Below are 144,179 nucleotides of genomic sequence, written 5' to 3' on the forward strand. Positions count from 1 at the left end.
TTGATGATGACTACTTGGTAGTCGAAATACGTATCTATAGAATACAAAAAATTGATTTAGGATATTGGAGCAAAATGGAAATAACACGATAAATTTTTCTCTAAAATATTTGTGACCTTTTCCAAATCACCTATTACATTAAGACAGACCTTTCAATTTTCTTAGATAGATAAATTTCATCTTAAAAACAAGTCATTAAAACCATAAAACTTATAGCTTATATTCGAATATAGTCGAACGTTTTATACAGAACGCGTATATTTTATGAGAAAAAAAGAAAATCACACTCAAAAACTTCACAACATTACACTTTTTAGTTTATATATATATATATCCTATGACCATCTACATTTACACATATTTTAAATATACAATATCAAATATACCGCGTATTCCAAAATTGGATTGAATGCTTTCATTGAAATGTCTATATTTACAATCAAAATAATTTAGCTAAAAACTGTACATTTATAGATAAACATTAGACGTAGTACACGAGGCTAGTCGGGCGGCGTATTTAACCAAAAAACAAGTGATAACAAAACAATTGACTGAGTTAATTGTTGAAATACCATGTATAGGCAGTGTTAATGATGCAATCGCTTGTGTTTTGACGTCGCGTATGTAAAAAAAAGTATCCACTCTTAGATAGCCACACATTCATAACTGATATTCCCATATAATACATACTACCTAATTTGCGACCGTGTGGGTAAACAGTGATGGTTACAAAAAAATGTTTCAAACAAAAGTTGTTAAAAGTTTTTATTAGGAAAATTTTTTACATTTACACTTTTGTTCTATCTCTAACGGTTTACAAGATACAAGTTCTAAGGACCCAAGACAAAATTAACCTATGTTGTTCATTTACGAACTCGACCTCAATTTTTAATAAAAATTTTAGCTTGATATCTCTTTTCGTTTTTGAGTTATCGTGCTTACGGATAGACAGACGGACAAACGGACAGACAACTTTAAATGAATTAATTAGGTGATTTTATGAATATCTATAAAGAAAATTTTGATGGTAGAATCAATATTTTTGAACGTTACAAACTTGGGACTAAACTTAATATACTATGATATATTTCATATATACTTGGTATAAAAATACGGGAATGATTTAACACATATTTTAGGGCGAAACATGGCCATTGCAATAACAGGGTTATCATTGAATTGGTCGCCAAGATTGTTGCTAAAAAATTCCTCATAATTATGCGAAAAATTCTATTTGCACCAAATACAGATAAAAATTATACAAATTAAGATAAATCGAACCGGAAAAACCTTAATTTTTGCGTTAAGCTCTGAAAAATGTCAAGAAAGAAGTCCAAATATTTTTATAATTTTTCCTGTCCGACTAAAATTATCTGACATTTCCATAATCTAATTTACCCAACCAAATTGTTGTAGTGAGAAATACACTGATTATTGATAAATTTTTAGTTGTCTAAATTTGAACTACTAAAAACGACTCAGCTTTTTGCAACTTCCAGTTATAGGCTCTTCAAATTGGTAACCATGCCAAAACCACCCTCTTATCCGATGTTTTACGCCACAGACCCCTCTTACGGCTTATAATAAATCAATTTAAGGTATCATAAAAAATATGCCTGAAATCCAAGCAAAATGATTGCTTAGAATAGTTTAAAAAATAGGCTGATAATGAAATAGGCTCCATTATCATAAACAAATCTGGAGTACTCACTCCAAATTAATAGTTTCAAGAACTATCAATTGATATGGGAAAATTTATCGCATTTTCACGTATTTCATGAAAATGTAAGCCACATTCTTCTTACATACGTCGTAAGTAAAGGCAAAATCAAATCCATTCTATTAAAAGCATTCAATTCCAATATTTTCTGAGAGAATACACCTCCCTTAATCATTAGTAATAGACTAGGAGACACTGACACAAAATTTCAAGTCATTTCTTACAAATATGATGACTTTCGAAAATTTCGAAATTGTGTTTTTTTTAGTATGAAATAACTTTTTCCTATAAAATTTTGTTCTATCTCTAACTTTTTCATTTACAGTTTTGTTCTATCTTTAACGGTTTACAAGATGGCTTTTTTTTTCATTTGGCTGAATGAGCAAAAAATTCTAGAAGATACTTGCAAAAATTTTGTTTTTCTAGAATATTTCACAAAACCACTAGTTGAAAGTTTTCCTGAAAATTTTCAACACACTGTTTTATAGCTTTGAAGAAAATGGACAGCAAAGTATTTAGATTCCTAAGTTAACTAACTTAGTATTCCTAACTTAGTATTCCTAAGTTACGCCCTCAGTGTTGTTTACGAAAAAACGATTCAAATAAAAAGTTGTTAATTTTTTTATAAGGAATAACTTTTACATTTCAACTTTTGTTCTATATCTAACGGTTTACAAGATGGCTTTTTTTTATTTGATTGAAAGAGCAAAAAAATTTTATTTTAAAATTGTCATATCTCGATCAATTTTGAAGCTAGAAAGTCGAAGAAAAAATGTGTACAATTATATCAGCTAGAACTTTTAGTTTGACTTTTTTTTATTTGATACATAGTTTTTTTGTAATTTGTAAAAAAAATGATTAAAATCCGTAAACTATCCCCCATAATAGGGGGTTGGGCGCACCCCTGAGAGGTCGAATTTTTGGTATGGTGTTTTTACATCCTAATAAAAAACTATGGAAAATTTCAAAGATACATTAATTGTTACCCATGGTATTTAATTTTATTTTGTTGTTTTATTAGGAAAATAAGACTAAATGTCTTAAGTTTAGGTTAGGTTATATTGGCTGTTCACGAAGGACATACTTAGGCTATAAAGCACATTCTGATACCATATATGTGTTTTACCACCTTTCCGCTGATAATTTCATTTATCAGCTCCTCAATTTCAGAGACGGAACGCACCTCCTTAATGCATATACCATGCACTACACCAGCCCATCACAACTATGAATTAAATTAATTTTGTTGCGACGGCGGGAATCGAACCAGCTACCCTAAGCATACCGCATACTAAATATCTTGTAATAAATAAAATTCATACCCCTAACCATTAGTCTTCGATGAAAAATATCTAAATATGACTAAAAAGCCTCTAATATTTGTAAAGAATAATTCGAAATTTTGTGTCAATGTTTCCCACTCTATAGAATCGAATATTAAAAATATTTACAATTAGCAGTAATAAAAATTTTTCTATGCGACACATTCCTAATATCAAACACGTTTTTTATTTTTATATTCAAAAACAAAACAACATCAGTTTGTGAGATTACACGTCACACATATATTTACAAAAAAAAGTTCAAAATTTTATTGTTTTTAGAAAATTCGTTATTCGATAAAACACGCTTTCGTCTTCGTATTTTCACGCTCTTTTACAAGATTACATATTATCCCAAAAAAATGAATTATTTCACACATAAAAGTTAAAGTTTTCCATGTTTTATGACGTCATTAAAAACTGATTTCAATTTGATATATGCTAATATCAACATTTTTTTGTTTTTGGCAGGCGAAAATAAATTATTTAGGTTTGTCTTACTTAACGCTGAGGTTTTTAGATGCAAGGCACTAAAGAAATAGTAAAAAACTACTTTATATTCACGATTTTATCGGCGTTGTATTATTTCCAACAAAACTGCAGAGATAACTTTTCATTTACAAACAAGGCCGAAACTACATTAGGACAATCGTGGGCAGTGACTAGGGAGTCCTAAAAAATCCTTATTTTGGCGCAAAAGCTTATTTGCTGTCGATACTGTAGATTAAATTTGAATTTAGCGCTCCAACATTTGCTATATCATTTACTTCAAACTTCACTTCAATTGATATACGTCAAATATATATCTAAATCTAAGCACACGATTAAGTAGTTACCCATATAAGTAAGTTAAGTAACTTTATAATATTAACATAACCTCGACTGTGAACTATATTCTCGTCGAGAACCATGTTGCAACCTCGAAGAGTGATATTATAGTTTCTACAAGTTAGTATAAGAATTAAATAGAAATTTTTGTATCGACAAAATACTGTTATTTTTACTTTCTCTTTCCGAAACGAATAATTTATGAATTGGACCCCGTATTTAGTTTTGTCTCGGGGCCTTTTCAGCTTTACTTTCGGCCCTGTTTACAACCCTTATATTGTCATCAAATACAACTTAAAATGATCCCTAAATTTTATACAAAAAATTATATCAAATAATCATTTCGATATCTTCAGTAATTTTTGTATGATCCAGGTACAGGCACGAAGCGAATGACAAGTTTATTTATACAGATTTTAAATGTACAGGGTCAATTTTGTAACAAAAGCTTTCACAAATATTCTCACAGAATTCTAAGCGAAAAGTAGCTAATTCACTCTAGAGTTTCAACAGAGGATAGCTAGTTGTGATTAGCGTCGCAAATTTAAACCAAAAATATATTTCAAAAAACATATCGATGGTTGACTAAAAATGGCGACTGTATACTCATTACAGGATCTCTAAAGCAATTAAAAAGGCATCTGGTGGTTAAAAATTGAAACATTAAAGAAATTAATGACGTCATAGAATATGTGATCAACATAAAGAAAAAAAAATGTGAAGATGATTTTGTTTTATAAATTGAAAGATGTGTGCCATTTTATTTCCACGCTGAGATGCTTCTTTTTTAAACCTAGTTTTTGTGAACTGTGATAATGTTTTTTTGTTGGGGTATATTTTTAAACGTTCACAGGATTTGAATCTTGTATTTGGAAATAATAAAATGAACAACCTACTTAGGCACTTAAGGCTGTTTTTGATTTAAAAAAAAAAATAATTAAATTAAATAACAGAAATTGAGCGTGTTCAGAGTAGTGCCGGAGAAATAGGCTAGGCTCAGAATATCTAAGTTAATTAAAGAATAAAATCTACTCTTCAGTACTAAACTATTTGCAAATGTATAAGTCTACAGAAGGTTAGATATAAAATGATTGGATCCGAAATTTTAACCCATTGATTCTGGGATATATTCCGACAGAGAAGCTGTGGGCTTTCCGCGTTACCTCTGGCTTTGAATTTTGTATTTTCACAGAATTTCGTCAAAATGGAATTATCAAATAAATTAACACACCTGTCTCTTCACGGAAAATGATCTGAATTATTTTCAAGATCTTAAAAATTAAACGTGGAGTGCACAAACTAGTGAGTTAACTGTCAAAGCTTAATTGATCATTTTGACTTTAAATTACTGTTTCTTTTGGAATCAACGGGACAGAACTTGGACCAAACTTAAACAAGTCGATAATTTGCCCATTAAGTTTCGTGTTTATAACTCAAAAATAATGAAATTATAGTTCCCAGTACGCATGACTGATCTGTCAAGGTGATTTAGAAAAATTGTAATGGCAATTCTAAAGAGAGGTCGAACATCTTATTAAAATTGTAGTCCCTAAAATTTCGAAAAATATGAGTTTCTGATTTTTTACATAAGGCTTAACATAACAAAATAAGATACAGCAGTTTAAAGTCAAAAGTGCTTATTTTTCTTCGAGAGTTAATAACTCGCTCAAAGCTCGTACGATAACGCTGAAAGCGTTTTCATGCAAAATTATTTTTTTACTCGGTGTTCACTTTTAAAGCTCATGATCGTCATTTTTGGGCCAAGTGTCTAGAATCGGCAATTTCTTACTACTTTTTATTAACTTATTAAACCATGAAAATAAATGGAAAAATTTTTCCAAATCTTTCAATCCTCAACGCAAAGCAGTAGGGACGATAATAACTCTTGAGGTAAAAAACTTCAAAAATTTAAGCTATTTTTATACCTAAATCACTCAATCTTGACCCCATATTCTGTTTATATTTATTCGAAAGATTGACGAGACATAATTAATTAAAGCTATGCAAAAATATATGGGGTCTTACAAGTGTCCCTTGATCAATAACTCCGGAGATCGATAATTCATAAAAAATCAAACTTGAGCTTCCGAAAAAAAGTTTTTAATAGATAGAACGAAGTCTCAAACGTATCTTAGAAAAAATTCAAAATAATTAACGAAATTCTGTGAAAGAATGAGTGTAACACTACCCCTCTCGTTATTTGTCTTAAATAAAAACTTAAGATATTCTGACTGTCTAACTTAGTTTACCCAACACTTTTTTGTTCTTGGCACGCTATTTATTTGATGCCATATTTATTTCTCATTCATAGACTTACTAAAATAATGTTTAAAACAAATTCGCACGTTCATTTATTGTAAACAGAAATAATCAACTTAAATAAATTATCAATAAAACTTTGTAAAAAATTCATATATATTTATATATAATCACACTGGGAACATCAGGATACATCCTTTTTTGCCATAATTTGTTGGTTTTTTGGTAAGTCTATTTTTTTTTAATGGGTAATAATTTTTAAATAAACATTTTTTAAAAATATTTTTGGCGGAAGACAATTTTAAAATTATGTATAAAATTTGTAAAATTTCTTGCTAGGATCAAAATGTATGAATTTGGACCAGCACAGTAAGTTTGAACCGCTTAAATACACATCATTCGACTCTAGTCACAGTTTGGATAATTTTCATATCAAGCATTGCTAAGAAATTCATTTTTGCCTTATGTAGTAAGTCGACGGATAGTTTCAGAATAGAAAGGTCGGTAATGTTTTCAGGGCTGGTTAATTTGCATTTTTTCAAATTTTGGACCTCGAGGATCCTGAACGAAAAGAGGAGGGAAGAAACATTACAAAATTATTTAGCTTCCTCCGGTTTTGCTCGCTTACGTTCTACGCCATAAGCTTTTCTATACTTTTTTGTAGAGAACATCTTCTTAGTTTTTTTTCACATTGGACGTTGTGGCAGATTCTAAAGGTTGAACGAATTCCTATCTTTTTGTAGAGCTTTAAATTTCTTACAATTTTAACTATTCAAACATGTTTGAGATATGGCGCTTCAAAAAAAGCCCATTTTTCAAAATTCGCCAAAATTTTATCGTATTGAAATGTTGTAATTATATCTCCTGGTTACAATCACCAACTTTGAACACCCCTTTCCCTCACCAAGATTCATTAACTTCCGACCTTTTTCCACATAACCCCACTTGTTTCAATCTGTCAACTGAACGAAAATTAGGTTTTTTAACGTTCCAGCCGAGAGAGCTTAGTAATTATTCAGCGTTTGATTGCTTGAAATTGGAAGGTTAGATGTTCAAATTCCGGCATCGGCAATTGGTCAAAAGTCGTTTCACTAATAAGAATGAAGCAGTTATGCTCGTGGTAATTTTCTACAGTTTTCCGATCGCAGCCTTCAGATGTCGCCATAGTTGCTGTCAAAATCGAGTTCAGCCTCATAACCTTCCCTTTTCTAGCTCATTATGAATGCGTGGTCTTATCTCAAAATCCCTATTACTATATCCATTTTAATTTACGTCAATAGATACAGGGTTCATACGTTTAAAATGGAAATATCAACAGCTAAAATAAACAAAGCTAGCTCAACCCATTCGGAATTCCACAGTGCGGTATCCGTGACTAAAAACAGACTAGAAAAATAATATATAAATGAGTAAAATATATTTTCTTCTTATTTATAGACAATTTTATTACATATATGATAAACAAATTATATAATGAACAAAATTAAATCTTAATATTATTTCACTAGCCTGCTTTTTCCTAAGCGGTGCATTTTTAGACCACGAGTCTATTTTGCGTCGTTAGCCAGCACGATAAACTTTAAAATGAGTTTAATATCATGGAATTTGATAAAGGAATTAATTAAATCTCGCGTGGGCAGGAAAAAACATTTCATATCAAACGGGGTCTCAAAATTTTCCTTAACTTGTAAAAGGCTTTTATAAATTTATATTTTAAGTTTTAGTAGGAAAATTGATTTTCTTAGAAACCACCTGAAAATATTTTAAATCCTTTTGATCAAATTTTTTTTGAACCACTTTGCACTGGTTTAAAAAGTCACTTGAGAAAATCGATTGTGACAATACGGTTCAAAAAAAAACTATACATCATTCCAAATACATACAAAATGATTATATTTGTATTATTAAAACTCAGACACAAGAGAGTTTCTGATAAAATTAAAGAAAAACTTCATGAAAATTGTTAAAATGAAAAAACACTTTTATAAAATAAAATTTCAAAACATTTTCTTCCGATATCGAATTAATAAAAATACAGTTCTTAGACCATATTATTTTTTCTAAAATAAAATCACACTAATTTTGGTTATGCTCTTTTTGTAAAGCAATACATTTATCGATGAGGACCAACGAAAATCAATTTAAACGCACGTTGGTTTCAACAGACGAAGATCTACGTAGAGCAAGTTATTTGCAACTTGCTAAAAATTTGTAAATTAGTTCTACATTAGCTAATAATTCATAACAAAAATTTATAAAAACAGTAGGCTTCCCGTACTTATAATGAAATAATTAGTTTTGAAAATTGAAATTTTTACGGAAATAATCCAGTTGTGTCTTTGGTTAAAGTAGTTCGGCCGTCACATAACTAGTCAAATTAATTTATATTAATTAAATTTAAAATTAAGCTATGAATAAAAATAATATTTGTATCACGTAAATGTTTTTAATGCTTTAAAAATATCGTATAAAAGATAAAATTTATACGTCTTGACTAGGTTTTTTTAACCATAGTTTTTTTATGTTATCTTTATGGAAAGCGCTGTAAAGTAATGCGATTTTCTTCATGATGAAAACTTTTTTGAAGCTCAATCACCGATTAATTTTTGTACAATTAACATTATTGTGAGGCCTTTCATAAGGTATTGTGTTAAAAATCACAATTTTAAAATGAAATAATTCACAATTTTGCCCCGCAATAGGCCCCAAAACTGTGTTACTTTCTCAAACATCCGAACTACTTTAAGAATTCAATATGAATAAGAATTGTAAAAATTTTTCTTTTTATTCAAATAATAAGCAAGCTTTCGATTAAAACAATAAATAACGGTACTTCCTACTTTTAAAGCATAATATTTAACTTGGCAATATCGTCAAGGAAATAAATATTTAAACAAATTTCTAATTAATTAATAATAAAATATTTTTTTAAACAACAAATAAAAGTTTCTATATTATGGTGGTACATGGATCTCCTTAATTAGTGATGTAACGTGCGTTGAAATTGACGTTCATGTGTGATACTGGTACTAAATTTAGCCTCAGACTTACTGAATAGAGGAAGTATCCAATAAACTTTGTTGAGTAAGGAAACTCTAAACTATGGAAGCGTTAATCCATATAACAAAGATTAGTGACTTAACATGCGCAATAAACTGCGCATAGTGAAATATTAACTAGACATAATGTAACCATTTTTTTTTTTTTTTTTTTTGTTATCAAAGATTACAATTTACAAAAAGAGCATAAACTTATTTTTTTGACAATCAAACTTATAAAAAGACTAAAAATGTGTATATTATTTTGTTTTCGGGGGATCAAATCATTAGTTTTTTTTTGTTAAAACACAAGTATTTCAAATCCTCAATATTTATTTTTATATAAATATAATTTTAATTTGAAGGAATTTTTTATTTTAAAATACTTTCTTTTTTTTCAAGATTTTTTAATGTTTCAGATGTGAAATCCAAATTTTTAATTAACGAAGTCGCATTCTGAATATTGCATAAGACGTCATTGTTTCGATATTAAATGCTTTATGAAAAAAAAAGCAATCTGCCTTTTGTATAAGGAGGCCGAGTCTTAAAGGTACGGTTAAATAAAAAAGATTTATCGCAAATAATCAATCTATACCGCAGATTACAGGCGGACAAATATCGATCATTACTCTCGTCATAATACCGCTTACTGTTTGGCATAACCTTAAAAGATTGATCCAACAGAACAAATAAAATCCATAGAGATAAAACCATAGAGAAAATAGGCACGTATAGCTAAAGATAAAGACAGTCTTCGTCTCTCTTATACGCCTACAATTTCTGTATCTTTCTACTTCTCTCACTGCGGTCAATAATTCACCTATTGCGTTCCTTATGTCTATGCATCTCGATAGTATTATCTCTATGATAAAATTGCGAGATTTGCCCACGATGTCGTCTTATTAGAGTTTAACCAGAATGGGAAAATCCTTTTCTGCCTAATTTCAAGTTGACATTCTACTGGAAATTAATTTCTATCTAAAAAAATTAAAACTCAGTAAATTTTATTGCATATCTCGAAAACTATCTATAAATTCGTATATACAAATTTTCGTCGTAGACAAATTCCGAAATTGAACCACACATCTGATATATACAAATGGCATTAAAAAATTTTTTTTCGAAAAATAAAAAATTCACATAAGTTCCCTACTGGTGTCGGTAATTAATTTTTTTTTTGTTTAAGAAGGGTTATTTTTCAGAAATAAGGATATTTTTAAAATTAAAATATGGCCGATTGATAGTCACACAAAACTATTAATCAAATTTGACAAACGATTTATCAGGTGTTTGTTGTTGGGTCACAACTTGCGATACCTAAAAAAAAGAACGGAACTACTACTTCCGACCATACAAACAAAAAATAACAACGTTCGTTTGTGAAAAATCATAAAACCAAAAAAACAAAAATTGAGTGAAAGCAAAATTAAAATTTGAAAATAAATGAAATAAAGAATGAATATAGAGACGAGAGTGCTTTTTTTTTAGAGTACCTGTGGAACACTGGCCGCTTGTTGGGATGCGTTTACACGTTGTTGTACAGTGGTTTGTTGTGTGGGATTCTGTTGTGGTGGTGCACCCCATTGTGTTGATGATGTTTGCTGTGTTCCACCACTAATTTCCTGAGGCACTCCGGTATTGCCAGCAGCAGTCTGAGACATCCATCCTAAAAAATCTAGCCCAACATTGTTTTTTACTATACTTCATATTTATATTTTTGCTGTATTTGTATTCATAGGCGAAATTAAATAAGCGATACTGCTGCCTCTGATGCTCAAATGATGTAGATAACACTTACAGATAGCACTAAATGAGTTAGTACCTTAAATTTAGTGGAACTTGGTTAAGTGGGACCTGGATAAGTGAGGAACCTCCATAACTGGAACTCATGCAGAGGTCCAACTCTTTGGCACTGAATTACCTTTGTTAGTGAGACGAAACAAACCTCTATATCTGTGATCCGTTTTTTCGATTTTATCGTCGCAGTTACCTCTATAACTGAGACAGCAAGTGAATTTTATATGAATTAACCTCTGTAACTGAAAACTGAGATAACATCGTTTTGTTTGTTTACTTACTTATTCTTTTTCTACCCGCAAATTCCGCACTTCATTTTGAGCCTCAATGACCTTCAGTTTTAGTTTTGCTTTACTATCATACGGATGTTTATTTTAAAAATTCCGAAACGAAGGCTCAAATCGTTATCAGTTCGTTAAAAACTGAAGTTAATATCCGTTTATGAAAGTGGGAAGACACGCGATGAAGTCTGTGTCGAATTTAAAGAGCCAAAAACTACTCTTTGTTGAATAATTCAGAATAAAGATAAAATTCAATCACAATTTTCTGAAGGATAAGAAAAACTAAAACGTATACGTTTATCACAATATCCTGAACTTGAACGGTTTTTGCTAACATAGGTCAAGCAACTTCGTAACAAAAACGTAATGGTAAGTGGACCGATGATTAAAGAAAAGGCACAAGATTTCACGCGATATTCAAAATTTTTGTAGCAGCAATGATATTGATAATAAATTAATTTATTTAATAATCGCACCTCTATAATTGAAATAACCTGTATTCTGACCTCTATTAATAGAACCCTGTGTAAATGAGGCAGATATTTATTTATACCTCGATATCTGAGACAATGGGTAAGTAGAATTTCTCTATGAGTGAGATAAATTTGGCGGGTTCCTTGATGACCAGGTTCAACTGTTTTTGGAATATCAAATCTTTTGCTACGACATTTTTAGAAAATCGATTTTTTTGTTCTTGATAACATCATCAAAATCCAAAAAATGTATCAAAACCCCAATTTCTTTATGAACTAGTTACGAGTATTTTCAAGTTTAAAGGATTAAATTCCCCATTTAAGTTCAAATGATAAAAAAACAAGTGAAAACAAACACTTGATTGAGTTAATTGTTGAAATGTCATGTATAGACAGTGTTGATTGCGCCATCTTTTGCTTTTTACGTCATGGAAGTAAAGAAAGACGCAAAAGTGATAAGAGTAACTTCCTTATCACTGTCTCAGTGGACATATCAATAAACAAACACATACATATATACAATAAATGTATACTTGATACAAAACAATACATGTATAATGTTCTAACCTAATTTGCGCCCTCACGGGTAAACATTGATATTAACAAAAAAATGTTTCAACCAAAAGTTGTTTGTGTTTTATGTTTACGTTGTAAAATTTTCAGCTTGATATCTGTTTTCGTTTTTTAGTTATCGCGCCCACAGACGAACAGACAGACGAGCGGAAAAGCGGAAATGGATTTTATGAATACCTATACCAAAATTTTATTCGTAGCATCAATATTTTTAAGCATTACAAACTTGGGACTAAAATTAGTATACCTTGATATAATTCATATATACATGGTATAAAAATGACTAGTAAATGAGTAAACACAGCTACCTACCGACTTAGGAGCTACCTATTGTGATTCCACCTGTGAAAATAGTGCAGGATTCCACTGTTCCGATTAACCGTTTTGATCGCAAATTTAGAGTTATCGATTCATTCCGCGTCAGATCTATCTGGTGCGGGGGTTTATGGGCCTAAAATAAAGGAATCAATTCCTCTTGGTCAATATTTTCAGTCAGAAATCTTTGCCATGCTGAAAGATGTCCAGATCTGTAACACAAAAGGTTACAGTAGAGCACATATGAGCATCTTCTCAGACAGTCAGGAACCTCTTCGAGCCCTTGTGAACGCTTCGAGAAACTGAATCGCCTGGCACTGAATAACACAGTCAGACTGATCTGACTACCAGGCCACTCTGACGTTAAAACGAATGAAGCAGAAGACTTTTTACCTGAGCCTGAGCCTGTGTGTATCTAGGTCATTGTGTATAAACACAGCTAGATCATTGGAATGTGCTTGTTTGAAGCTTACTAGAGCAGTTGAGAAGGGTGTTGGGACTCTTGACAAGACACTGTCGGTTGAACTACCACCCTTTGCTGAAACCTACGGGGCGTCAGGTTTAGAATGTTTGGATCCGAAACTTTTGATCCATCAATACAGATAGAAATTCTGTCAGAGAAGCTGTGTGAATCGATGCGTTTCAATACTTAGAATTAATTGTTTTCAAATTTTTAAATAAAATGAATTAATAAGAAATTTATTAAGAGGTCAAAAAGTAACTGAAGATGATTTCAACTTCATTAAAACCACCCCTAGATGTGGCAATGATAAGAAATTTAGAAAATTCTAAATTTCACATCGGAAATCGTTTCTCAGAGGTTTTAGGAGTCGCTATTCATAAATTCGAAGTCAAAAGGCAACTAAAAGTGGTTGCAACCCCATTAAAACCACCCCTAGAAGTTACAGATAAAAAATATTCTACATTTTGTTAATCATTGTCACTTCTTGAAGTGGTTTTAATGGGGATGCAACCATCCTCAGTAACTTTTTGACCTCGGATTTATGATCAGCAAACCCAAAAACCCCCAAGAGACAATAGCGGAGGTGAAATTTTGAAATAAACTTTTTTTTAATCTCTGTCACTTTTAGGGGTGGTTTTAATGGAGTTACAACTACATTCAGTTGCTTTTTGACCTTAAATTCATGATTAACCACTCCGAGAAACTGCCGAGAGACGATTTCCGAGGTGAAATTTACAATTTTCTGAATTTTTTTATTATCACTTCTAGAATGGGTTTAAATGGGGTTGCAATCATCCTCAGTTGCTTGTTGACTTCGAATACGTGATTAGCGACCCCAAAAATCCCCGAAAGACGATCTCCAAGGTGTAATTTTTAATTTAAAAAAATTTTTATGTCTACCAATTCTAGGGGTAATTTTAATAAGGTTGCAACCATTTACAGTTGCTTTTGAAATCGGATTCATGATTAGCGACCCCAAAAATCTCCGAGAGACCACTTTCGGGGTTAAATTTAGAATTTTTAATTTTTTTTTTCACTGTTACTATTTGGAGGGCTTTGGGGGTGGAAAAACTACCCTCACTTTCTCATTTTTCGATAATTTGTATAGGTTAGTGCGGCTGAATATTCCTGAAGCTCTAAGGAACACGTACAAATAAGCATTTTTGAAATCGGAGCTGCTCCACCACTTTACACATTTTCTAAGTGCACCACTTTTTTGCGCGCAGTGTATAATATACGAAATTTTCGTTAATTCCGAACGAATTTTAAATCATTTTGAGCACACTGGCGCTGCATGCCTAAATAATTTCGCCTATTTATTTTAATTTTAAATACAACCTACTTTGCTGGCTTGCATTTTGAGGTGGTTGATTTGCATTTTGCGATGCGAATCCTTGATTAAAACTCTCTTGTCCTTGACCATGGCCTGATGTTGGTTGTAAATTTGATATTAAGCCCCAACCTGAAAATAAAAATAACTCTACTTATTCAAATATATTTGGAGCTTTAGAGATATCTTAGGGCTCAGAAAACTAAATTAAGTTTCAACCGATAAAAATGATGTAGACTTAAACAATCATGGGGACAATTACAAATTTTATAGAAACAGGCGGAATTCGATTAAATTGCTAAAAATGGGATTCTATTTCTAAATACGTTGTTTCGGGTGTCCAACGCTGTTAAACTTGAACAATTCCTGAATAATTCTCAAAATACAAGTTTTTCGAATTCCGGTTTTCCCAGTCGATGGACACCCTACAAATGAATATTTAAAAATATCACACCTGCTTGATTTAGAGCCGCAGCGACAAGTGCCGGACTCATTGGTAGGGCACCTAAATTTAATGGACCCATATTAAGAGGAGCTGCAGCACCTGTTGGATTTCCAGCATTAGGTTGACCACCTTGATTTGAGCCTCCCACACCTTGATTGCCGACACCAGATTGTGAGTTACTTGGTGGATTATTTCCTTGACCACCGCTTTGATTTGATGCAATACCCGATGTTATTCCTAACGCTTGTAAATTTGGCATATCTAAATTTCCACGTTGCGACACATTCCATGCTCCATTATTATAACGACTAGTGCTACCATAAATCTAGAAAAAATAATTATTGCGATTAAAATTTTGCTAAATATATATAACTCGAAAACCGTAGGTTAATAAATAATTAATTCGATTACTAGACAAACATTTTCTAATAGCCTGAAGTGGACCCGAGAAATTGTCATTCTAATGGAATTTTGGATGATAACTCTAAAACTACGCACTCAATCAACAAATGAACCCGATTTTTTTATTTTTGGGTTACAACTATCTTATGTAACGATTTTTATCAAAATTGAAGAAGTAATTTTTCTCTATTTTTTTATTTATTTATTTTTTTTATTTTGCAATTTTCTGAAGGAGAAAATAGAAAAAAATCACAAACCAATTTTGTTTCAAAATTTGATACATGTATAGAACAATTTCGGCGCGAAAAATACAAAAATCGATTTAATTTGATGATTACACGAATATTTTCTATATGTGATAAAACATATAGCTAAAAGAATTTAACCGATAAATTTAAAAATTTGCAAATCTAGAGCAATTCAGACTCAAAAGTCACGAAATTCAATTTTTTTTTATTAGACAAATATTTTTTAAGAAATAGAAATAGTAGGTATTTTGGACGATAACTCATAAACTACGCACACAATCAACAACTGAATCCAATTTTTGTATTTTTTGGATCGTTATGGAATGATTTTTATCGAAATTGAAGACGAACTTTTCACTTTTTTTTCATTTTTCTTAAATTTTTAACATCGAAAAAATCACAAATGAATTTTATTTCAGAATTTGATTAAATTCGGTATACAGAACAATTTAGGCGCAAAAAAATACAAAAATCGATTTGGTTTGACATTTAGGAGAATATTTTTTATGTTATCCTACAAAATTCTTTATGAAGTCTGATTTTTGGATAGATTTTCGGTGGTATCTCAAAAACTATAAATTAACTTGATATTTTTTATCTTTTTTGAGTCTCCTTAACAATTTTGGGACAAAAAAAAAAAGAAAAAAGAAATACAAAACCGATTTGATTTGACGATTGCGCAGAGATTTTCGGTGGTCTCAACATTTTATTTTCTTTTTTGTACAACTTTGTACTTTACTTACTTGATCACTTCCTCGAGTTCCAGTTAACATTCCAGGTAAAGTCCCACGTTGTGTTCCCATACCGCCAACATTACCCTGATGATGGCTTAAATTTCCTGTATGATGTTGCATGCTGCCATACATTCCAGCGCCCATATTATGCCCGCCAGTAGTGCCCACACCCAACCCTCCAGTGGGTACATGGTGTAATCCACCGATATTATGGTGTGCAGCGGCTCCACTACCAGGATGATGACCTCCATAACCACCAGGTTGATTTGAAGCCGTTGCTGTATTTCCCCCACCTTGATGGTTACCCCCATAGCCTCCCATTTGTCCACCATAATGATTAGACATTGATGGTTGATTCATATGATGCTGTTGACTGTTACGTGATTCAGTTTTTGGGGCTGCATTCGAAACATGCACTGATACACCTTTGATAATATGATCTTCACCTAAGAAAAAAAAGCGTAATATTACTAATCATTTTTTCAACATTATAAAAAATATGATCGCAGAATGTTCCCTCTTGTTCTCTTGGTCCTTACAAAGCGTCTTTGATCATCTTCCCTAAGACACTAAATACGTTTTCGTAATTATTTTGGTGTTCGGTATCAAAGTTTACTTCGCTCGAAATATGGTAAAGATAAAAGCAACAAAATTAAACTAATTTGACCATTTGGTGAGCGATTACACAGGTCTGCAACAAAAAAAAAACTGCACAGGATTTTTTATTGCTTCTTATAGATTTTTACCCATTGAAATCAGAGGCGGATTATCCATAAGGCAAAGAAGGTACGTGTCTACAGACGCGAGGTTACAAAGAAGCGCGCGCATGGAAGTTTTAATCAAACATAAAATTAATTGTGTAAGTATGCAAAAAATTACAGTCCGTTGATTGTGACATTTGTACAGTTATTCAAATGTATGGCAGTTTACTTTATATAATTATTTCAGTAAGAGAAAATTTATTTTAAAAATTAACAGCAAGCCTTGGAACTCTCAATAGTCAAATAATATGAAAAGGACACATAGAGGATACGGAAGAGAAAGCTCACAGCAGATGAATCTTTCGAAGATATTAATTCTTCATTATCTGTTCGGAAGGCATTCAGAGTGACAGCATATCTAGTAATTATAGGAAGACTTGTGGTTGAACTTCAAAAAAGACGAGAATTGTAAAGCAATTTTAAAACTTAATTTTGGTTCTTAAGCAATTTGATTAATTTAAACACAGAAGAAGTTTAAAATAGACTAAGTATGTTAGAAACGATGTATTCTGATGATTTAGAAAAGTATTTTTTTGATGTATCCATCTACGTTTTTATTTAACGTCGAAAGTAAGAGCCGGAGAACTGCCTCCAATAACCAACACGATTATACAGGTTCTATGACATAAAGAACTTGCAACTAAAGAACAAAAAAAGGTTTTAATTGATAGATTTTTATTACGGGGGGCTATGGCACGCCTTTTTACTTTTTAAAACTTTAATTGATGATTTTAATTCCAAGTTGAAATAGAAATCGTAAATTGTAATTTAAATTTGAAAAAAAAAAAAAAAACTTAAGATTTTAAAAAGTAAAACGGTGTGCCATAGGCGGCGCTAATTTCACACTGCTATCGGGCGCAAAATTTCTTAATCCGCCTCTGTGGATAATATATTAAGAAACAGTTTAGATTTTATAGTAAAATTCATTTGAAAATTCGATAAATTCAGGGGGATAATGACTCAAGCGGGAATCTCGCAGTCTTAGAAATTGTCAGTTGATCATATTTCAATGACGATATCAATCAATGATTAGTTTTTGATAACCCATGCGGGAAACCGAAGATGAAAAGGGAAAACGTACTCGGAGAAACATGAAAAAGAAGAAGGAGAACAATTTTCAAAGGCAAAGAAGGTAAACTGACAATTCAGAGACTAGTATCCTTTCTAATATCATCCAATTCAATTTCATGGATAAATATCATTATCTATTAGTTTTGCAAGAAAATCTGGCGTGATAGAAGGAAATGGATATTATTATATTTTAATAAACAAATAATTTACCAATGACATCCCATGCAGGTGAAAATAATTTCTTTTTTTCCAGACCTGTGTTATTGTTTTGAACCATCTGAAATCGTCAGGGGATCACGAAATCCACTGAATTTTTGTGTTTTATATCAATTTTAAATGAATTTAAAATCCAAATTCCCAGAGTTTTAAACTTAAGTCCCGAATAAATAAAACTATGTTGACTTAAGAAATAAAATTATTTTCGTTAAAAAAACTTACCACATAAACTTTGAGCAACATCCGGTTCTAAGAATGTTACAAAACTGAATGCACGAAATGGTTTTGGTATAAAAACATCAGTAACTTCACCATATTTACTGAAGTAATCGCGTAAATCATCCGCAGTCATATCTTCTGTACACCGTCCAACGAATACTTTACATGGCACTTGCTGAATCATTCCCTCCTGGAAAAAACAGCATTATCCAACAAATGCATAATGACAGAACACAGAAGAGTTTTCTCCGTTTCTTTAGCGGTTATGAAAAATTTTTTGTGTATTTCGAAAAACAAATTAAAAAGAAAAATTAAATGCCTAAAAAGTTCGTTTTTGATTTAAAACCCACTTACACAGAAAAATTCACATTTTATCAAAAAAAGGGGACGTTAGCAAATTTTTTTTTATTTATTTAAAATTTAAAAAAAAAAAAAAAAAAAATTAAGACTCGATCCACAATATCGTCCTATGTTCGAATTGGTTTCGGCTCGATTTTGCTTCAATAAAATATTTTTATAAATAATAGACCCGAATTCGGATCCCTAACATTTAGACCTTTACTCAATTCCTTCGATTCCAAAACTCTGATCACGAACTTTGTAGAAAGAAATTGAGACTTTTGAGTCTCTCGACCCTACAGAAAGTCTATACACTCACTTTCGGATTTTTATCCAAAACGAAAAGGGCTAAAATTTTATTTAAATACTACTAATAAAAATTTCTTCAGCCTTCGGAAATAATCGAAGGACCTTAAATTATAAAAGCAATAATTCAGCAGACAATGTCCGGATAAACTAAAAACCCACCTGCCTTAACTGTGCCCTAATTTTTCACAGCACTGAATGGTCTGATTTGACATACCTCCCACGACATCTCAATAATCGAGATTGAGAGAGGCTTCGGTAAAGCGCTTTTATTCTCACAACCGAGAAATTCAATTCGTGTATGTTGCTTTGACATTAACTTTACAGGACCGATAAAACCCGATAATTTCAACACCTCGAATCAAGGCTTATCACAATTCTCTTCGGCATTACAGATTTATTAAATTGCTTGACCTTGCCTACTGATTTAGACTTAATATTCTCTAAATATGGCAAATCAACTACTCCGAAATACTTATTTTTGGGAGAGAAATGTGTACTTAGTTATTGGTTTTTTTTCTAGTATTGATGGGCTATGCAAAAACATGCATAGGGTGGAAGGGAATGCCCGAAGGCCTTTCAAGTCCTTAAGTTGCGAAGGGACTGCCACCAAACTTAATGCGGTCCTGTACGCACGTATTTTTTGAACAGTTCCTACTACATTTATAATGTTTTTAAAAAGAAATTTGACCGAAAACGGCTCGAACATAGCCCAATAGTGTGGATTGAGCCTAATAATAATAACTAAAAAAAGGGGACAGATTTATGTAAATCGGATATGTTTTTTGTCGCACCCAATTTTTTTAAGTTCCTGGTTGAATTGTCCATCAGCGTATTGTGAGACTGACCTTCGACAACAATCTTCACTTCACTCAATCCCTGAACTCTCTTCAATTGTTGTGACTCTGAAATTGGACAAGCGGATTTTGAAAGAGATGAGTGTCACCGAATGAAACTCCCACGCAGACATTCCGTTCCACATTCAAAATAATAATTTATATATAAAAATAACATAAAATACTTTTTTTCATGTGTTTCAAAGAATTCCAGAACATTCCAAAAAAAAGATCCATCTCTCGCGCGCAACAATGACCCATTTTCACAAATTTTCATTTTGCTACACTTTCACTTACATAACAACCTAACACTTAACTTTTAGCACGGGTGAAGTTTTTTTAAAGTATTTTTTTTTCTTTTTGTAAACATACAGAAAAAAATTTTTAAGACTTATTATTTATGTTTACCTTTGAATTTGGAACTTTGACGTCACACCAGCGACCATCAATCATATGCCGTTGTCCCAGTACACGTAATTGGGATTCATATGACGCAAAACGGATAAATCCAAATCCTTTTGATTGTCCTGTTTTTGTATCCTTTTTAACCTGAAATAATATTTAACGTTAAAACTAATTTTAATTTAAAAAAAAAGGCTACAGACGCCCAAAATCTTGAGTAATCAAAGAATTTTTAGATATAATTAAGAGAACAATGGGGTAATAATAATTAACCTTTTTAATTTTCTGATAATTGACGATTTCTCGATATAGGATAGATCATTTAAGATGCCCTGATCTTCCCATGATAACAAAAAAAATCCCTTGCCTTTTTAAGGTATCATAATTTGAAATTTTTATTTTTGAAAAATAGAAAAATTTATTTTTACCTCGTATTCTGATACAAAAACATTCACTAAGGGAAATCGAATCCAAAACATTTTAGGGTTTTCGGAGAAGAATGGGAATAGAATAAGAACTTTCCGCTAATTAATTGTGAAAGAATTATTTACAAAATCAATTTTTTTTTTCGTTTTTTTTTTTTTTTTTTGAGTAACTGGATATAAAGTTAGCAAAGTACGACTTCATAAAATGACTCTGGGACTTTCGTAGATGAATGTTAATAGAATAAAAAGTTCCCGCAAATTAATCGTCAATTAGTTGTGAAGGAATTGCTTTGCTAACTTAATATATAGTTAATGAAGCAGACATCGAAGAAATAACTTTTGAATGTTGATAGCAAAGTAGGAATAGATTGAGAATTTGTTGTTAATTAGTCGCCAATTGTGAAACATGGAATATATCCAATTTTTTTTCTGTATGCTTGATTATTTCGATACAAAGTTGGCGAAGCAACCTTCGAAAAATTACTGAAGAGTAAATAGGAACGTGAGACAATTGAATAAGAATTAGTCGTAATTTAGTTGATAATTTGTAAAACAACAAATTTCCGCAATCCTTATTGATTTATTATTTTTTTGGGTTCTTTGCTATCCGGATATAAAGTCAGCGAAGCTGATTATGAAATAATGACTTTAGAGCGTGAATAGGAAAGTAGTCTCTGGATGACAATTTGCTGCTTATTATAATCGCCAATCAGTTATAAATTAATTTTCACTTTTCTGTTTTCTGGGTGCTTTTCTGACTTGATAGAAAGTTAGCGGAGTAGGTTTTGAAAAAATGACATCTTTTATAGAAAAGTTAGATCTGGATGACTTTTCGCCGCTTATTAGTCGCTGATTATTAGTGAGGAAAATCAGTTTCGTTGTTCGCCTTTTTCCCGTATCCTTAACTCCTTTGAAGCACAACGTAAAAAGTAATTTTTCTGTGCTTTTTTCACTTGATATAAATTTAGCAAAGCACCCAAAAAAAAAAAAAAAAAAAATTAGAAAATGAATTTCTTCAAAAACTTATTCCATTCCCATTCTTCTACGAACGCTCTCTCATTTTTTGGAGGCCTGCTTTGCTAACTTTATATCAAGTTAGCAAAGCACAAAAAAATAACAAGAAAACGACAAAATCGATATTTTCAAAACTAATTCACGGCTAATTAGTGGCAAATTATTCACCTACTCTCGAGTCGACCTATATTCGTGACAGGTGCTTAGCCAAGTTTGTAATGCTTAAAAATATTGATGCTAGCCGAACATTTTCAGTTATTCCAAGCCGATCGCCACCCTGTAATTTAGTATGGGCAAAATTATGACGTAGAATCTACTAATAATTACCTGAGCCATTAAAACTTCACCAAACGATTCAAAATATTCACGTAAATTTTGTTCCGTTGTCTTCCATGGCAAGCCTAAAACAATTAAATCGGTGCAACGTAATTTTGTCTCCATACGTTTAGTTTTTGCTGTTGAATTTTCAATTGTATCATCTGATTTTCGTTTATTTTCTTTCGGAAACACACAATAAAAAACCTTTAAAAATAAAAAAATATTTTAACTAAAAAAAACTTTTCCAAATATTTTAAGTTAGAATTGTTTGTATATATAATATACCTGATTTCCCCAGCCTTCATCGGGTGGTGGATGTAAACGACCTTCGTTTAATCGAACGCCACGCATTGCTCGTGAATCTGGATTCCTAAATAATAATAAAAAGGTACATCGTTAATGGTGCGGTAAAACAGGAATGGGTATAGAAATAAAGTGATACAAAATATCAACAGTAATTCTTTCTTCTTAGTGTATAGGCAATTTTTATTACAGATAATATTATTATGATTTTTTCCTAAGTGATAAATTTTTAAACCGTGAGTTATTTTCGTCATTAGCCAGCACTTCAAGCTTTAAAATGAGGGGTAAACCATGGAAATTGATAAAGGAATAAGAAAGATATCGCGATGTGACAGAAAAAAAGGCAAGAGAAATGATATATAAAATTTTGGACGAAAGCAGGTTTGAATTATCTAGTGTGCAAAAAATTTGTCGCTTTTTTAATTATCCCATCCAGCATTTTAAGTTTATCTTAAAAGAAAGAACACGCAAGCTGAAATTATTTAAACTAAGCAATCCTAGTATTTAGAAAGTTTTCTACTTTTTTTCTGTTATCATTTTGTTATTAGATACAGTTTAAAATGATCATTTAAATTTATAAAAACACTTCGCTTCTTGAGAGGCACGAAGCTAATAGTTTAATAATGCAAAAAGTTTACATAAATTTAACACATATTGCCTACACTGTTTAGGAAATGTTAGCCATGAATTTTCCAGATTTGACTGTCTTCCAACGATCATATTGCTTACTATTTATAGCTTCAATTAACTAATAAATTATTAAAATAGAATTTAAAAAGATAATACACACACATTTTGATATCTTCAGGAGTTTTTGCATGATGTGCGCACAAATACGAAAAAAGGTCACAATTTTATTTTTATTACAAGAGTCTTGTAACAAGACATTTTTTGCCACTTAAATTTTGAAAGGCAAGTCGAAAATATCCTTATTTAAAATGACTTTTGTTTTTAAATAAATAAAAAATCATTTTAGGTTTAATATTTTATACAAAATTTAAAGATTTGAGATCTTTTGAATCTACAGCAGGAACGATTCTGAGAAATTCGATCCAACTCGATATTGGATACCAGCGTTAGAAAAATCGTAATCAATCCCTTATGATTTTGATAAAATAAATCCTAGCTAATTAATACAAATTTATAAATATTTATATCGCTAAATATTTATAATGTGGTTCCTGAAGGGGGTATATTTTAACAAATATCTATAACTTTAAATAACGGAGATCACTTTAAATAAATTGCAAGTTATGAATTGATCAAAAAATTTAAAATACGTAGACTCAAGTTCGAGTATTTAGCAAGACTATACGATACATTCTTCGAATCGAGGCTTACGGAAAGGAAAATCTTGTTAGAAACTACTTATATTTACAACTTCTACAAAAATGTAAAAATTTTGTGTCTTATCTATCCAAAAAGTATAGACAATTATTTTCAGTTCAATAAAACCGATATTCACTTGCAATACAAATAGCGAATTGTCTTTGAAGTGAAAGTTTAGATTCAACAAGTAAACTCCCAACATTTACAATTCGAAAGTCTTCGATTCCAAAAACACAAAAACCCATATCATATGATAATATATTACCTGTATTTAAGCCCACTGGCTCCAGGAAATTGTCCTGATAACGTCGACAACAATAAAGTCCCATCTTCTTCTGTAGGTAATTCAATGGGTTCTTCCCCTTCCTCTTCGGCAACTTGTAAATACTCAATTGACATTTTTAAAACATTTAAAATTTTACACACTTAGAATTGTAGAATTAACACACACAGAAAATAATATTAGAACTCCAAAATAACTTTCACAGAATGTCGAAATAATATTTTTATTTATTTATACATTATATAACAATATTTATAAATAAAGTATAAATTTATTTTAAAAAATGTATTAAAAATTAAAAGATCTATGATGAATTTGTAATAAAATTACGACTAGGTTTTTTTATATTATTTTTTTTTTTTTTTAGAATTAAGTTAGAATTTTTTTGCTTATATAAAAGATCTTATTACGGCCTGGCCCTATCTATTTTTGGTAAAATTTTTCGTGTATTTTTATTAGATATATTTTTTTTTTCTTCAAAATAATATTCAATCACCAGTCATGCTCTACATAAACTCGATACATTCAGAAATTATTACATATTTCGGACACATACATTTTTATATTTAATCATAAAAAATCACACATTTAATCTTTTTTTTTAACATACAAACAAGATTCACACATCAACGCACCATTCACAAACAAGATGGCGTCATTTTCTTGTTTATTTTTGTCATTTATTTTTATTGTTAGTGCAGTGTGTGCGGTACAATGTGTGTTATATGAATGATTTTTATGCTTAGTTTGTACAATCCTTTATATCGATTTTATTATATGTCGTATTTATTCCCCAAGGATTTGATATAGAAAAAGATAAAGCTTGCTAAACATGGTATATTTTATTTATAAGAACAAATAAGAACTGATAAATTCGTGGAAGCCAGTAGAAACTAAAACTTCATAGAGACGATATCATGAGCGTATCCAAAAGGGTAGCTGTTAGTCTGATCTGAAATCCCCATTCATTTAAGTGGTTAATTATGTGCTTATGATTTAATACTATTGTATTAATACAATTTTTACCAGAAATCGCTGATTCTCCCCCTCATTCTAGGATAAAAATATTATTGTATTGCGGGTGTCAAATTAATTTACGAACACTAAAAGAACAAATTTTTATGAAAATAGCCGTACACAAGGGAATGGCCAAGTTTATTTACGAAGATTAAAAAAATGAAAGGGGGAAAAGGCTAATTTTTATGAGATGGGCCGCACACCAGAGAGCGCCAAGGTGATTTACGAAGACAAAAAAAACACGGTTTCGTCTGATTTTCACATCACCAAATAATTGAATTGTCTAGGAGCCCCGGCATGGGTTGTACCGGCCCTATATGCTCACTATTAATTTTCGTACAAAAGCTTGTTAAAGAGAGAGCCCTAGAATGGTTACTTAACTAATCGCGCAAATGTTTAAAATGCTAAATAAATTTTTATATTAATTTTTGATAGCATTTAATGTGCTCCATATTACTCGAGTTTCTTAAGCTATTTACCATCTTTAATTAAATTAAGGACAAAATTAATTCTTTACTTTTTAATGCAATTTTATTATTAATCAAAATATTGTATTATCATCCAATTTTCATACGCTGCGCGATTTTCATCTCTTAAATACAAGATTTGGACCGGAAAGCTTGTAAAAAAAATATTAATCTGGAACGCACTCAACTCTAACTAACTTCGAGGTTCAATGCTTCGGTCCGGATAATGAATTTTCCATTACATAATTCTACATTATTCCACTTTTGGTTTGAGGACATACACGGAAAAAATTTGAGTACGTACCTGGTGGTAATAATTTTGCCAAATTTTTAATGGTCACTGTAATTGTTCTTTGTAAAATAAGTCATTTTTAATTAAAAAATGACTATAAAATTTTGGTTTATACATTTTACCTGTTTAATACAGAATCAGCTTAGGTTAGTAAATATAAATTGTTTTTATATTGAATGTAAATAATAAAATAAATTTTCCATTCAATTTATAAAAAAAAGCCAGCAGATACAGAATTTTTTTTGGGTTAATATTTTAATCAATAAGATAAAAATAAACATTGGATGGTTCATAAAATATGCACAATATTTGAATTTATGAAAATAACCCGCCATTTTGTAGTAAACCATAAACTTAACAATTTGCTTTGCATGACTTTTAATACCTTTTATGTATAATTAATTAATCAGGATGATTAAGAACTACAATAAAGTGTCAAATATCTGGACGCAGGCGCGGTTCCAGAATTTTTTCCGGAGGGGGTCACAAGGTAAAAAAATCTAAAATAACCAAAATTTTGTGTTATAAATGATGCTTTCACTTGAAACTTGTAAACAGATGTTAGTATATAAAGTATAGCTACAATCCAAATATAGAGCAAATAATAAAAAAGCCAGTATTGTGTAAGAAAATCAGTGAATTTTGTTGATTCAGTCATTTTTAAATTCCAATTTATTCAAAAGTGCAAAAAAGTGAGTTAATTTTGGTCGCTTGGTTAGTTTTCGTTTTTTTTAGTTTGCAAAAAGTAGGTTTTGTTCGTTTGTTTTGTTTTTTTTTGTTTTTCAGTTTTTAAAAAATTGGTTTAGTTTTATTTTTTGAAATGCGGGCTGTTTGGGGGGGGGGGTCATGACCCCTGTGCCCCCTTGAATGCGCGCCTGTCTGGATGTGCTATTTTCCTTATAATGATTATTATCGAATTTACTATTAAGTTACAATTTTTATAATTTCTTGTGCTGTTAAAAACAATTTAAAAAAAAAAAACCAAAACATTTTTTTCTACAATTTTGAATTATCTACGGCGATGAAGTTTTTTTGTCTAATTCTAAACAAAAATTTTAGTTATGACTATAAATGGGAACTTCATTTATTTTTGGTTATAACATACTAAAAAAATTAAGCTTTTCTTTTTTAAATGTTCTTCTCCTCGACTGATTGACGATAAACCACATTTCGACTAGTAAAAATTATAAATTTTACTGGTCGAAAAATTATAACTATCCGAATTTTGCCTCCCTGCAGTTAAAAAATTTTTTTTTTCAGAGTTTTGTTAAAAAGTTTTAATTAAAAACGATTAATTTTCTTGAAATTCATTTAAAATAAGCGACGGAAATCGAGAAGTTAGTTTAAAGTCGACTGCAAATGAAAATCAACTTACAAATCGATGAACTTCTGGTCTAATTTAAGTCGATAAGGTAGTTATTTTAATTTTATAAGTTCAGTCAGTCAATATTTAGTTCACAAACGTGTATGTATTGATGTACAGTGCTAGTAACGTGCTTCAGTGATATAAAAAAGTGTGTGTGCTTTGAAAATATATAAATTCAAGTGAAGTGTTTTGGAAAACAAATTCAAAAAATTACAAAATGAAAACGGATTGGCAGCCGCAGGAAGATGGCCTGCGACAAATATTACAATTATTAAAACAATCACAATCACCGGACACAAATACACAACGATTTGTACATAGTGTATCCTTAAAACAAAAAAAATGTTGGATGTTTCTTCAGCCATTTTTATTTATAAATTCAGAACAATCAAATCAATAATTTATAGTTCTCATTTGTTATAAATGAATTTTCTCGAAATTTCCTCGATTTTTTAATAGTATTATTTATTTTGATTATTTTCTTTTCGAAAAATGTCATTGTTTTTATAGATTTTATTCAAGATTTTCGCGAAAATACGCTTTATTAGAATTTTCATTGCGTCTAAAAAAAAACAAATGAACTTCGAATCGAATTGGCCCTCGCTTAACTTAAAAGTTAACTTAATACTTATTTAATTATAAATTCTCAAGGATATTTTGAAAATACAGAAATTATGCAATTGAATTTTCAATAATTAATTAGCTAAAATTTCCATATTCTAAGGATTCCGTACATTGAATATTAACTTAATACGAGGGTTATTAACTTGGAAACATTAAACTCAATAGGGAATTATCCAAAGATCAATTAAAATAAGAATTTTTATTGGAATATTTCTTTAAAACTTTTAGGGCTTCTTTGTACCATTTAAAAGTCCACAAAGGACATATAGTTGAATTTTTATATTCCTTAAACTGTCTCTGAATTGGTAAAGAACTTTTAAAATAATTTTTTTTGCTAAGTATAAGGCTAATAAATTTCCTAAAAAAGGAAACTACCAGGATTTCGATTTCTAAAAATTCACTGTTTCTGCTCTTTGCTTAGCTCTAAGCACTGCTTCACTACATAGTATAAAACAAAGTCGCTTTCTCTGTCCCTATGTCCCTATGTCCCTTTGTATGCTTAAATCTTTGAAACTACGCAACGGATTTTGATGCGGTTTTTTTTTAATAGATAGAGTGATTCAAGAGGAAGGTTTATATCTATAATAACATCCATTAAATAGTGGAGAAGTACTGCTATTTTTGAGGTTAATAGTTAAAAATGTAAAAAGTAAATAAGTAAAAATGTAGTGTATGAATTTAGATATTCCAAAGATAGCAGGAAATCTTCATGGTATAGGGAAAGGGGGATTGTTTTACTCCAAATTTAACGCGTGCGGGCCACGGGCAGTAATGAATAAATAAAAACTACTGGATCGATTTTAATCACATAGGCTATATATTTTATACCCGTGCGAAGCTAGAGCGGGCCGCTATGTTTTTATATACAACGTTCACAGTTTTTCTGTAGTGTATTTAGTATCAGCATTGCACCCGTGCGAAGCGGGGGCGGGTCGCTAGTATGGAATTAAAATAGAATTACTAAAATAAATTTGTGGTAAATTTTGGTGTGAAATTAAGAAAACATGCCCCGAAAATGAATTATTAAACAATGGCCAGGAAATTTTTCAGGTCAGAGAGCGTCATAAGCCGCAACTCTGTACGCAAATAAATTTTAGCTTTTTAGCAGATAAATTTTAAAAATTTTGCTGACTTCTCGAGGTGATAATTTTAGTCGTTTGCCAGTAATAATAATAATAATATTAAAAGTGTCTGACCAGTATTTATGTTATTTGAACTTTTCTAATATTTTCTGAGGAACAGTGATTGAACGCAATCACAGAATTAAAGTTAGATACATATAGTTCGATACACGACAGTTTCCGAATACTAAATAATAATAAAATATAAGAGAGATACCGCAAGTGTGTCCCTAGCACTTAGGCCGAGGGGTCTTCTCACCCTCCTTAAAAACAACCTTTCATCCAAAGGATTAGGAAAAAATTGACCGAAAAAAATTTCTGACTCAAACTAACCAACTCGTAATTACAATACACCGGGTCTATAAAATTTTCGGTCTATTTTTTCCGATTACCGTTTTAAGATGAGACGTCTTCGGATAAGAGATGTAATTAAAATCAGATGAAGCTATAGGGTTCTGTCGAGGTCAGGCGCCACACAGAAACCCCACAGCTTCTGCGCCAAGATGTTTCCCAGGATTGATGGATCCAAGGTTTCGGACCCGAACATTCTGAATCTGACGCCCTACATATTTCTGAAGGTGCAAATAACCTGGTCGGAGGTTTTGTTTTCCTCCATACAGCCCCTAAAAGTGAGATGATATCCTGATGTTACGAAGGTGATACTTCAATCGAGAGTGTCAAGAGTTCTACCACACTTCTCAACTGTGCTCTAGTAAGTTTCAGAGGAGCACAGTCCAATGACCTAGCTGTGTTTATACACAATTTGGCCTGTCACATGGCCTGCGCAAAGTAACAGTAATCAAGATGGGTTTGTTAGTTTCCGAATGGCCTTACCGATAATGTTATGATACAATAAATTTTGATTTCCTTATGCTCAAAAAAAAAACTTTGTAAAATATTTTTCTTAACTAAAAATCCACAGAAATTAGAAGAATTAAATTCATCACCAGAATTTAATAACTATTTAGTATTCGTATTATCCAAAATGACAACCGAAGATGAACCAACACGAACGTTAAGTGGTTTGATATTAAAGAACAACGTACGAACTCGATTCCACCAATTTCAACCGCAAGTCTGTAATTTCATCAAAGAAGAATGTCTAACATCGATTGGTGACTCATCACCGCTAATTCGGGCCACTGTTGGCATACTAATTACGACAATTGCAACAAAAGGGAATTTAGATGATTGGCCAGAATTGTTACCCACATTACTGCAAGGAATTGAATCAAACGATAATAATGTATGCGAGGGAGTGTTTGGAGCACTGCAAAAATTATGTGAAGATGTACCCGAATATAATGATTTAGAGAAATTGAGTGTATTTATACCGAAATTATTAGTTTATTTTCAACATGCGAATCCAAAAGTACGATCGTTAGCCATTTCATGTATTAATTCCTTTTTAATGGTACGAATACCAGCGATTATTGTGCATTTGGATGAATTCGTTTTTGTAAGTATTTTTATTAATTTAATTACCATAGAAATAATTTAGTATTAGTAGTTACGGCAACCGATGGAGTTCGTTCCGTATTTTACGTAACCTTATCTGCCCGAGTTTTTTAATAACAACAAGACGCGTACACACAAGAGCTCGTCGCCTTGGGAGGGAGGGGCGAAACGTCTCTTGCAGAAAGGTGTTGTCTTTTGAGTCAGAAGAGTCAAAAATTAAAATTAACAAAGTTTTTAAAGAGCCACAAAAATTTTTCTTGCCAACAATAAATAGTTTATGCCACAATAAATAGTAGCATAAAGTTTTTTTATTAAAAGAAAACCAATCTATTTACTTATACACTGCGCCAAATTAACAAAGGAACCAAATTTGTACACAAAATTTTACCTAAATTTCAAACAGCTGTATCTCCGCAAAAAATCATCGAATTTTTAACCTCAAAAGCTCATTTGAAAACTTGTACTTTCTAGTTTTGGAATCAATTGTTCAATAATATTATCACATCTTGCCGCTTTGCAAGAAGGGTTGAAAGGGTGAAAAATGCTAAATTTTATATAAAGTTTACAAGCGAACAAAAATTTTTTAAATTATTTTACAACAGATTTGTTAATACCATTCGAAAACATTCCCGTATGAGCATTTTGACCAAAATATTCGGTTTCAAAGCAAAATTGGCACTTTTGGATTTAAAACCCTGATCCATCTGAAATAATCATCGCACTGAATTGTTTTCAATACCTATCATTCGAAAATCATTCGAAAACTTAAACTGCCTTCTTTTTAAGCACTTACACATTGTTCCTTAAAAATTTTTACCACTCTCCCACTTTTCGTTTTTAAACATGCCCAAAAATAGAATTTTTCCATATTTTAGACGTTTTCATGTGGCCGCCAATTTATAAAAAATGGCGCTATCTAAAATTTTATCGTGCTCATTAGAAAACTTTTACTTTCTAGTTTTTGAGCAATAGGTATTGCTCAAAAATTTTTATCACCTCCTGTAGCTTTGTACTGAGGATTGAAATGGTGTGAAATTCGAGTATCATGATATTTATTTCAATCTTCTAACTTGCTTTTCAACTCTGTAAATATTCCACTCCACAAAGCTTTACATTTTAAATCGATAAATTTCTAGAGATCCAGTATCAACTCCAAACGGCTCAATGTAGATTTCGTTACTTAAGAGAATTTACTTTCGTTGTGTTGAGAGGACTTACTGTGAATACTAAAGTGGTTTTGTTGGTTTATTGTTATTTTTATTTCGGCTGAGACAGAAATGGTGCCTAATCCTCGTTAATCGATTCAGAACGATTTTTAAATGTTATTTTTATAAAATAAATAATATTTGCGTGTGGAACAATTTTTTTAAGTAGTTACGGCGACCAGTGGAGCTCGTTCCGTAATTCACGAAACTTTATAAGCTCGAGTTTTTTTTTTATTAACAAAATAAGCGTACTGAAATGGGGTCTCAAGCACCTAAATCTCTAAGCATTCTGTTTGGAGGCGAAGCTTTTCTAGCAGAAAGATGTTGTTATAAACAGATGAAGCTGTAAGATTCTGTGGAGGCTAGGATTGCCTTGAAGGCTCATAATGGTGCAATAACATGCATAGAGATTTCATCGCCTTATGTGCAATTTCTTTAAGTAGTTACGGCGACCAGTGGAGCTCCGTATTTCACGCAATCTTATCCGCTCGAGTTTTTTTATTAACAAAATAAGCGTACTGAAATCGGGTCTCAAACACCTAAATCTAAAAGCTCTCTGTTTGGAGGCGAAGCTTCTTTATCAGAAAGATGTTGTTATAAACAGATGAAGCTGCAAGATTTTGTGGAGGCTAAGATTGTCTTTTCAATGTGTTTTGATACTCATAATAACAAAATTTCCTAGCATATTTCTATAGAAAAGACAGACCCAGGTGAGAAGGTCGTTAACCCCTCTCATGCCAACTGGTCCGCTGCCTTGCTCCTTTACGGTAGAGTGATTCGGTACCCAGATCAACGTAATTGTATTATTCAGTTGCCAGGGGGTTCAGTTACACGAAACATTCGTAATATTGAAAGCTCCAAAGGCTTTCGTGTTACCAATCTATGTACCTTTCAGTAGAGCGAAGATAACTTCTTGAAAAATCGTTACGTATTGACTAAAAGAAATCGCTTCCTTTGTTGTAAGTCTAAAAACCTCCATCCGAATAGATCTCTGACGATTAACCTATCCGAGTAAATATACAGTTTAAGAAAATGTGAAAAATTAGGTACATCTCAATCTCGATCCTTGCTCCTTGGAGGGATGGACAATCCTAAATTTACGGTAAAGTAACCACAATCTTCAGCGTATTCATGATACTCGATGCCTGTGTTTGACCTTCTGCTTCTGTTCAGAGCTCGTAAATCGATAAGCCGTTTTAGAGTTCTAAAATAGTAGTATCAAATGTTATAACAAATTCTTATAAATAATTTATTATTTGTGTTTTGTTACTAAACTCTTGTATACAAAATTCGATTTTTCGTACGAATTTTTTACAGCCTAATAACCAACTGTGGCAAATTTCAAAAATGTAACACTTTTTTCCTTTTTAATATTTAATTTGATTGCACTATTTAAAAGTAATTATCTGGCCTGGGAATTTTTGAATTAGTCAACTGGAAAACCTGGAAAAATCAGGGAATTTTATTTTGAAAAAACAAATATTACCACGACGTTTAATAAGATTTCCGTATTTCTTACGACCAATTTATTATGACACCATAGATAGACCTTATTAGCATTGCACATATTTCATTCAAAATGTAAATGTGATTTTTCGATTTTTCCCTTTAAAAAAATATGAGAAATTGAAACTTTAATTTGTTATTAAATTGAAATAATGAATTCAATTAATAGTAAAGTAAAATTTCGTAGAAAAATAGTAAAATTTAGGCGTCTTACCCCCTTCCAGGGATTATGAGCAAGGAAGAAATTTTAAAAAATGCAAATTTATTGTAAAATTAATTAGTAAATTAATTAGTTCGAACTGTTCTAATTGTGCACATTTTCGTTTTTTTCGACTTTCTATCTTCAAAATTGGCGGAGATATGATAATTTTAAAATTGAATTTTTATACTCATTCAATCAAATGAAAAATGATCAATCCTGTAAACAACTTTTGTCTAAATAATTTTTTCGTAAACATCAACGTTCAAATGTGACGGCGCCACTTTGGTGTCCATTTTCTCCAAAACTGTAAAAGATAGAGAGTTGAAAATTTTTAGGCAACTTAAATTAGTGATCTTGTGAAATATTCTCGAAAAACGAAAAAAAAAATCTAGAAAAATTTATCTAGAATTTTCAAATTTTTGAAAGCCTAATAAATATTTTTGACACGTCCTCACGGGTAAACAGTGATATTGACGAAATAATATTTCAAACAAGCTTTAACGGTTTACAAGACAATTTTTTTTTTTCATTTGATTGAACGTGAAAACAAATTTACAAAATACTTTCAAAAATTTTCTAAATTTTCAAAAATATTTTCTAGAATTTTTTTTTCGTAGTTCTAGAATGTTTTACAAAACCACTAGTTGAAGCTACGTGCCAATTTTCAACTCCCTGTCTTTTATATTTTTAGAGAAAATGGACAACAAAGTTTTGTCCTAAGTTGTTCCCTCACGGATGAACAGTAATGTTTACCTAAGAATGTTTCAAATATAAAAGTTGTTAATTTTTTTTATAAGAAATAACTTTTACATTTAAACTTTTGTTCTATCTCTAACGGTTTACAAGATGGATCATTTTTCATTTGATTGAACGAGCAAAACAATTCCATTTTAAAATTGGCAGATCTTGGTCAATTTTGAAGATAGAAAATCGAAGAAAAAAAACGAAAATGTACCAATTAAATCAGCTTGAACCTTTATTTGAACTTTCTTTTTATTTGTTGCAGTTTTTTGTAATTTGCATTTTTTAAATTTTTCGCTTTGCTCATACCTCCTGGGAGGGGGTACGACGGCTAAATTTTGGTAGGGCTCGACAGATTTTCATTTTATAATGCTAAGATAAAGTTAATTAACAAAGTTTCATTGTGGTATATATTTTGACACCAAACTGTCACGTTTAGTCTTACTTTACCTGTACTATAAGAATTGTTTAATCAAGAATGCTTAATGTTTTTACTTGAAAATTTTGAAAGAAAAAAATTGTTCCGCAAATAATAACTCTAACGTTTTATTTAAATTTCAGGGTCTACAGTGTTTACAAAACGATACCGACGTAAGTGTTCGAAAAAGTATCTGTCGAGCAATGAATTTATTACTGGAAGTTTCTTCAGAGAGTCTCTATCCGTACATGAACCAAATTATTGAATACATGCTACAACGATCTTTTGATATCGACGAACAAATCGTATTTGATTCCTGTGAATTCTGGCTTTCAATGATCGAACGAGGAAATATTAGCCGAAACATAATCGGTCCATATTTAGATCGTATAATTCCCACTCTAATACATTGTATGCGATATTCCGACGTTGATATAATCATTTTGAAGGGTGATGTTGAAGAAGACTCGACAGTTCCAGATCGAGATGAAGATATACGTCCAAGATTTCATAAACCGAAGCGTATAGATAACGAAATCGACACAATCGATGATGATGATAATTCTTACACCGAATGGAACAGTCGTAAATGCAGTGCGGCAGCCTTAGATTCCTTATCAATTGTTTTTGGTAATGAAATCTTACCAATTTTATTACCAGTCGTAAATAATGCGTTACATAACGAAGATTGGATTATTAAAGAGAGTGGAATCTTAGCGTTGGGGGCAATTGCCGATGGTTGTATGCATGGAATGATAACACACTTAACCGAATTAATACCGTATCTTATTCAGTGTTTAAATGATCGCAAAGCGTTGGTACGTGCGATTACGTGTTGGACATTGAGTCGTTACACGCATTGGATTATTTCACAACCGCATGAAATCTACTTTCAACCATTGTTAACAGTATTGCTTCAACGGATATTAGATTCGAATAAAAGGGTACAAGAAGCAGCGTGTTCTTCTTTTGCCACATTCGAGGAGGAAGCATGCACCGAATTAGTTCCTTATTTAGATGTAATTTTAGAAACGTTAGTATTTGCATTTAGTAAATATCAACATCGTAATTTATTAATTTTATACGACGCAATTGGTACTTTAGCCGATTCGGTTGGGAATTATTTAAATAATCCAAAATATATAAATAAATTAATGCCTCCACTAATCGCAAAATGGAATTTGTTACACGATGAAGACAAGGATTTATTTCCTCTCTTAGAATGTTTATCGAGTATTGCGACTGCACTTAAACATGGATTTTTACCATATGTGGAACCGGTTTTTCGACGATGTGGCTCCTTAATTGAGCAAACCTTAAATCAATCGATTGCATATTCCCAACATCCAGACACATTTGATCCGCCGGATAAGGATTTCATGATTGTGGCATTGGATTTGTTGTCTGGATTAATCGAAGGATTAAATACACAAATTGACGAATTAGTTTCACATAGTAATATGATGCCGTTGCTGTATTCATGTATGCAAGATTCAATGGCGGAAGTACGACAGTCATCTTTTGCACTTTTGGGTGATTTAACGAAAGCATATTTTCCAATTGTACATCCGTTTATCGGGGATTTAATGCCAATCTTAGGACAAAATTTGAAACCTGAATATATATCGGTCTGTAATAATGCGACATGGGCTATTGGAGAAATTAGTATGAAATTAGGTGAGTTTTCATTGTACTTTTTTATTTAAAAGAAATATAACTTACAAAATAATCGACTTGAGTACAGCGTGACGCAATCTTCTATAAAATTCTTCCGGAAAGGTTGCTTTCCCAAAATTAAGTTTTTCCAGGGGACTTCGATGTGGGTATTGAAACTTTTCAAAGTATTCTGTTAATCTGACTTTTTCGGGTTGGTTGGTGAAAATCCCATCTCTATAGTATGTTTAGACCAGAAAAACGTTATTTTGGGGGTGTTCCCCCAAATTCCGATTTTTCGGAGGGGTTGCAATGGAAAAATTGAAATTTTTTCGAGTTTTTTCGTAGGTTTTAAGGAATTTCGCATAGAGTTCCAAAAACCTCACCTCTCTAGCATGTCTAGAAGTACCTTAAAATTTGTATAGATCAGTCAGTGAGTGGGTCAGCTTCAGTTAAGGCGTTTACGGCTCTTTATCTCAAAAACGGTTGAGTGCATGTAAAAATATTTCAAATAAAATTTGACGCAAATTTTATGCTCTACAAGTTTTATACCATGTATATATGAAATATATCAAGGTATACTAAGTTTAGTAGTCCCAAGTTTGTAACGCTTAGAAATATTGCTGCTACGAGCAAAATTTTAGTATAGATGTTCGTTCATAAAATCACCTTATTAGTTCATTTTTACAGATATAACAAGAGTTTAAATTGTAAAAAATTTATCATTATTCATTATAAAAAAATGAACAACTTTTGTTTCAAACATTTTTTCGTAAACATCATTCTTTACCCATGAGAGTCCAGCTTAGGTACAAATTATATAGTATGTATTATATGGGAATATCAGGTTTATGTGTGTATGATGTGTGTGTATGTGTGGCTATCTAAGAGTGGCTACCTTTCTTTACTTACATGACGCAGGAAAATAAACTATTGCGCAATCAATACTGTCTATACATGGTATTTCAACAATTAACTCTGATTTTTTTTATCTTTGACTTTAACTTAAATTAACGCAGAGACTAGATTTTATGAGACTTGAGTCAACTTTTGGAGCGCCAAAATGAAGCTATATATAAAAATTCAGATTATTATCCCTCTTTCCGAGGTTGACCAAATTTTTATGCTCATTATATAATATACAAAATTTCAAATTTATATAATCTTTAGGATTTCTGACTAAAAAGCCTCCATAAAGTCTATCTATCAATATTATATATATGATTTTCAATTGTTACCCAAATAAAATTGTATCTTTTGAATTTCAGGTGCTGATATGAAACCATACATCCCAATGGTACTAAGTCAGTTAATCGAAATAATAAATCGACCGCATACACCGAAAACATTGCTTGAAAATACGGGTAAGAATAATTTCCAAATTACAACGTATCTTAAATATTACTCACATACAGAAATACAAAATGGCCCTTCTTCCCTTCTCTAATCCAGCCCTACATTTATATATTACATATATATATAAAAAATTATGGTATTATGGAAAAAAAACCGTTGTTTTTCGTAACTAATGTGTATTTGTAGTTGAATCATATTTATTCGTTTTTCTCTTTTCAGTTTTTTCAATTAATTAATATATTATTTAATTATTTATTAATTATTAGCTCATTAATCAAATCTTTTTCAAATTGCACGGCCATTTAATATTTTTCTACACTTTTATATATTGATACAAAACGTTAATTTTTTAATACACAAATATTTATTTTTTGATTTTCGTATATTTTCCATGATTACGAATCGATTTACCTTGCTAAAGCTCAAATTAAATTGGACTACTCTTTTATGTAAATCTATTCCGAAGAAAATTGGGTGCAACCCCTCGTCACGATATTTTGTATAACTGAAGTTAAAATTACATGGCTACTAAAACAGTATACAGACAAAAATTTGAGTTTGTTAATCAGTAGTTAATATATCACAGCCAACTAGCTTAATTAGCCGTTTAATTAGCAGCCTAGCTTTTTTACTTAACGGCGCTGTTTGAACTAGCGACCTGAACGATATTCAGCCATTTAATCAATCAACTAGGCTAATGACTTGAATCGATGACGTTTAACTACTTGGCTAGTCTAGTTATTTAAATTTAATTCCACTTCCTGCCAACTAGCGCTGAAACCCACACACTATCAATGTGACATCAGGAAACAACAAGATTGTTGATGTTTCTCGTAGTTTGATTGCGTGTACGAAAAAAAATAGATTGCGGTCGTGCGATCCCTGTTAGGAAAGAAGTTCCTTACGAAGCTGCACAGAATCAAATGTAAACGTTATATAAATACATATAGGTAATCTGTTCAATCTGTAGTGTCAAGTAGGCAAGATTCAAAGACGCACATAATTATAGTAAACGAAATTTGCCATTTTTTAACGTTCGAATCAAAAAAGGGGTGCTGTAAGTTTGATCGCTATGTGTGTTTGTCTGTGACATGGTAGCGCCTAAACGAATGAACCGATTTGGATTTTTTTATTTCGTTTGAAAGATAATTTAATGGTGAGTGTTCTTAGCTAAGTGCGAATTTAGGGTTCCATACTCGGAAAGATTAAAAAATAGGCGATGATGCTCAAAATCGGTTCTGTTTGGAAAAATCTCCTATGAAAAAAGTAAATTAATGGAGATACGTTTCAAGTGCGAATTTAAGTCGGGAGTTTTTAGAATATTGTAAATTTTACTTGTGTACGATTTACATCCAAAACTAGTTATGCATATTTATCCATAACTAGTGTATTATAATAAGTAATAATAATACAAAGTAGGATAACATATCGTGGTAACCATGGATATGACACACACATACACCCACAAAGCATATCACATTTTGTTACGTGACGCTTTTTTGCCAGTTTACTCACCATGGCAAGCCGCGTTAAGGAACTTCGTTCCAAAAAGTACAATGGAAGAGTATAGTGCCAAAAAGTTGGATCGAAGAGTTGGAGATCTGAGCAATACTCAGATAAAAACTATGGCGAAGAAATTTCAGAAAGTTCAGTTTCTTTGAGAGATACTGTGACAAGTCAGCCACCTTTTGGTTGGCCAGGGATTCCAAAAATATAGTTGTAGGCTTGCTGTAAATCATTTTTGTAATAATAGATGTGTATGTATCAAAAGCAAAGTTTTTTGTTGATCTAAATGCCATGGAAGTTTAACTTGAGTTAGCAAATAATATTTTAATTGGTTAGGTTAGGTTAGAGTGACTTCCCTGAGATGAGACACACTTAGACCTGGAAAAAGGGTTGGCTCATCCCCGGCCACTACTCCGTGAACCATTTGGCGCTGCTCCTATTCCGGTAAAAGCTCGCAAATATTAATTTTAGGAATACATCAACTTAAGAATACCATCCGAATATCCAATTTTTCTTTAAAAATATTTATGGTTAAATTCAGCTGTTTGGTAAATCAATTCGTAATCATTTTAGGCCTGTTCGTTTTTGTCTTTGTTCTGCAGAAAAAAAAAAACGAGATATTTTCTTTTTACATTTTTTTTAAGGTGGAGACTTTGTGGTATGCTTTATTTTTAATATGTTTCATATTTTTTATTTTTTGACAGGATTTTTAAAATTGCCATTGCAAATTAAGATGTGCGTTTCGTCCCAAGACAATATTCGGTTACTTTTATGTGATTGCCCTATAAGATCGTTATCATTTAAGATAATCACTGTCACATGTCGTTACATCACTCTCATATAGTTGATGTTAATATGAGAGTATTACTTTTACTTTTACGTATGGTAGCTTTACTTTGTTCAGAAAATTGACACTTGTCTGTTTCTGTGGAGAGTGGGGGGGGGGGTACAAAAAATGGGACTAATACAGATTCTGGCAACACCCAGAATATTAATCTATAAGCTTTCCTGAACAACAATTAATTAACAATTTTCAAACTCAAATACTGGCTCCTGGTATATTATGAGAAGTGTGTAATAACAAATATTTTGCATAGTCTCGGAAATAGTAATAAATAAATAGTAATCGAACAACAAGTGAGATAAGTAAATAATTAAATGCAAAAGATAAAGATAAAAAATTGCTAATGTATTGAAATTTTATTGTCCAATTAAATTTTATAGTTTTTTATTGTCCCTTCCATACACGATAGTGTATGCCTACTAGGTTTACTGACTTTGTGAATGGTTGAGTTTTTTGATTTCTCCCATTTTATTTGATTTGTACCTTTGCCATATCTCGTAAATTAGGCCTTAGATCGAAATTTTGTAAAGAACTTTTTCATTAGTCTTATTACGAGAGTGAGGCGTTCTGCATTCAATAACAGAACACCTTGTATGTGTAATTTTGATCGCCCGCAGCTCAAAAACTACTCTTTAAATAGTTTTGCGGCCGTGAGGGCTTTTGATGAAAATGGTCCAAAGAACATTTTAGGGTTGGTTAGAAAAAATTTCACAGAAAGCCATTTTCCTATCTTATATTGCGGGGTCCTTTCAAATTATTATGAAAGACTAATCTCTTTTTATACCTTTAGCACTTATAATTATTATGATAAAAATAGTACAGTGGCCAAGGGCGGTTCGTTCCATATTCGTTGTATCTTTCTTGGCCTCGGATTTCCACCCAAGGATAGAAGAAACACTATATTTTTCGAGTTTTCTTGATATATATATAAAAGAACATCAAGAAGTTAGTCATTTTAGTGTGAAAGTGTTTGCCTAATAATAGATATCCAGGTATAAATAAAAATCTGTCTCATTTCCCGAGGTTTCCATTAATAAAGGCCAGAATACAGATTATTTCAGTTATAGAAGAGCGATTATTAAATTAAATAACGTATTATCAATAGCATTGCTGCAACAAAAATTATGAATTGGTCCACTTACCGGAACGTTTTTGTTACGAAGTTCATTAACCCATTTTTGCAAACACTGATCAAGTTCTGGATATTCTAATAATTGTACACGTTTTAGTTTGCCTTGTCCTTCAGAACATTGTGATTGAATTTTACCTTTATTCTGATTTATTCAACAAAGAGTAGTTTTTGGCTCTTTAAATTCGACACAGACTTCATCGCGTATCTTCTCACTTTCATAAACGGAAATTAACTTCAGTTTTTCACGTACTGATAACGATTTGAGCCTTCGTTTCGGAATTTTTCAAATAAACATCTGTATGATAGTAAAGCAAAACTAAAACTGAAGGTCATTAAGGCTCAAAATTACTTAAGTGCGGAATTTGCGGGTAGAATAAGAATAAGTAAGAAAACAAACAAAACGATGTTATCTCAGTTACAGAGGTTAATACATACAAAATTCACTCGCTGTCTCAGTTATAGAGGTAACTATGACGATATAATCGAAAGAACGAATCCTAGATATAGAGGTTTGCTTCGTCCAACTAACAGAGGTAATTCAGTGCCAAAGAGTTGGGATCTCAGCATAAGTTCCAGTTATGGAGATTTCTTACTTATCGAGGTCCCTCTTAAACAAGTTACACTGTATAAATAATTTATGTGTACTTGTTGCACATTTAATAGTTCAGAAGGAATATCCAGGAATGAAATGGCCGGAGAGAAAATGAAAAATGTTGAATTTTCGAGGGATTAATTTGAAGGGGATAAACAATCTAAGATCGCGGGATCAAATGACTGAGAACGAAATGCACGGGTATAAATCGCTCTGTTTCCAAACAGGTTATAAATAATAAACAATATAAATACCGGGTGTTTCAAAATCTTAATTACAATGGCAATAAAAATTTCATGAACATAATTTTTAAGAAGAAAATTGCTAATTTGATTTTTATAATTTTTTCAGATAGATTTGTTGCTTGTATAATTAAAAAAAACCGTTTATTTGTTCCAGTAAAAAAACATTTTATTAATTATTGATTAAAAATAAATATTATTAATTTTAATTTAATTTGTTATTATATATATATATTATTCATTGATGTTAATATTTGGTTTGGTTGTTTTTGATTTGTTCTCGGTGACACCCATATACTGTTCGTGTGTAGCCATTACAATCGGTCGACTAGGCTTTGTCTGTCCTTATGAAGTTGCGTCACATTTACAACAATTTGTGCGCTGCTGGTCTGTAAAAAACCAACCATGTCTATACCGAACATCCCAGATTCAATTAATCGTCTTGATACGTTTCAATTTTATTATTATACATCATATTCGAATATTAATCCAGGACCTGTGTTGAGTTCTGAGGACATGTTCATGTAGGTAGAATTTTTCGTTAGAAATGTTTAGTAGATATTCTAGTAAGTATTTTGTAATTGGATGTGAATTCGCTACATTTTTCCCAACTATGCCCACATCAAATTTGGTAGCTTACGTTATATTTTAAAAAATGTACAGTTTTGTGAACATTTTATTCGATTTTTTCAAAATTATTATTGTTCGAAAACTTGCCTGTATCTAAATTTTTGGTTATAGCAATATTTCATTTAAACCTATAGTAATGTTTTTTTGCGTATTCCTAAATGTTTCTAAAAAATTGGTATGTGCCTTTTGGGAGTGTCAACTTCCCACTACTCTAGCCCCTTTTTTTGACGAATTTGTAGTTTTGTTTGGGATAAGGTTTTGCGTATCTCTACTGCCACTTCTAGTATACGTTAATATTAGTGTCCGGCAGAAACAGATAACTGAAATGTAAAAATAGATTGTTTACTGAGATTAAACTTGCTTATTTTTTACACTTCAGCCAAACAGCGCCAAAATCTTTTAGCTCAGTCTACCTAACCTCGAAGGTAACACTGAATTGTCGAATATCCTAAAACGAGCTGGCGGAACAAATGAATATAAACCTGGTATGGGTACCTGTACACAGGGACATTCTGAGAAATTGTGAAGCCGACGAGCTTGCTAGAAATGGCACAAACATCAATAGACAGTGTATCATGAATATTGCAAGAGCTGCAGGAGGTGATGAATATTGACAGTGAGGAGGAAGAAGAAACGATATCTCATCTTCTCTGTCATTGCCTAGCTGTTGCCACGAGGTGGTGAACTCACTTGAGCCAGCCTTTTTCTTTGACGATCTCTCCGAACTGAAGTCCGTTGAAGTCAAAGCATTTCTGCTGTTCCTAAACAGCTCCAAATTGCTCATGGAGTAGTGCAGTAGTGGCAGAATTCAGAACTCAAAACCGAAATCGAACCTTTTCGGTCAGTCACTTCTTAATATTATATTTTCCAAAACGAAAAGACAAAGATGCTCTTCTGCTTGCGAGTTTTAATTCGTATTTCCCCGAAAATGTAGACTATTGCACTGCATCGAAGGTCAATCGAGAAGCGATGTCTGAAATATACATATATTTGTTTGCCGCAACTTTTGAGCAAACTCAGCGACTCCCTTTGGTTCAAGTGAAATTCGGCATAAAGAGTTGTTGGTTGTTTATAGGCAGTTCGATTTTATAAAATCGAGAACTTATGCAATTTGGGGGGATTCTTACGGAAGAAAACCGCTATTTTCGGCATTTCAGTATATATTTAGTAAGACGTAAGCCACAATTTTTGATGACGCCATAGCTGGTAAATGTATCAGTTAACGAATACCCTCCTTAACTCAAAATACTTCTTGTTAGAATACCTACTAAACTTTCCTGAAAAAAAATTCTGTCTACTCAAATTTTCCTACAGAACATCAGTGTCAGGCTCAGAACTATATGATTTTTTAGTCTCAACAAAAATAATTTTTATGTACAGTTATTTTTTTTGTTTTCAGTTTTATTTGGAGACAATTAATTGAAACTGGTATTAAGGATAGTTTCAAAAAAATACAATTTTAAGGATTTAGTAAATGTTTCCTAAATTCTTAAAAAAAAAACTTTTTAAAAGAAAGTACTTCGTATTCACAAATACAAAGATTTTGATAATAAATTATTTGTACACTGGTGTTTAAACTCGGAAACATTGTGTTTTTAGCAAAGCTTTTCGACAAATATGTGTGACATTCTCATACTTGTATCATATACAATTTCTATTAAGGCTCTTATACATATTTTGACCCAATTTAATAAAGTTCTAAAATCAAGTTTAATCCATGGTCATAATCTTTCATTTGGTCATTACGTTCCTATGTGAATATCACTCCAAAATTACGAAATATATCCAAGTGCTGCTTTTTATATCCCTCTATATGAGAAATATATATCAAGTAATTTTACCGCCAAGTTTTTAACGCCTAGAAGTATTGAAGTTACGAACCAAATCACCTAATTAATCTATTTCCGGCTGTCCGTTCATTATCCCAATAACTCACAAAAGAAAGAAGATATCAAGCTGAAATTTTTATAGCGTACTCTGACGTCAAAAGTGAGCTTGAGTTCGTAAATGAGCAACATACGTCATTTGGGTCTTGGATCCGTAAGACCCATCTTGAAAACCGTTTAAAATTTTCTTTATAAAAAAATAAACAAATTTAATTTGAAACATTTTTTCGTAAATATAATTATTTTCCCGCGAAGGCGCAAATTAAGACAAAACGTTGCTACCCATTTTCCTCAAGTTATAAAAGATAGGAAGTTGAAAATTTGTAGGTAGCTTCAACTAGCAATCTTCTGAAAGATTCTCGAAAAAAAATTCTAGGCGACTTTAGTGTTTGTTTTTTAAACTTTCCTAATTTATTAAAAATAATGCAAACACTGACATTTAACATTTTCTATACAGAGTATTTAAACAATCAACTCAATCAATTATTTGTTTTAACTTGTTTATTCATATTTTCCCAAAAATCTAGCCTTATGCACTATAAAGATGGGCAACGGGAAGGGTGTATGTGTTCTATTAAGCGCTTTTATGAACTCAAAAACACAATTTATGTGATTTTAGAGATGTCTGCTATTTCAGAAACTTGGAGGGGATTCCCAGGCATATCTGTATAACCTCTCCAAAATGAGCTAAAGGGTTGAAAATCGGTGCGCAGGTTTTTTAATTACTGTCAAGGATGTGTTTTTCGCGGTATCAACTTCTCAGCCTCCCTGTCTCAGTTTTAATTCCTAAAATCTCATATTTTTCGCGGTTTTTAATCCTTGCACACCTCTACCACTCCCTGTCTGTTGAGTTAGCATCAAAGAATTGTCTTTTGGGAATATCAGCTTCCCCCTCTTTTTTATAACAAAATCACGATTTTACGCGGTTTTTAATGCTTTTCACACCTCAAATAATATGTCTCTTGAAATTCCTCCGTATGTTAAGATTGACCAAACGAAACATTATTTGACCAAAATTAAATTTGTACATAAGGACTTTATGTAATTTCTTCCGAACAATTTTTTGAATAAATTTGTATAAAAGAATCCCCAAAAACCTTATGGAAAAATGTTTTCTATAATATTGATTGATTTTTCTATGGTCCAAATTATAAGAGCAGGAATTCTTCAAATGGTAGATAATGTTAAAATAACAATTCCTCAATATATTTATAGCTGGGAAAGCAACCTACATAAAGACTCACAATGCCCCTTGATTTGATAAATATCCTTTTCTTTCAAAATTTCAACAGCCTGTGTTTAGAAAAGGATACTTTTGCGGTTATAAATGTATTGAGAAGTTGTCATTATAATACAGTCAATAGGTTGAAAAAATCAGGTTAAGTGAAATAACGTCGGAAGTTAATGGCACTTTGAGAGATTATTCAGGGTTAATTAACATTTTCTCAAGTTTTGGATCTCGAGAAAACTGTACGAAAAGAGGAGGAGGAAACTGCAAAACTTTCAACCTTCCTCCGATTTTTCCTTAATAACGGCAAAAGCATCCCTATACTTTTTTGTAGAGATGTAAGGGACTCAATACATTGATTTTTGTTTCGGCTAAATTTTTTGAAAACTATGGAATAAGATAGTTTTAATCATGCTGATCAAAAGTTCTAATGGACTCAACACTCAAAAATCCTTCCCTTCCGAGCTACGGCCCTTCAAAGGTTATACCTACATGAGAAATTAATTTTTGGTTGCGATTAAAAATTTTTGAAAAGTATGGATTAAGGTAGTATTAATCATGTTGAACAAAAGTTCTTATGGACTCAAAAACCCTTCTCTTCCGAACTTCGAAACCAAACCAAAACCAAAAATTCAATATCTCATGTAGGATAACCTTTAAAAGGCTGCAGCTCAGAAGGGAAGGGCTTTTCAGGATTGAGTCCATAGGAACTTTTTATCAACATGATCAAATCTGCCTTAATCTATAGTTTTCAAAGTTGGTGATTTTAACCAAGAACCATAATTACAACAACATTTCGTCATAATTTGGGTATAACAGAAGAAATAAGATGGAATTCTGCATTTTCTAGCTAATTTCGAAAAATGACTTTTTCTTTTGAGGCCCAGATATGTTAAAGAATTGACATACAAACATGTTTTAGTAAGAATCAAAATTGCAGAAAATTTAACGTTCTACAAAAAATTATTGGGATGTTTTTGCCGTAGAACGTATGATAAAAAGTTTATTGATGAAAAATCGGGAGAAGGTCGAGGATTTTTCAGCCCCCTCCTCTTTTCGCACAGGGTCCTCGAGGTCCAAAACTTGAGAAAATATTAATTAACCATTCCTGAACAACATCTCATAGTTTCATTAACTTCCGACCTTTTTCTATCTGAAACTACTTGTCGACTGTACTATTACTTTACCGGTATGAAATCCTGCTATTATAACTTGGATCATTCTGTATATTTATCATCCAATTTTATGTGAAATCACTTTCCATAAGATAAGTTGGATGTTTTTTGAAGCAAGCGTATGTATTAGGCCTTTCTTAAAGAAAAATTAGTAAAAACAAATCTTATCATTATTTATTTATATTAAAGAATTATTTTGCAAATTTTTCGTTTTTCAATGTGCTAATTTTTTTTATTAATTAATCTATATATATACATATATATTCATTTATTAATTTGTTTATTGTAAACCATTGTGATTCTCAAACACTAATTTTGTAATTAATTAATTATTTTTGATTGAGTTTACACCACCAATATTAATTAAAACATTATTTGATTTCATTTTATAATTATTTTTAATTAAGTAGTGTTGTTGGATTATATGTACAGTCAAAATCTATTATAACGACATTGACGGTACCATATATTTATTATTTTACAGAGAAAACTGTTACTAGGAACTACACTTAGCCTCAAAAAATTGCCCGTTTTAAAAACATTCAAATATTTACGAAATTTCTAAACAGTTGTATCTCCGAGTAAAATGGTTTATTCCTTTGCACGTACAACTTATTCGAAAGTTTGTACGTTGTTTGTTTTTGAATACGAAATTTTTTAAGTTATTTAGGCGCGTTATGAACAAATGACAAGAGTGAATATTATGATGCGCGTGAACAGGGAGACACGAAAACTACATATTGAAATTAGTTGTAATTAACAACAAGACTGTAATCGATAAACAAAATCTCACTAACAAGATGACAGATTAAGTGTCATCTATGAATACAATAGATAGATTAACTGGAGTATGTATTATTTGTTTACATTATTTATAAATTATTATGTTTGTTATTGCCGAAGATGTATAACTTCTGCCGCGCATTCGTAGAACTTATAATTTTCTAAGAATTTTGAAAGCGAACACTGGGCACAAAAATTAATTCGAAAGAAATTAAATAGATACGTTCGAAGACTTATGCATATCTCTGTAAAATATGTTTTTGCGTTCTCGTACGAGCTCCTTTAAGTTGTCAAACCTAATTGAACAACGGATCCAGGACACAGTACCATTGTTTTTTGGTTTCGGTTAAAATTTTTGAAAACTATGGATTAAGGCAGTTTTGATCATGCTTATCAAAAGTTCTTATGGACTCAACCCTCACAAACCCTTCGCTTCCGATATATGGCCCTTCAAAGGTTATGCCTGCATGGGATATTAAATTTTGATTTCGATTAAACTTTTTTGAAAGCTATGGATTAAGGCCGTTCTGATCATGCTGATCAAAAGTTCCTATGGTGTCAACCCTCAATAACCCTTCGCTTCCGAACTACGGCCCTTCAAAGGTTATGCCTACATGGGATATTAAATTTTGGTTTCGGGTAAATTTTTTAAAAATTGGATTAAGGTAGTTTTAATCATGCTGAGCAAAAATTCTTTTAGACAAAACGAAACGATGTTATCTCAGTTCTCAGTTACACAGGTTAATGCATATATAATTCCCTCACTGTCTCAGTCATAGAGGTTTGCTTTGTCCCACTAACAGAGGTAATTGTTGTACTAACAGAGATAATTGTGGTAAAAGTGTTGGGACCTCAGCATGAGTTTCAGTTATGGAGTTTTATCACTTATGCAGGTCCCACTTAACAAAGTTCTATTGTATTAGATTTCTAAACTTTGGAACTGTATACAAGTACCCTTTCAAAGTTTTTAGTAAATCCTAAGATAGCTTTTCTCATCATGTGAACAATCGACTCATAGAGATGTCGAAGAGGGGAGTGATAAAAAGCCTAGTATGCACAAACTACAAAATAAAAGCTTTCGAATGAGTTGTAGATTACCGCAATTATATCATTTTACTCGGAGATACAGTTATTTGAAACTTCCCAAATATTTGAAGGGACAATTTTTTTGATTGCAAGTGCAATTTGGTGACTTTTTTCCCAAAAAAAAAAAAAAAAAATGAAAGCTCGGTCGAAAAAAAAAACTGGGAACCCCATCCTACCTCTTTATGTTAAACTTGTCATTTGATGGACGTGCTATCATTTTTTGTCGGAGAAGAATGATTTTAGTGAAAGCGCCATTAATTCATACTGACTCATGATGGTGCCCACGTGACTTTAGCCCAGTTGGTCACGTGGTTAAGCCCTTACTGTTTATAATGTTTAAAATAAAGTAATACGGCTTAAAATTAAGTGAATAATGTTCAATGTCGGCTAATTCTGATGATGATTGGTCGCTATAACTGATACGTTGTTTTTCCCGATGTTGTTATAGACAGACCAAGGCCTTTCCGAATCGTCGTTACAGCCGATTTTGACTGTATTTTTTTGGATCAAAACAAATGAATTATTATATTATTGTTGACACACCAGTGTATTTGTGATATTTATTTTGGAATCATACTTTTAATTTATTTTAAAAAATTTTAATTTTGAATATCCCGCTAAAATGAGTTGTTTCATTTTTTTGATTTATTCTCATATTGTTTTGGTTTATGATTTTTGATTAGTTAACAAATTCATAAAAAAAATATGGTGGAATGTTTTGATTTTTAAATATTTTCGGGTACTTGATTTATAAAGTTAAAATTTTTACTAACCAGAAACTTTTCTCAGTGTAAATATCAACATAATAAAATAGATAAGAGAGGTACTGCATGGGTCCTTAGGCAAGGCGTCCTCCTTTGAAAACAGCCCATCACCCGGAGGCAAAAGATCTCCAGATAAGAAGTGCGATTTTAAGTAGATGAAACTATAGGATTCTGTCGAGACTGTTCTGTTTATTCTAGCCAGTTTCAACCGAACACAGTCAAATGGCTTAGCTGTACATAAACACAGTTGGGCTTGTCGTTGCCACTTCTTGATTCGGAAACATCAACATACTATGTCAAAAATACACAAGTGACTAACTGGCTAACTACCAGATTAATTGGAAGACGAATTTTGGTTTTGAAAAGACGTGGAAAAATTCTATAAATTGAAGTATTGAGTCCATCACTACTATAACTCGAAGTTCTGTCTATGTGATCAGAGCCATTTGAAGGGCCCTTTCCTTTGACAGTGTATGGAATAACATAATAATTTAGGACCGCTACAATTCGAAGCTAAATAATTTAAACCTCGATAATTCGAACTTTGATACATCTAATTTTTGTATTTCCCATGAGATTCGAATTATCCTCTATCACCCCTATGCCTCGAAGGTCCGTCTAGGCGATTAGAGCCCCTTGAAAGGACCTTTGGCAGTGAACAAAACAGCCTAATAACTTAACTCGATAATTCGAATTTTTGTATTTCCAAAGAGATTCGAATTATCCATAGTTGATTATTTCAAAATAAAATCTACTTTTTAGTACAAAGAAACTAAATATCTAAAATGAAAAAAATTGATGCGTCTTTGAAATTTTGCACAGTTATTTATTGGGTTGTAAAAACTTCGTACCTAACCCCCTTTTTGGTGGGGTAATTGGGGATTTTAATCTGTTTTTTACAAATAACAAAAAAATTATGTATAAAATAAAAAGAAGTTCAATTAAATTCTAGCTGATTAAATTATTTTTTCTTCCTATCTTGAAAATTGACCGAGATATGCCAATTTTAAAATGGAATTTTTTTGGCTCTTTCAATCGAATGAAAAATTATCCATCTTGTAAACCGTTAGAGAAAAAACAAAAGTTTAAATTTAAAAGTTATTCCTTATAAAAAAAAAATAACAACTTTTATTTGAATCATTATTTCATAAACGTCACTGTTTTTCCGTGAGAGCGCTCTTAAGAAAAAGCTTTAGTGTTCATATTCTCGAAAACTATAAAAAAAAATGTGTTGAAAATTTTCAGGTTAACTTCAATTAGTGGTTTTGTGAAACATTCAAGAAAAACAAAAAAACAAAATTCCAGAAAATGCTTTCGATGTTTTTGAAAGTTTTTGGATACGCCTTTACGGGTAAAAAAGTATGTTATGTTCTATCTTTAACGGTTTACAAGATGGATACTTTTTCATTTGATTGAAAGAGCAAAAAAATTCTATTTTAAAATTGCCATATCTCGGTCAATTTTGAAGGTAGAATGTCGGGAAAGTAACAAAAATGTGCACAATTAAATCAGCTAGAACTTTTAGTTGGATACATGGTTTTTTTGAAACTTGTAAAAAAACTGATCAACCCCTCCCCTCCACCAAATGGAGGTTAGGCGCGCCTCTGAGAGGTCCATTTTTTGGTACGATGTTTTTACAACCTAATAAACAACTGTGGAAAATTTCAAAGATGCATCAATTTTTTCGCTATTACAATGATGTTTAATTTTGTTGTGCTATTTTATTTTTTTTCAATACATTATTCAGCTAAAATCTTTAAAAACGAAAAGACAACCTTTAATATTTAAAACTTTGAACATTCTCTGACCTTTTTGTAACATTCCTGCTTCTGGTTAAAATAAATGTTTTATGTGATTAAGGATTTGATTGGGATAGTAGCGATTTATCAGTAGATTATATATCCTTTGTCATAAAAAACGAACTCTAGTGTACTCTGTATACTAGAGTGCGTTTATTTTGACATAGAGATGCTTGGAAAAATTTTACATTTGTTTGTTTTGTATTACGGTGAAGGGTTTTATATAGAACCGTTTAAGAGGAGACGTCCTGTAATGGTAAAAAAAAAAATTTCGGGTAAATATTGTCTTTTTGAAAAGAATACAAATATTTACGAAATTTCAAACAGTTGTATCTCTGAGTAAAATGATCTAATCGGGAATATTTGCAATTCATTCGAAAACTTGTATTTTGAAGTTGTACATTAAATTATAAGATAGCTTTTCTCACTCTTCCGAACCTCGATCCGATAAAACTTTTCATCGTCGTATTCAAAAACTACAAAGTACAAGCTTTCAAGTAAGTTGTAATACAGGTAAAGTAAGACTAAACAGGACAGTTTGACGGTATGAGCAGGGAGGAAATTTAAAAAAATGAAAATTACGAAAACCTATGCATCAAATAAAAAAAAAAAAGTTCCTATAAAGGTTCGAGTTGATTTAATTGTGCAGGTTTTCGTTTTTTTCGACTTTCTAGCTTCAAAATTGACCGAAATATGTCAATTTTAAAATGAATTTTTTTTTTTGTAATTCAATCAAATGAAAAATGATTCATTTTGTAAACTGTTAGAGTTAGAACAAAGTTTAAATGTAAGTAAGTTATTCCTTATAAAAAAAAGAACAACATTTGTTTGAAACATGATTTCATAAACATTACTGTTTACCCGTGAGGGTTCAACAAGTGTTCTTGTGACACATTTTAGAAGTTCGAAAAAAATTCTAGAAAATAATTTTGAAAATTTCGAAAATTTTTGAAAGTATTTTCTAAAATGAAAGTAATGTATCAGTCAAATGGAAAAAAAACCAATCTTGTTAACCGTTTAACATTTAACGTTAAGTGTAACCGTTTTACACTTTTGAAGAAAATGGACACCAAAGTTTTTTCTTAAGTTGCGATCTGTTTGAAAATGATTCAAACAAAAGTTGTTAATTTTTTTATAAGGAATAATTTTTACATTTAAACTTTTGTTCTATCTCTAACGGTTTACAAGATGCATCATTTTCATTTTACTGAATGAGTATAAAAATTCAATTTTAAAGTTGACATATCTCGGTCAATTTTGAAGATAGAAAATTGAAAAAAAAAAAAACGAAAATGTGCACAATTAAATTATTATTCTTTAATTAATTGAACTTTTTTTTAAATTTTATGTATAGTTTTTTTTAAAATTTACATTTTTAAAATTTCCCCTTTGTTTATCCCCCCCCCCCCCGGAACACCTAAATTTTGGCAATACTTGGCAGATCTTCATTTTTAGTGCCAAGATAAAGTTAATTAACAAAGTTGCATTGTGGTACATTATTTTCCGCTATTTTTTCTGTACTATTGTAGATTATCCCGGCGAGACCATTTTACTCGGAGATACAGTTGTTTAGAAATTTCACAAATATTTAAATTATTTTCAAAGAGGCGAAGTTTTTTATGCCTCCGAAAAATATTAATCGATGCATTCTTTAGACTGTGTTCCGTAATATTCACCAGTATACTGTACATTGCCCTTGACGTCAATTATCACCGCCATATTGTACTGATAAAACGGGCATGACAGTGAACATGTGTTCACCGAGTGTTTGCGCAAGAAATTTATTTATTTATTGTTCGTTAAGAAGGAATAAGGGCACCTGAAAAAGACTTACTCGTAATTAACGAACACAATAAGAATATATATTTAAGAATATATACACGCACTGGCCAGTATATTTCGGAACGATTCACCAGTATTGCGTCGATTTATGACGTCATTAGCACTGGCCAGTATACTGATGAATATTACGGAACACACCCTTAAATTAAAAACGATAATTAACGATGTCCTATCTCCTTAACATAGGATCCAAAAACTTCTTAAGAACTTTTCTACTTACTTCGATTTGGCGAATTTATTCTCTAAATATTATACGTGATTTACGATACACCCTGTATATATAATACAGGATTTATTATATAATGGTTGATCTCACTAGCAATATGTTCACTACATATTTAAGAATAATTTTTTTGGACTCATTGTGGTACCTCTCCTTCATTTAAAACGGATAAATTGATTTTGTTAACTAATTTTGCAAAAATTTAATTTATAATTTTATAATTTTTTAATTAATTTATTTGTGAATAAGATGTATTTATTTTATTATTTTTAATTATTAATTAACACTTAAAAATCAGGTAATTACTTTTATTTTGGTTGAATTGAAATCATCTAATTGAAATTTTTTTTTTATCAATTAACATCGAGTATCTAAATCGACATCTCTGTCTTTATTACTTTAAAAAATTAAAATATCAATATTTATTTGAGAAAATATGTAGATATTGGTCTAAATTTATAAAAAAACAAGGAAACCCTATAAAAATTTTCAAGATTATATTTATTTTTATGGCACAAATTTTTACGTAGATGCTACTGATTTAGTTTTAATAGTTCACTAATTTTAGATTCAGGCTAATTAATTGTGAAAAAAATTTGTGCTTCGTAATTGTTGCTTCGCCAGAAATCTCTAGACAAATTCTTCAAATTGCTTTTAACCCGATCATTTTAGTAAAAAAAAAAGGATACTCTCGGAATCTAATTGAATAAGCTGAATATTTGCACAAATCTTTATTTTGAAAGTAAAAATGTTGTCTAAAAAGTCATCGTCCTTAGATATTCAAGATCAAAGGTCGCAAAAATCCGTTTTAGTACTTCATTTGCTATGCATCCAATCGTATTTATATTTATTATAAAAGTTGTGAAGATGAAATTATTCACAAATTTCATTCTGAAATGTTTTTTTATACGTTGAGCCGTTTTTGAAATAGAGCACACAGAAGATGGAGCACTCAGCTATACGTACTTTAGTGCAGGGTTAATCGTGATTCCCAGTCAATTATACGTTTTTTTTTACTAAATTGTTCATCAAATATTACTTATTAACCCCCGAAAAAGGGGGGTTGTAAATTTGACCATTATGTGTCTGTGTGTCTGATTGCCTGTCTGTCTGTCTGTGGCATCGTTGCGCCTAAACGAATGAGCCGATTTTGTATGTTTTTTTTTTGTTTCGTTTGAAAGGTAATTAAATGAAGAGTGTTCTTAGCTATGTTTAAACAGTTAATTTAGGGTTCGGTACCTGAAAAATCTAGAAAATTTGGTATGATATTCAAAATCGGTTCAGAGATATTCTCAAAAATTTGATTTTTGCAACTTTTGACCTTGATTATCTAAGGACGCTGACACGTGACCATATGTGATTTTTGAGACAACATTTGTACTATCAAAATGGTTTGTAAAATTATCCAGTTTATTCCGTCAGATTCTGATCTGAAACCCGAAGATGATTGGACTATTTCTTTTTCAAAGAGTATTGTCTGAATAAATTTGCATGAAGTATAATGTATAAGCTTAGTTCAATCGAAATACATGAAGCTACATTTTAGAAATACAATTCAGAAATTTTAATAAAAGTTACAGTAAAATAGCTGTGGAGCTAAAAATTTGTAAACTAGAGGATTGAGAGTTCAGCCACCCTTTATAAATTAGTATCCGCTATGGAATTCTAACATAAAAAAGTTTGAAATTTCATAATTGTCACTATTTTCGTAGATTTGTAAATTGACGCAGAATCTTTTCTTGAAATTTGTCTCACAAGAAAGAGTTGTCAGATTAAGCTCTAACTTTTTCTGGAACGTTTCATCTGGACAGTGTTTACGTTAATATTTTCCATTTCTAGACAACCTCGAATTTCAGACTTTATTTTCTGCTAAAACCCCTTTTGCAGGGGTGCGGACCTTGAATGTATCAACGTGTCAGTTTTTCTAAAGAAATGTTTAATGACGCCATAGACATCAAATAATTTATCTAGTCTAATAATTTTGATTTCGTGACTTTTGGAATTCGCAATTAATTCTTCCGTAATGACTTGTGTCAAACGTGTCCATTCAGTGACGTCAGTGCTTTTGTTAAGACAAAGCAACATAAAAGAAGCGGAGCTAATGTCAATTTTTTGTTGATTTTTTAGATTTTCGGCCAGTTTTATGATTCTTTTATTGTGTTTCAAACGTCTATTTAATCAAAAACGTCGACTGTTTATGTCTGTCTTTCATTGCACTTGCAATTAATTCATTTTGATTTGGTTCGCTATTTTGACTAACGGATTTTTGTGATTTGTTTCAAAATGCCAATTGTAGTCCACAATGTAACTACAATAAGAAATGAGCGCGCGTTCGTAAAAATCACTCAATTCGTTCGTAATATAATACTTCATAGTAAACTTTGTAGTCGGTGGCCTGCCCAAATTATATGCTAGGCATATAACAAAACTTCCAAACTTCTAGTTATTTTTAATCTGCCAGTGATTTGAAATATCCTGTAATTTTTAAATTCATCAAGTTATTTTCGATACTAAATATTTCAGGAAATGCATTTAGGGTATTTAAAATTTCCCCGAAATCAATGTAGAGTCAATAAGGATTTAGTCTTTTGAAATTTCTTGTAAAAACCTAATTTTTATCTTTTTATAATCCAGGTTGTCTATTTAATCATAAATTTTATTGCATATATAATTAGATGATTTCAGAATTAGATCAGGAGATCATTGTATAAAATTTATACATTATTTGGTATCGCTGTAAATTTTATCATTTTGTATACGGAAGCCTTAAGGACGTACATTCATGGGATTTGTTAACAGGGAAATAAAAAAATTATGACAATATAAAAGTTTAAATAATTTAAGTTTAAAAAGTGACAAAAAGTAAGGTTAAATATGGGACTAAATAGAAAATATAAATCGATATTTCTTAAAAATAACATCGATAACTATACTGTTTCCCTATGAACGTATCTCAGTGTTACAAAAATGCACGGATTACATACAGTATTATATCTAGTGTTCAGTTTTCATCTAGGCATAGACCTACCACGAGTATGACAGAATACATGCGTTAAGCAATGCATCTAAGAAAGAGGTGTTATAAACATGCCTTGAAGCTTCGATACGCGTTGAGTTAGTTGCAAGACGCTTGGAGTTGTAAGACATACTTTTACTTATTTCATATAACATCTATCATACCTCTTACTTCAATGCATTGCTTACCGCATATACTCTGTCATACTCGTGGTAGACGTCCATGCCTAGATGTAAATTGAACGATTAGTATATAATTCGTGTATTTTTTGTGACACTGACTATACATTACAAAATAAGGAATAGGACTGTACTTTACAAAATCAGTTAATTTATTATAATTAAATAGAGGTGTATGTCTGTCTGTTTGTTTCGGTGTGAACCACGGGAAGGCTCGTTATGATCATGGGTACAATTTAGGATACACGATTCAATAGTTTCTTAAGGTAGTTCGAGAGCCAAAGCAATTTTAGAATTAGGATTGAAATTATTTGTACCTTATTTTCAACTTTGATGATGAATTTTGTTATAACTCCATGAAGGTAGACGAAAAATAAGAATACAATTTTTCAATATCTACCTTGGTTTTCGAAATATCGAAAGCTAAATAATTAAACAAAATTTAGCAATTATCGATATTTGGAAATTTATTCCAGATGTTGAAAAATTTTATTCTTACTTTTCATTTTATATTATCAAAATTGAAAATATATCCACTAACGTTATCATGCATCCTTAATTAATCGAACGCAACGGGTTTTCTTTGTTTTCAATAATTTATTAATGTTTTAACTTTAATTTAAAGTTTTTTTTTTTTTTTTTAATTTCCACTTGCTAGTTTTGGAAAAATATATGAAAACATATCATCCATCTACCGTTTTCCCATAAGACCAATGTTAAATATGCTTACTTTAGAAGTCATTTATTTATTTAAATAATCGGGCAGCCCTCCCTTAAATTTTCAGAATTGATTTATACGTCCAAGTTCATATTTTTAAAAAAAATCAAGACTTTTATCCAAAATTGCCCTGGTGCTCGTACATCCTTAAGCATGGTGTAGGTTTCTTTTTCAACTGGTTAAGGAGAAAAGCTATTTAAATTTATATCGAGGGTTCATTTTGAACTGCTTACAAAAGTTTATTTAAGACTCGGTATACCACATAACAAAATTAAGTGACATCAAATTATGAATACTTTTGATACAGTGAACTCCTGATCTAAATATTCAAAAATAAATGATAATTTACAAAAAAAAAAAAAAAAAAATTCAAAACTATTAAAACAAATGAATTTGTTTGACTAACAAATGTTGTAAAATATGATTACAGGTGTACATCGTTAAGGCATATTCGTGATAATCAAGAAAAAGATAGTGCCTTTCGTGGTATGTGCCAAATGATTGAAATCAATTCAAATGCGATTGTAAACGATTTTGCATATTTCTGTGATGCGGTTGCATCATGGACGAATCCACCAAATGATTTACGTCAAATGATATGCAAGGTAAGAAAGAATCTTTACAATATTTTTGATGAATGGCCGTCACGTGACTAATCAACTAGGAAATGCATATAATGTAAATGTAATAAAATGCTCTAAAAATATCGTAAACTAGGCAATTTATATGACGTAAATGTAATAATATGCTCTAAGATTATCGTAAAAGCGTCAAAAATCAAAGTTTTTTTTATGTTTTCTTTTTGAAAAGCGCTGTAAGGTATAGTTTTTTCTTGTATAAACAGAAGAATCTGTGATAAATTTTCTTCATAATGAAATTTTTTTTTGTACAATTAACATTATTGTGGTCGCCCTGGTAGCTCAGTTGGTTAAGGCGTAAGGGTATGACAGGGAAGCGGGTTCGATTCCCGCCGTCGCAACAAAAAATAATTTTTATTAATAGTTGTGATGGGCTGGTGTAGTGCATGGTATATGCATGAAGGATAAATGCAATTATCAGCGGAAAAGGTGGTAAAACACATATATGGTATCACAATGGGCTCTATAGACTAAGTGTATCCTTCGAGGACAGCCAATTTAACCTAACCTAACCTATATTGCGTTAAAAATAACAATTTTAAAATGAAATAATTCAAAATTTTGCCCCGCAGAGGCCCCAAAACTGTATTTATTGTGATCAAGGAACTTTGAACTATCATTTATTGTAAAAAAGTTAAAAATACAGAGGATATAATTGCTAAATTTTCGACTTAGAAAGTATAAAGTCTAAATAATTCGAAATACCACGTATTTATGGGTTCTACCTAAAGGAATGGCGTTTTCTTCGACTTACTGAGAATAGACCTTTGTCTTGATGTTGATTTCAATGTATTTTTCGTTAAAATTTGAAAATGTGCGAGAAGAAATGTCAAGATCTGAAATCAAAATTAAAATCGATTGATAAAAATAAAAGATATAAGCAATTAAATAATTTTAAAAAAAATATAAGCAATTAATCTTATTCTTGCAAAACAACCTTTGATATGTAGTTCAGGCCCGTGCGCAAGAAGGGTGGGGGTCAAAATCCTTCCCATTGAGAATCTGTCCACATAAATTTTGCACTAACAACATAGTCCTGTAAGCGCGCCCATTTATGAGACTCATTTCCACTGACGAATCAAATATCCATATATATTTTGAGCTCAGTACATTCTTTGACTTTGTCTTTGAGTCGAGTACTTATAACAGAAAGTCTGGATCTTGGCGAGGCTATCGAACTAACTGATGTTGCAAAACATATTTTGCATGAAAGAAGAGAAAAAGTTGGAGGAGAGTTCAGGAAAATTTTCAAAACCATGAGCGATATTTACGATGAATACGACATAGAAGGCAGCGTAAGTAAATGATCGCGTCATAACAGACTCAACGCTCGGATATACAGACTGATTCAGTTGAAGATTATTGATCGAATTTTGAATCATCGCAATATTTTTTCAAATTTAGCTTGAAAAAATTTTTTCTCTTTCTCAATAAAGTGAAAAATTTTGATGAAAATTTTTGCTCGACTTTTTGAACTAGAATATTCAATTTTGTACGATGATGCTCGTGCCATCTGGGTAGACAGCAGTTTGACTTTAGCGAAAACGCATTGCCAGGCGAGGTGCACAAAAATTCTACTCTATAAAAATGCGTTTCCGAATGTCTACTAAATGCTTTGCGTTCTGGCAATTTTTTCTGTGACAACAGCGCCGAATGAACGCGAAAAATCATCGAATTTGGAACTTCAATAGCTCATTTGAAAACTTCGCGGTGATACAGCTGTTTGAAATTTAGATAAAATTTGGTGTAAAAATTTTATTCCCTTAATAAATTGGCGGAGTGTATTTCAAAATATTATATATTTTCCATGGCTATACAACCTCTCCAAATTAAGCTAAAGAGCTGGAAGTCGGTATATAAGTTGGCTTAGAGTCAAGTAAAGCCCTTTTAGAGGTATCAACATTTCAGTCATTCTCCCCTACCACCATTCTCTTATGTAGATATTGCTTAATATATAATAAGGAGGAAATGTGAATTTAGTGATGGCGCTATGCTGCTCATGAGTTTTTTTTTGTGTTGCCATTTATTGAAGTCACCGTTTAATATTTCTATTTCAGATTTTGATTGGTTATAAAGATCATCTAAGTCCCGAAGCATGGATGGCATTTGTCGAACAATTACCTGCGTACGTGATTCATCAGCTCACTACACTTTATGGTATTTAAATTACCATAATTGTTTTTAAAAGGTAAGTTACAAATCTTGAAACCTAAAATCAAAGCCGGGCATTTCATTTAACGGATATACCGTTTTTGTCATTTATAAAAATGTTTTATTCCTACTTTTTGGCTTTATTTGCTACTTATTTTTAGCCTATGCTCTTAAAACAGGGTGGCAATCGACCTGAAAAAATAGAAATCAAAGAATTTTAGTATAAATTGGGGGAAAATGATAAAAAATATTGAGTTTCTTATTTTATTTTCTGCATCAATTTAAACCACAAAATTTCCCTTTTTAGAGAGGATTGTTACAAAAATGGTGACTTCGTACATGAATTTATTTTCAAAATTTAATCTATCGAATGTCTCGACATGATCATCAGGGCCCGATCTATCTATTTAACCTTTTAGGACAAAAATAATATTTGTCACCCTTTTCACTCATACTATATACAGGGTGCTTTTGTAAGTTGACATACGCTTGAGACTCGATAAATAAATTTAATGAAGGAAAATGTTTCAAACGAAAAATATTAGTTTCAAAAGGACACATCTTATAGCGGCATCGAATTCGATCGAAGTTTTCAGGTTCAATTCAAACCTCACTCTAATTCGTAACTGACAAACATTAGATGATCGCTTTAAATTAGAAAGTTGTTCTTTATAAATATGCAAACATTTTTTGTTTGAAACATTTGTTTGTAAACCGAATAGTTTAGACTTTAGACAGTAATTGATAGCAAAAATTAACTTGCGTTTGTTCATTCAATTTAAAGTAAAATGGTCTTTATAGAAAAAAAAAAACCACTTTTATTGGATTTATTGGAAATTTTTTTTCGAAGAATGCCTAGATTTCGCAGGAATAATTGTACGAAAAAACAATTTTGGGTAAAACTTTTCAGTTCGTTTTTGCCTAAGCTGTACGGTTTGCGGAAAAATATTTTGGACAAAAAATATTACTTTTAATCAATAACAATTTTCTTAAATTGTTCATCTATCGATTGCCAGTTATGGAGTAGAGTGAACTTGAAAACCTAGGTCACGTTTAATGTCTGCGTAAGATGTGCGGGTAGACACCCAACATTTTTCGTTCGAAGTATTTTTATCGATAAAAGTTATTTTTCGAGTTTCAAACATATTATGTCAACATAAAAAAGACACCCTGTAAAATGTTGTGTATTTATTAAAATTCAAGTTTCGCTTAAATACATAAATTTCAATGGTGTTTTAGCAGTGTTTCATTTTATTTATAAATTATAATGAATTTTTCCATACAATCCCAGTTGTCGGAATATTGCTCTTATTGAGTCTCGATTATCCAGAATACTGTATATAATAATTTAAGGATTACGCTCGGGGCGGTCGCCCCCTGGATCGGGTCATGATGATCTTGATTATCCTATACAAGAAGCGAAATCGACGCCGAAGTCTCTCCAAATACTTTTTTTGTATCGATAATTCATTTTCGAAAAAATAGATTATCGATATATTTGGGGGCTTTAGAGGGTTCCTATTTTGCCTTTTACCTTTTTGTGTATAGACCAGTGTTTCTCCAAGTCGGCAATAACGCCCCCTTGTGAGAGGCCTACATAGATTAAAACTGATATTACACGCTGAAAAATATTTGATTTTCGAAGTGGGCTGTAGAAGAAATAAGTTTAGAGAACCTCTGGTATAGTTCATGCACAATATATTGAGAGAATATTTATGGTTTTTTGTAGCCTTCAAAATTATACAGAAAGAAAAAAAAATTTTTATATTATTGTAAAAATTTTCTAAAAACAAAGAAGTAGATTAAAGAAAAAAAAAAGGGAAACCATTAGGAGTCAAAAAACATGAGATCTGGTAAACGCTGTTTTGGATAAGATTTACTTTAGTGACTGTTTTTGTATCAGAATACAAGACAAAGAAAAATTTTTCGAATACGAAAATTTGAAATTATAATACCTCAAAAACGGTCGGGGAATTTTTGATATCATCATGAAAAAGTCAGGGAATTTCAAATGACCAATTTGATCGCCATCCTGTATTAGTAACTCTTTGATTCTTCTACTGGTGGAGAATTCCGACAATTTGTCAAAAAAACTCTTTTCAGACTTAGAATTAAAACAAATTTTTTCTTTCTTTTTTTCCAGATTTTTTATAGCCAAAATGTAAATATGGCCATTGAAATTGAATTATAAAAAAAAAAAAAAAAAAGCACAAACATTTTAAAAAAAGAAAGAATCCTGTTAGTGCCCTAGGCATTTATTTCAGTATGAATTTTATTGAAAAAACACAGAAAGCCTGTAAGGTGATAATTAATTTTATTTTATTTTTGAAGAAGAAGAATTTCATTTATATATTTATTATTTATTCGCCGAATAAAAAAAAGTGAAACATTTTGTTATTTGAGTATGAAGAATTTAACGAATTTATTTTGCGTGGTTAAAACTGTTCAAGAAGAGGTCGTTAACATTTGGAAATCTAATTTAAGTGGCATTATTACAAACACGAATCCAGAAATTTTTTTCAATTATCCAAAAATTCGCCTCAATCGCTTCGATCAATTTTTAAACTATATAAAAACTACATGCTACTCATTGCTGAGTTTGGATAATAATCACGAGCATAAACACGATTACTTAGTTCACATTGATGACGATTTCATTGTAGTTGAAAGAATTACAACCGAACCTGGTTGAGTGAGACCTGGGTAAATAAGAAAACCATAAAAGTGAGATTAATTACCAGTTCCCACCATTTTAAACCTTTATAAGAGAAAGAGAAAGCTTATTTAACATATGCTATGTAAGACCCATTCTTCAATTGGTTTTAGATGGTCGTGGAACTGACTAACATTGACTCGGGGATTTTTGGGACCGCTGAACACGAATATCGCGCCCGAATTGGTCTCCTGAAGTTTTCGGGATATTCGTTAGATAATCAGCCCAAACTCGTTACCCGGTGGATTTTAGGGTCGCTGAGCACGAATATCCGAGATATCTGGTGCCCGATTCTATTGTTATATTCGTGTTCAGCGACTCCAAAAACACTCGGATAACGAGTTTGGGCCGATTATATAACGAATTTCCTGAATGAATGTACACTATGAGACGACGGGGATCCTTCAGCTAAATCCGACGTTTCGATATCAGATGTCTACTGAATCCTTTACTCGATCAATCGTTATTTTCTTACATTATCCGATTTTTTATTCTATCTAATTTCTGCGATTTATTTTATAATTGAGAAAAATCGATGAACTTTCCTCTGGAATTTGCGATAACTCCTTTCTGGATTCGCGCTTGTATTACTATTCATTTGAGAGTTTACGTACTTATTCCGTTTTTTTAAATATTTGTTTAAACTAAATGCGCCATTCAAAATTTTTGGCAATTATAGAAGTAAAATTGCGACAACTTTTTATGTAGATATTTCCTTTACTCTTTACTAAAGTCAGTGCAATTTCGATTTTTATCCAATTTAAACGGACTAGGTGCGAAAACTCCTTTTATTTATGTTAAAATTTAAGAAATATGTAAAGTTAAAATATTTTTTTTTTTTTTTTAGAAAAAAATTATACGTTTTTGAATTAACGTTAATTCCAACTTAACAATTCAATTGTTTTTTGCGCGGGTGATTCAAAATATTTAAATTAATCATTTGATACAGTGCTAATTTCTTGGGAAATAAACTTAAGACTAAAAAAAATAGTTTTATGACTTCGTATAATGTCCCTTTGTATGACGGAGTAGCCATGACTTGATCTCCCTTCTACCTTATATATATAAAAATCTCGTGTCACAAGTTGGTTCGGATAAACTCCGAAACTGAACTGTGGTCCAACTTAAAATATAGGATAGTTTTTATCTCAATTATTAACCTCAATATTTGTTATTGCTAAGGACAACAGTGTGTGTATAAACTATTAATTATAATTGTGACTTAGTGGTAGGAATACCAGCCTACCACCAAGGAAATCAATATTCGAATCCCAGCCAAATCAATATCTTTTTTATTTTATTTTATAATAATTTTTAATATTTCTTATTAATATTTATATTTTTAAATAATAGTGGTTAGGAGGACTCAAGGTTTTAGTACGGTAGTCCCTTTTGTGCTCAATTAAAAAAATTGTAGATTAACTGGAAATTTGTTCAGCACTATAAATCTGCTAAATATACCGGATGGACCATTTTAATCTATACACCTAAATAACTCGTTTTGTAGTAAACCAATCAAAAAATAACTTTAAAAAGTTGCACAGTTTGATGGGGGAGACATCATGTTCTGACATCAGATTGGACCTAGTTCTTCGGGTTTCGTTAGTAGTCAATTTAGATCCTAAGATTTAAGAGATAAAATAACGCTTTAAATTAGAAATTTGATCCTCATAAAAAACTAACAAACATTTTTGTTTAAAATTTTTTTCGAAAAACGTTAGCTTTTGAAAGAAATGCGACTTAAAAATATTTCATTTAATCAAAAGAAAACACGGTAACTACGGAAAAATGCTTTAGCCAAAAAGCAAGGAAAATAGAGGACATTCACCTGTGTCCATGACTTTGACCTGTAAATATCGATGAAATCTAAGCGATTAAATGCAATAATGACATATTTTTAAATCATATTTCCTCCGAAGGCTAAAGTTTTTCGAAAAAACGTTTGAAACAAAAATTATATACTACTTTCAAATTCAGAGTGTTATTCTATCTCTTACAGTTTAGGATCTAAATTGGATATTAAAGAAACCCGAAGAACTAGGCCCAATATGATGTCAGAACATAATGTCCACCATCAAACTCTACAACTTTTATTTACGTTTTTTTTTTGATTGGTTATCTACAAAACGAGATATTTAAGTGTATAGATTAAAATGGCTTACCCTGTACAAATATTCGAACCGTTTTCTGAGAGAAAGAATATTTTTCATTTCTTGATCCATTGTTTATTTCTCAAGATCTTAGGTCTAGGTGACACCTTTCTAGGAATATTTTTTACAATATATTTGATGATGCCTCCATTGTGATTCTGAGCGGGTAAATTATTGTGAGAGACTTTTGAATTGTTAATTTGAATATTTATCCCAAAGACTTCTGTATTAAACTAATTTTAAAATCCTTTTCTTTAGTTAAATATTGTAAATTTATAATTACCGGATGTTAATAAGAATGTCCGCTCACTAGGCATACTATCTGTGGCAACCAGCAAAAATTCAAGTGTATTTTGAACTGGTTTCCTCAATTATGTTGCCTGGTTTAGTACGATCGCTTTAACAAACTAATTTTGATAAGTTTCCTTAATATCGTGTGATAATTAAATAGTGTCCTACTATACACAATTATATAGAACTATCACATTAGAAGAACATAGTGATATAGAGGATATAAGTCTATGAAGATATTTCCTTTGCGGTTTTTGAACAGGATGTATCATTACCCCTTCGTTAATAATCATTTGTGAAAATGTCTCGATTAATATAACTTAAATTGAAATTTCCTGGTCAAATCAATATTAAGATAATTTTAGCTTGAGTCCTTTATATGTTTTTTTACTTCAATTAATCCTCTTTCACCTTTCGTTATTTTTGAGAAAAAAAATTTTGTGTACGCTCCTTGTTGAGTGGAAAACGTACAAAAAACTATTCCGAAAAATACGCCTGATTCTAGGTTTTATTTATGTCAGTAACGAGTATTTAGCTCAGGAGTTCGGTTTTGAAAAAAAAATGTTCATACTTATTTTTCAAATTTGTCAGATTTTCCAAAAAAATTTTCTTTTCTAAAATACTGAGAACCACTTTAAGAGAATTACTTGAAGTTTCCAAACTTAAATCTCCGTTCGCTATACGATCATTAATTTGAATTCTTCCGTTTCACAAACCGCAACGAAACTTTTTCTCTTCGATATTCATTCTATATCACTCTACTCTTCTACTACGCTAGTTTTAAGACATTCTATATTCATAGAATAAAATAAAAACACACAATATTTCATATTTCCCGCTATAATTTTTAGAGAAACAAATGATAAACGCACAATGAATATTATTACTTTGTAAGTTTAAAATTATTTATTTTTGATTTTATTTTGTTTTGTAAGTTTGATTTTTTTAAAGACTGCAATACATTCCAATATTATTTTGGTTTCGATACGCTTTTGTTTAATTTCTCTCATTTGTTCATTTTTTTTTTTAATTTTATTTAGTACAAATTTTTTGTTTGTGATTTTTTTTACTGAATGAAGCTTAATGAATTATTATGATTCAAATTTTTAGGTTTTGGATCCAACATAGGATTTTACAGTCATTTTAGAACGGATGAAAACTGTTGTCAGGGTCGCCATTAATAATTTTTAGCTGTGGAAATTTTCATAGCCGAGGACTTCCCTTTCAGAGAAGTCACAGAAAGTTTTATTATGCGGCAACCATACCTTGACATTAAAAAGTCTCAAATCTCATAATTATTCGATTTTATGAAAAAGAAAATCTGCAAGTCCTTGACTATGAATATTTTCGTAGAGGAAAAAGTTGTACGACACGATTTCTACAACAGCCTTTCAATTTTCCAGTTGTCTGAATTGACTGTCAAATAATACACCTGCTTATATTTTCTTTAAATCGAATTTTACCTAGAGCGCCGGTTTTCTAAAACCTGAGGGACGTCCTTTTTTCTTTTGTTGTAATTGTAAAGCGTACCGCAATTGGGTTCTTCGTACCTAGATTTATGGGCCACTCATGTTGGGACTGGGATGGTAGTAATTTTTTAACTGTTAGATATTTTATTTCCATTTATTAGATGTGTAACGATAGTTTGGAAAAATTCGATTCGAGAAAGTATACTTAAAGCTTGAAAGCTTGGAAAACTCAGAAATTCATTGTATTTAAAGTTCAGTGGCTGTGAATATTTAAAAAAAATAATAATTTATTTTTTAAAACGGTGCTTAATTAATTTATTTAACTTAGTACTGAAAAAAAACTAGTCTTTTATTTATTTAATATAATTAGTGAAATTTATTGTAATGCTTTTTTGGACAAAATCAAGTTTTATAATTTTAAACGAACAGAATCAGTAACGCAAAAATTGGGAGCATTTTTTGAATCTCAGAATCTCAAAATTATATCAATTATTGATTTAATAGAGATTCGTACAATAGAATAAGAATAGTCACCTTTCCGATTTTGGTCCTTGGTTTTCGAGGTGTTTTTCAAACGTATGAATTTTATTTTTAACGCTTCAGGCTAGACGTCTTTCGTACCACAATCATTATAAAGTGATAAGAGCGAAATTTCAAACTTTGTTTACAATATGTCAGGTTTAGGTTTTTACGTATATATGTTGAGAATACATTAATTCATATAAAAGAATAGTATATCAAATTTACTAGTATTAAATGTTCTGGATAAATAATGTCACTCATAAAATATATTAAAATAGTAATAAGGTATCACATTTTATTTGTCTATCATTGAAAACACAATGTATCTACGGAAATAATCGAAGTATAACGAAGCCATCCGAATTGCGGTTTTTTTTAACCGACTTTACTGAAGTGGTGATTATTCACGATTCTATAAAGCATGACATTTTTTGAAAGTAAAAATATTTTCAAGTGATCATTCCATTTGAAATTTAAAAATTAATCGTTTTAAAATAACCGTGCGATAATCTCTACGCAAAATCATCCTGAAGGGTTAAAATTATTTTTATGCTTGAGAACGATCGTTTTTGCGTTTTTTTAAACATTAAAATATATAACTCGTAAATGTACATAATCTCAGGTTTGATTTACGTAAGGAAATATTTTTTCCTGTATTTTTGAAATAGAAATTCAAATTGATACTTCAAAAAACAGAAAGGGCATTTTTGTTATGTTTATATAGAAAAGGAAATTTCATTTTTTCTTATTGATTCTGTTCTGCAATGACGATTTCTCAAAAATCATATTACTCTCACTTGATTGTGATAATTTTGACAATTTGCGCTTTAGTTTTAAGTTTTGCCATTTATATAATTTTGTTTGGTTTATTTTAAGTAATTTTTCCCAGAAGTACCTAAAATTAATACAGAAGTCTTCACAAAAACCAATTATTATTAAAATAAGAAATTTAGTTTAATTTTTTTCTCTTTTTTTTGTTCATTCCTTTAATTATAATTTCAAATTTAATTTAATTTTTTGTTTTCTTTTTCATTCCTTTCGTGATATTTTTTTATACAGGGTGTCTCAAAACTACCGTATTAGAAGAACCGAGTGATAAAGGATATACAATTGTAAGAAGAAATTTCCTACGTAATTTTTGGGTCCTTCGTTTATTATCGTTTTTTTTTTTTTTATATTGTGTATAGGCAACTTTATTACAGATATGATATAAAAATTACATACTGAACAAGATTATATCTTAAAACCAAATCGGTGCAGTACATTTTTAGACTGTGGATCTAATTTTCATCAGTAGGAAGATCCCGTGGACCCAGAGAAAAACAGACTAGAAAAATAATAGTAAAATTAAATTTGTTAAATTTGTAAAGAAGCAGAAGTTTAGAAAATAAAATTTATTACAATTTATCATCTTCTTAGCACTTTTTCTCTGAGTTTTTTTAAATTTATGTTCAATGTTCTAAAGAGATTCAAACTTTTATAGTTATTACAAAATTTTATTCTTTGTCGAAAACTTCGTGAACATTGAATTTAGAGAAAAAGTGGTACGAAGATAAATTGTAGCAAATTTTATTTTCTACCACTATGCTCATTATAACAGTTTCAAGAAAATTAACAAAGTCTAATCTCGAAAATGATAAATCGGATAAAAAAACTGCTAAAGAACTTTCTTCTTAGAAATTTATCTTGCTCTTGTAATGCGAGTTTTCGGACACCCCATATTAAAAACGTTCGGAGCTTTTTTTTGGATAAAATACAAATACTCATAATTTTAGAATAAGGCGAGTTCCTGCTGTTCATAGCTTTTTTACTGATCTCTAATGAAGTTAGCCGCCCAATCTCTCATGCTTTCTACCGGACCCGGTTCATTTCCTCTACCCGTACAATCAATTGTTGAATTTACTTTTCTTTATTCAGTTCCAGTTTAATTGTTTTACCTTGGCTTCTCCCAAATTTCATCGAGAATAAGACTTAAATACTTTGTTCTAGCTTTATAAAGATATTCTGCTTGAAAGTGAATAAGCTAGTACGTTTCCATAATACGAAAGCCCCGCCAGTTAGCCATCGATATGAAATCAAAAACAGAAAATGAATCGTAGGAGCCGCCGAATATGTACTTAAAATATTTCCGAAAAAACCCGAACGATTTTAATTTAAACAATAGGGCATTTTATTTATTTTGTATTTAATTTTGTTTTTTTTTTGTTTTTGCAAAATTGTTTAAGAATTTCAAATAAAAATTTTATTAAATTATGCCTAATTGTTAAATTATTTTTAAGTATTTCAAATAATTTCTTTGAAATAAAACTTCTTTGAATTACAGTCAAAATCTAGAAATATTTTATACATTAAAAAACATTTCTGGAGCCACTCCGGTTAGTTAAGAATCCCTGGCTGCCACTGTCCGTAGAACGGAAACGCTTGAACGGCAGTCAACTGGCTTCATTTTATTTTATGTTCAACTGGCCATCGATTGCTCAATATTTTCGCTGGCACAGCCAATGAAGACGTAGAGAAGATAGTTTTGACCACTAAGAGACGTTGTTTTCTTTGTTCATCTCTTGATTGAAATTAACAGACAAGTTTTATTTCGATTGTGTGATATTTTTACAATAGGCATACATTCGTACCTTTTTTAAACTATTTGCAATTTAATTGAACTAAAATAGAAAACAAAGTTGTAATTGTATTATCAAGGTGTTGGAAAGATTCGCATAATGGACGGCAATTCATGATGCTAAAATAGTAAAATACGTAAATTACACAGAGATTATCCCAACGGCTTCATTTTAAATTTCAATGTTTTAGAAATGCAAAAAATCAATTTAATGATTCTTAAGCAAATTTTGAGTTTTGGGATCTCTGGTATCTCATGGTACTTTGAAAATAAACAATTGAACATCCATTTAAACGGTTTTAGGAAAATAACGACCTATTTTTTATCAGAAAAGGGAACTCTGATTGCTATAGTGGGTACTAAATTTTTTAATCAAGATAAATAAAAGAATAAACTTTAAAATTAGCGAACTTACTTTTTCGAATGGATCATAAACGTACTCACCACGTAGTCATTGGGAAGTTAAACTTTTGTATTACTCTTTGGTTTTCTCCTAACATTTTATAGTATTTTTAGATTTAGCAGTAAATCGGAAGACTTTCGTTGATCATAATTAGAAGCCTATAGGGAATCCTGTTGTACAGAATGAGGAACCCCTTTGAGAAAACTAGAAGTCTTATGAGAACTACCGTTAAGGACAAAGTTAGTAGTTCTTTATCCCCTCTGGCCTCAGTAGAGTTCTATAGCCTCATTTGCTCTACAGAGAATCAGACCCAAAGTTTTTGGGTCAAAAACCTTGAACTCATCCCTCTGTGAGAAGTCCCTGAACAGAGAATTTTTAAGTATTGTATATCGCCTTGACCGAGTGCTGTTGTTCCATTAATGATTTAAGTTGGATAAGGAGGGCTCGCACGTATTAAAGATCCTCGATTCGCTATTATAAGCCGTTATGAAATAAAAATTTGGTTCATTGTATAGGGTGTTTCGGGAAAAACAGTGTCAATGACAAATTCACAAGTAGTTCAAGACAGGTATTAAAATGAAAAGTTTCACTTTAATAATTTTTGATAATAGAATAAAAGTTAAGCATGACATCATTCTCCTCCAACCTCACCTGTTCTATTTTATTATGTAAGTAATATTGTGATTCATAAAAAAATTCTGCTCAACAATAAGATTTTGTTTTGATTGTGTGGGCCTAAGGTCAAAAATAACGAAAGAATTTTAAAAGAAAAAAAATTTCAAAAAATAAATAAACTTTTTTATATTGATAACGATGTTGTGTATTTAGAGCGGAGTCTTTTATTTGTTGTCGTCTGTACTTAATTTTTAAATTTACACAAAGAAAAAAAAATGAAGAAAATACAAAAAAAAGATTGTACTAATTTTTGGTGAATTTCCTGTAAATTTATTGTTATTTTTCATAAAAATTTAAAAATATAATTTTCATTGATTGTTTTCGAATGGTTTTCATTTTATAACTCCCAATTTGCTTTCTATGGTACCGATTTAAGAAAAATTTATTATTTTGCAAACTAATATCCGGTGCAACAGCAACTTTAATATCCCTTTTATAATTAAAAACATGAGTCTTTATTATCCCATGTTGATGTTAATGTTTGTATACCATAGTTTTATTACTTTTTATATCACATTTCTAAAGTTTTTTTTACATGTTGTACTTTTTTCGCGTATTTTACCATGAATTTGCATACATAGTAGTGTACTCTATTGGATTATTTATGAACTAATGGTAAGTGTAGACAAAAACCATAAAAGAAACGAACTTACACGAGTGCCGATGAAGCACGACCAAGCCAATATTATTCTATGAATTACATGACTCTATCTGTTGGTAGACTAGAAAACTATACTATTCTAGATATAAACCTTTAAGCGATCTCTACAAGCTACGCAAATGTTGCCACAAGATAACTTTTCTTGCATTTTACGTAACAAAAGTTTGCAACAATTACGGTACTCTTTCGAAGTTTTGTCAAAAAATGACAGACTGTATTTTTTCGTTTTGTTAAAAAGTTCCTAATCTGTATTGGATTAAATCGTCAAATTCAACCGATCCTAATGTTGTTTCAAAAGATATGAATAAAAAAAGTGAAAACAAACAATTGACTAAGTTAATTGGTGAATACCATGAATAGACAGTGTTGATTACTTTGTTACATTACACATACATTACTTCCCATATAATTACATTCCCATATAATACATACTATACAATTTGTGCATAATTTGCGCTCTCACGGGTAAACAGTGGTGTTTAGACAAATGGCAGTAAGCTTTAATTTCTACCCAATAATAAAATTTAATTTTCTCTGACTTTACAGTATGTGCCAAAAAAATACATTTACTTTTTATAACCCTATAAAAAGTATAACCATTTAGCGAAAGCATTTAAATTGCTGGCCATTGTGGTCCAGGCAGAGCTGATAATTGGTATTTGAGCCAAGCAGGTTCTCTAGATGATTGGTGAAACCTTTCAGTGAATTTTCTTTCCCTTGAGCAGCCAGTGGACAATCATGGTATTCCGGAACGGTCCTTCAGATTATTCTGCATAGTTTCTTCTTTCTCAAATCTTATCTCACATCTCTCACTAGTGAGAACTCGATAATCCAAAAAGTGTTCGATAATCCTAACTAGAGTCTCGATAATCCAGACTCAATATTACCAGGGGGTTCAGATTTCTCGCGGGGGTAGTGTGGAAAGGGCGAACGAAAAGTGTTCAACAAACCTTAGTGAACCAATAAACTACAAACAAACAAAAAAATGCGTATTTACCATTTGTTTCCAATGCTAAAGGTGTACAGAATCCTAAATCTGTAAAATTTAGGTAATTTCACTTGTCTACGTAAACCTGCGTCTCCCTTCAACTCTTTGACATCTTTCTTCGTATACGCTGTATTACTGTCAATTCCTATAACAAAGAAATTAATTTGAAAAATTTTCGAAATACTCTTTTTTGACTCTTATAATATTTACCGTAGAATATTTTGTTGATACGTGATTTCGGGAAAACAAAATCGTTGTTCATTAGAATATGTAAAGTGATATCGTTTTCTCGTAATAATTGATGTAAGACTGGGTAATCGAGCTGTAAATAACAAGAAATAAATCAGGTAAAACAGTTTGAAAAATTTCTTTTTTAAAATCAAAGTCATATTTTAATCGATTTTAGGGAAATTTTGTGAGACAAGCTAAATTCTGTGCAATAAATTCATTTTCTTTTCTTTTTTTGGAGGGGGGAGGAGTGCTAGGAAATTGACCTTAAGGCAAATCATCAAAAGACACTTCCTTGGCGCAAAGTCGGGGAGGAGGTGTGAAAAGCCTTAAACAGGTCTGAGCATATGGGCCCCTAATTGAGAAAAAACCTAAGAAGAGGGGAGTACATCCCCATTATAACTTCAGAATCGTAATCAGTGACCCCAAAAACCCCTGAGTATACTTTTTTGATCCATTTTGTTGAATATTTACAGAATATTGCAATTTTGGACCAGCGAGGTAAATTACCCCAAGAGGGGAAGATTATATCGAAATTTTGATTTCGGAATAGTTATCAGAGACCCCGAAAACCAACCGAGTATACGTTTCTGGCCTATTTTTTCAACGTTTTAAAATTTTCAAAAATCACCTCATAAATGGATTCTAATAATTAGCCTTATTGGGCCCATAGCAAAAACCAAAACTTTCTAGCGGCAAAAAGATAGGTGCAGATTCCGATATATGGACCTTCTTGATCATTTAAAAAAAAAAAAACTAGCTCGATATGTTGAGGTATAAAAAAATTCTCTATAAAATGCTAAAATGACACATAAAAAAAAATAGCAAACTTACTTTCATATTATCTGCTTGACAATCTGTACACGGTAACAAAATCATTGTTTTCGAAACACCAGGTCGGAAGATCAACTCTTTGGCAAAACTAATTGCATGGAATATATCCGAACTTCCATTACCCGTTGGTATGTTCTCGAAGTAATGTGGTATCACTTGTTGTGTTGTAAATATTTGATTGTTGACAATGATACTTCGTGGCTCACTATAAATTCCAGGACCACCGAACACAACTAAAGCGTATCGATTATTTGCTAATTTCAAATCGGTTAACTCTTTTTCGATTAACGATACAACTTGATTGATGTTCCGTTTTGTTGAAATATTTGCATTACATTCTTTTGCCTCCACAATGAAAACAATATCAACTGATTTTGGTACACTTTCAGCATCTAAGTTCAAAAATTGACCTTCGGGAACTTCTGTACCATTTATTAATTGACATCTAAAAGATAATGAAATTTTTTTCTGGATTAGCTTTCATTAATGGGTATAAATATTATCGAAGATAATAAATGAGAGAATATTTCGAAATAAATTTCGATTTTTGCCCCAATTTCCTAGATCAGTTTTTTGTATTTTATAAATACGTATTTCGACTACCAAGTAGTCATCGTCAGTAAGAATTAGCTGCAGTCCGCCACCAAATTAGCAAAGAGTAACATTCATAATAAGAGTAATCACGACTCGCTAATTCTTACTGATGATGACTACTTGGTAGTCGAAATACGTATTTATAAAATACAAAAAACTGATCAAGGAAATTGGGGCAAAAATCGAAATTTATTTCATTAATGGAGTTTTATTGTAGTTCTGCTCATCTGAATAATTCAGTCCTCTTAGAGAGTGGCTAAAGTGCAATATAGACTTGAGGGTTCCGGAAAAAGGGACATTGCAAACAATTACGAAGCCAACATAACTAATTCGAATATTTTCTTTGGTATTGCCGGAAATCCTATTTGCAATCCTATATTTTGAAGAGATTTTCAAGGGAATCTTGGGAACTACTCATCTATTCGTCAAATGAACTAGATACGTTTTTTTTTTAAAAACGACACGACTGTTGAAAACAAAATTTGTTTCCCGAAAGTATCAAAAGATTTTTAGAAAGTTCAAAATCAAAATCTGTCTCGTTTTCAAGTTACAGAATCCCTCAATTTTTTTTTGGAATAGCTTTCATTAATGGGGTTTTACTGTAGTTCCGTCATCTGAATAATTCAGTTCTCTTAGAGAGTGGCTACAAGAAACAACAGTGGAAATTATCCAACAATTCCAAATTTTCCAGTTAATTACCCCCTTGGAAAGCCTGAGAAATATAACTAATTCACTCGATTCTAGAAATGGCACAAAGTTTTCGGACACAAGATAGGTATTCGGGAATTCCGTTTGCAAAAGCTGTTCCTGAATGAGGATACCTTAAAAAAAAAGGCCAATCTTAAAAGTCACTTGTGCTACTCCAAGACAGATATGATCTGAGTAAAGTCGTAGGTCTTCGGAAGACCTTATATCGTTTCAAAGGACCTCCTCCTTTTAAAGGAAAAAGTGGTTTAGATGAAAAATGTTATCTCTAATCTCTTCCCTTTTAGGATATAAATTGACTATTAAAGAAAGTCGAAGAAGCAGGTTCAATCTGATGTCAGAACATGGATGCCTCCCTTCAAACTCTATATTTATTTATTTTTTTTTTTTAAACACTTCTTTACGTGCAGCGCTACTAGCGAGAAGCGATGTACGTAAAGAAGTGATATAGATTATAGTTGAATATGATTAAAAGTATGTATTTACTACAACAGTTTCAACATACTTCTAGCGAGAGGTTGTTTTTATATCATAGTTTATATTTGTTTTTAACTAAAACTAAATACTCAACGACTAAATTAATTTTGCTAATTTATTTTAAACTTCAATGGCCACAATTAAACATATTATTTAATTACCATCGTTTAATCTATTTTGATAAAAAAATCAAAATAATATTTTCTCATAACAATATTCATAAGTGACCTGAATGCATTGTATAGTTTAGTTTATAGTTGCTCCTTTAAAAATAAATGAAACTTCGTTTCAAAGGGCCGCAAAATCGTTGCGGCTATAACAGGACACTGGCTAAACTGCAAGCAAGATGAACAACTGGACCTACCAGTGCATCATGATGATTTCAGGAGCTGTCACAATAGGAAGAAATAGGAAGCGATGTTTCGTCTCCTCTTACCACTTCTGGCAAATAGAAGACTGACGCTTTTTGTTTAGCCATTCTTTGGCGTTTTCTCGGTACGTAAATATGTATATCGACTATCAAAACTTTCTTGGTGTTCTTACCTAGCTCCAAATGATTCAAAGAAAAGGAGCTTCTTAAAGAGTGGATTTGATTATTTTGATAACACAATGGGCTTAATGGGCAGCCGTTGCAACTTAAATGATTACTTACTGTACACAAACATCTGGTATTCTAAGCGGAGTATTTTCCAATTTACAAGCCTCCATATAAGCGACAGCCGCGGTACAAGATGTCCGGTTATCTCCATTTGGATAATTCATACACAAATTATAGTACGGTAACGCATTCATAATTGGGAAACACGTGTTCAATGGTGAAACTTTACTCCTGAAAAACGCCTCACAAAGTTCTGTTAAATTCTCATTTAATGGTTCCGTAGCAATTTTCGCTTGATTATTTGTTGAACGGCATTTTTTCGGTTGTAATGACCAACTTTGAGCGAATCGTCCAATATTATTGTTGATTCGTTTCGTTGATGCTAAGTGATCGTCACGTGGTTCGTTGTTCATGGTACCCCAAAGACCTGCTGTCATACCAAAATACCAACCGGATACATGGAATTTACATATATCGAATTTTAAGTTACATTTTAATGTAAAGCCCTTTAAGATTTCGATCATTATCGTGTCTGCTTCGCGATAAATATATGCTTTGTCTAATTGTACAGGTAATTTTGTGTTGACACCTTTCTTAAATAATTTAACGTTCTGAAAGAAAAAAAATCAACTCAAGTTTCTGCAAATTTTATGGCTGTTTTTGCTTCGGTTTACGACCCAAAAACAGAAATCCAGTTTCTTAATTATTAGACATATTTTTTTTGAGAAATAGGGTATTATCGTTAGTCAAAAATAAAATGAAATGAAATTTGAAAAAAAGTTAAAATTTATGTAAAAATATACTTAAATATTCTGATTTCGAGTCATAAAAGTACATTTTCCTTTTAAAATATTAAAATTAAAAATCGTAATTTTTAAACTGTATATCACGTGACCTAAAACGAGGGCAAGCCTTGCTGTGATGCCATATCGCTATGAGCCATAGACCATCAATTAGTTCAGAGTAGACAGCTGGGTATAATATATCTATAGATAATCAGTATTTATATTTATTATAATCAGATGTCTATGAATATATCTCTCAAACTTATTTGTGTTATTTCGTGTAATGATACCGATATTACGTCATCAAATTGGATGCCCGCGTTTTTGACAGTTTAAGAAAGGTTTAAAATTTTAGTTTTTGACAAGAAAGTTTGTGTATTTTTCCGAAATAAATTTTTGATGGCCTTTGATTAGCAAAATCAACATTTTGAAGTACTTTTTCAAAAATAGTGGAATATTCCACAGGTATATACCCTATTGTCTGAAAATGTATGGAATTTTGGATAATATCTCAGAAACTATGTATCCAATCAACAAATGAAGTCAATTTTTGCACGTTTTTAACCCCTGAATTTTCTAAAACTCGTCAGAGAAAGGTAAAACGCCATTTTGACGAACTTTGTGAAGATGAGCGTCTCCAAGATCCGGAAAGTTTGCTCAAAGTGAACATATTTTATCGAATATTGGACATCATTATTAATCAACTGAAATCACGTTTTCTTCTGATGATGAATGAAATTTTTCCAATTTCAGTGTTTTGCAGCCTTCAACTTTACAAATTTTAAATGACACAGATTTATTAAAAAAGCTCTAGAATTTGTTGATATATATAAAAAAGGCATATCTGAATCATTTGCCACGGAAATTTTCAGTTTTCGGTCCACTTTCAGAGACCGAAAAGTCTTGGTGTATTAGAGATCTTGTTGATTTATTATTAATAAAGAATCATTTTATGTCCTGTAGCTTTCCTGAAGTACGCACTGCATCAACTTGATTGGTCGAATATTTTCTTTGGTATTGCCGGAAATCCTTTTTGAAATTCTATATTTTGAAGAGATTTTCATTGGAAATCTCGGGAACTACTCATGAACTACTGACTGTGGGGAACAAAATTTTATCCCCCAGGATATCAGAATATTTTTAGAAGGTTCAAAATCAAAATCTGTCTGGTCTTTAAGATACAGAATCCCTTAAACAAACGGACAAAACTCCGAAAAACACTGTACTAAACTTTTGGAGCAATTGGGGGAAAATTCAGAATACATACATCTGCAAATAAGTCGACCTCAATCAAGACATCATCAATCAAAAGATTTTATGCTTAACAATTTTATCCTTAACGATATAATTGATGATCATCGAAAAGATACTATCCATAAAATCGTTTGCCAAAAGATATGAACAGGATCCACTAAAATCATAATGTTGCCCATCAAATGCTACAAAATGTTGTGGTCCAACGACCATTGCATAACCTTAAAACCAAAACCAATTCGTGAGTAAATTTCAATTACGGCTAAGCCCTAAACGTAATATTTTACAGTACTTACTGTCGAACGGTGGTACCCAAGTATGTGGTTCCGTGTACGGTTTATATTGATAGTATAACATCCAGAAACTCTTATTCGACATAACTAAATAATTTTGGGCATCGTTTATAGCACGAATTTCTGGTATTTCCATAAATTTGGGTGTTTCATTAAATGCATGCCATGACATTGGTAATTTTTGTTCTAATTTCATAATACCAGTTTCTGCATTGAATATAAACTTCGTTTTAGCTTCACGATATCTAAAATTCAGAAGAACAAGTGAAAATAAATAATTGACTGAGTTAATTATTAAAAAACCCTGTATAATTGACAATGCATTCTGGCCGCCAGTTATTCTATTCTAGTAAACTTTTTTTTGTTTTTCAACTCTTTCAGTTTTTTCCTAATTTTCGCCTTCACGTTTAAAAATTGATATTTACGAAAAAATGTTTTGAACAAAAGTTATTTTAAACTTTTATTCTATCTCTTTCGATGTACAAAATGGATCATACGGACTCAAGTACTCCAATTGAACTATTTTGAGTACGCTATAAAAATTTCAGATTAATATCTCTTTTCGTTTTTTAGTTTTCTTGATGAAGGACAGACGAACAGACAACTGGGCCAATAAGGTGGTTTTATGAACGAACACGTATACCAAAAATTGGTATATTATCAATATTTCTAAACGTTACAAACTTGGAACTAAAAAAAGTATAACATATATATGAAGGATACAACATCACAATAAAATATATCAAAATCTTATATATTATCACTCTAGCAAGTTTGTTTCTATCCTACCCTGATCGTTCTTATTCCTTTATCAAATTCCATGATTCACACCTCATTTTCAAGCTTATTATGTCTAGCTTTGACGAAAAATATACTTACGGTATAAAAATGTATCCTTTAGGAAAAAAAACTCTAGACAAATAATTTGAACGAAAAAATATCATAAAAAATAATAAGTTAATAAGTTAATCACAACTCCTAATAATAATTTTAAAAATCAGGTTGTTGATTAAAGCCACGGGTACAGTAACTCCGGACGGGTAGAGCTAGTATATTATAATACCAATAGTGAAACTCGAACACTGTCTATTCTGTGATCAATGTAACTCAGTCAACGGTTAATAAATTGTGTTTGATTTAATATTAAAAGAGCCCCAGTGCGACCATGATGATGGCCAGCTTAGCAGCTCTGTCCAAAAATTTATGTGGATAAAACCACACCTTTCTAATACGAAGTGTGCGATATAGTTGCATATGATTAAATGTATGTATTTACTACAACAGTTTGAACATACTTCTAGTGAGAGGTTGTGCCTATATCAAACTTTATATTTGTTTTTAACTAAAACTAAATACTAAAAGACTAAATTAATTTTGCTAATTTATTTTAAGCTTCAATGGCCACAATTATACATGATTTTTAATTACCATCGTTTAATCTATTTTGATAAAAAAATCAAAATAATATTTTCTCATAATAGTATTGATAAATGATCTGATTGCATAGCTTTAAAAAAATGGCTACGTATTGTATGAAAGTATGCTTTTGACAGTTTGTTTAGATTTATTTTTAAATCAATTTAGATTTTATTTAAATGAAATTTTAATTGATTCCGATCAAATCTAGATTAGAAGAATTTTAGAAATGCTGAGAAAATTATTGAAGCTTGATTTTTTTTATAATATGGAAAAAATATTGAAAATAGTGATGTGATCTTTTTTTTTAAACCTTGTCAAATTTTATCCGATCTGAATAAAAATTTTACGCGAAACTTAATTTTTTTTTTATTGTTTAATTTATGGTTCTACTGATCATCATTTTCTGATTATTTTGTGCTAGTGTTGGCAGATTCCGTTCCTGCGTACAAACAATTGTAAACGTCCCAACAATTAATGCGAATTATGCAGTTGGTAAAAGTATTGATCAATCCGAACAAACGTGGAGTACTGAACTAAGAGCAGCGCTATTACAATTAAAACATTACAAAAATATGGAGAACAAATGCACACAATATGGTGGAAATAGTAGAGCGACAAAAAGTTATCCATTAAAAGTCGTCGAACCATCAAATGATTCGTCAGATGATGAGAGTATGGACGATGAGATCAAATGGAACGATGGTAAAGTGGATATGTGGACGGATTTAATAAGAAAAATTGTGTAAAAGTATGTTGAAGGGGCACCAAAACGTGCCCAGAAACGGTAACAACGTGATTTACCATCACGTAGAAGTGATTTAATAGCGTATTGTTAGAACAAATTATGACAACCGGATCTATTATTATGCCGGTGACGATAATTGAGTAGAATAATGAAAATTGAAATGAGTTGATTCTTGTAATTTGCAAGTTCCCTTTTTAATAGTTTTTTGTTATTTATTTTTGAGCCTGTATAATTTTTGTAATAAAGCTTGAATTTTTGAGCTGAGTATCAGATTTATTACATTTTACAGCTCAAGCGTGGATTTAGGCAGGAGCAATTAAGTGGTTGTATCCAGTTATTTAAGTATATCTGAAAATTTTAAGTTGATCCGATAAATATTCACGAAAATAAAATCGCATTAAAAAAATTTTTAACGGAGTGTAGGTAAACGTCTTTTGAAACCTCAAACGCGTTTATCTCGAAACAGCATTTGCAAAGTCGGTGAGCAACAATCTTCTTAGATATTTTTCCAAAATATTAATCGACGGAATAAGATTTCTGAAAATTATTTCGATATTTTAGACCACTTTAAAAATGAAAATTTTTTGAAGAATTTTGGATTTTTTTCTTGGAAGCTTCCATTTTGTCAAACATAGTAATTTTGACTATTCCTTCGATTAATACCTCTACTCATCTTTTCACCTACAGGAGTAGTACCATGTCAAATTTTTGAAATCGGACAACGGGATCTTATAATTAAAGAAATCTCCAATATGTTTACGTTTTTTATATTTATGTAAAATAAATGGTCATTCCAAAAACATCCCTTAAGAAAATGGACCCGCCTAAAAAGTAACGCAGCCAATTACTTGATGTAATTAGCAAATAACTTGCAGTCGCTAGCCATAGAAACACTTGCTATTAAAAAACTCAAATACTTTCGGCATTTCAGTTTTATTTCTAAGTAAAGGCGTCTATTCGGGATTATCTTAAGGTAATTCCAGCATGAATGTACTTGTCGACAGATTTGGCCTATTTTTTTTTCACAGACTCAAAATAATGTTGGCTGTGAGATCTCGAAGTTACAGAATTTTGGTCGTTTAGATCACGTGAGATAATTAGCTGCAAAGTTCGCGATTTCTCGATTCAAAGCATGTAAAACTTACTTTCCTCCTAGCTATTTTTTACTATATTAAAAAAATCTCAATAGAATTGAAAAAAAGTAACAGAGTTGAAAGAAATGTTTTTAGAATAAAATAGTAAAAAAAATTTTAGATTAATTTTCGTTTTCGAGATATTAATTTTGTCGTAAATTGATTAAAATTGAGAACGTGCAGGGCATAATTACCTCGTGTTTTAAATTTAATTTCTCGATAAAATCTGTTAAAAAAAATTTTTACCATATAAAGCTATGGTTGCATAGGAACTGCAAATATGCTGGAAATACCTCAAGGAAGTACGAGCACCAAGAGAATTTTAGATTAAGGGTGGAAATTATTTCTACTTTATTATCAACTTTGATGATGAATTTTGTTATTACTTCATGAATGTAGATGAAAAATAAGAAAAAAATTTTTCGGTCAACCCCCGTCACGTTTTTGTCAACCCGACCTTAAAATTTTCAGAATTGATTTAGACTTAGTCCAACTTCATATAAAAAAAAATCAAGTTTTTTATTTAAAATTGCCTTGGTACTCGGACATTTTTAGACTCATCCGATAGCTAGTATTTTGTAGTTAAATTCGAAGCTAAAAATTTTAGCTCAACCCCACCGTTTATTTATTAACGTGAGTGGATTTCGAACTGATGAACTTCGGCAAGCGTAGCGGGTACCATAGCCAGTATACCACTCGCTGTTGAAATTACAATTAATATTTCAGTATAACATTATTAAAGTAATAAAGATAAGATTATTGATAGGTAGGTACTGGTGATCCTGGCCAAGATAATAGGATACAATTTTTAAATTATTTTATTGTCATAGGATTTTGATAAGTGTGAAAAATTTTTCAAGTTAATCGGCCACTTGCTATCAAAAAGATCGCCCTCTTTTAAAAAAATTGCAAATTATTACGAAATTTCAACCATTTTCGGAATCATCTTAACCTTATAAAACTTATTAAAACTTATTCGAAAGCTAGTACTTTATAGTTTTTGATTACGAAGATGAAAATTAAAAGTCATACACCACTGTTTGGTGTCCACAAAATCACGTTTTTATGAGTTTTTTTTAGGAAGACAATTTATTTTACATAAATATAAAGAAAGTATAAATATCGGAAATTTCTTCAATTTTAAGATCGTGTTTTACGATTTCAAAAATTTGATATGGTAGTTCTCCTGTAGGCGATCTGCTGTAGGTATCCTCCGAAAAGGTATCTGGTGGTAAGCATCATGGTTTGGATTATCCAAAATGAAAAAATCTAGAAAATTTCTTTAGTCGATAAATGAATATCTTATCACTTATTAATCGAAAAATAGTCAAAATCATTATTTTTGACAAAATGGCGGCCTCCAAAACAATTTTCAACTTCGATACTAAAATATCGAAAAAATAAATACATAAAATATCGAAATTCTTGGTGATAATATCTAAAAAGACCGATCGTTCGAGCCGTTTCGGAGAATTCTTGTTTGCCAACTTTGAAAATGCTGTTTCGAGAAAAACGCATTTAAAGTTTCAAAAGACGTTTATACTCAATTAAAATTTTTTTAAAATGTATTTATCTTCTTGAATATTTATCGGATCAACTTGAAATTTTCAGAGACTATACTTAAATATATGTACATTACTGAAATGCAAAATCGATTTTTTGAAAATTCTAACTGGATATAATCCCTTAAACTCATCCGAAAGGTTGTACCTTGTAGTTTTTGAACAGGAAGCTGAAAATTTTAGATCAGTTCCACCGTTAGGTGTCGAGGGTTTGAAGAATGAAGAAAGCTTATAATTTTCTGATTACTTTGAAAGCGTACACAGGGCGAAAAAATAATATACGCATTCGAAAGCTTCTGCATGTCCGTATAAAAGTTACTCACCGTGTCGTTAACTGAACCCAATTTTTTTTATTTTTGGGATTTAAACTACTGTATATACCGTAGATCAAATTCCGAAACAAAAATTTGTTTACTCTTTTGCCGACGACTTCATTTCTGCACTGAAAATTAGCTTTTAGGAACAACGACATACATTTTATTAAATAAATTTTCGATTACTTTATTAAATAACAACGTTTTTGTTCAACAATTTTTCCTTATATATTAAGAAATTTAGTACAAGAAATATGGATTTTGAGCTCAAAAATGTTAACACGTCGCTAAAAATTTAACTACAGGTATTTGAAACGATGTAAAATAATATAACAAAGTTGTTGTCACGTGGAACTTTTAGAAAATTGGGAAATGGAAAATAAAAAAACCTTTCAACCACCAATTTAAAAGCTACCTATCTATTACTTGGAAAATTTGAGTAAAAAATGAAAAAGTGTCGAATTATCTGACGTTCAACTTTTAAAGTTGAACGTCCAGTTAATGTACAATTTTTTTTCAGTTAGTTTACAATTTTTAAGTTTTTGGAGGAACACTTTTTAAAATTTCTATTTCCCAATTTTCGAAAAGCCTCACGTGACAATATCTTTGACATGTTATTTAAATTCTTTTTAAATACCGGTAACCAAAATTTTCTACGAGGTGCTATAATTGTTGAGTTCAGATTTTTTTAACTCTGTTTGCTAATCCTAATTAAAAATGAAAAATAAAAAACTATGACTAATTTTCTCTATACTCTCCGCAAAAATAAAAACGCGGAACTTTATTTCGTTAAAAATACACAATATTTGCAGGCATGAAACTTTGTTATCTTTAATTTTTTTGGGCCATACCAGGGCTCGTTTTAAGAGCAAAGAAGTGAACTTGAAGATGCTCTACTCTTGAAATTCGGTTCGGATAAATTCTTGAGATTTGTAGTGTGGTGATGCTAATCGGAAATTTAAGACCATTTGTAATAGAAAAGAAAGTTGAATGTTTGCCCTGCAACCCGACATGTGTCACGTACCTTTTATGAAAACTGTTAAGGTGCTATTTCATGGTGATGCAAACTTTTAGCGTTAAATTTGATCACATGGTATAATTTTGATCAGAGTGCCATCTTGATAGCCTCTTTACTCCTCCTGTATAGTAAATCCAGGCCTGCTTACGAATATAGTGTATTTTTAATTTTTGCGAAGAGTAATTTAAGAAATTAAAATAACAAATTTAATAGCTATAACTAATTTTTTTAATGAAAAATAAATAACTATGATTGGGATTTCTCTACAATCTTTTTAGAGAAAAGTCAACAAATATTCTTTAAATTGTAGAGTCTCGATAATCGGGAATCCATAATAACCATGGGTCTTCCGATTAATGGAAAAACTCTTTATAAATAAAACATTGCAAAAGGTGCATTGGAATGTATGTATTTAAGCGAGTCTATACACACAGAATCAAACTCAGTGTTAATGTGATGCTATTGTGTTTTTAGAACCATATTGGATGTATATACAAACAAACAATATCATTTTTTTAGTGATTTGTATAGAGCGATGTGGAAAGTGCGGGTGGTCGAAAAGTGTTATGTTTACTGGAAATTTCCGATTATCGTGACTCTACTGTATTTTAAGAAATTAACGATAAAAAAAAGTAACTAGAAAAATAAATAATAACTATATAGGATGTAACTGAAACAAGCATTTTGATATGAAGAACTTATTTATGTTTTTAAATGCTCCCCTTCGGAAGTACAGGCATCAAAAACTTTGCACCACGTGTTGCATTTCTGCCAAAATTTGACACTACTGACGCCAGAAACTTCCAAATAAAAGGCTCCGTAAAGTCCTTGAATATTGATCATTCGTTCAGATACATCATTCGTTCATGAGACATAAATTTTTCTTAACCCAATAAAATAAAGTCGATGAAAAATACTAACAATTTTGTAACAATTATTCTCTTCCTCTTTCATCCAAATCAACGACTAAATCTTCTGATTTTGCATTTCGCATTGTTTTCATTTTCCTCGAATCACCCCTACCTAGTATTGGTCTTAAAGCAGTTGGATAAATATTATTACGCGGTTTTGTATTAGTTGTGGAAACATTTGCATAATTATTTGATGTGGCTTGTGATTGTGTTCGTGAGGCTTCGGCTAAGTATTTATTACGATCAGCCCTTGGTTGCCAACTATTAAATGGTACGTGTCCAAGATTGTTCGCTTCAGGTGAGGCTTCGGCTAAGTATTTATTACAATTAGCGCTTGGTTGCCAGCTATTAGATAGTGTGTGACCAAGATTGTTCGCTTCTTTTAAAATGTTCATTTTGTGGAAAATTTTAATTGTACTTTCCATCTGAACCCGGTAAAATTGTTCAAAAATTGGTTGCCCTAAATTGTTTAAGTAATATTTTTGTAAATCGTATGGAGGTAATCCAAATTTATTTTTGACGATATCCATTGCTAATCGAAGCCATAGTTTGGAAGTTTTTGATAATTTATCATTGAAGTGCAATTGAGCATGGACTTCTACCTGTAATTCAGTGAATTGGTGTGGAAAGTATGTACAGATTCCAATTCCATTTTGAAATAACTGAAATTAAATTTTGTATGTTATTTTACCTGTTCGGACATTTCGGATACAAATGGTTGTGTTTCAGCAAGGCCACAAAAATTAAATAAAAAACAAGTGAAAATAAAAAATGGACTGAGTTAATTGATGAAATATCTTATATGGACAGTGTTCAATATCAGTGTTTGTATAATTTTTTATAAATAATGATAAGTTTAAAATAGAGAACCATTCATGTATTAAAGAATAAAGGGGCGACCATTTCTTTCAGGGACCATTTTTTGGAATCTACATGTTTTGAAACGAATTTTTAAACGAAAAAAATGTTTCTTTGAAAATCTTTTGATCCCGTTATTGTTATCGGATCGGTTTAATATGTCTATTGTTGCATTCAAGTTTCTTTTTGTATTTTTATAAGCTAAATTAAATTTTTGGATGTGTTTGGCTCTAAAATATTGCCAAAAATTGTTATAAACAATTTTTATAAATAGAAAAATTGAATTTTTTGATTGCGAAAGTGGTTTTTAAAATTTTTGATTTGCTCATTTAATGCAAAAAAGGTTTCTTGTGATTTTATTGTAAAGGTCGCCATTTCTGAGTTACTACTCAAAATGTCAAGAATGGTTGAAAACCAATCTTTGAACATTCCTTCACAAAATCTCAAGGCGTAATTAAAGCTTTTTTTATTCTAAAGCCTTAATTTTTAATACTACGACACCGCCCGAAGTTGTATAATTTTTTAACTGTTTTTTTGGGATCTTCTTTGTATCATGCATAATCCAAAACCAAGGGTCACAGAAGTTTTGAATTTTTTTTAAACGTTAAGATAAATTCCCAAAAATCGTACACATATCGGTAAAATCGAAAAAATCATAAAAATTTGTTTGTAATTTGAATAAAAATGCTTATCTATTTTTTGATACTTCTAAGAATACCCTAATTTTCAATGCCCTAAGAATACCCTAATTAATCATATTCCTTGGCAATCCACGAATTTCCTCGTTTGTGGCCCCTCTGAAAATTCTGTTATCTTTTTTATGATCAGATATTTATAAAAGTTGCTAACCTGAATCGTAAATAATTCCAAATCTTCTTCTTGACCAGATTTTAATAGCATCTTCAAATAAATGTAAAGAGAGATAGTAAAAAGACTTATTGGTCTACCAGAACTTAATCTAGCTTTATAGATAAAATCTCCTAACAATCTAACTGCATACCGAAAATATATTGGGTTTCTTAACTGCAGCATTTCACGATCTATAAAGCCAAAAAAATTTATTATTCTTCACACTCTGTTAAAATCTAATTGTATCAGATACTCTAGGAGTATTCAATGTAAGCTAAATTCTAAGCTAAGTTTTGAAAAAAAAAAAAAAAAAATACGGGTTTTAAAACCTAGATAACTTAAACTTTTAATCTACCGTCATGTCATATTTCATATTTTTCTAAATAAAAAAAAATTTCAAACCGAAACATCCTCATCTCGTTTCTTTTATCATTTTTGATAAAAATAATTTTTCTGAAATTTTTTTTTTTTCATTTGATAGAATCTATGCTTATGTTTTTTATCTTGTCTGTCGAAAACAACACGTTCTTTTTAATATCATTTTTCCAAAATATAAGAAAAATTTTTAAATAAAAAGAAATTCCTAGAACGTAAAAATTTAAAATGGCGCTCGTGTGAAAAATATAACAAAAATTAAATCTTCTTAAATTTGATTTTCTGTGGGTACAACTATACATGAACGCCATTTTGTCTGTCTCTAGATTGATTGGAACTAAATTCCAAATCACATAGGTTGCGTTTTAATTTTGTCCTTAATTAAATTAAATTAATTACTTACGTTGATAATCTAATTGAAGTTTCATAATAAATGGATTTTTAAAATTTACTGAAGCCAATTCGTAATAATTAATTGGTGGTGTTGCCATGTTGAAGAAATTGTCTTTTGCTGATGTTAAAATGAAAAATCATTCAATTTTATCGACTTCCGTTCTTTACGAAATACGACGAAACAATGTTAATAACATTATGTAATATGTTATATAAATCTGTACGACTAACTTACCGACACACGAAGTCACACTCGTGTATATTCGCCAATTCCGATTTTTGTTATGCAATGAACTGACTAAAATAAAATATTTCGAAACTGCGCATAACAAAATTCTGCTAAGTACGACCTCATTCGATCTGTTACAATAAGTAGCACACAATTGTGAAAGTAGCTACGAATATTTAAATAGTCCCTAGGGATATTAATTTAAATAGAGAAAAATTTTATAGGCTGTCACCCTGTTTGCTACAGCGCATGAAAGAATTTAACGTCGGTCTTATACTCTTATATAATTTGTTTTTTTTTCGTCATGCGGGTTTATCTTGATTTTTTAATATTATTTCTACAAAAAAACTAGATTAAGAAGTTTTGTTTTAACGCGTAATTTATTTAGTCGAACGTAATAACTATGTGATAAACGTTAAATTTATTTCGAAATGGAAAATAATGCTGTAATAGATGGGAATGATTTCAAACGGCGAAATAATTCATTCAAGGAGCTTTTAAAACAACATATTATGGCAAAATATGAAGAATCAATAACATTGAAGAAACAGTTAAAACAAGAAATTGATGATGAAATTAACGTAGAAAAATTCAAGTCCAATATGAGTCTATGTTCATCGATTCAAGAAAATTACGTGGGGGAAAAGTAATGAATATTCTATTGTACTAGTTTTTTCAAATTAAAACGTAATTTTTAAACAGGCATTAAAATTATATTAAGCGATCAGTGGCGGATTTGAATGTGAGTGCGCTCTAGGCCCCAGGTATTCACGTTATTCGGCACGAAAAAATGAAACTAAATTGTTTGATTTTAAGAAAATTGTGTTCTGGGGTAGATCGAGAATCATTGCTGCGGTACATTTTAAAATTATTTTCGTAACATACAGGATGTTCGGAAAACACGAAACGTATCAAAGTTGTATTTTTAATGGAAAATCCTTTATATTATTATATTTTCAGGTTCTAAAATTTCAAAATAAAAGTTAGTTTCTCTGAAACGTCACGTTTTTCGAAATATTCTGTATTTTCTAAAAATAGATATAAATTTCGATGTATAATTTCTCGCAAAGCTTATCTATATCCGTTTTTAAAACCATATTTAACGTGGAATCTACTGATCGATTGAATTTTTTTGTCGCAAATATCACAGTAGCAATTGGTGTCACTTGGCGCTACGCGCTCTGGTGGTTAAAAAGTATAACTACTGCTAGGGTGACAGCTGTGATTTAATTACCTAGAGTTACGTAGTTGTTATTTATATAATATTATGTTAAAAAGAATAAATCGTATTTAATAAAACAATTACAATTTTTTTTTTATTAAAAATTATGCGATCATTAATTTATTATTTATTTATCGATTACAAAAAATATACACTCAATAATTTAAATATTTAACAAGTGATATAATTACTTAACAATGAAACAAAAAAATAAAATTTTACTCTACTTATAAAAAATTCACAATTCCATCACAATTTATAAAAAATATGAATGGAAAGTTTTTTTTTAAGTGGAGTAAAATTTGATTTTTGCCATAACTTTATTTTGATGGGTTGGCAAACAAAAATTTTGGGTGGATAAACCGTTGGTTAACGGATTTCATTTTCACTTTGTGAAAATTCGCATTTGAGAATACTAAAGAAAATTTTAATTTCCTTATAACTTAAAATTGAATGGTGGAAAATTATAAATTTTGGGTGGACAAATAATTTTCAAACGAATGACATCTGTATCTTATGAAAATTTGTATCTGGGGGTGATAGTTTCACGGGGCTACGGTTATTCAATTGAATTAGCTTTCGTTAAAAACCATCCTACCTGAAAGTATTAGCCTTCGACTCTTGGGCTAACACCTGGAAATCGAAAAGGACAAAAACTTATACAATGCGGATATTTTTATTATACATATATACTTTTTTATTTAAAAATTTTTTAGAATTATATAAAATCTTTAAAAAATTATAAATTTGTACTTATATAATAAAAAACGAGGTCGAGGTACTTTGTTCAACACATGGCTCGATTGCGTTAGTAGTTGAAACAACATCCGGAACTTATTCTATCATTTTTTTTCTATTCTTTTATCGCCGGTTTGTACATCTTTTTTCCAATAATGCTGACCTTTCTTTACCCTGATAAAAAGTCCGATTGAATTCCAATTCAAATTTCCAATTCATTCCGATCAATCCAATAGAATCCAATATGAAATTTCCAATTTGGTACCATTTATGAATTGCACCCAATCGGATTGGATTGAATTGGAATTTTTTTTTCCAATTAAATCCGATTCATTTCAATTAAATTTCGATTCAATATTTTATTTGGTTTCAATTGGAACGAATAGGAATGAATCGAAACGAAATCGAAAAAATTCCTATTTATGAATCGGATTTTTTTATCAGGGTAATAACATCATCATCTTCGTTTGAAGAATAATTTGATGTTGTTAAGTTGGCATCGCACGATTTTTTGTATAGTAACCAGCGTTGCCAATTCTACCAACTTTAAGGTAGATCTATCTATTACTTTCTTCATAAATTTTTCGAATTTTCATTTCCAATTATCATCTGATTGTTTGGTTACTAATTAATTGCTTGTTTTGGTAATCTATTAAAATCATTTTGTAATTGTATCTTTCTTGATAATTTTCGATGACGAATCACTAGATGATGTACTCGTTGTTTTTTGGTTTACTAATTTCATTTTTAATATTTTCTCGTGAAAATTGACGTTTTACGTGGCCTTCAACGTCAGAACATCGCTTCAAATTCACTACGGAATTCACAGTTTTACATTGTTCATTAAATTAGCGGGTTTTTTGTCATCATTTTCACTACTATTCTTTGTTTCTGCATTAACTAATTTTTTTTTTATTAACGATTGATGTTTAAACTTTAGATTTAGATATCTGTGATTTTCTGCTTATACTTAAAGAAATTTTTCTATTATCACACTGCGTAACGTTGAAGAAATATTGTTTGTTTCATCCTCCAACCTTCTGAAAAAAAAAAGAAATTTTACTTCCAATTTTTTTTTATCTACCCTCGGCACTAAAAAAAAGGTGGCAAATTTTTTTCGTTAAAATTTGCATGCATGTTGCTTCACGGTCCTTTTGAGTTTTATATCGTTTGGAGAAAGAGAATAAGCTCAATGTTTGTAATGACGTACCGCATGGAGCACCCACATGTAACATACTTGTAATGTACAAATTGGTCATGAATTTCCGATTGTTTGGACGACAATTCTGATCCAATAATATGTGAATAATATTGAACAGGCCTCGCCGATTTATATAGGAGTTGGTGAAAAATGTTTGCCTGAGTGTACTCAACAAAATTATATTCATGCGAACTTGTGCTTTTTCGATTTAGGCTTACAGGTTGGGACAGAAGTACCCCACGCCCGGACACCACATTCTGCACCACTTAAAAAAACTATTGGATTTTATATTTTGGGAAATTCTTAGCATTTGGTCCTTGATGTTTTTTACATAGCCTCAGTTTTCGAGATGTAAGCATTTAAAAAAAAAAACAATGCGAATTTTCGCCGAAAACTCGTTATTGACGAAATTAAAGATTATTTTGTGCTTTCGGTCAAAAATTTGAAAGCCATTATATATTTTATTGTGGAGGATTCTAGGTAAATTTTTACTCGTGACAATTTTCAACCCCACCGTTTTCGATATATAAGCGTTTAAAAAATAGAAAATACGAATTTTTACAATGAATGCTTTTACAATTCTAATGATTCCATTGTTTTCTTACCTTTTTAATTTTTTTTCATCTGTAGAAGGCGTCTCTTTCATGGTTATTTTCTTTCCTAGAATAAAATTTTTTTTATTAATCAATTCCGATACTATGTATTTGAAATTGTTAATACTAGTTTTTCAAAAATATTAAAAAAATTAGGGATGAAGATTGTATAAGATTGACTAGATAACAATAAAATACTCGTATTAATTACCTCGCGATATGATAAACAGACGTTCAACACGAGGTCGAGGTACTTTGTTCAACACATGGCTCGATTCCGTTAGTAGTTGAAACAACATCCGGTAACAAACTTATTCTTTCCTCGCTGATCACCATATTATCACCGGTTTGCACGGTCCGATCCAGCGGGGCGAGCCGGGCAACAATGTGGGGCGGCAAATCCTGAAAATATAATATATTGTTATCTCGATAAACGGGACTCAATAAGACCAGAACTATGTGGAATTTTTTTAATAATAATGTCTGCAAGAAATATCTTAAAAATTGTTTAAATGTCTGCTAAATCATTCTCGCGGTGTATTAATATATCATATTATATGTATATTAGTGGAGTAGCTAAGTAAATCTATCAGATTTTGATAATCAATTTGGAAATTGGCTAATTTTTTTAAATAGGTTTCTTTCGTTGTTAAAAACAGGGAAAAGAAGGTGTCCGGTTCCGGAATGTTCCGCACGACCTTCTACATCCGATTTTGGGACAATTTATCTCTACACTGTTTTCTTTGTTGACGTTTTCTGAGATATCCTGACTTCTATTAATCGCAATGCGACGAATAAAAAAAATGCTCGTTATGAATTTTTGCATCGATCTTGCCTGCTATCGAACCCTGAACATAGCAAAATAGCCTCAAAATCTCAAGAAAACCGCAGTAAGTTCATATTTTTAACTTTCTCTGATAACTTTTCGAAAAATAAGAGAATTATGACTTGAAATTTTGGAAAAATATCTAACTCATGATCATAACAAAATGTGATTTTTTAACAATTAGTTTACTTGACATTTAAATTTTATTTTTGTATTCAATTATACGAGGCGATCTAGAAAACGAGCTAGATACAGAAGATATATCCAAATTATTCTGATTTTGTATCCAATTATTCCATATGGCAGCCATTTTATTTATATATGTTATAGGTTAATTTCCAAATTTTCATATGTTATAAATTAATTTTCAGATTAAATTATTTTAAACATAGAAACTTACCTCTGTTATATTTTCGTTTTGCGAAATATTGCATTTTTTTCTGTTTTCAAAACTTGTATTTTGCATTTTTTCGGATCCATTTTTTCCAGGGCTACTTTTCCCGATTACCGTCTACCGACTTATAAGGATCGTGCCTATTAGCCAAATAATAATCACCTGATCGAAGCTGATTGACTGATGTCCCAATACTCCCAATACAACAGACTAGACCACCAGTGTGCAGCCCGTAACCAAATTAGAAACGAATAATGAGTAACATAATAACTATAAGAGTAATTACGATTATCTAATTTACACTTTAATTCGAATTATCTTACAGGTCTTATTTATTATCTTAACATTTATACATTTTTTCCTGTTTCTTTCAATTTGGAGATTACCGACTTATCTAGTCTATTGTATTATATGTCTGTTCTTTTCCAATCAGTCTATATTAAATTAAGTCTGTAAATAAGTGTCAATAATTTGTATTAAATTTTTGAATTTTAAAATTTAATCGTTAATGTTTTGAAAAAAATAATTTCTTATTTAAATGTGAAAAATAAATTGGTGATATGTCGAGTTACAAGATCATTTTTAACTATCCACTTTTGGTGTCATTCATGAAAATATTAAAAGTATGAAATCAAGGTTTTTTTTTTCAAAATCATATAGGTTATAGAATTTTTCAATGCAATAGTTAAAGCTTTATATAAAATAAATCGTGATTTATTACGTATCCTGCTGAGTGAATTTGAATAAAAAACGCATGCACTGAAATTTTTTAATTTGAATATTGTGATTTTTCTTTTGAGATCCCAATAGAAAAGAGGTTTATTTACTTCCCCCAATTTTTGGAGGAGTGCAAAAACATCATTCGTCTAAACGGTTTAAAAATTTGCACAGTTTATCTCTTTGGTTTCAAGTCAATTCCGTGAAGCGAAAATTGAGCCTTCTTTGGCGGAATCCTACATCAAACTATATTTTTCTTACAAAGTCGAATCAGAATAAACTTCGAAATGAGAGGTTCATCTCTACGCAACCTGCGGGTCGCATACATGTTTATTAAATTGTCAATTTATTTTGCGCCAATTCAAATAAAAGCTAGATCAATTAATTTACGTTACAACCCAGGAACCGTTAGTGAAACGTTTTTTACTCCTTATAACAAAAATCTAGTATTACCGGCCTAAACCTGTATTTACACATTTTTTTTAAGTTGACATTTGCTTGAAACTGGATAAATTTAATCGAGGAAGCTTTAAACTTCAATTAAAATCTCACTCTGATTCATAACTAACGAACATCAGATGAACGCTTTAATTTAGAAAGTTGTTCTTTATAAATACGTAAACATTTTTTGTTTGAAACATTTTTTTGAATAGTTTAGACATTAATTGCTAGCAAAAGCTCTACCTTTTTGTGCATTTGCTCATTCAATTTGAACAAAAATGATCTTTATAGAAAAACAAACCACTTTATTGGAACATTTTTTCCAAAGAGTGCCTAGATTTCGCAGAAACAATAAGAAATAACAATTACATACAAAAAAACAATTTTGGGTAAAACTTTTCTATCCGTTTTTTCTTAAACTGTACGGTTTTCGGAAAAATGTTTCAAACAAAAAATATTGCTTTATTAATCAATAACAACTTTCTAATTTAAAGTGTTCATCTATTGACTACCAGTTATGCATTAGAGCGAGCTTTTGATTGAGCCTTGAATGCTTGCGTAAGATATGCGCCTACACACCCAAAATTTTTCGCTTAAAGCATTTTTATTGATAAAAGTTATTTTTCGAGTTTCAAGCATAACTTAAAAAAAAGCCATACTGTATATAAAGCCTGTGTTAAAATAAAAAATATTTAGCTCACAGCTACGAATCTATGAGATTCATATTTTTGAACATTTAATTGTCTTCTCTCTTATATTTTAATTTGAACCTTTGAATCAACAATTTTTTTGACAATAATAGTTTGAGAAAAGTGAACGAGACATTTTGAAGTACATGATGATTTAATTTTTTCAAAAATAAAATAACGATCAGAAATAAAATTTTCACACATAAATTTTTACTAATGTCATAACTTTATTTTTAAGGCAAATATCAATATGATGCCAAAATTAAATAATCAAGCATATTTTATCAATAATCGATTTAGAAGTCATTGAATTGGAGAAAGAAATATGTAAAGTAAAAAATTGGAGTGATGAAGACATTATAGATTTAATGAACGCACTTTCAGTCGATCAAATTGATACAAATTTAAAAAATGAAATTCAACGAATTGATGCTTGGTTTTCAAAAACATATTTTCGTTTAAAGTCATAGTTATTAAAAGGTAATTATGTAAAATGGGATAAGCATGATTTTGAAAATCTAAAAAATAAAATGGATATAATATTGAGCTTTTTAAATGAAGATTCAAAATTTTAACTCAATACAATCTATTCATACGAAATTATTGATATTATTAAAAAATTGGAAAGTAATAAGTATGATAAGTGTACTGTTCAGATTATTGATGAATATTCAGAACGATGTCTTTTATGCAAGAGAAAAGTGGATGGAAACAACTTAGATGAACACATTCTGGGAAAAAAACATCAAAAAAATTTAGATGATGTATTGAAAATTACTGCGTTGGATAGTTTTCATGCTGGATGGTCCAATATTCCAATCTCGTTGCGACTAACTAATGAAATTCTTTTTTTACCTCATTCAGAAAACGAAATCGAATGTTGTATTTGTAATAAAAATATTAATTATCGAGAACTTATAGCTCATGTAGAAACACATCAGGGAATACCTGGTGAATTTATACTGTTAGAAATGGTTTCAAACAACCCGATAGATGAAGAATTATTAAATACTAGATCTGGACTGATTAATCAAGGTAAGTTTTACTGTACGAAATGAAGCATTTCAGGTTGAAATTCTATGGAATAATATGACTCTGCTCAAAACGTTCGTATGAGTGTGTAGAACAAAGTCATATTGATTAGAAAGTGTGCTTTTACTATGCGCACACACACGCGCGCTCGCTTAGAAGTTCCCTGAGCTAATTCTGTTAAAAAATCGTGAAATTTGAGAAAACAGTCATTGGACCTTATATTTTGGAACTCGAAGTCCGCACCAGTAGATTTTCATTCGAAAAAATCATATTCATGCGATCTTGTGCATTTTTGACTTAAAGTGAGACGGAAGTAACCCACTTTCAAACCTTCTCTTCAGAACTACAAAATAATTTTTATTTTCCTTAATAACGAATTTTCGGGAAAACCCCATACTTATTTTTGTTCAAACGTTCTCTTTTCATTTTTCATCTTACGTTTTATATTAATTTGTGTATAATCATTTTTGTTCTCTTGTTTTTCTATTAGCTTATTCAACGGATCAGTGATGGGCTTAAATGTTTTTTCGAATGAAATGGCCGTTGTTTGTTCACCAGCTTTGAGCGCGTTATACTTTTTCTGTATAATATCACTCAACTTAACTAGCTGTTTCGTTGTCTGAAGCATGTTATCACATGAAAGCTCACAAATTAAATGACCTATACAGTTGATAAACAGTGCTTAATAACCTAACAAGCATCATCAATCAACCTAGATAATATGCTCTTTATAAGGAATAATAATAAATCAGCTTATACTACAGATTAGATAAATTTTTTTTTTTATTAAATGAAAATGAATTATATAAAAATTACTATTTAGATTAAAAACAAATACAAAAAAATCTTTTTTTAATTATGAATAAAGACAATCATCTAATTTTTAATATTATAATAATCAACAAGCACCCACGTATAAAGATCTATTAAAAAAATAATGTAATAAATACAGAATAATATTTGTGGTGCAATGTTGATGTTGGTAGATACAGAACGCTTTTGATACACAACCATTCTTATGTAGCGGTTTTCCACCATCCAAATTTTCGATGTGGACTTCCTTTGCAGAATTTCGAATTAATTTTTTAATCCAAATTTTCTTTTCTTCACCTTTGCAGTATATAACGTTATGATTAGCAATGTGTGTTAAAATGGTTGATAATTCACAATAATCGGTGGTTCCTTGATTTTGATTCCAGTATAAGCCATGGTAATTATTTGAAAGCCAAATTGATTGTTTCTTATCCGAATCACTTGATGTCTTAAATGGAAATGGCGGTTTGAATACATAATGTCCAAAGTGATTACCATTTGTATCCACAAAACTAAGTTCTTTAACGATGAATTCATTCATTACTTTGAACCCCTGTATGTCCACAATGTACAACATTTTAAACCACTCTATTTTTTCAATTCAAGAAACGGAGCTTTGATTTATTGTTGCGTTAATTTTTCGATGCTTTTGAATGTTCCATTTTATTTTATTGAATGTTGATTACTTCTATTCTTGATCGTCGTATTTAGGATGTTTTTAAATTATAACAATGTAATAACTTTTAATTAAATTGAAATATTTGTATTTATTTATGAAAAATAACTTTACAATACAATAAATTATTACAATTAATACGATATAAATTATTTTGAACAAGACTAATAAGTTTTAAAGCTTTTTTTAATTTATACGTAAAAAAAAAAAATATTACCAAAATTAATTAGTCAAATCAAAGAAAGCGACTTACATAATTAAAAACTATTTATCACATTGCATATATATATACAGGGTGTTCTGTTATTGACTGCAGATCGTCGGCCTACAGAATAAGCTCATAAAGACAAAGGGAAAAGTCATTTACCAATTTTGGATTTGAGCCCTAGTTTGGGCGCTACAGGTATGGCAAAAATTGATAAATTTGTTCATTCACTGACTATGATTCGATAACCAGCAGCCAATGATAATCAGTAGATATTAGTATAATTCATTCAAGAATATAAAACTAAAGAAGGGATATGAACTGATTTCAATTGGATTTTATTATTTTAAAAAAACATTTTAAAAATGTATTTGATTGGTTTGGTCGAATCCTACTTTTTTTATTTTTATTATTTTTTTCCAAGAAAACATTAGATTCTTAGAAAAAAAACAAATTAAGTCATAAAAGGCGTGGTTTTAATTTAACGTAAACAAACAAAAACACGCCTATGCTGACGTAATTTGTTTTTTTACCAATTGCATTTTAAGTTTTAATAATTTTTATTGTTTACGTTAAATTAAAACAACGCCTTTTATAACGTAATTTGTTTTTTTACTAAGAATCTAATGTTTTCTTGGAAAAATATAATAAAAATAAAAAAGAGTAGGATTTGACCAAACCAATCAAATTCTTTTTTAAAATGTTTTTTCAAAATGATATAATCCAATTGAAATCAGTTCATATCCCTTCTTTAGTTTAATATTATTAAATGATAGATACTAATATCTACTGATTATCATTGGCTGCTGGTTATCGAATCATAGTCAGTGAATGAACAAATTTATCAATTTTTGCCACACCTGTAGCGCCCAAACTAGGGCTCAAATCCAAAATTGGTAAATGATTTTTTCCTTTGTCTTTATGAGCTTATTCTGTAGGCCGACGATCTGCAGTCAATAACAGAACACCCTATATATATATATATATATATATATATATATATATATGATGCATCGGATTTCTAACACAGATTCCCATAATAACATAAACTGAATTATTTGAGAATTGCTGACTAATCAGACTCCCATAGTAATATACAGAATAAATTCATTTTTAATAAATTCTTTCTCAAGCTCAAGATGATTTTTGCAGGATTGCATTTATTTTAATATAAATAAAATTATTTTTTTAGTTGAGTTAGTCTTTCAAAACATAAAATTTTGTTAAGTTAATTTCGAAGTATAAAACAAAAGGCTTCCAGTATACTTATATTTACACTATTTGTTACTTACAAGTAGGTTTCAAAAATTTTACATTGTATATATGTTAACTAATAAATAATAATAATTATTAATTGTGTAATTTTTGTTTTTAAGTGCAAATAGGCAATGCCCGAGATGCAGCAATATGGCTTATTGAGGACCTTTACCCTCATGAGTGTAGGCTATTTGAGTTAGTCTACCTAATAACTTTCAGTAAGTCTCAATTTTTTTTATTTTTTTAGAATAATTTATTAAAGGTTTTTTATTATTTTTAGCTCCAGATAATTATTATTGTAGGGCAAAGGAAATTGCTCAACAATTGGTAGAGGATGCAATTCAACAAATTATTGAGTCATTTGTATGCTTTTTTTCTTTTTTGTAAGATTTCTAATGTTTTTTTTTATTTTTTTAAATATTAAAAATTTGAAAAAATTTTAAAATTTTTTTTATTAAAATAAAACCTTCTTACATTACATTACATTTAAAATATTGGATTATCATTTACAATATTTCCACATTTTTTTCGTAATTTGTCGAAGTTTTTGTTGAATATTTCGTAAATATTGACAAGAAAAAGAATCCATATTCTGTATCTGTTGCATACATAATTCCAAGAAATTGTCGTCTGTTGTATTAGAATTATCCCATGGGATTAATTCGTTTGGTTGATCAGGCTCTAGTTGTTCAACATTGGGTTGATCTGGTTGCCATGGGAAATCTTCTGGTTCTTGTTGTTCCACATTTGGATATTCATGAGGGATATTCTGTGGTCTTGACGCTTTATTATAATAAAATTTTAACGTGTCTTCAATCACATTTGGCTTCGAAGTTATATTATGTACACGAAATCCACGTTGATTCATATAAAAATTATTGTAAGTTTTCTTCAAATAACCATTATTGCTTACAGCACCCACGTATAAAGATCTATTAAAAAAATAATGTATATACATGTTAGAAAATAATATGAGGGTTTACTTATTTAGATTTCCGATCTCTGGAGTGATACATTATTTAAATATTAAACCGAAATACTGTGAGGTCTTCAAAAACGATACTATTATAGATAAAAATAAACTTAATTCATTAAAATCAAACGATTATTTAACGTTTGGTATTCCTAAAAGTTTCATGACTACAAACCCCGATTCCATGTTACTACATGTTGACATTGGTATAAAATATAAATTAATAGATGGATAAAAGACGAATTGTTGTGAATGAGCTACATAAACCAGCTCGACGTAATTATCTAAGAAGGCGTGTAATCATTAAGGGACTCAATGATTTATTTCAAGCTGATTTGGTAGAAATGATCCCGTATGCAAGACAAAATACCAACTTTAAGTATATTTTGGTGGTCATCGATTGCTTCTCCAAATATAGCTGGGCTATTCCACTAAAGTCCAAGAGTGCGGTGGATGTCACTAATGCCATGGAACAAATTATAAAAGATCGTACACCGAAAAACCTGCAAACTGATAATGGTACTGAATTTTACAATGAAAAATTTAAGATATTGATGAAAGAGTACAACATAAACCATTATTCTGTGTATTCAACTAAAAAGGCGTGTATTGTGGAAAGATTTATACGCACACTGAAATCGATGATGTACAAACATTTCAGTTTGTATGGTAATTATAAATGGATAAAAGTATTACCGGAATTGATTAACGTAGTTCCAGCATGGTATTTGCAGTTTCTATGTTAAAGCAATGGTACAATTTTTTTTTCGACAGAATTTAACGAAAAATTAAATTTAAGAATTTAATAATGCTTACTATTAATTCCCAAAGTTTCAGAAATTTTGACCGTTTAAAATGGGAAATAATTATGCCAACGTCCCAATTTCGATCAATTTATGTCAAAATTAATATCTCGAAACTGAAAATTAATTTCTAAATTTTTTTTTTAGAATATTATTGTATAAACATTTTTTTCTACTTTTTCTTCAATATATAATAATATCATAAAAAATAGTTGGAGAGACCGGACATTTTACATGCTTTAAATGGGACATGACCCTCAAAATCGCGAACTTTGTCTTTAAATATCTCGCGATCTAAACGGTCAAAAATTATGAAATTTTAGGAATTCATAAATAAAGCTATTATAAACCCGAGAAAAAAAATTCGGCCAAATCTGTCGAAAAGTGATTTCATGCTGGTACTACCTTAAACAGTACAATAATTCATACCATTGGACAATCAGGATGAAACCATCGCAAGTCAATCAACAAAATGAAAAACGGGTATTAAATGATTCCTACAATCATATTAAGATGAAACTTACAAATCCAAGAACATATTTATTGAAGGATTACAACAACGATGATATAAAGCGTGGTTTCTATGCTGAAGAATTACAAAAAGTTCACGATCTAAACATTTATTTAGTGGAAAAGGTCTTAGCTAAACGTGGATCTGACGTTAAAGTCAGGTGGTTAGGTTGATTCATCACATGATTCATATATTGACAAAAAAAGTCTTATTTCATAGTGGACCGTTTTTATGAACATACTTGTGGTTTATAAAAAAAATAAAAAATATCACATTGTAAAAATATTATTTTTATTGTAAGTTTCTTATCTTATCATATAAAAAAAAAAATAAATAAATAAATAAATAAATAAAAATAAAAAACAGTGTTGTATTATAAATATTTAAAAATAAAAATACATAGATTTTATAAAATGATTTTAGAACACCTTTTTTATATGATTACCACCACTCCAAAAATCCCCCCACAGAAATTATTATCTAATCTCAAAACACGTGTAAAATTATTTTAAGACCAATGGCGAATCAAACAAGTTTGAACTTGTAACAGGATGATGACATCATATTGGAAACAAAAAAACATTCGAAAAAAAAAATAAACAACTTTTGCTTGAAATATTTTTTTATAAACGTCACTGTTTACCCGCCTGGGTGGAAATTAAGTTAGGAACATATAGTATATGTATACACGTATTGTATTTGTGTGTAAGAGGAGTGGCTATCTTAACTTACATGACATAAAAAAATAAACGATTGCGTAATTAACATTTTGTATACATGGTATTTCAACAATTAACCCAGTCAATTGTTTTTTTTCACTTTTTTTTATCCTGAATACGCTATAAAAATTTCATCTTGATATCTCTTTTCGATTTTGATCTACCGTGTTGGCAGACAGACGGGCAGACAACCGCAAATGGAATAATTAGGTGATTTTATGAACACCTATTCGCACCGTGCGTGAGTTTTTTTGGAGGCGTTTCCATGGTAACGATACACTACTTTAATTATAGAATTGTATGGATGCATATATAATTGTATGGATTGCATTTATCATTTACATTGAAAATTTAATATTATTGTCTCACAAATTTAAATAAATAATTATGATAATTTACATTTGAAAAATAATATTTGTGCAATTTGATTTCTTATTTTCACAATTCTTAATGCATTAAGTTTAATTAATTAGTGTTTTTCAATAATTTTAATTTGACATTTTCTATAACATTAACATGTAAAGAACTGCAAATTAGTAATAACAGCCTCCTTTAACGCCAAAAGTTTTCACTGGAAGCGCTAGCATCGATTTTATTGTCCCTACCATAACTACGCACACAACGAATACCAAAAATTTGTTCATAGCATCAATATTTTTAAGTGTTACAAATTTGGGTTTTAACTTAGTAACCTTGATATTTATTACATATATACAGAGTATAAAACTCGGAAAGGAGTGAAAACCCGATTTGTAGCAAAAAAAAAGACAGAAAAAGCATTTTAATAAAAAAAAATTAGAAAGTATTAGGTTGTAGCATTAAACATTCCTCCTTTTGCTACGGGGTTAAAAATTAAAAACTTATTGTTTCAACAACGCACAATAGATGTATCTAAAATTGTAATATAGTTACGAGAATTTGATGTATTCTTGGGCATAATAGTTCACTTTTGGGCTTGGTCAATTTAGTTCACTTACTTGTAGTGAACTAGTTCGTTTGTTCTTTTATACAAAAACTAGCTTGATACCCGCCCCTTTCCTGGATTTAAAAATAAAGACAGGTAAAGACCACCTCGTTATAGGCTTCACCTCCCTTACTCTCATTTATCACTCCATAACAATCGAAATAGGGGTAAGGATCGTTTTACTGAGGTAAAATAAATGTATAGTTTTCAATTTTTTAGTGTAAAATAATCATAATTCATTCAGTGTATCAGAAAAGATGGCCATGAATTCGTATTTCACTTACCGCTTTTACAGAAGCCTTTAATGTATGGCTGAATATGTGACTCATAGATGACGCAGTAAAATGTCAGATTTTTAATTTGTTTATTAAAATATGTCTTTATAAATTGTAGCTCATGTTTTATTCTTATGTATGAGCTATAATATTTTTGAGTTTTATTCAAAAGCGTAACAAACAAAGAACAACGTTACTTTCACATTTATAATATAACAAGTGAAAACAAACAATTGACTGAGTTAATTGTTGAAATACCATGTATAGATAGTGTTGATGCGCAATCGTTTGTTTTTTTGACGTCACGTAAATAACAAAAGATATTCACTTTTAAATAGACACACACACAACTGATATTCCTATATTAATACATACTATAAAATTTGCATCTAATTAACGCCCTCGTGGGTAAACAGTGATGTTTACAAAAAATGTTTCAAACAAAAGTTTTTTATTTTTTGATAAGGAACATTTTTTACATTTAAACTTTTGTTCTATCTCTAACGGTTTACAAGATGGGTCCTACGGACCCAAGACCCAATTGACCTATGATGCTTATTTACGAACTTGACCTCACTTTTTACGTCCTGAGTACGCTGGAAAAATTTCAGCTCGATATCTTTTTTCGTTTCTGAGTTATCGTGTCCACAGACGGACGGACGGACGGATAACCGGAAATGGATTAATTAGTTGATTCAATGAACACCTATACCAAAATTTTTTTCGTAGCATCAATATTTTTAAGCGTTACAAACTTGGGACGAAACTTAATATACTATGTATATTTCATATATACATGGTATAAAAAGGGATGTTTAGGTTACACATTTATAAAAAAAATTAGAAAATAGATAATAATTAGGATTAAATTTGTTTTTATATATATATTATACTAAGTCTAAATCAGTTCTGAAAATTTTATTGGGGGTTGCCCTATTATTTAAATAAATGACTTCAAAAATAGGCATAATTAACATTGGTCTTATGGGAAAACGGTAGATGGATAGATAATATGTGGAATCTATGAATCCTCCAAAACTAGTCGGTGGAAATAAAAAAAAACGATTTAAATTACAGTTAAAACCTTAATAAATTATTGAAGACAAAAAAAAAACCCGTTGTGTCCGACTAATTAAAGATGAAAGATGTATGAGCACGGTAGTGGAGACACAAATAAAAAATAAAAATTGTTCGATATTTGGAGTAATTTTCAAAATATCGAAAATTAAAATTTTGTTTAATTACTTAGCTTTCGATATTTCGAAAACCAAGGCAGATATCGAAAAATTGTATTCTTATTTTTCGTCTACATTCATGAAGTTATAACAAAATTCATTATGAAAGTTGAAAATAAGGTACAAATATTTTCAACTACAATATCTAAACTTGCCAATTTGCGCTCGTTCTACAGTAAATAAAAAAACTGTGTTATTTGAAAGTCACTAATGTAGTAAATTATAACAAAATTAAGTCTGTTAGGTTATATTATTCTACGGTCTGTACAAAGAACTGACTAACTAAAGCCGAAATTATCGATGAAATAGTTCGTTCGCAAATTACACAAGCCTGATTTGATGAGTCGGCGTGAAGTCAAAATCAGTGATTTACGTTAGAAAATTGATGATTCAATTTTTTAACCATTATAGTTTAATTAATCGGGATTACAAAATTAAAAGTTGATAAATTATATTTGCAAATATATTTTATTTAATTAGATATAATTATTTGATATATTCTTGAATTTGAATAAAATTAATGATTTTCCATTCTTCTAACTATATAAACTTAGAAGTTTACTTGAACTGGAGAAATTTGTTGGTTCAAGTTTTGGTTTGAATATGATGGATACCCAGAATATCCAATGGGATTGTAAGATGAGATGAGGCCTGGTGATACGTATGATGGCGAAACGTATGGTGACTATAAAAAAATTATTTATTAAAACAGATTTATTAGAATAATTATTATCATAAAAAACAGTAGCTAAGGGTAGTTGAGTAACCCAAAAAGGTATTGCATTATTCTTTAAGGATGTTCCAGCATGGTATTTGCAGTTTCTATGTTAAAGCAATGGTACAATTTTTTTTTCGACAGAATTTAACGAAAAATTAAATTTAAGAATTTAATAATTCTTACTATTAATTCCCAAAGTTTCAGAAATTTTGACCGTTTAAAATGGGAAATAATTATGCCAACGTCCCAATTTCGATCAATTTACGTCAAAATTAATATCTCGAAAGTGAAAATTAATTTCTAATTTTTTTTTTTAGAATTGTATTGTATAAACATTTTTTTCTACTTTTTCTTCAATATATAATAATATCATAAAAAATAGTTGGAGAGACCGGACATTTTACATGCTTTAAATGCTACATGACCCTCAAAATCGCGAACTTTGTCTTTAAATATCTCGCGATCTAAACGGTCAAAAATTATGAAATTTTAGGAATTCATAAATAAAGCTATTATAAACCCGAGAAAAAAAATTCGGCCAAATCTGTCGAAAAGTGATTTCATGCTGGTACTACCTTAAGAATATTTTTCGTTTTTTTGTGATTGGTAGCCATAGATATATAACATGTAGATAGAGGATCTATATGTCGTAAAATAAAAATGGCGTAAAACAGGCTCTCAGTGTGAGTGGCTGGGAACTAATAAAAACCATTCAACGCATATGTTATATGTTCTAGTCAGTCATTTGGTGGCGCTACTATATATCTCAAATATATCACAAATTTAATTTCAAATTCCCACCAATTTTAATACATGGGATCGTCTATCTAAAAATTAATGGCGTAAAACAGCGCCTCAGTGTGAGTGGCTGGGAACTAAAGAAAACCATTCAACGCATATGTTATATGTTCTAGTCAGTCATTTGGTGGTGCTAGTATATATCTCAAACATATCACAAATTCAACTTCAAATTCAGACCAATTTCAATACATGGGATCCTCTATCTAAATGTTATATATATCTATGTTGGTAGCAAATACACTGTCACCAATCTAACTAAGTTTCTTATGTTAAGGACGTTCATGCGTCAGCGATATTAGTAGAGAAATTAAAAACAATATGATAAAGCGATAGTTTAAATGATTTTCTATGATTTAAAACAGGAAAAATATCCTGTTATCGAATTAATTTCATTAAATTTTAAGTTTAAAAAGTGACTAAAAGTAAGGTTTAACATGAGACTAAATGGAAAATATAAATCATTATTTTTCAAAAATTATATCCATATCCATACTTGAAACTTTTACCAGTTAACTATTATTTAATCTTTTAATAGAATTTCAAAAAAAAATTCTATTTTCTACTAATTTAAAATTCTTTAAAATTTACATACTGTTTCCCTATGAACGCACATAGCAAAACAGGTAAACGCATGAACGTCCTTAAATACTATCTGCATACGAATTTTCATCAAAATCGTTAGAGCAGATCCCGATACATATAAGGCACAATCTTAATATTTACTACCGGCTCTATGTACCCTCGTTACGGCCCTGATTTTATCACATTCTCTCATTTACTTCATAATGATACCAATGGTCTTTTATATTTGGATATGGCTTATCAAAATAATCTTCTTGGGATTTGATTAAAGAAGATTACAAAACTTCATTTAAAATATAAATGAAGTTTAAAATATAATAATAATAATGGGGTTTAACCTCCGTTTTTTCAGATATCAGATATCCATCTATAGCAGAGGCCACCCCCAGCATTATTTTTATTCTTTATTTTGTTTTAAACTACAGCCATTTATACAGTTAACTTTTTGATGTGGGTGGATTTGGCTACTTCGTTCTTGTCTAGGTGACGATAGTGTGATCAATTTATCGCCTCATTATTGATTAGACTGCCGCTGCCTGGATTATAACCCATAACCTCCCAGTCAGTAGACAAACGAGTAAAGTTGATTGCGCTTTAGTTCGTACGACCACTGAGCCACATGAAGTTTAAAATATAAAAGTCTTAATAATTTTGAGGGAGGATCGAATATTTTTAAAGTCTATTTACCGATAAAACTGCAGGATATCCTAAGCTGCTTACAGTATTCACGCTGTTAATGAAATTTGGATATCCAATTAATGAACTCTGAAAATGAAATAAAAAATTGAACTCAGTTTGCGGTTTCATTTTGTTTATGCACATGTATAAGTAGTAAGGGGGCAGCATATTTTTACTACTACTTCTGTGGTATATATGTGCCTTTCACAATATTCTCTTAATGAAATTTTAAGTGTTGTACAAAATTGTTTTAAATAACAAGTGAAAACAATCAATTGACTGAGTTAATTGTTGAAATACCATGCATAGTCAGTGTTGATTTCTTTATCACATAACACATACAAACATGTGACACATACATAACTGATAATCAAGTATAAGTAAATATTATAAAATTTCCGCCTAATTGGCGCCCTCACGGGTAAAAAGTGATGTTTACGAAAAAATGTTTGAAACAAAAGTTGTTTAATTTTTGATAAGGAACATTTTTTACATTTAAACTTTTGTTCTATCTCTAACGGTTTACAAGATGGGTCCTACGGACCCAAGACCCAATTGACCTATGATGCTCATTTACGAACTTGACCTCACTTTTTACGTTCTGAGTACGCTGTAAAAATTTCAGCTCGATATCTTTTTTCGTTTTTGAGTTATCGTGTTCACAGACGGACGGACGGATGAACGGACAACCGGAAATGGACTAATTAGGTGATTTTATGAACACCAATGACAAAAGTTTTTTCCTAGCATCATTATTTTTAAGCGTTAAAAACTTGGGACTAAACTTAATATACTATGTATATTTCATATATACATGGTATAAAAATATAGTTTTGTTTTTACCTGATAATAAGGTGAAACTAATGAATTTTGTAAACCGCTGTCTCGTAAGTAAGTTACTGGTTGAGCCTGCAATAAAAATATTAAAATTACATTATTTATTATTATTATATAATGCGTTACAATTATTTTCTGTGATGTTCGAAAAATACTTTAGGGGAGTGCTTGAGTATAAAGTGTTTTAATTTGTCCTTTTTTATGAGGATTTTACACGCAGGGTCCCATCTAGCTATTTAGCCGCTCTGGGCAAAAATAATATTTGTCGTCCTTTACATTTATACTATATACAGGGTGGTTTTTTGAAATTTGCCATATGCTTGAAACTGGATAAATAAATTTAATCGAAGAAAATGCTTCAAACGAAAAATATTAGTTTCAAAGGGACACATCTTATGCCGGCATCGAATTCGATCTAAGTTTTCAGGTTAAATTTAAAACCCCACTCTGATTCATAACTGACAAACATTAGATGAATGCTTTAAATAAGAAAATGGTTCTTTATCAATATTTCCTGTTTGAAACATTTTTTTGTAAACCAAATAGTTTAGACAGTAATTGATAGCAAAAATTTAGCTTTTTGTGCTCTTGTTCATTCAATTTGAAAAAGAATGGTTTTTATAGAAAAACAAACCTCGCTTCTTTGATTTATTGGAAAATTTTTTTTGAAGAGTGCCTAGATTTCGCAGAAACAATTGTACGAAATAACAATTTTGATACGAAAAAACAATTTTGGGTTAAACTTTTCAGTCCGTTTTTGCTTAAACTGTAGGGCTTGCGAAAAAATGTTTCGATCAAAAAATGTTACTTTTATCAATAACAACTTTCTAATTTAAAGTGTTCATCTATCGATTACCAATTATGGAGTAGAGCAAGCTTGGAAACCTAGGTCAAGTTTAATGTCTGCGTAAGATGTGCGCCTACACACCCAGCATTTTTCGCTTGAAGCATTTTTATCGATAGAAGTTATTTTTGTGTATTCGTTTTGTGTGTAGTCATGGTAGAGACAATAAATTAGATGCCAGCGCTTCCAGTGAAAAATTTTGGCGCTAAAGGACGCTGTTATAACTAATTTGCAATTCTTTACATGTTAATAGATAGAAATGTTAAATTAAAATGATTGAAAAACACTAATTAATTAAACTTAATGCATTAAAAATTGTGAAAATAAGAAATCAAATTGCACAAATATTATTTTTCAAATGTAAATTATCATAATTGTTTATTTAAATTTGTGAGACAATAATATTAAATTTTAAATGTAAGTCATAAATGCAATCCAAACAATTATATATGCATCCATACAATTCTATAATTAAAGTAGTATCGTTACCATGGAAACGCCTCCAAAAAAACTCACACACGATGCGAATACAGGATGTATGTATAATATGTAGTTTCGCTTAAATACAATACGTTCTAAGCCCCGGGCGATTGCTAAATATAAGTCTGTGTGAAAGAGATCTATTGCCAAGTTTGAAATTCTAAATAATATTTGAATATTTCGTTTAGCAATAGGGAAAAAATTTGAATCTACGATTTTAACATGTGAAAACAAACAATTGAGAAAGTTAATTGTTGAAATATCATCCATAGACTCTGTCACATTACATATACATATTTGTCACACACATGTAACTGATATTCCCATATAATAATACAATTTGCGCATAATATGCGCTCTCGCAGGTAAACAGTGATGTTTACAAAAAAATGTTTCAAACAAAAGTTGTTTAATTTTTTATAAGGAACATTTTTTACATTAACTAAGTTAGTATAAATAATAAACTTTAGTTCTATCTCTTACGGTTTACAAGATGGGTCCTACGGATCCAAGACCCAATTGACCTATGTTGCTCATTTACGAACTCGACCTCACTTTTTACATCCTCAGCACGCTATCAAATTTTCAATTTGATATCTCTTTTGGTTTTTGAGTAATCGTGATGACAGACGGACAGACAGACGACAGACAGACAGACAACCGGAAATGGACTAATTAGGTGATTTTATGAACACCTATATATAATATTTTTAAGCGTTACAAACTTGGGACTAAACTTAATATACCTTGGTATATTTCATATACTTACATGGTATAAAAATTTATTAAAGCGATATTTTAATTTTATGAAATTATTTAAAACACTATTTATGTTTGAATGTAGGTAGGTAAATCTTATAATTAAATATTTTGCAATGTTTGCAAAAAAAAAAAAAAAAAACAATTAAGTTTCTTCTTACCAAAGCGAAAACATTCAAGCTGGCTACCAAGAAAACAATGACTGATTTGAATGCCATTTTTTGAATAAAGAAATTTTTGGTTTTTATTACACGAATTGATGTAAATTTAATTTAGTATAATTTTGAACAAAATTTTCTTCTTTTTATACCAAAAATGTACGTGATATTTCTGCAAAAATAAGTGTCTTTTTCGTGATATTATACCAAAATATATTCAAATAGTATATGATATGGTTTAAGAAAAATTAATCTTATATATACGGAGAGCCAGTGACCAATTTAAGGTTGTCATTTCAAAAGTCACGAAACTTTTCATAAGAAAACCTCAATACCTGCAGATACTGAAAAGCCACTTCTGGCAGCTCAGTGTGGCCGGGTTGAAATACCCTAATTTTTTAAAGAGGGTAAGAAATAAGGCTCATTTTTGTTAAAGTATTGTATATATCCAGCTTATATATATTTTACTCCGCACATGTATTTTCACTGACCATAGGTTTCCAAAAATTTTCGTAAACAACTACTGAAATGTTGAATCGTATACAACAATGAAAAAATATGCGCTCTCACTCTAACTTATAGGTTTCCATATACATTGCTCTCACTCGCACGGACACGTTTTTCGCTCTGGCAGACTTGCATTGGTGATGGAATTTCGTTCTGGCATTAAATATTATGAATTATTAATATATTTTCTTTATTCTGTTAAAATTTCAAGACTGATGAAATGACAACATTGGATTTTTTTTAAATAAATATTTAGAGCGTTCTGTCAACAATTAGGAGGGATGTAAATGTTCTGGCAAAAATTGTATGAAGTGAAAATATTGTCGAAAGTAAATTTCCTAAAATTTTATGACTTATACTTTAACAAAAATGAGCCTTATTTCTTACCCTCTTTAAAAAATTAGGGTATTTCAACCCGGCCACACTAAGCTGCCAGAAGTGGCTTTTCAGTATCTGTAGGTATTGAGGTTTTTTTTTTATGAAAAGTTTCGTGATTTTTGAAATTACAACCTTAAATTGGTCACTGGCTCTTGGTCTAATAGTATCATGTATTATCAGCCTTCTTTTGTGTTTACAGTTCAAAATAGATACTTAAGTATGTAAATGATTTACAAAATGTTATTGTATTTGTAGTCGCCCTTTGTAGTCGGTATGCTTAGGGTAGCGGATTCGATTCCCGCCGTCGCAACAAAATTAATTTATTGTACCTCCTTCATGTTATATGCATGCAGGAGGTGCATTCAGTCTCTGAAATTGAGGAGCTGATAAATGAAATTATCAGCGGAAAGGTGGTAAAACACATATATGGTATCACAATGGGCTCTATAGCCTAAGTATGTCCTTCGTGGACACCCATATAACCTAACCTAACCTAACCTATCATATATTATCAAACATTAGAAAAAGTTAGAGATATAATAGCTAACATAGTTAATTGTTTGAAAATTCTGGGCTATACTAAAATTTATTGAGATACTCGAAATAAAAAAACACGGTATTCTTTGTTTTATTTTATTTTATTTTATTTTATTTTTTTAAATCTATCGATAACTATCGGCATTTAATTTGATATAATTCGGCAAAATCCGTCATTGAGCAATCTTAATTTTCGCATGAAAAATATTTGCAGGATCTCGTTTCAAACATTCTCCTGAACGTAAAAGTGCAGGATGCCGGTGGGTAACCCGGAAGGATATTGTTTAAAGTAATTTTTTTTAAACAAATAGGTAATATTGACTGAATCGCTTCGAAAACGCTTCTTAGACATTTTTCTCTAAACCCTCCAGTTTTCGAGTAAAAAATTGGTACAATTTGAAAAAAAAAAAACGGAATTTTATGCTTTTCATCTGTCAAAAAGTGTATGAAAAAATCAGATTTTTAATATGTATTTAATTTGTATTTGTAGTGTAAAGCTTACTCAACAACATCAAGCAAAATTTTGTTAATTGGTAATAGAGAGCGCGAAAAACCACCAAACAGTAACGATTTTCTATAAATGCTAGAAAGATGGGATTTTCACCATACGACTCGAAATGAAGTCAAATTTAAAAAATTTGAAAAATTTCTTTTTCCACAACACCACCCCCCCCCCCTAAAAAATCGCAACAACCGTTTTTCAAACTTTTCAATTTGACTTTATTTCAAGTCGATCGGTGAAAATCCCATTTTTCTAGCATATATAGAACAGAAAATCGTTATTGTTCGGTGGTTTTTCATGCGCTCTTTTAACAGTTCTTAACAATTAACAATCAAGCACTTAAAATGCAATTAGGCCAAAAATTTTTGCTTGATGCTGTTGAGTAAGCTTTACGCTACGAATAAAAATTAAATACATATGAAAAATCTGATTTTTTCATACACTTATCTTTTTGGGGGATAAAAATCTTAAAAATCAAGTTGTTTCAAAATTTTCCTATTTTTACTTGAATACAGGAGGGCTTAGAGAAAAAGTCTTAGAACATTTTTTGTTAATTTTGATCCTAATTATATAATAAAATAGCGATTGGGTTAATATTACTTATTTGTTTTAAAAAAAAAAATTATGTTAAACAGTATCCTACCGGGTTACCCACCGGTAACCTGCACTTTTACATTCAGGAGCATGTTTTAAACCGGACCTGCAAAAATTCTTCATGCGAAAATTAAGCTTGCCCAATGACGGATTTTGTCGGGATTAATATCCTTGATAATTTTGGGATCTACCAGTAGCGCAATTCACAAACATTCGCGATAATTACCACAAAAATGAGTTCCGTATACTTAGCAGATAAAATTGTTATTTTTCGCTCAAACTATTTCCATTCATTTGGGAATCGTTTGGGAGGATTTGGGAATATAATTTTAGAATTTGGGAATTATTAGTTTTCCTGTAATTAATGATTCTTTTTTCAGCGTCTAGTTAGCAGATAGGAAATTAAATCCACTTAATTTTTATGTTATTCGAAAGGAAATCATTTGGGAATTACGATAAACACGGTTTCAGAGTTTGGGAATGTATAATTAATTAATTACACTTATTTTTTAGTTGATTTAGAGGTTATGTTAATTAACCGTATACCTGAACCATGAAGGTTATAAGAAGGAGAACGATCGCTATAGAAAATATTGTCCCCGAAATATGGATAAAATAAGTGAGGCGCTGCGACCGCTAAGTAGTATCAATAAAAGTGGGCTGTTGTGGGCTGTTGTGCGCTAATTTGAAATGATATATCAATTTGTACATTATGCAACTAACTTCATCTACTTGTACTCATAAACAGCTAACTTCGCAGATACTACTTCTTGATGACAGCGCGGCTGGTGGCTGAAAAATGAACTATAAATTCTACAAATTTTCAGGGACAGACGCGCGATTTAACACGTAGACGCGCGCTTTAACACGTAGCGATCGTTCTCCTTCTTTATAACCTTCATGACCTGAACCATTAATTGTTATATAGCAGTATGGCGCCAATACTCAAATATTACTGAAAAATTTATTTTTTAATTTATGTAAATGTTAAGTTTTATTTTGCCTTAAAACTATTCTTATTCAATTCCGAAACCGTTTGGGAAGATTTAGGAATATAATTTTATTATTTAGGACTGATTAGTTTTCATGTAATTAATAAGTTTTTCATGGCGTGTACTTAGAAGGTAAAAAATTAAATTTTCACCATTTTTACGTTATTTGATAATAATTTACATGGAGACATTTACATGGAAATCAAAGTGGAAAATGTCGAAATGCAAAATAATTTATACCGGAAGTAATTATTTTGGAATTGAAATCAATTTTATTAAATACGTGTACAATATAAATCTTTTAAATTTATAATATATTTATAACAATTTGTGTTAATTATATACAAAAGACTAACAGCTACTCGTCCGCTTCGCTCGACAACTACCACAATACACCACCACAAAAAATTATTTAACGTTATACCAGAACCATGCCCACTTCTCGCATAAAAATTGAATTCTTTATCTAAATATAACGTTTATTCATAAATTTTCCAACATAACGATTTAAGACGAAAAGAGAACCAATAATTAAAAGAATAATTACAGCAACATGCAGATAGTATTTTCTGTAAGTAAAGAACAAGTTGTTAATTTTTTATTATGTGTGTATCAACAAAGGACCCCGTACAATGGAGAATCGAGAAATCGAGAAAAACTATAGGTAAACTATAGGTAGATAAACAAGTTTCAAATTTTTGAAGTGAAAAAATCTTTTGGCACGTTGAGCACTTTTTATGTGAATAAAAATCATGGAACTCGTGTCATCGTCACCAAATCGTCATCGTTACCTTCACCATACCACATTGAAAACAACGATTCTCGTCCAATCAGTGAAGTTAAGCAACAATGAGTACACTTAGTTCTAAGATGAGTGACCGCTTGAAAACACTATGTGTTGTTGCTTTTTATTGTTATTTATAATAGTTTATTATACATACGTTAATAATACCAATTTGCAAATTATGAAATTTTAATTAGATATCTAAACTATAGTTAATTTGAAAATTAAAAAAAAAAAAAACACACAGTTCTTCCAAAGTTTTAAATTTCACTTCTGTCAACAGTCCCCATGACAAAGTATCTTTTTTTTACTTTATGGTCATAGAGACTTTTGCTCTATACACTTCAAGAACTAACATTTTCAATTTTTCAAAAAGTATATAAAACAGACGAAATATGTGGGGTCCTTTTACATTTTATACTCATTCACAATCTTTACATGACATAGTGACTTAAATCAAGACCATAATGATTCAACTATTGTACAAAAAATATTTCCTATGTAAGTAAATTCTGGAAAACTGGCATAGCTATTATACAACCATTAGTAAGCCAAATTTCAATACACTTAGATAGTTAATTTTCGAGTTAACATGTGAGTATTGCTTAATTTGCTAAATTTATAGAGGTAATTCTATTTTCCTTTGGTAATAGAGGAACCAACAATTACTCTTAGAAGTGATTGTTGGCAGGAACCAATCATTAAAATACAATGGCCGTGATCATAAAATACTACGATCATATAGCTCGCCTTTTAAAGTGAACGCCGCGGCCGTCACTCCAAGTGTATTTTCTGAGCATAGTCAATGCGTCATGGAAGAATTGCATATGGTAGACTTAAACAGAGCGTTCTGTTATTAACTGTAGAAAGTGACACCTACTAATTTATTGAATTTGATAGGTTTGTGAATTCATAAATCTTTCTATTTTTTCAATAGCCACAATTTCCGAATCAGGGCTCATATCGAAATTTGGTAAATAACTTTTTTGTTCGTCTTTATGAGATTATTCTGTAGGCTGACGGTCTGCAGTTAATAACAAAACACTCTATATACAAGTACATCAAAATAATGTATTATCTTACATTTTAAAATTAAACATTCGTTTATTAAATGTTTCTTTTGAAAAGTTCTTATCTTTTAACAGATACCGTATTGTGCCATCTCTTTTCCTTTCAAATCGTTCAGAAACTGTTAATCCAGAGTAATCTACCTGTAAATTTAGCATAAAATTGATTCAATTATATTTTAAATTATCTGTTGTGATTTTATAAATTATGCTCACCGAGAACTTATCAATATCCTCTGGTTTCAATATTGCATGTAAAGATTTAAAATTATCATTTTTGAATGTCCATTCATTTAATGCGAACGGTGCAAGCTTCATATTTGAATAAAATACTCGTCGATATAATTTAAATAAACTAAAATAATGTTTACTTTTGAAAATTAAAAAACTTTGAATTGTTTATTTAAAATGATATGCTAATAATATTTCTCGGTTTTGAAAGTTTGTTTTGTTTTCAAGAACAGAACTTAAGGTGGAATTTGTTTAATAGGAATATCACAGTCGTATTTTTATTAATTGCGTTAACGTTGTCTACAGTATGTTCCAGAACTTCTCTGCCACTATCTGATGACGTGTTTCTTTCAACACTATAGTTAGCTACAGAAAAATGTTATTTCATGTAAAATTTGTTCAAGATGAAGGTGAGCGCACCTCATAGGCATCACTTGGATTGGGTTTTGACTTTGAAGTTACAGGTAAGAAAAAGAAACTTTAAATTAGAAATGTGTTTCTAATAAAAACACGAATATTGTTGGTTTGAATGATTTTTCGCTGTATTAATAGATTCCACAGAAGGTGAATGTCATAATCTACTTAAACAATTAAATTTTGATTCCAAATTTTAAATTTTGAGTTCTATTTCCAATTGTTTAAGAGCACCCCAAAAACCCTATATCACGAACAAACTGAGCTAAAAATTCCAAAACATTTTGTTGTATAGTTAAATTTTTACATTCAATTCGGTAAAAATATTTAAAGAAAAAAAGTTAGTTTATTACCTGATGAACACCTTTCTAATTTAAAGTTTTCTTCTATCATTTAACTTTAACGAAATAGAGTAATTCTTTAAATAACTTTCAAGATCATGGTCCTTGGTGAATCATCTATCTATTATGTTTTTTTTTTGAATGTGGCATTCCTACCGGCTTCGCCAAAAAACTTTTTTTTTTACGATTGCAGCAAAGTTATTCATTATTTTTAATTTTTTAATTAAAATATACTTTTTTTACTTACTTTAATCTCTGATTACTTATTTTCAATAAAACATTTAAAAATATTGCAGGAATCAAGTGTAGTGTTACAAAATAAAACCAATATAAATATTTATTTGTCGTTTGAAAACAAAATGGATACCATAATAGTTGATTCGGTGGATTTTTGTTTAATATTTTGACACCAAGATCACACAATACGCTATTATTGAATTTTATAAAATCACTAGTTGATGAGTTAATTACTAAGCTACAAAGATTAAATTATAGTATTAGTAATGTTTCGTTATACAGAGCGTTCTTTTATTGACTGCAGATCGTTGGCCTACAGAACAAGCTCATAAAGAGGAAGGAAAAATTTATTTACCAATTTTGTATCTGAGGCCTAGTTTGCGCAATAATTAACAAAATAAATTAATATAATATTAATAAAAAGTAAATAATAAAATATTGAAGGCAGGTAGGAGGTGGTCCTATATGAAAAACACTCAAAAAATGCATAATATTGTTTTTATTTGTTTAAATAGTTGACTAAATCTCATCATCAGTTTTTGTTTATTGTATGCATATGATATAATATAGTAGCGGGAATGGTTGTATCTATGTACTATGTACCACACTCTACTTATTCTTCTTCTCTTATTATTATTATTATTTCTCAGTTTATGTAATAATACAATACCAGCCTTCAAAATTTTATTGAACTGGGATTCGATAAAGTTATTTATTTTTTATTAATATTATATTAATTTATTTTGTTAATTATCTCGCAAACTAGGCCTCAGATCCAAAATTGGTACATAACTTTTTCCTTCGTCTTTATGAGCTTATTCTGTGGGTCGACGATCTGCAGTCAATAACAGAACGCCCTGTATATGTATAGTTATTTAGTGACTGTTATTTTTTGGCGGTTTGTCGTTCAATCGAAATTTCAAGATTATCAAGTCGAAAAATGGCATTGACTTTATACTTTTATTTTTGCTTTAATCTGGCAAAAGATTCGCTTGGGAAGAAAAGTCACCGGAAACTTTTATTTTTAAATACTTTTACAATGATGTCATTCACATGAGGTGTACCGAGGAGAAAGCGATACCATTTTGTATGGGATCAAGGTATTTAAAAATTTTATACTATAGTATAATACTAAACTTCCTATAACATTTATCCTCAGATAGAAGTCTTAGAACATAAAATTATTCAAAACATAACAAGTTTTGGGATTGATAAAGTTATCCCGTGCATCTCGAATGATTCGCTAACGTACTCAACAATTATTATGACAATCTATAGCATACATGCTCTAAAATATTACCATTTATTGCGATCAGTTTGTTCTAATGCCTTATACCATGCTGATGTTATCATTCCTTTTATTGCTATGTCAACAGGTACCCAATTTACCTTCTTATTACTGTCTATTAAAATTATATGAAGTACGCCAGTCTGAACTCCTGTAATTAGACCCATTGGCCCATTGTAGTTATCAACCCATCCAGGCATTGGTTCCTTATCCGAACCAACCACTAAGGCAAAATATAATTATTTTATTATTAAAAACATCTCCCGAAGCATTTGGAGTAATAAAATCAATTGTCAAAAGTCTATAAAAATGTTAAAAATTAAAATAATAACTTAAAAATTTACCGACTGTAGGGCGAAAAATAACTGTTGGTATGCCATCACAACTTTCAAAGAGAAGTTTTTCAGCAAGATTTTTGGTAAAAGTATACGTGTTCGGATACTTATTTAAAATTCTAAAATTACAAGAATTATTTAAATTCATAAATAATGCTAAATTTGAGTTAACTTGAGAAGTAACATACTTTTGTTCAAGAAAATTGAGCACCGCTTCATCCATATTTTCGGCTGCTTTAATCATAGTTTTCCAATCCGTTGTCTCCTTATAAACTTTTTCTTCGATTGCAACCACGTCTTTATCGATATTACAATAAGTGGTTGACGTATACAGGAAAACCTAATTACAGAAAACAACTTTATAATTCTCGATCAAAAAAGTAATCAGTCATATTATGGAGGGTAGAGGTAAAAAGGACATTTATAAATACGGGTCAAAGTAAAAGTATCTAGCTGAAAACAGAAAATAACGTTCTAAAATTGAGCAGAATGGCGCTTGTGTAGCAGAAAGTGTTTGTTGTGAGCTTCTCTATCCACTCTAACAACTTGCTTAGATGATTATCTTACTCTTATTTCTTTCTTTTAAAATTTACATTTGTGCTATAGCAGCGCCACCAACTTTTTACTTTACGGTGGATACTTAAAAAAAAATAAAAATTCGTGTAATAATAGCTACGTCCAGACGAAGTTAGCTATACTGAGGCGAAAGATAGTAATTGCACCTGATGCATCTTAAAGAAAAAATTGGCTAATCTTGGGCGTTTTCCGAAATATACATCAGTATACTGGCCATTAGTAATGATGTCATGAATTGCCATATTGTGCTGGTGATAAAATTGTGACAAATAACTATTTAGCCGGCCGTGTAAGCATAGATTAGATTGCGTGAAATAATAATAAAAGAATAATTGTAAATTATGTATAAACAACATAAGTATTGCCGTATTAGCCAACACTTCCATTCTTATAAATAGACTTCAGTTAAAATTTGGCACTGACTGAAGTTAAGCCAATTTTACTGAAGGTTCAATATAGGTGTTTATTATAATTGTTTACCTTTAAATTTTGCATTTGTTTAAGTATTTTTAACATTTCTCTAGTTCCTCGTGTATTAATTAAAATAGCATCCTTCAAAGAATCATCAAATCGAACAGATGCTGCCACATGGAATACAATGTTTATTTCATGAATTATAAATTCTAAATCAGAATCAGATAAACCATATTCTAGTTTGCTGATATCTCCTTTAATTACTTTTACTTTTGATAATGATTCCGGATATTCTTCTTTTAATCTGTTAAATAACTAAAAGAAAGTGAAAATACTCTTTATCACAAATCTGTCATTCCTAATAAGCATCAGTATATTTTTCCAGCATCCTTACTATTCGTAGGAATATCATGAAAACTTACAGGTATATTAAACATTTTATTCAATCTTTCTTCATCCGTATAATTTTTCTTCGAACGCAGTAATAAATAAATGCCTTTAATTTTTGGACATGAACGAAGTAATTTTTCAATTAAAACTTTGCCCATAAAACCAGTACCGCCCGTAACCAGAATGTTTTGATCAGCATAAAATTCACTAATTGATGGTACATCCTCTGATAACTGTGATAGAGTTACTTTATCCACAAACACTTTCTTCGTTGGCTTAACGATATTATCGTCAACAATGAAATTATTATTATCAAACATTTTGGAACACCCGCAACCACAGTCATATATATTTATATATACACCTGATAACTTATCAGAATCAGTCCATGTTCTATAATGTCAATGGTTTTTATATGCCAAATAAGCATTCTTATTTGGCTTTGCAAATATTATTATTGTGTTCTTTTTTCATGTCATTGTAGAGTTGTTATTAATAATGTTCCATTTCCTTCGGAAATTCGCTAAGAACATTTAATAAAAGGTCAATTAAAAAAAGACGTCGTGATGATAATTTAGAAATGAATTTATGTATAATTTTTTTTAAAAATGTAAATTAATTAATAAATATATTCAATTAAATGACGAAGATCAAGTATTGTGTGATGTGAATATAAAATCAGAATTAACAATAGCTGAAAATATTTTCAATGCACTCAATATGAATGCAACATTGTAATCCAATTTTAAAAAAACGAATAAATTTTATTAAAAAATAAACTTTTATTTTGTATTTATGGGACATACGCGGGATAAGGATTTCGGAGGAAGTAAAACTAAGATGAGTAACCGCACCCTAGCAGTTTCGAGAATGCCGTAAAGATACCGTAATTATTCGGCATTTACGCAATGCCGTATATTTACTGTTATAATTTGGTTGCCAAATTATAATAATAACGAATAATTACGTCATCTTTACGGCATTCTCGAAATTAGGGTGCGGTTACTCATCCTGGGGACAGTACGATAGCTGTGGCGCTACGATTGGATGGAATATGTCTAAACAAAGTAAAACAAATTGAAAATGAAGAGTGCTAATTTTCGAGTTTCGGCTTAGTTTTCGAGTAATCAACTCCTAAAGTCTACATTTGAAATAAGACATATGGTCATTTTTTGTATGTTGAATCGTTTAAATTTGACCTATTCCTATTGTACACTAAAATTTAAAGCTAAGATTTATGAAAAACATACCTATAATTTTTTTTAATATGTCGATTTTGATCTAATATTATCGATTTTTAATTATAATACTATACTACCCACTTTAGTTGATTTAAAAATTACAAAATCACACATTAGTAGATTTTAAATTGTAATATTACAATTTCGTCGAACAAATTCGTTAATTTTTTTTCTTCATTGATCTACAGGTTGGACATGCCTTTAATGGGGTCGTGTTAGCACAGGTCTGCGGGTTTTTAGCCGTTCCGTTTACCCTGAGATTGCGTTCGTTCACTGACCTATAGGTTGGCCATGCCTTTAATGGGGTCGAGTTAGCAAAACGGTTATGAATTAAATTACAAAAATGGCGAATTTAATGACATAAAAATTTCATTTTTTAGACTTCTTTACATCGAAAACCAAGCCAAAACTCGAAAATTGGTATTCTTCATTTTCGCTTTATTTAAGTGTGTTTGACAATATTCTGTTGTCAAATCGTGGCGCCACAGTTATCGTACTCGCCTCATCCTAGTTTTACTTCCTCCGAAATCCTTATCCCGCGTATGTCCCATAAATACAAAATAAAAGTTTATTTTTTAAATAAAATTTATTCGTTTTTTTAAAATTGGATTACAATGTTGCATTCATATTGAGTGCATCGAAAATATTTTCAGCTATTGTTAATTCTGATTTTATATTCACATCACACAATACTTAATCTTCGTCATTTAATTGAATATATTTATTAATTAATTTACATTTTAAAAAAAAATTATACATAAATTCATTTCTAAATAATCATCACCACGTCTTTTTTTAATTGACCTTTTATTAAATGTTTTTAGCGAATTTCCGAAGGAAATGAAACATTATTAATAACAACTCTACAATGACATGAAAAAAGAACACAATAATAATTAATATTTGCAAAGCCAAACAAGAATGCTTGCGTTTGGCATATAAAAAACATTGACATTGTAGAACAGGGACTGATTCTGATAAGTTATCAGGTGTATATATATATATATATACGATTGTGGTTGCAGGTGTTCCAAAATGTTTGATAATAACAATTACATTGTTGAAGATAATATCGTTAAGCCAACGAAGAAAGTGTTTGTGGATAAAGTAACCTTATCACAGTTATCAAAGAATGTACCATCAATTTGTGAATTTTATGCTGATCAAAACATTCTGGTTACGGGCGGTACTGGCTTTATGGGCAAAGTTTTAATTGAAAAATTACTTCGTTCATGTCCAAAAATTAAAGGCATTTATTTATTACTGCGTTCGAAAAAAAATTATACGGATGAAGAAAGATTAAATAAAATGTTTAATATACCTGTAAGTTTTCATGATATTTCTATGAATGTATGAGTAAGGATGTTGGAAAAATATACTGATGCTTATTAGAAACGACAGATTTGTGATAAAGCGTAAGCCTGAGGAATGTTTAATCACTCATTTTACTGAAAATTTGTTTTTACCTGACTTGTTCCACTTCTTCTTGCACTTATATACGTATTAATTTCCACTTTCTTTTAGTTATTTAACAGATTAAAAGAAGAATATCCGGAATCATTATCAAAAGTAAAAGTAATTAAAGGAGATATCAGCAAACTAGAATATGGTTTATCTGATTCTGATTTAGAATTTATAATTCATGAAATAAACATTGTATTCCATGTGGCAGCATCTGTTCGATTTGATGATTCTTTGAAGGATGCTATTTTAATTAATACACGAGGAACTAGAGAAATGTTAAAAATACTTAAACAAATGCAAAATTTAAAGGTAAACAATTATAATAAACACCTATATTGAACCTTCAGTAAAATTGGCTTCACTTCAGTCAGTGCCAAATTTTAACTGAAGTCTATTTATAAGAATGCAAGTGTTGGCTATTACGGCAATATGTTGTTGAAACATAATTTACAATTATTATTTTATTATTATTTCACGCAATCTAATCTATGCTTACACGGCCGGCTAAATAGTTATTTGTCACAATTTTATCACCAGCACAATATGGCAATTCATGATGTCATTACTAATGGCCAGTATACTGATGTATATTTCGGAAAACGCCCAAGATTATCCAATTCTTTCTTTAAGATACATTTACTATATTTCGGCTAGCCATTACACAAAGTTTTATTACTGATTACTGATACGTCACTTGACTAAAACCGGAAACAGTATAATTTTAAAGCGGCCATATTTTTAACCATAGTTTTTTTTCCGCATGCGACTGATTACACTGCTGCTAGATTCGAACTGAGTAATCACTAAAATAACCAATTATATAACCACGCTTCTACTAACTTAGCTATCCTTAGTTCCAAGTAATGACTATTATATAACATATGTACATAATGCTAAATTTTACATGCCATAGTAAGCAGCCACAAGATAATATTGTGGCAACACACAGCTCCGTATACTTAGCAGATAAAATTGTTATTTTTCACTCAAACTATTTCCATTCATTTGGGAATCGTTTGGGAGGATTTGGGAATATAATTTAAGGATTTGGGAATTATTAGTTTTCCTGTAATTAATGATTCTTTTTTCAGCGTATAGTTAGCAGGTAGGAAATTAAATCCACTTAATTTTTATGTTATTCGAAAGGAAATCATTTGGGAATTACGATAAACACGGTTTCAGAGTTTGGGAATGTATAATTAATTAATTACACCTATTTTTTAGTTGATTGATAGGTTATGTTAATTAACCGTACACCTGAACCATTAATTGTTATATAGCAGTATGGCGCCAATATTCAAATATTACTGAATAATTTATTTTATAATTTATGTAAATGTTAAGTTTTATTTTGCCTTAAAACTGTTCTTATTCAATTGGAAATCGTTTGGGAAGATTTAGGAATATATTTTTATTATTTAGGACTGATTAGTTTTCATTTAATTAATTAGTTCTTCAAATCGTATACTTAGAAGGTAAAAAATTAAATTTTCACCATTTTTACGTTATTTGATAATAATTTACATGGAGACTAATCTAATTAATTTGGGAATCACATTAAACACGGTTTCATCATTTGGGACACTAAAATTATTTAATTAATTACATTTATTTTTTAGTTGATTTTTTGTGGTTATATTAATGGCGGCAATATTTAAATGGTACTTCATTTACAATAATTTTGTTTTTTTAATTTATGTAAATGTTAAGTTTTATTTTTCATTAAAACTATTCTTATTCAACTGGGAATCGTTTGGGAAGATTTAGGAATATATTTTTATTATTTAGGACTGATTAGTTTTCATGTAATTAATTAGTTTTTCAAAGCGTATACTTAGAAGGTAAAAAATTAAATTTTCGCCATTTTTACTTTATTTGATAATAGTTTACATGGAGACTAATCTAATTAATTTGGGAATCACATTAAACTCGGTTTCATCATTTGGGACACTTAAATTATTTAATTAATTACATTTATTTTTTACTTGATTTTTTGTGGTTATATTAATGGCGGCAATATTCAAATGTTACTTCATTTGAAAATACGATATATTATCACTATATTGGCATAGATAATATATGTTGTTTAATGCATTCCCGTTTTTAATTGATATAATTTCGCAAACTCAAGTACGCCTGATCCCTGCTTCATATAAAGAGTTTATATCATATACTTGAAGCTCGATAAATAACTTTTATCGATAAAAAAAGCTTCAAACAAAACATTTTGGGTGAATATGCGCACATCTTACGATATTTATAAACTTGACCTAAGATTTCAAGTTCAATGAAAAGCTCAATCTACTCCGTAATTGGTAACAGATAGAGAAACACTTTAAATTAGAAAGTTTTTATGGTTAAAAATGTAACATTTTTGTTCGAAACATTTGCCGAAAACAGTATAGTTAACGAAAAAACGGACTGAAAAGTTTTACCCAAAATAATTATAACTTATAATTGTTTCTACGTCATCAAGACACTCTTCGAAAAATATTTTCCAATAAATCCAATGAAAGTGGTTTATTAAAGATCAGGAATCGTTTGTAAAGGTTTGTTTGAAGTGTTTTGGGAGTGATTAATGTCAAAATATTCAATGGATATTTTCTATATGATCATTTGTATCATTTTTTATGTAGGTGCAGATTAATGCTTTATGCGAAACTACTTTCAAATTTTTCTTATTTTTATTAAAAATTAATAATTCGTGAAATAAAAGAATTGTTAATTAGGAAGTGTGAAGTGTGGATAGGATGTGGATAGGAAGGAAAATTATTAATAGTCTAACTGTTTATTCTAATAAAGATAAATAATTTGATCATGAAATAAAAACTGCATTTGTATTGATAAAATTGTAAATAAAATATTTATTCTCTTATAGTAGGTACAGGTACAAGCTAGCGTAGGAGGTATTTGAAATGTATTTAATTTGGTTTTCTTTTTGTACTATATAATTTCACATATTTGGTTAAGTTGGTTTGAGCATTTTACAGAGTTTTTAGCTTGATATATACGTAAAACTCGAAAAATAAGTTGAATCGAGGAAAATGCTTCAAACGAAAAATGATATATTCAAAGGTACACATCTTATACGGGTATTCAATTCGATCAAGTTTTCGGGTTCAATAAAAAATTCAGTCTGATCCATAACTTACAAACAATAGCCGAGCATTTTTTTTTTTTTTTGTAAATAACCGAATAGATGAGACATAGTTTTAATTTTTTTGCGTGTTTCTTCATTCCAATTTGAACAAAAAATGATTTTTATGGAAAAATAAACCACTTTCATTGGATTTATTGGAAAATATTTTTCGAAGAGTGTCTTGATGACGTAGAAACAATTATAAGTTATAATTATTTTGGGTAAAACTTTTCAGTCCGTTTTTTCGTTAACTATACTGTTTTCGGCAAATGTTTCGAACAAAAATGTTACATTTTTAACCATAAAAACTTTCTAATTTAAAGTGTTTCTCTATCTGTTACCAATTACGGAGTAGATTGAGCTTTTCATTGAACTTGAAATCTTAGGTCAAGTTTATAAATATCGTAAGATGTGCGCATATTCACCCAAAATGTTTTGTTTGAAGCTTTTTTTATCGATAAAAGTTATTTATCGAGCTTCAAGTATATGATATAAACTCTTTATATGAAGCAGGGATCAGGCGTACTTGAGTTTGCGAAATTATATCAATTAAAAACGGGAATGCATTAAACAACATATATTATCTATGCCAATATAGTGATAATATATCGTATTTTCAAATGAAGTAACATTTGAATATTGCCGCCATTAATATAACCACAAAAAATCAAGTAAAAAATAAATGTAATTAATTAAATAATTTAAGTGTCCCAAATGATGAAACCGAGTTTAATGTGATTCCCAAATTAATTAGATTAGTCTCCATGTAAACTATTATCAAATAAAGTAAAAATGGCGAAAATTTAATTTTTTACCTTCTAAGTATACGCTTTGAAAAACTAATTAATTACATGAAAACTAATCAGTCCTAAATAATAAAAATATATTCCTAAATCTTCCCAAACGATTCCCAGTTGAATAAGAATAGTTTTAATGAAAAATAAAACTTAACATTTACATAAATTAAAAAAACAAAATTATTGTAAATGAAGTACCATTTAAATATTGCCGCCATTAATATAACCACAAAAAATCAACTAAAAAATAAATGTAATTAATTAAATAATTTTAGTGTCCCAAATGATGAAACCGTGTTTAATGTGATTCCCAAATTAATTAGATTAGTCTCCATGTAAATTATTATCAAATAACGTAAAAATGGTGAAAATTTAATTTTTTACCTTCTAAGTATACGATTTGAAGAACTAATTAATTAAATGAAAACTAATCAGTCCTAAATAATAAAAATATATTCCTAAATCTTCCCAAACGATTTCCAATTGAATAAGAACAGTTTTAAGGCAAAATAAAACTTAACATTTACATAAATTATAAAATAAATTATTCAGTAATATTTGAATATTGGCGCCATACTGCTATATAACAATTAATGGTTCAGGTGTACGGTTAATTAACATAACCTATCAATCAACTAAAAAATAGGTGTAATTAATTAATTATACATTCCCAAACTCTGAAACCGTGTTTATCGTAATTCCCAAATGATTTCCTTTCGAATAACATAAAAATTAAGTGGATTTAATTTCCTACCTGCTAACTATACGCTGAAAAAAGAATCATTAATTACAGGAAAACTAATAATTCCCAAATCCTTAAATTATATTCCCAAATCCTCCCAAACGATTCCCAAATGAATGGAAATAGTTTGAGTGAAAAATAACAATTTTATCTGCTAACTATACGGAGCTGCAACACACCGTATTGACTACTTCTTTGATAGCGAATTATAAAGTTCTTTTTCTGTGGTTAGGTTTTTCTATATACATCAACCACTTATTGTAATGTCGATAAAGGCGTGGACACAATCGAAGAAAAGGTTTATAAGGCGACAACGGATTGGAAAACTATGATTAAAGCAGCTGAAATTATGGATGAAAATGTGCTCAATTTTCTTGAAGAAAAGTATGTTACTTGTAAAGTTTGTTCAAATTGGCGACTCCAAGGTACTATAGATAACAATGTAATGGCAGTTGGAGAGAATGTTAACATCACTTAATTCTAGTCCTAGCGAAATCGTGGAATACACACGCGCGCATCGCATATCTTTTTTATTTAAATATATGCCTGTAAAATTCTTTAACTCTAACTTTTGTATATAGTTTACGATAATATGTCCGTTTTCTGTAATAGTATCGCATTTTTGAACGCAAGCGCTAAAAACTTCAGAACCCAACCAATTCCTCTATAGTCGACAAACTCAACCTAACCAACTCGTATTTAAAACAATACAAAGATATCCAAAAATAAAATAGGAAACGTTCAAGATAACAAAAAAAAAAAGATAAAAAATCCAATAGTTACATTTGATTATAAATTTTTAAGAAAAATTTTTGTGACTGTTGTTGTCTGGATTCGAGCTAAGTAATCACTAAAATAACAAAATACATAATCATGCTTAACTCACTCAACTATCTAATGTTCATATAAATGACCATAATATAGCATATAAATATAAATGTAAAACATATGTGTGTGTGATGCATTTATTCCGCGGTTTCCCTACGGCAGATTCCTATTTACAACTGCAAAAATTCTCCTTTTTTTATCATATATCTATGCTATCTATCTATGATATCTTGGAGGCACGAATTGAGCATTATACAGGGTGTTCTGTTATTGACTGCAGATCGTCGGCCTACAGAATAAGCTTATAAAGACGAATGAAAAAGTCATTTACCAATTTTGGATTTCAGCCCTAGTTTGGGCGCTACAGGTATGGCAAAAATTGATATATTTGTTCATTGACAGACTATCATTCGATAATCAGTAGCCAATGATAATAAGTAGATATAAGTTTATTTTATTTTATTACTTTGAACTGAGGAAGGGATTTTTTTTAAAGTATAAATGATTTCATTGGACTTGATCAAACCCGCCCACTTTTTATATTTTAACTATGATGGTATTGTGTAAATACTTAAGCTAAATAGGACGTCTTACAATCCATTTAACATACATCAAAAAAAACTATGTATTTTGTATATTCCAAGAAATAATAACAAAACAAGTTGAAATTTGTTTGTTGATTCAATTACAAAAACAACTGAATAGAGCAGGAGACGGTCGTTTCATCAATACGTATGTTTTGTATAAATTTATTATTATTCAAAATAGCTTATAAATTATTTACATTCCTCTGTAATAAATGCTCAATGTGACCTCTCTAGAAGAAAACTGCGTAGGATTGTCGAGCTGGAATTTACCAATTTTTCATTTTCTAAAAATTATTAGTTCTCCTACAAACTCAAGAAAAGCTTTTTTCGGAAACTTTCAAAAATAAATGAAGTATGTTAACCGTGGTATCCAAATTTTAAGCTATTATCAAGCTACAAACGGTCAATGAAATGAGTGAATTATGAATTATTTGTACTTTAATCACAGCATAGATTACAATATTCACAGCAAATTACAACTAATACTAAATAATAATAAAAATAAACCCATCGATCACAATAATCAAAATCAGTAATCTTAATCCACTTTTTCATTTTTCATTTTCTAAAAATCGTAAGTTCTCCTACAAACTCAAGAAAAGTGTTTTTCGGAAATATTGAAAATTAAAAGTATAATAAGTATGCTATGCGTGGTACCCAAATGAAATTTGGATTCTATTTTCAAGCTACAAACTACAATGAATTGTTTATACATTAATCACAGCACAGCTTACATTATTCACAGTCTTCTGATATTCCTGGTTAATAATTACTATTACTGATATTCCTAGATAATAATTCATTTCATTGGCCGCTTGTAGCCTGATAATAGCTTGAAATTAAGATACCACGCTTACCATACGTCATATATTTTTGAAAAATTCCGAAAAACGCTTTCCTTGAATTTGAAGGAGAACTAATGATTTTTAAAACTGAAAAAGTGAAATAAGATTACTGATTTTGAAAACTGTGATAAGATGGGTTTATTTTTATTATTATTTAGTATTAGTTGTAATTTCCTGCGATAAATGTAATCTGTGCTGTGATTAATGTACAAATATTTCATAATCCATTCATTTGCCATTGGCCGTTTGTGGCTCGAAAATATCGAGAAATTTGGATACCACGCTTAAAATACTTCATTTACTTTTGAAAATTTCCATAAAACGCTCTTCTTGAATTTGTGGGAAAACTAATTTGAGAAAATGCAAAATTTGGTAAATTCCTACATAATTTTTTTTGTTGGTATTGAAGGTCTACGTTCGTTATTGAAACCAATGGAATGACCTTTTGTTATAGAGAAATGTAAATAATCTATAAGCTATTTTGAATAATAATAAATTTACACAAAACATACGTATTGATGAAACGACCGTCTCCTGCTCTATTCAGTTGTTTTTATTATAAAATTATTTGAAAAGAATCAACATGTTATTTATTATTTAGTTTATTGCGTATGTAAAGTATGCAAAGACAGCCCATTTTTTTTATGTAATAAGACAATTCCAGCCTATAACTAAGATGACTGTAGTGGCAAATAAATACTAATCGAAAAACAAGCGAGACAAGTAAATAATTAAATGCGAAAAATAAAGATAACAATTGCTAATGTATTAAATTTTTATTGTCCAATTAAATTTGATAGTTTTTAACTGTCCCTTCCAAATAAGATAGTGTATGCCTACCAGGTTTTGAAACACTGTGAATGGTTAAATTTTTTGATTTGTACCATAGCCATATCTCGCAAATTAGGGCTCAGATCCTAAATTAGTAAATAACTTTTTCCTTCGTCTTTATGAGCTTATTCTGTAGGCCAACGATCTGCAGTCAATAACAGAACACCCTGTATATGAATTTAATTAATTCGTTTAATTTTAGAATTTTAAATAAATATCCGAACACGTATACCTTTTCCAAAAATCTTGCTGAAGAACTTCTTTTCGAAAGTTGTGAAGATGTATCAACAGTTATTTTTCGTCCATCAGTCGGTAAATTTTTATGTTATTATTTCATTTGAGATTTTTTAATGTTATGGGTTTTTGGTTGTAAAAAACAATCTGATTGTACCCAAAACGATCGAATTCACTTGGTCTTCCGATTCTGTATCATCCACCTTAATGGCATAAAGCCTTAGTTGTCAAAATGACAACCTTAATGACGCCAAGTCTACCACTAATGACGTGAAGCAATCAAAAGCAAGTTTTAATCTTTATAAAAAATAATAGTGTTCTTCGGAATAATTAGACCATTAAAAGAGTGGACCTATTTAATCCCCGAACTAAAAAAAAGGGGTGTTCTAAGTTTGACCCCTATGTGTGTCTGTCTGTCTGTGGCATCTTAGCTCCTAAGCGGATGAACCGATTTTGATTTTTTTGCCGTTTGAAAGGCAATTTAATGGAGAGTGTTCTTATCTATGTTTCAAGTGCGAGTTGAGGGTTTTGTATCCGAAAAAACTAAAAAATTAGTGATGATCTTCAAAATCGGCTCAGTTTGGAAAAGGCTTTAAGGAAAAAGGTAATTTAATGAAGACTGTTATTTGTTATGTTTCAATTGCGAGTTTAGCAATTAAAACAGAATTAAACGTACCCGAAAGATTTGTCGGGTTTTTTTTTTAATTTTGTAATTTTCACTTGTTAATTATATAGTTTTTTTATATATTTGAACATAATTGTTGTAAATTACTATGGTTTCTATATATATCTTTTATCCAACGCCTACTGAAACCCAGATACACTTCAAGGCTTTTATCGTAGTTCTAATTTAAGCCATCCGCTATCACATGGTAAAATGATTTTCTCAATAATAATTGAACAGTCCTCATTCGAGAAGCGCTCAAAACGAGATTATTATACCCTCATTTTCCAGAAGGCTAACCAGAAAATTATTTAAGTTTCAATCTAAACTGAATTCAAATTTGATATAACAGTAAAAATTTTTGATTTATTTTATAACTGAAAGATTTTTTTTTTTTAAATAAAATAATTATATTTTGCCTTAGTGGTTGGTTCGGAAAAAGAACCAATGCCGGGATGGGTTGATAACTACAATGGACCAATGGGTCTACTTACAGGAATTATGACTGGCGTAATTCATGCAGTTTATGCAAATGGTGATACGAAGGTAGATTGGATGCCTGTTGACATAGCAATAAAAGGAATGATAACATCAGCATGGTATAAGGCTTTAGAACAAACTGATCGTAATAAATGGTAATATTTTAAGATCTGTAACTATAAATTCATACTAACTGAGAAGTATCGTAAAACGTTCCTTATGTTTTCCCAAAGTAGGTAGCTGCTGACAGTAAGCGTATCGGTCGAGGTGCTCAACACAACTTTAGGTACCTTTATATTTTTTGAGCTGCTAAATTAAAATTCCAAGATTATCAATCCCAAAAAGTCGGACTTTTTGTTTGAAACTTGCAAAACATTCATCTGAGAATAAATGTTATCTCTTCCCTCCTTTTTTTTATACACCCATGGATATGAAATCATCAATGGTATTTGAAAATAGAATTTTCTAGTAACTTTTCCACTAAAACGAATATTTTGCTAGATTCAAGCAAAAAATTATACCTTGCAATGTTGCAAGAATCTTATTATAAAAATTGGACCAAAATTAACCGTCTGGGTAACGTCGAAATTTCGATTCAACGGAACAAAACAAGTACTCTACAAATACCTACCAAACGAAACATTACTTATAATATTATTTTTGTAGCTTAGTAATTAACTCATCAACCAGTGATTTTATAAATCTGAGTAATAGATTGTTTACTAATATCGGTTCGAGTATAATGTTAAAAAATCCACCGAATCAACTATTATGGTATCCATTTTGTGTCTCTACGCCAAATAAATATATATATTGGTTTTATTTTGTAACACTGCACTTGATTCCAGCAATATTTTTAAGTGTTTTATTGAAAATAAGTATTTTTTCTAATCAGAGATTAAAGTAAGTAATTAAAATTCAATTTTTTTTTTTTTTTTTTAAGTCGATTATTAACAAGTGAAAACAAACAATTGACTGAGTTAATTGTTGAAATACCATGTATAGACAGTGTTGATGCGCAATCGTTTGTTTTTTTGACGTCACCACTTTTAAATATACAACAGACACACAACTGATATTCCTATATTAATACATACTATAAAATTTGCACCTATTTAACGCCCTCGTGGGTAAACAGTGATGTTTACAAAAAAATGTTTCAAGCAAAAGTTTTTTATTTTTTTATAAGGAACATTTTTTACATTTAAACTTTTGTTCTATCTCTAACGGTTTACAAGATGGGTCCTACGGACCCAAGACCCAATTGATATCTTTTTTCGTTTTTGAGTTATCGTGTCCACAGACGGACGGACGGACAACCGGAAATGGATTGATTAGATGATTCTATGAACACCTATACCAAAATTTTGTTCGTAGCATCAATATTTTTAAGCGTTACAAACTTGGGACGAAACTTAATATACTATGTATATTTCATATATACATGGTATAACAAACTTGGGACGAAACTTAATATACTATGTATATTTCATATATGCATGGTATAAAAACTAGCCAGTTTCCAGGCGAGTTTTGTTCTCGAATACAAAATCAACCCTCAAAACTAAGAATTATTATTAGCATTTACATCATTTTAAAATAACAAATCAAACCGTTTTTAATTTTCAAAAGTAAACATTATTTTAGTTTATTTAAATTATATCGACGAGTATTTTATTCAAATATGAAGCTTGCACCGTTCGCATTAAATGAATGGACATTCAAAAATGATAATTTTAAATCTTTACATGCAATATTGAAACCAGAGGATATTGATAAGTTCTCGGTGAGTATAAATTACAACAGATAATTTAAAATATAATTGAATCAATTTTATGTTAAATTTACAGGTAGATTATTCTGGATGTATAATTTCGGATCATTTGAAAATGCAAAGAGATGGCACAATACGGTATCTGTTAAAAGATAAAAACTTTTCAGAAGAAACGTTTAACAAACGAATGTTTAATTTAAAAATGTAAGATGTTACTTTGATGTACTTCTATATAATTAATTATTGCATGAATTATTATTAGCATTGGTTATTAGGCTTTTGTCCTAAATTTTAAAAAATGGTTTATATGTTACATTACACCAACAAAGTATTATTAAAAAAAAACAAACTATTTACATTATAGTCTAGGAGGAATCGGCGCATGAGTACTGAAAACTATTCCACCTCAATTTTTTTATGCGATCGTCTTCAAATTGCCCTCCTAATGATATAAATGCATGTTGCCATGGCGCAACCCGGTGCCATATTGTTTAAACCGAAATTGTTTAAACAATTGCAAGGAATTGTTATTTTTCAACCGGACAAATTTTTTTTATATCTTTATTGAAATACCAATAAAACAGGTCCTATGACTTTTCACGATAAAGTTAATATTAAAGTGAAACTTTTTATGGGACACTAGCGTTTTGTCATGAGAGTTAACTCGTCGAGCTAACAAAACTGTTAAACTCCTTGTCTCTTTCTTATTACCATTTACTCTAGCAGAGTGAGAGAGGCGGAAAAAATTATATATACATATATATAAATATATGTTCTGTATATGAGTCAAGCAGTATTGATGTTATTTATTTATATAAAATTTAGGACTAGTTTAGACTTGTACAATCTTACGTACGTAGAAGAGCAAGTAAGTCTCAGTTCATCAGAGAAAGTCGTTGTAACTAGTGTTGCTTTATTTATGGAAATATTTTTTTTTGTAATTGTAATTTAAAATTATTTTTTGATAAATGAAAATGAATGGACAAAAAACTTCAATTTCAGTCGTTCATCTATAGTTCTTTTCTTTAAAATAGGAAGTTTCACTTGTACGTATATGTATATAGTTTTATGTATATGTAAATAATAGTACGTACGAGTGAAACTTCCGTAGTAATTAATTCGGGATAGTCTGTAGATTTTTCTTGATTTTTATTATAAATCATTTTTATTATAATTTCCAGTCAATTTTTCTTTGCTGCAATGTATTTTTTTGTACACTCATTGACAGTTTTTGAATTACATAAAAAGTTTCACTTTTGACGCTGTTAGTTTTGGACTGACGCATACATTTTTTTTAAAGATATGAATTTTTAAAGGTTCGAAAAATCTCAAATTTGAGTACTTTCGACCCATGAAAAATGTATTTAAAAAAAACATAATGTCTAAGTAATATTTTTTTTTAAATTCTCCCGGTTTAAATTTTTCCGGTTGAAAAATAACAATTTCTTGCAATTGTTTAAACAATTTCGGTTTAAACAATATGGCACCGGGTTGCGCCATGGCAACATACATTTATATCATTAGGAGGGCAATTTGAAGACGATCGCATAAAAAAATTGAGGTGGAATAGTTTTCGGTACTCATGCGCCGATTCCTCCTGGACTATTATGTATTTTGCATTTTAAAATTACCAATTCAAATTTAGTCCTAAACCAGTGTAGGGTGTAATGGCGTCCTGTATGATATAAGTTCATGACATGCATTCATTTATGTATCTCTATGTCAAAAAAAATGTTCGTTTTAAAACATTTTAAGTGTTACTATTATAACATAACATATGATGAGTACGCTTAGAATGTTTTAACTGTGGCAGTTTTTTTTGGAATTAAGTATATATGAATCTTTACAAGAATTTGCAAGTTATATGTGTTTGTATTTGTAAGCTTACATAGTCTTCCATATGATCTGACGTAGTACCATGAAAGTACATCTGAGTTATGTTTGCTGTCACGTGACCGGATGCATAGTTTTGTGAAAATTATTATCTAAAAATATTAATGATCCTTAAATTTTATTAAAATTAACTTTGTATTTTGTTATCTACATTTTATGATTTATTATTTGAAACTTTTATTCAACCGATTTATTCTTAGTGGACAAAAGCCTATCAGAAAATACGCGTTGTATTTGCAAAGTATGTTCTGACCACGGTCATTATTGTAATGATAACAATTCTCTCTGCTTAGCCGACGTGGCTATCAGTAATTGTAAACTCCTGCATTACCATACAAAAGATAAAATAAACTTTAGCAAATTTAAGTGATTACCTATGACTTTATTATAGCTATGCCAGTTTGACAGAATTTACTTACATAGGAAATGTTTTTTTTAAAAGGACTCCGCATTAAACGTATGGAAAATAACTTTCGTCCTCCGAATAAAATTTTTGGAAGTTTGTGAAATGTTAGTTCTTGAAAAGAGGAGGAAATATCCCATGTTCATTAAGCCAAAAAAATTTGGAAATTGTTCACCTATCTAGTTTACTCGAATTCTTGGTTAAAAATCTCAAAGCCCTTGAACTTTGTAGCAATCGAAACTGTTGTTTTAGTTTTCAAGAGCTACGATTTCAGACAGTTTGCCGAAACGCATAAGAATTGTAAGGGGTCCTTTGTTGATATACTTATAATACAAAATTAACAAATTTTTCTTTACTTACAGAAAATTCTATCTGCATGTTGCGATAATTAGTCTTTTAATTGTTGCTTCTCTTTTAGTCTTGAATCGTTATGTTAGATAGTATAAACGTTACTTTTAGATGACGAATAAAACTAATTGTTCAAATAAATTAATATAATTTTTATTTATTTTTTTCATTTCTCATTTAGCAAGCTAGTTTTTAGATCTTCCATAAAGACCTATCCATTTTCCATAGTTTTCTTTTTACTAAAACTGGGGAATTCGAAAATTAGTATAATCAGTTAATTCTCTTGTAACCAGTATAAGATATTTGCAGCTGTTCACTGAGGCGGTACACAACAAGAAACAAGTATTTGGTGTGTATGGCTGTAGGCAACCGACCTATAACCTAATGATTAATGAATCCAATATTTAAATTTGTTTCCTACAGTTTCTCACTGGCAGTCTTCTCTCTCATTCATTATATCGCAAGTTTTGAGTTCCGTATACTTAGCAGATAAAATTGTTATTTTTCACTCAAACTATTTCCATTCATTTGGGAATCGTTTGGGAGGATTTGGGAATATAATTTTAGAATTTGGGAATTATTAGTTTTCCAGTAATTAATGATTCTTTTTTCAGCGTCTAGTTAGCAGGTAGGAAATTAAATCCACTTAATTGTTATGTTATTCGAAAGGAAATCATTTGGAAATTACGATAAACACGGTTTCAGAGTTTGGGAATGTATATGTTATGTTAATTAACCGTATACCTGAACCATTAATTGTTATATAGCAGTATGGCGCCAAGTTACCATAGGTTCTATGGGTCATTTAACGTCAAAAAGATTCATTGTGATTTTTTCGTAAACTTCTTCGTTTTCGAGATATTAACAGTTTAATGTTTGGAAAAACTCCAAAAAGGTCATTTTAAAAGCTAAAAAACGGTGCATAAAATTATATTTTTGAGATTATCAAAATTCTAAAAAAATATTTGAACATCCTTTATGAATTTCAGAAGAATAATTACAGATTCTTTAGTTCTAAAGCCTCAACTTTTAAAACTGTCAAAAACGCGGGCTTCCAATTTGATGACGTAATATCGGGATCATTACACGAAATAACACAAATAAGTTTGAGAGATATATTCATAGACAACTAATTATAATAAATACTTATTATCTATGGATATATTATACCCAGCTGTCTACACTGAATTGACTGATGGCCTATGGTTCATATATGGTTCATATCGATATGAATCACATCAGGGCTTGCCCATGTTTTAGGTCACGTGATATACAGTTTACAAATTACGATTTTTAATTTTAATATTTTAAAAGAAAAATGTGCGTTTATGACTCGAAATCAGAATATTTAAGTACATTTTTACATAAATTTTAACTTTTTTCAAATTTCATGATTTATTTTTGACTAACGATAATACCCTATTCTTATTAATAAAAGTGTGTAAGACCGAAATATTTAGTATCTCTGTCTTACTTATTGTTAATAATGGTAATTAAACATCTTTTTAAGAATTGAAAAATGAGCCTCTAGAATGAAGTAACCTGTATTACTCTTCAGAACTTTATTAAAAGATGTTCAAACATTATTATAGAATTATGATAAACTCAAAAATCTAATTTTATGCCCCGTTTTTTAGCTTTTAAAATGGCCTTTTTGGAGTTTTTTCAAACATTAAACTGTCAATGTCTCGAAAAAGAAGAAGTTTACGAAAAAATCACAAAGAGTCTTTTCGACGTTAAATGACCCATAGAACCTATGGTAACTTTTACTTAGTTCAAAAAATGTCATCTAACTGGTGGTTATGCAAAAATTGGACCAATAGGGTTTCTGGCAAGATCCACAGCATAAATCTATACGCTTTTCTAAACAAGAATCAATTGACAAAATGCGGTACTCATATTTTGCAAACTCAACCCCATACAGCGCCTGCTCTAGGAGGAGTTCACACAGTAGTTGACAACACTAACAAGTATATGCAAGTTATTTTAACAATTATCTCACAATCAGTTGTAATAAGATATCTGAACTTGTTTTACTTATTATTATAAAAGTTGCTTAAAACTTGCATTCTACGAACGCATATAATAAAAAAAACGTGACTAAACAATTTTCGTTCATAAAAACAAAGACAAATTTTGTGAACACGTGAGTTTTTTGATTAATAACACATCAAAAAAAAAAAAAGTTAAAAAAACTAAAAAAAAAATAAAAAAAACACGCTTGATTACACTAACAAGTGGATAATTAATAATTAGTTCAAGGATTTTTTTTTTAAGTTTGCTGATTTGACAGATAGGTATCGAACATCCCACGCTTTGAATTTAACATTACAATTTAAATTTTAGTACATTAAAGCGTGTTTTTTAGTTTGTTTAAACTATAATTTATAATGTGAATGGGTTTTAATCTGATAAGTTAATATTAAGTACATCTAATACAACGGAAAATGTGGAAAAGTGGTGGAATAGCTCCGATTTCAAAAATTCTTGTTTGTATGTCTTCCTTAGACCTTCAGGAACATTCAGCCGCTCTAACATCTGCATAGTAGAGAAACTGAGGGTAGATTTTGCACCCTCAAAGTACTCTAAATAGTAAAAGTCAAAAAAATCAAAATTTCACCCCGGAAATCGTCTCCCGAGGGTTTTGTGGTCGCTGATCATGAATTCAAGGTTAAAAAGCAACTGAACATGGTTGCAACCCCACTAAAACTATCCCTAGAAATGACAGAAAAAAAATTTAACTAAAAATGACAGAAATAATAGAAAGAAAAATAATAGTTCAGAAACAGAACTGGAGGAAAGTTACGATGAAGAGGGACCCACCAATCCTGCATCAGAAATTCTTGAATCCGATTTAGATTACGATTAATGTCAATAATATGTGTAAGTTACTATATGTACACAATTTTCTTTCATGAAATGAAAATAACTTAAAAAACGATTTAAATACACTCGTAATTTATTTTTACAATTTTTGACTACATTGAATCCAAAATTCGCACGCATATCATTTTGGACTATTTGGACAAAAAAATTTCTAGGGGTTGTTTTAATGAGTGGTGCAACTATCTTAAGTACTTTTTGACCTCGGATTTGTGATCATCGACCCTAAAAATCCTCGAGAGACGACATCTGAGGAGAAATTGTTAGTTAAAATTTTTTTCTGTTATTTTTAGGGGTGATTTTTATGGAGGTGCAACTACATTCAGTTGCTTTTTGACCTCAAATTCATTATTAGCAACTTCGAAAACCGTCGAGAGACAATTTCTGAGATGAAATTCAGAATTTTCTAAATTTTATTATCATTTTCACTTCTAGGAGTAGTTTTAATGGAGTTGCAATCATATTCAGTTGATTTTTAATCTTGAATTCATTGTTACTACTTCGAATACTTTGAGGGTGGAAAAACTACCCTCATTTTCTCATTTTAGTCTCATATCGTTGTTTACTTAAGCAAGGATTGATTCAAATTATGGATATTTGCTTAGAAAATCGGATTAAGTTTTCAATCGACTTAATTTGTTCTCTGTTATTGGATTTTTTGATGGTAAAAAAAGTGTTATTCACTACAGCTTTGAGACGAATAATAATGTGTAATATTGGAAATTAAATTATAGATGAGAATTTTTTTTGGTGAAAGAAAAATTAAAAATTATTTATAAATTTATATTTGTGATTCCAAAAATTTTATTGTTTTACAACAAAAAACAATTTACGTAAGTTCTTTTTGTACCTCAGTGTACACACTGCTTTTAAAGAGTGTTCGTAGAAAATGATAGTCTTACAATACTGTAAGACTAAGTCTTTTCTTTACTACTTACACCCAGTGTAATAGACCTAGACAAGAACAAATTTGTGTACATAATTTATTTATTATTTGAATTATTTATCTGCGTCCAACGCATCCTGGGTTGTAGTTGATCTCTACTGGGACGGTTTGAGTGTTGGTGATTTGATTGTTATTTGGGTATCCTGCTGATCCACCAATGTATGAGGGTTGTTGAACATATTGAGCAACTGGTAAGATTTGTTGAGCACTTGGGTAGCTTACAACTTGATTGTAAACTGGTAAAGTCTGAAAAATAAAAATAAATTTTGATTAAATTCTCAGTTATTCTCGGTTCTTTTATTTTAGTCTTAAGGAGGGCTCGTACCATTTTAAATAAAATAAAAAAAAAAAAAAAGATAAAATAAAAGAAAAACTGTTGATAATTACTTAACAAATAGTACCAAAAAATTTGAATGTTTTACTTTCCCCTAAAACGAAATATAAACAAAACATATTCCCAGCTTTAGACTGTTAAATGATATTTCATAAGAAATGGCACAGGACGTTTCCAAAAAATAAGCAAGTAAAGTATTGTCCAATCAATATTTCTGCGTTTGAAAAAGTATGACTTTCTAGATTAGAAAATTTATAAAAAAAAGTGACCAAAAGTGTGGCTTTTAAATATTATTTAGAATCTTTAAGTTGGCAATAACCATTTTTTCCACAGACTTATAAATAAAATATGTGATCATATAGACCAATTGTTGATGTTATGCATAATAATTGTATATATGGGCTAGATTTGTATAAGCGAACGATTTGTATGTAACGTTTTATAATATATTAGGCTGTAGCTAATATTAAAAGATTTCAATACTGATATCAAAGAGCATAGGATAGAGGAGAAGCAGCCCATATGAGCTAATGTAAAATCGTAGTATACGAGTTTCAGCGCCTCTACCGAGTCAGGCTTTCAAACTTAATAGTTAATGGTCACCCCCGCAAAGTAGTTAAACTTAATAGCCATACCCGCAAAGGCCTACAAACTTAATAGTTGATCGCCTCAGACTCCAGATGTCACTTATAATTATACTTCTGCTTCTTGTCTATCCTATAGTCTTTGACTGATATAAACAAATTACCTGTGCAATGGTGGAGTATGGAAGTGTGGATAATCCATTTACATTGTTTACGATATTGGAACCAAATCCGTTTCCAACGAGTCCAACATTGCTAATTACACCTGGATATGAACCAACAGTTTGTACTTGAGAGCTACCAATGTTATTGATATAGTTCACTGGTCCTGACTGTAAAATTAAAAAACAGATTGGTTTCTTTGCAAGTTTTCTTTGGAAAGAAAATTAGAGAATTTTCTGGAATTTTGATAAGAATTTTTTTATTTTTCAAATAGTTACCTGTACGGGGTATACTTGATTAGCGCCATTGTCTCTTAAATAAGTAAATGAACCTTGATTTCCGAACGGGAAACCATTTTGATCGTTATCTCTTAAGTAACTCAATGGTGTTGCCACTGATAAAACAGTGCAACAAGCTACTGTTACCAACAATGAAGTACAAACTTGTTTGAATGCCATTGTTAATAATTTTTATTAAATTTTTGTTAAATAATTTAATTATTTTGATTTTAGTATAAAGTTCATTTGCTTTGCAGTCTTTTTATATAAAACTATGAACAAAAAAATTGTTTAACCAAAATAATTTTCGTGATGATAAATAAAAAACCGTCTGATTATGAGTTGATATAATATTTTGACATGTTTAAATATATCAATTACTTTGAAAATTTTTTGTTTTTTATCAAGAACTAACAAAAAACATTGTTTTCTTAAAATATCATAGCTTACTTCATGGGCGTCGCCAAAGAAGGGCAGGTAGGGACAGCTGCCACCCTCTAGAAATTCCCAAAAAATGATTCAAAGTCCACTCATTTGATTTAAAACTGTAATAATAAACTGGATTCAAACTTTTATTTTCATTGATCAAATCTCTTTTCAGGTAAATTAATGAGAAAATAGGTTCCATTTTAAAATACAACCATTTTCGCGTTATTATTTTTACTTGTATGATTTCAAAATATTCATTAATGATGTGACTAGTCTGTTTGTTAAACGTTGCCCAGTCATTTTTATTGGCTGATTATAAAAAAAAATCGCTTTATCCTTAATAGATTACCCACAATGCTGCTGTAAAAATAAGTTAGCGACCTAAAAGTTAGCATGAATTCAATAGCATGAATGATGAATAGAATGATATAATTGAAGTTTTAGAGTAATTTGCTAGATAACAGTCGGTTTGCCTGTCACTGTAATCGGAATAAGCAGCTATTGAGGGTTGTTTTGCATAAGATAATGAAGAAATTTAATTAATGTAATCTTCCTTAAAAAATTTTACGATTGCTTTATCTAAATTCCAAAGAATCATCATTAAGAAAAATGTACGATTTCTAAATCGGTCAAATGAAGTCACATGCATAAGAAAAGCGCAAAAATTCTGTTTACTCTTTTTAGCAATTTCAGCAAATGTCCATTATAAATTTTTTTCTCATCATTAATATTCTGTATCTTTCAGGTTTCCCTCCTCTTACCTATTGACTGGCGACGCCCCTGGCTTACTTAGCCTTAAACTATCCTCACACGGCTGGTCCCATGCTGGCAAAAAGAGCAGAGTTTAGATAAACCATTCGCCCGCCAAATATATTGACGGATTTTCAATAAAAATAAAATTGTTTTTGTTTTTTTTTTTTTTTTTCATCAATATTATTTTTATTTACTCCTCAGGCGACTAATATATTGATCTATATCGATATTGATTCGATAATTTTGATCTCCTGAGATAAACTATATTTTTTGTTGTGTTTAATATTTTTGTTTCAAAATACTCCTCAAACGATCAAAATATTGATCAAAATCGATACTAGCTCAATAGGTAATATTTTTGCCGAGTTTGACTCGGAAAAACTCGGAGAGTCTTTTCTCAAAAATTGTGCTATTCGTTTTTAAAGAAACTTAAATTTTTATCAATTTATCTAATTTTTACATTCCATAGTCATTTCAAGTTATAAAAATTTATTTTTAATTTTATAATTAATGTGCTATGGAATGTAAAACCCGGACAAATTGAAAATTTTATAGAGTTATGTATATTCAAATATTTCAATAAACTGGTTATAATTTTGAGAGTAGATCAAAATAATGAAAAAATTAAAAATGCAAATTTTGCCATGGAAATCAGTAAATGGATATAAAAAAATATTCCTAGCAACTGTTCATAATAGTTTTTTTCGATACCTGTAACCATCTCTGAAACTAGGCAAAATATTTAAGTAGCTTAAAATATGTGACCGTTCACCCGTATGATTTTGCAAAATTTTAAATCCATATTAATATAAATAATGAAAATATCAGGTTGTTTTCATCTTAAATGCTACACCCTGTATAGTTTTTCCCTGAACTATAGGAAAACATTAAAAATCATTTCTTTTCAAAACATCTCAAAAACAGACGAATGATTTACAATTTATAACCATTCAAAATTATTAAAATTTTTATGGTTTTCAATAGGGTATTCTACTATTTTTGAAAAAGTACTTCAAAATGCTGATTTTGCTAATAAAAAGCCACAAAAAATTTATTTCGAAAAAATACACACGCTCTCTTGCCAAAAACTAAAATTAAATTTTAAACCTTTTTTAAACTGTAAAAAACGCGGGCTTCCAATTTGATGACGTAATATGGGTGTCACTATACGAAATAACACAAATAAGTTTGTAAGATATATTCATAGACATCTGATTATAATATAAAAGTAAATACTTATCTATGTATATATTATACCCAACTGTCTACACTCAACTAACTGATGGTCTATGACTAATACCGCTATGACATCACAGCAGGGCTTACCCGCGTTTTAGGTCACGTGATATACAGTTTAAAAATTACGATTTTTAATTTTAATATTTTAAAAGAAAAATGTACTTTTATGACTCGAAATCAGAATATTTAAGTATATTTTGACATAAATTTTAACTGTTTTCAAATTTCATAATGTATTTTTGACTAACGATAATGCCCTATTGTTTTAAATTGTTTTTTCTTAAGCTGGGCTAGAAAGAACTAAAATCAGTTCATTCGTTCAGCAGCTACGATGCCACAGAAAGATATGCAGATACATAAATACACAGACACGTTAAATTTATCATTTTGTGGCCTAATCTAATTTCGGGTGGCTTTAACAATACTAGACAAGATTGGAATGAAGAAGTATTCGTAAAATCTCCCCTACGAGAACAGCAGTAATAGGTACCAGCTCGAAATAATAAAATTTCAAGTCAAACCCATGGGAAAAATATCATATCCTGTATGTTGTTTATTTTAGCAAAAAAAAAAAAACTTGACATACACTTGATGCTCGAA

At 30.3% G+C, this 144,179-nt stretch overlaps 8 protein-coding genes across 14 annotated transcripts; 3 read left to right on the top strand and 5 right to left on the bottom strand.

Annotated features, from left to right (window-relative positions):
* Positions 1-6,310: 6,310 nt before the first annotated feature.
* On the bottom strand, positions 6,311-24,277 carry LOC123302347 (TAR DNA-binding protein 43-like). 6 transcript variants are annotated; one of them, XM_044885243.1, is made up of 10 exons: positions 24,033-24,277; positions 22,421-22,505; positions 22,145-22,339; positions 20,385-20,525; positions 18,499-18,685; positions 16,238-16,674; positions 14,854-15,169; positions 14,412-14,531; positions 10,661-10,842; positions 6,311-6,839 (listed from the first exon to the last, which is right to left on the bottom strand). In XM_044885243.1, the coding sequence occupies exons 1-10, from the start codon at positions 24,164-24,166 to the stop codon at positions 6,816-6,818; spliced, it is 1,821 nt and encodes a 606-aa protein (XP_044741178.1). In that variant the 5' UTR covers positions 24,167-24,277; the 3' UTR covers positions 6,311-6,815. The 6 variants fall into 6 exon arrangements, 5 of the variants coding, with proteins under 5 accessions (XP_044741178.1, XP_044741179.1, XP_044741177.1 ...); XM_044885244.1 differs by lacking the exon at positions 6,311-6,839 and adding an exon at positions 9,571-10,145; XM_044885242.1 differs by lacking the exon at positions 6,311-6,839 and adding an exon at positions 10,331-10,484 and having other exon boundaries at positions 10,661-10,833.
* Positions 24,278-27,340: 3,063 nt separating this feature from the next.
* On the top strand, positions 27,341-62,158 carry LOC123302330 (transportin-1-like). 2 transcript variants are annotated; one of them, XM_044885217.1, is made up of 8 exons: positions 27,341-27,514; positions 29,860-30,396; positions 34,611-36,144; positions 37,389-37,484; positions 42,104-42,179; positions 57,552-57,726; positions 59,817-59,947; positions 62,054-62,158. In XM_044885217.1, exons 1-7 carry the CDS (start codon positions 27,410-27,412, stop codon positions 59,922-59,924), a joined length of 2,631 nt encoding a protein of 876 aa, XP_044741152.1. In that variant the 5' UTR covers positions 27,341-27,409; the 3' UTR covers positions 59,925-59,947; positions 62,054-62,158. The 2 variants fall into 2 exon arrangements, with proteins under 2 accessions (XP_044741152.1, XP_044741153.1); XM_044885218.1 differs by lacking the exons at positions 42,104-42,179; positions 59,817-59,947; positions 62,054-62,158 and having other exon boundaries at positions 57,552-57,698.
* Positions 62,159-72,404: 10,246 nt separating this feature from the next.
* Positions 72,405-78,895, bottom strand: LOC123302953 (apolipophorins-like). The gene is made up of 7 exons (XM_044886047.1): positions 78,891-78,895; positions 78,171-78,412; positions 77,947-78,095; positions 75,890-76,446; positions 73,462-73,906; positions 72,610-72,721; positions 72,405-72,544 (listed from the first exon to the last, which is right to left on the bottom strand). The coding sequence occupies exons 1-7, from the start codon at positions 78,893-78,895 to the stop codon at positions 72,405-72,407; spliced, it is 1,650 nt and encodes a 549-aa protein (XP_044741982.1).
* Positions 78,896-88,404: 9,509 nt separating this feature from the next.
* On the top strand, positions 88,405-99,164 carry LOC123302954. Its single transcript, XM_044886048.1, has 4 exons — positions 88,405-88,554; positions 95,451-95,829; positions 98,897-98,995; positions 99,058-99,164. The coding sequence occupies exons 1-4, from the start codon at positions 88,405-88,407 to the stop codon at positions 99,162-99,164; spliced, it is 735 nt and encodes a 244-aa protein (XP_044741983.1).
* Positions 99,165-104,792: 5,628 nt separating this feature from the next.
* LOC123302417 lies at positions 104,793-110,226 on the bottom strand. The gene is made up of 4 exons (XM_044885345.1): positions 110,118-110,226; positions 107,880-107,945; positions 107,046-107,123; positions 104,793-104,942 (listed from the first exon to the last, which is right to left on the bottom strand). Exons 1-4 carry the CDS (start codon positions 110,172-110,174, stop codon positions 104,808-104,810), a joined length of 336 nt encoding a protein of 111 aa, XP_044741280.1. The 5' UTR covers positions 110,175-110,226; the 3' UTR covers positions 104,793-104,807.
* A 3,817-nt stretch (positions 110,227-114,043) lies between these two features.
* LOC123302955 (fatty acyl-CoA reductase 1-like) lies at positions 114,044-120,021 on the bottom strand. The gene is made up of 9 exons (XM_044886049.1): positions 119,734-120,021; positions 119,378-119,626; positions 118,510-118,661; positions 118,331-118,440; positions 117,999-118,209; positions 116,709-116,936; positions 115,692-115,830; positions 115,492-115,619; positions 114,044-114,193 (listed from the first exon to the last, which is right to left on the bottom strand). Exons 1-9 carry the CDS (start codon positions 120,019-120,021, stop codon positions 114,091-114,093), a joined length of 1,608 nt encoding a protein of 535 aa, XP_044741984.1. The 3' UTR covers positions 114,044-114,090.
* A 1,956-nt stretch (positions 120,022-121,977) lies between these two features.
* On the top strand, positions 121,978-132,460 carry LOC123302956 (fatty acyl-CoA reductase 1-like). The gene is made up of 6 exons (XM_044886050.1): positions 121,978-122,265; positions 122,467-122,715; positions 127,317-127,468; positions 130,378-130,487; positions 131,498-131,708; positions 132,220-132,460. The coding sequence occupies exons 1-6, from the start codon at positions 121,978-121,980 to the stop codon at positions 132,458-132,460; spliced, it is 1,251 nt and encodes a 416-aa protein (XP_044741985.1).
* A 7,193-nt stretch (positions 132,461-139,653) lies between these two features.
* On the bottom strand, positions 139,654-141,386 carry LOC123302406. Its single transcript, XM_044885331.1, has 3 exons — positions 141,159-141,386; positions 140,883-141,050; positions 139,654-140,046 (listed from the first exon to the last, which is right to left on the bottom strand). Exons 1-3 carry the CDS (start codon positions 141,336-141,338, stop codon positions 139,858-139,860), a joined length of 537 nt encoding a protein of 178 aa, XP_044741266.1. The 5' UTR covers positions 141,339-141,386; the 3' UTR covers positions 139,654-139,857.
* Between the last annotated feature and the right edge of the window lie 2,793 nt (positions 141,387-144,179).

This window comes from Chrysoperla carnea, chromosome X (genome assembly GCF_905475395.1).
Source record: "Chrysoperla carnea chromosome X, inChrCarn1.1, whole genome shotgun sequence".
NCBI classification, from domain to species: domain Eukaryota; kingdom Metazoa; phylum Arthropoda; class Insecta; order Neuroptera; family Chrysopidae; genus Chrysoperla; species Chrysoperla carnea.

What these genes read in the sequence shown, in the direction of transcription:
- LOC123302347 (XM_044885241.1), bottom strand. Translation starts at nt 24,166, where the DNA reads ATGTCAATTGAGTATTTACAAGTTGCCGAAGAGGAAGGGGAAGAACCC. An exon ending in GTGAAGTTTTAATGGCTCAG is followed by an intron (nt 20,526 to 22,144) that starts GTAATTATTAGT and finishes ATATTATTTCAG; the next exon opens with GTTAAAAAGGATACAAAAAC. An exon ending in TGTTGCTCAAAGTTTATGTG is followed by an intron (nt 16,675 to 18,498) that starts GTAAGTTTTTTT and finishes TTTTTTTCTTAG; the next exon opens with GTGAAGATCATATTATCAAA.
- LOC123302330 (XM_044885217.1), top strand. Translation starts at nt 27,410, where the DNA reads ATGAAAACGGATTGGCAGCCGCAGGAAGATGGCCTGCGACAAATATTA. An exon ending in AGAAATTAGTATGAAATTAG is followed by an intron (nt 36,145 to 37,388) that starts GTGAGTTTTCAT and finishes TTTGAATTTCAG; the next exon opens with GTGCTGATATGAAACCATAC. An exon ending in AACATTGCTTGAAAATACGG is followed by an intron (nt 37,485 to 42,103) that starts GTAAGAATAATT and finishes GTTCGTGTGTAG; the next exon opens with CCATTACAATCGGTCGACTA.
- LOC123302953 (XM_044886047.1), bottom strand. An exon ending in ATACCAGATGTTTGTGTACA is followed by an intron (nt 73,907 to 75,889) that starts GTAAGTAATCAT and finishes ATTATCTTTTAG; the next exon opens with ATGTCAATTAATAAATGGTA. An exon ending in GTCAAGCAGATAATATGAAA is followed by an intron (nt 72,722 to 73,461) that starts GTAAGTTTGCTA and finishes TGTTATTTACAG; the next exon opens with CTCGATTACCCAGTCTTACA.
- LOC123302954 (XM_044886048.1), top strand. Translation starts at nt 88,405, where the DNA reads ATGGAAAATAATGCTGTAATAGATGGGAATGATTTCAAACGGCGAAAT. An exon ending in ATCTGGACTGATTAATCAAG is followed by an intron (nt 95,830 to 98,896) that starts GTAAGTTTTACT and finishes TTTGTTTTTAAG; the next exon opens with TGCAAATAGGCAATGCCCGA. An exon ending in AGTCTACCTAATAACTTTCA is followed by an intron (nt 98,996 to 99,057) that starts GTAAGTCTCAAT and finishes TATTATTTTTAG; the next exon opens with CTCCAGATAATTATTATTGT.
- LOC123302417 (XM_044885345.1), bottom strand. Translation starts at nt 110,174, where the DNA reads ATGGCATTCAAATCAGTCATTGTTTTCTTGGTAGCCAGCTTGAATGTT. An exon ending in GCTTGAATGTTTTCGCTTTG is followed by an intron (nt 107,946 to 110,117) that starts GTAAGAAGAAAC and finishes TTTTTATTGCAG; the next exon opens with GCTCAACCAGTAACTTACTT. An exon ending in TAGTTTCACCTTATTATCAG is followed by an intron (nt 107,124 to 107,879) that starts GTAAAAACAAAA and finishes TTTCATTTTCAG; the next exon opens with AGTTCATTAATTGGATATCC.
- LOC123302955 (XM_044886049.1), bottom strand. Translation starts at nt 120,021, where the DNA reads ATGTTTGATAATAATAATTTCATTGTTGACGATAATATCGTTAAGCCA. An exon ending in AACAAATGCAAAATTTAAAG is followed by an intron (nt 118,662 to 119,377) that starts GTAAACAATTAT and finishes TTCTGTAATTAG; the next exon opens with GTTTTCCTGTATACGTCAAC. An exon ending in AGGATATTGATAAGTTCTCG is followed by an intron (nt 115,620 to 115,691) that starts GTGAGCATAATT and finishes CTAAATTTACAG; the next exon opens with GTAGATTACTCTGGATTAAC.
- LOC123302956 (XM_044886050.1), top strand. Translation starts at nt 121,978, where the DNA reads ATGTTTGATAATAACAATTACATTGTTGAAGATAATATCGTTAAGCCA. An exon ending in AACAAATGCAAAATTTAAAG is followed by an intron (nt 122,716 to 127,316) that starts GTAAACAATTAT and finishes TTCTGTGGTTAG; the next exon opens with GTTTTTCTATATACATCAAC. An exon ending in CAAACTGATCGTAATAAATG is followed by an intron (nt 131,709 to 132,219) that starts GTAATATTTTAA and finishes TTATTTTTGTAG; the next exon opens with CTTAGTAATTAACTCATCAA.
- LOC123302406 (XM_044885331.1), bottom strand. Translation starts at nt 141,338, where the DNA reads ATGGCATTCAAACAAGTTTGTACTTCATTGTTGGTAACAGTAGCTTGT. An exon ending in ATCAAGTATACCCCGTACAG is followed by an intron (nt 141,051 to 141,158) that starts GTAACTATTTGA and finishes TTAATTTTACAG; the next exon opens with TCAGGACCAGTGAACTATAT. An exon ending in CATACTCCACCATTGCACAG is followed by an intron (nt 140,047 to 140,882) that starts GTAATTTGTTTA and finishes TTTATTTTTCAG; the next exon opens with ACTTTACCAGTTTACAATCA.